Source organism: Arthrobotrys flagrans (genome assembly GCF_004000055.1).
Source record: "Arthrobotrys flagrans strain CBS H-5679 chromosome Unknown unitig_15, whole genome shotgun sequence".
NCBI classification, from domain to species: Eukaryota; Fungi; Ascomycota; class Orbiliomycetes; order Orbiliales; family Orbiliaceae; genus Arthrobotrys; species Arthrobotrys flagrans.
In genome coordinates this window covers 2,674,295-2,777,221 of record NW_027137545.1, presented here as the reverse complement: position 1 = coordinate 2,777,221, position 102,927 = coordinate 2,674,295, and the positions used below count along the sequence as shown (strand labels likewise).

At 46.1% G+C, this 102,927-nt stretch overlaps 29 protein-coding genes across 31 annotated transcripts; 14 read left to right on the top strand and 15 right to left on the bottom strand.

Annotated features, from left to right (window-relative positions):
* Positions 1 to 8,941: 8,941 nt before the first annotated feature.
* On the bottom strand, positions 8,942 to 9,849 carry DFL_000712 (uncharacterized protein; the record flags this gene model as incomplete). Its single annotated transcript, XM_067636653.1, has 2 exons — positions 8,942 to 9,736; positions 9,805 to 9,849. The coding sequence occupies 2 exons, from the start codon at positions 9,847 to 9,849 to the stop codon at positions 8,942 to 8,944; spliced, it is 840 nt and encodes a 279-aa protein (XP_067495261.1).
* A 2,177-nt stretch (positions 9,850 to 12,026) lies between these two features.
* On the bottom strand, positions 12,027 to 13,825 carry DFL_000711 (uncharacterized protein; the record flags this gene model as incomplete). Its single annotated transcript, XM_067636642.1, has 2 exons — positions 12,027 to 13,542; positions 13,650 to 13,825. The coding sequence occupies 2 exons, from the start codon at positions 13,823 to 13,825 to the stop codon at positions 12,027 to 12,029; spliced, it is 1,692 nt and encodes a 563-aa protein (XP_067495260.1).
* Positions 13,826 to 14,579: 754 nt separating this feature from the next.
* DFL_000710 (uncharacterized protein) lies at positions 14,580 to 15,086 on the bottom strand (the record flags this gene model as incomplete). The annotated part of the gene is made up of 2 exons (XM_067636629.1): positions 14,580 to 14,993; positions 15,057 to 15,086. The coding sequence occupies 2 exons, from the start codon at positions 15,084 to 15,086 to the stop codon at positions 14,580 to 14,582; spliced, it is 444 nt and encodes a 147-aa protein (XP_067495259.1).
* Positions 15,087 to 15,927: 841 nt separating this feature from the next.
* On the bottom strand, positions 15,928 to 17,412 carry DFL_000709 (uncharacterized protein; the record flags this gene model as incomplete). Its single annotated transcript, XM_067636617.1, has 2 exons — positions 15,928 to 17,297; positions 17,361 to 17,412. 2 exons carry the CDS (start codon positions 17,410 to 17,412, stop codon positions 15,928 to 15,930), a joined length of 1,422 nt encoding a protein of 473 aa, XP_067495258.1.
* A 1,162-nt stretch (positions 17,413 to 18,574) lies between these two features.
* Positions 18,575 to 20,443, bottom strand: DFL_000708 (uncharacterized protein; the record flags this gene model as incomplete). Its single annotated transcript, XM_067636606.1, has 2 exons — positions 18,575 to 19,947; positions 20,044 to 20,443. The coding sequence occupies 2 exons, from the start codon at positions 20,441 to 20,443 to the stop codon at positions 18,575 to 18,577; spliced, it is 1,773 nt and encodes a 590-aa protein (XP_067495257.1).
* Positions 20,444 to 21,658: 1,215 nt separating this feature from the next.
* On the top strand, positions 21,659 to 22,222 carry DFL_000707 (uncharacterized protein; the record flags this gene model as incomplete). Its single annotated transcript, XM_067636595.1, has 3 exons — positions 21,659 to 21,661; positions 21,722 to 21,862; positions 21,929 to 22,222. 3 exons carry the CDS (start codon positions 21,659 to 21,661, stop codon positions 22,220 to 22,222), a joined length of 438 nt encoding a protein of 145 aa, XP_067495256.1.
* Positions 22,223 to 22,544: 322 nt separating this feature from the next.
* On the bottom strand, positions 22,545 to 22,914 carry DFL_000706 (uncharacterized protein; the record flags this gene model as incomplete). The annotated part of the gene is made up of 2 exons (XM_067636584.1): positions 22,545 to 22,683; positions 22,817 to 22,914. The coding sequence occupies 2 exons, from the start codon at positions 22,912 to 22,914 to the stop codon at positions 22,545 to 22,547; spliced, it is 237 nt and encodes a 78-aa protein (XP_067495255.1).
* Positions 22,915 to 24,969: 2,055 nt separating this feature from the next.
* Positions 24,970 to 27,132, bottom strand: DFL_000705 (uncharacterized protein; the record flags this gene model as incomplete). Its single annotated transcript, XM_067636572.1, has 3 exons — positions 24,970 to 25,908; positions 25,971 to 26,977; positions 27,042 to 27,132. The coding sequence occupies 3 exons, from the start codon at positions 27,130 to 27,132 to the stop codon at positions 24,970 to 24,972; spliced, it is 2,037 nt and encodes a 678-aa protein (XP_067495254.1).
* A 397-nt stretch (positions 27,133 to 27,529) lies between these two features.
* On the top strand, positions 27,530 to 29,577 carry DFL_000704 (uncharacterized protein; the record flags this gene model as incomplete). The annotated part of the gene is made up of 3 exons (XM_067636560.1): positions 27,530 to 27,888; positions 27,987 to 28,741; positions 28,814 to 29,577. The coding sequence occupies 3 exons, from the start codon at positions 27,530 to 27,532 to the stop codon at positions 29,575 to 29,577; spliced, it is 1,878 nt and encodes a 625-aa protein (XP_067495253.1).
* A 990-nt stretch (positions 29,578 to 30,567) lies between these two features.
* Positions 30,568 to 32,681, bottom strand: DFL_000703 (uncharacterized protein; the record flags this gene model as incomplete). The annotated part of the gene is made up of 5 exons (XM_067636547.1): positions 30,568 to 30,907; positions 30,970 to 31,999; positions 32,055 to 32,157; positions 32,221 to 32,420; positions 32,495 to 32,681. The coding sequence occupies 5 exons, from the start codon at positions 32,679 to 32,681 to the stop codon at positions 30,568 to 30,570; spliced, it is 1,860 nt and encodes a 619-aa protein (XP_067495252.1).
* A 929-nt stretch (positions 32,682 to 33,610) lies between these two features.
* DFL_000702 (uncharacterized protein) lies at positions 33,611 to 36,242 on the top strand (the record flags this gene model as incomplete). The annotated part of the gene is made up of 4 exons (XM_067636536.1): positions 33,611 to 33,749; positions 33,966 to 35,063; positions 35,129 to 35,455; positions 35,518 to 36,242. The coding sequence occupies 4 exons, from the start codon at positions 33,611 to 33,613 to the stop codon at positions 36,240 to 36,242; spliced, it is 2,289 nt and encodes a 762-aa protein (XP_067495251.1).
* A 419-nt stretch (positions 36,243 to 36,661) lies between these two features.
* On the bottom strand, positions 36,662 to 36,958 carry DFL_000701 (uncharacterized protein; the record flags this gene model as incomplete). The annotated part of the gene is made up of 1 exon (XM_067636525.1): positions 36,662 to 36,958. The coding sequence occupies one exon, from the start codon at positions 36,956 to 36,958 to the stop codon at positions 36,662 to 36,664; it is 297 nt and encodes a 98-aa protein (XP_067495250.1).
* A 1,965-nt stretch (positions 36,959 to 38,923) lies between these two features.
* Positions 38,924 to 39,248, top strand: DFL_000700 (uncharacterized protein; the record flags this gene model as incomplete). The annotated part of the gene is made up of 2 exons (XM_067636514.1): positions 38,924 to 39,146; positions 39,208 to 39,248. 2 exons carry the CDS (start codon positions 38,924 to 38,926, stop codon positions 39,246 to 39,248), a joined length of 264 nt encoding a protein of 87 aa, XP_067495249.1.
* Positions 39,249 to 42,965: 3,717 nt separating this feature from the next.
* DFL_000699 (uncharacterized protein) lies at positions 42,966 to 43,832 on the top strand (the record flags this gene model as incomplete). The annotated part of the gene is made up of 1 exon (XM_067636501.1): positions 42,966 to 43,832. The coding sequence occupies one exon, from the start codon at positions 42,966 to 42,968 to the stop codon at positions 43,830 to 43,832; it is 867 nt and encodes a 288-aa protein (XP_067495248.1).
* Positions 43,833 to 45,547: 1,715 nt separating this feature from the next.
* Positions 45,548 to 45,833, bottom strand: DFL_000698 (uncharacterized protein; the record flags this gene model as incomplete). Its single annotated transcript, XM_067636490.1, has 2 exons — positions 45,548 to 45,739; positions 45,798 to 45,833. 2 exons carry the CDS (start codon positions 45,831 to 45,833, stop codon positions 45,548 to 45,550), a joined length of 228 nt encoding a protein of 75 aa, XP_067495247.1.
* Positions 45,834 to 48,987: 3,154 nt separating this feature from the next.
* Positions 48,988 to 50,181, top strand: DFL_000697 (uncharacterized protein; the record flags this gene model as incomplete). Its single annotated transcript, XM_067636479.1, has 1 exon — positions 48,988 to 50,181. The coding sequence occupies one exon, from the start codon at positions 48,988 to 48,990 to the stop codon at positions 50,179 to 50,181; it is 1,194 nt and encodes a 397-aa protein (XP_067495246.1).
* Positions 50,182 to 51,771: 1,590 nt separating this feature from the next.
* DFL_000696 (uncharacterized protein) lies at positions 51,772 to 52,287 on the top strand (the record flags this gene model as incomplete). The annotated part of the gene is made up of 1 exon (XM_067636467.1): positions 51,772 to 52,287. The coding sequence occupies one exon, from the start codon at positions 51,772 to 51,774 to the stop codon at positions 52,285 to 52,287; it is 516 nt and encodes a 171-aa protein (XP_067495245.1).
* Positions 52,288 to 52,714: 427 nt separating this feature from the next.
* On the bottom strand, positions 52,715 to 56,036 carry DFL_000695 (uncharacterized protein; the record flags this gene model as incomplete). The annotated part of the gene is made up of 4 exons (XM_067636456.1): positions 52,715 to 53,151; positions 53,353 to 55,458; positions 55,544 to 55,758; positions 55,876 to 56,036. The coding sequence occupies 4 exons, from the start codon at positions 56,034 to 56,036 to the stop codon at positions 52,715 to 52,717; spliced, it is 2,919 nt and encodes a 972-aa protein (XP_067495244.1).
* An 873-nt stretch (positions 56,037 to 56,909) lies between these two features.
* DFL_000694 (uncharacterized protein) lies at positions 56,910 to 58,355 on the top strand (the record flags this gene model as incomplete). 2 transcript variants are annotated; one of them, XM_067636444.1, is made up of 1 exon in its annotated part: positions 56,910 to 58,355. In XM_067636444.1, the coding sequence occupies one exon, from the start codon at positions 56,910 to 56,912 to the stop codon at positions 58,353 to 58,355; it is 1,446 nt and encodes a 481-aa protein (XP_067495243.1). The 2 variants fall into 2 exon arrangements, with proteins under 2 accessions (XP_067495243.1, XP_067495242.1); XM_067636443.1 differs by having other exon boundaries at positions 57,114 to 58,355.
* Positions 58,356 to 59,903: 1,548 nt separating this feature from the next.
* DFL_000693 (uncharacterized protein) lies at positions 59,904 to 62,506 on the bottom strand (the record flags this gene model as incomplete). Of its 2 annotated transcripts, none has more annotated exons than XM_067636431.1 (4): positions 59,904 to 60,313; positions 60,377 to 61,281; positions 61,346 to 61,829; positions 61,975 to 62,506. In XM_067636431.1, 4 exons carry the CDS (start codon positions 62,504 to 62,506, stop codon positions 59,904 to 59,906), a joined length of 2,331 nt encoding a protein of 776 aa, XP_067495241.1. The 2 variants fall into 2 exon arrangements, with proteins under 2 accessions (XP_067495241.1, XP_067495240.1); XM_067636430.1 differs by having other exon boundaries at positions 60,392 to 61,281.
* Positions 62,507 to 64,225: 1,719 nt separating this feature from the next.
* Positions 64,226 to 66,861, bottom strand: DFL_000692 (uncharacterized protein; the record flags this gene model as incomplete). The annotated part of the gene is made up of 4 exons (XM_067636419.1): positions 64,226 to 64,255; positions 64,316 to 66,208; positions 66,302 to 66,384; positions 66,813 to 66,861. The coding sequence occupies 4 exons, from the start codon at positions 66,859 to 66,861 to the stop codon at positions 64,226 to 64,228; spliced, it is 2,055 nt and encodes a 684-aa protein (XP_067495239.1).
* Positions 66,862 to 71,162: 4,301 nt separating this feature from the next.
* Positions 71,163 to 72,543, bottom strand: DFL_000691 (uncharacterized protein; the record flags this gene model as incomplete). The annotated part of the gene is made up of 2 exons (XM_067636407.1): positions 71,163 to 71,321; positions 71,380 to 72,543. 2 exons carry the CDS (start codon positions 72,541 to 72,543, stop codon positions 71,163 to 71,165), a joined length of 1,323 nt encoding a protein of 440 aa, XP_067495238.1.
* Positions 72,544 to 74,000: 1,457 nt separating this feature from the next.
* On the top strand, positions 74,001 to 75,323 carry DFL_000690 (uncharacterized protein; the record flags this gene model as incomplete). The annotated part of the gene is made up of 4 exons (XM_067636396.1): positions 74,001 to 74,253; positions 74,334 to 74,613; positions 74,684 to 74,792; positions 74,847 to 75,323. The coding sequence occupies 4 exons, from the start codon at positions 74,001 to 74,003 to the stop codon at positions 75,321 to 75,323; spliced, it is 1,119 nt and encodes a 372-aa protein (XP_067495237.1).
* A 1,547-nt stretch (positions 75,324 to 76,870) lies between these two features.
* DFL_000689 (uncharacterized protein) lies at positions 76,871 to 77,254 on the top strand (the record flags this gene model as incomplete). The annotated part of the gene is made up of 3 exons (XM_067636384.1): positions 76,871 to 76,882; positions 76,950 to 77,013; positions 77,076 to 77,254. 3 exons carry the CDS (start codon positions 76,871 to 76,873, stop codon positions 77,252 to 77,254), a joined length of 255 nt encoding a protein of 84 aa, XP_067495236.1.
* Positions 77,255 to 77,888: 634 nt separating this feature from the next.
* On the top strand, positions 77,889 to 78,692 carry DFL_000688 (uncharacterized protein; the record flags this gene model as incomplete). Its single annotated transcript, XM_067636373.1, has 1 exon — positions 77,889 to 78,692. The coding sequence occupies one exon, from the start codon at positions 77,889 to 77,891 to the stop codon at positions 78,690 to 78,692; it is 804 nt and encodes a 267-aa protein (XP_067495235.1).
* Positions 78,693 to 82,208: 3,516 nt separating this feature from the next.
* On the top strand, positions 82,209 to 83,439 carry DFL_000687 (uncharacterized protein; the record flags this gene model as incomplete). The annotated part of the gene is made up of 3 exons (XM_067636361.1): positions 82,209 to 82,393; positions 82,506 to 82,622; positions 82,683 to 83,439. The coding sequence occupies 3 exons, from the start codon at positions 82,209 to 82,211 to the stop codon at positions 83,437 to 83,439; spliced, it is 1,059 nt and encodes a 352-aa protein (XP_067495234.1).
* A 1,585-nt stretch (positions 83,440 to 85,024) lies between these two features.
* DFL_000686 (uncharacterized protein) lies at positions 85,025 to 85,477 on the bottom strand (the record flags this gene model as incomplete). The annotated part of the gene is made up of 1 exon (XM_067636350.1): positions 85,025 to 85,477. One exon carries the CDS (start codon positions 85,475 to 85,477, stop codon positions 85,025 to 85,027), a length of 453 nt encoding a protein of 150 aa, XP_067495233.1.
* A 1,843-nt stretch (positions 85,478 to 87,320) lies between these two features.
* DFL_000685 (uncharacterized protein) lies at positions 87,321 to 90,351 on the top strand (the record flags this gene model as incomplete). Its single annotated transcript, XM_067636339.1, has 5 exons — positions 87,321 to 87,376; positions 87,896 to 88,200; positions 88,509 to 88,860; positions 89,427 to 89,577; positions 90,148 to 90,351. The coding sequence occupies 5 exons, from the start codon at positions 87,321 to 87,323 to the stop codon at positions 90,349 to 90,351; spliced, it is 1,068 nt and encodes a 355-aa protein (XP_067495232.1).
* Positions 90,352 to 98,533: 8,182 nt separating this feature from the next.
* Positions 98,534 to 102,376, top strand: DFL_000684 (uncharacterized protein; the record flags this gene model as incomplete). The annotated part of the gene is made up of 3 exons (XM_067636328.1): positions 98,534 to 98,545; positions 100,255 to 101,817; positions 101,882 to 102,376. 3 exons carry the CDS (start codon positions 98,534 to 98,536, stop codon positions 102,374 to 102,376), a joined length of 2,070 nt encoding a protein of 689 aa, XP_067495231.1.
* Between the last annotated feature and the right edge of the window lie 551 nt (positions 102,377 to 102,927).

Genomic DNA, 102,927 nt, shown 5'->3' with positions numbered 1-102,927 from the left:
GTGAGGCGATAGTTCCTAATCGTAGCTAAGGGCTTTTGTGCAATGACAGTGGGTTTCAGTGGTAGCGGCTTTTTCTATGAGAATACTCTGGGACTGTTGTTTTGTGGATGAATTTCTTTCTCGTCTACGATGGACCGGCAATCAGGAAACGTGTAAATGGCTTCTCAGACTGGCCGGAACTATAACTCCTGGATCCATTAAAAGACGGGCGGACCCGGTACGCTCGTGGATTGGAATTGTTCTAGAGTCGAAACGGCTTGGAAAAGGTAGGTTTCTGTTGGCTTTGTGTGCAATAGATGGAGGAACAAGTAGAGTATAGAAGTATGCAAAGCAATACAGAGAAGGTGGCGCGGTGTATTGTTAGAAAATAAAGTTGAAAATTCAAAAACTATTTGAGAGGCCGAGGGGTCGATCTATCACTTTATAGTTATGAGAAACCTAGTCTTTAGATATGCTTTCGCATTCACATTCGTACAAAATATCGTGTCCCTCTCGCTCTTTAATGTTTTCAACCTCTTGCAACGACTGCTCTATGTAATATGGGTTTTTAAGGCGCCCGACAATTCTGTCATACCATGCATGCGCAAGGTGAAGAACCGAAGGTTAAGACATTGGCCCTAAAGAATATGTAACTTAACAATGATGTAGGTGAAATAAAAATATCCCCTTAAAGTATTGTTTGTGAGCCTCATACAGCTTGGTGGTGGTGGGGGTGTGAAATTTTCTTTTCTCTGAATTTCCCTGGCTCATATGGCGGCCGATGGTGCGAAATTTACATTTGATGGGTGTATGAGACAAAATTCCGCTGGCTAGTCCTCTCACAGCCTCGCATCCAAACGACCAGTCAAATCTTGCTAATGAAGTTGTAGTTCTGACGGCCTCTAGGTCTGAAACAACCCAGGGGATCGAATTTCCGATGCCATCCTAATAGCCCCCGGGGGCGTGGGGCTGGTCAAATAAGTCTACTGACGATAACCTCCCCTCCCCAAGTGGGGCACTTAAGGTTCCTTATCCCCAATAGTCTTAAAGAATTGCGTACTGTTCCACCCTAGAGTTGGTACCTACGCTTCAGGCGTAAGTAATGTATCAAACTTGTCGTTCGGTGTTAGGGGTACATGCTGCAAATCGCGTCCTAGTGCGCGCACCAGAGCTTTGGAGGCTTGTTGCATGACTAGGTTTCGATGGTCCGCATTGACGCAGAAACCTTGGCATGCCACCGGCAAACGTTGCAAACATCACCGTTTTGATCCCAATTCCACCATTGAATTAATCTTTTTTCCCCCGCGTTTTCCCCCTTCGATACTCCGTATTAAGCGTAATACCCCCGTGTTAGTTTTGGAAAAAAAAAAAAAGAAAAAGAAAAGATTGCTGATATGACGAACGTAGAACCAGCCCTCTCATTCAGCGAGAACGCAGGTTCTCGAGCTCAGCTATGATAAGAATCGCAACTTATTTCTCCGAGAACCGCCTCCCCGTAGACATCACAAATTGTCTCAGGCCTTGTGGTCATGTGCCGCCCGGATCAGCCCCCCAGAGTTCAGGTGCATGCTGTGGTAAACACCACCAGAGGCTCTATCGAATGCCGCCGAGGTCACAAATCGGGACTAATTATAGTCGGCGGAGCTGGGCTGAAGCATTCGAAGGAACTGTGAGGGATTTCAAGGCCACCCAGTGGTTCTTCTCCAGAGTGTAGCTCTGGAACGAGTGGAGTCCAACCTTCGAACCTACAAACTGGGAATCATTAAAGAATAGTGAGCCTGAGGCCTAGGCTACGTACCACGGCAATGTTCCCAGTGGTACCGTGATGCCCTTGGTAGCATACTCGCCAGGGTGTTGAGCTATTTGCCATCTATTCTGTAATACAACTGGCGAAGCTGCCTTTCGCTGTTTTGGTTGAACCAGACCAAGCACTCACGGCTACCCCATTAGGATCGAATATTACGATCCTCGCTGCTTAACCTTAGTCTGCACATTTTGTATACCTTGTCGACTTATTCTTAGGTGCAAGATTTCTGGCTTGTGATCCAGTTCAATATGGACACGGAGATGCGGTGTCCATATGCCAGAACTCGCAAAGGTGACGGATTTGATCTGAGAAGGGGCTGACTAGGGAGGTAGGTTAACATACTATGTTGCAGTTCTTAAGATCTTGTGTTGGTGCAAAATGAGGTATAGCTCCCAGGCTGGTCTAAATCTCGTTACAATCACTTAGATCTTCAAACTCGGCCGTAGACTCAAGAAGGGGAAGTTCTCACGAGGTTTCTTTGAGACCGCATTACTATGGTGTAATGGGAAAGCTCCCACGGCGGGGCTGGTCGTTTTCCCGCCGCATAAGTATTTGTTTTGAAAACTGACGGCTAAGGTCGTTTTTTTTCTTTTTCTTTGCTCGCTTCAACCATGCTCACTTCAACCATGCTCACTTCAACCATGCTCGCTTGAACCCATGCCATGGTGGCTGGAAATTGATTTGCTGGCGTATCAATCACTCGCTGTACGCACAGGGTAACTTTTTTTACACCTTTTCTCCCCGATCTTCTTTCAACAACTGGAAACTATTTGGGTGAATACTCTGCGCGGCACCATACCCAATTTAACTGGCTTTTCCTGGCCTACCAAGGAAGCGATCACTTTCATACCTGTGCAAGTCGCTCGCGTGGCTGTTTTGGCGACCAGCTATACACTGCGCCAAATTTTGATGACTAAGCGCTTCGGCTGTCGTGGCTGGAGGCGGATACTCCGCAACTTCGTCTTCGGTGCCCCTCTCTTAAGTAATCCACAGGGTATTCCACAAGTCAACATTTTCCATTCTTAGTTAGTCCTACAATCGGTTGATTTCCGGGCGGTTGGATCCACAATCGCCTTCTGTCATCTATAATCACTCAGCCGTTGTGGAGCAGATGCCAAGCACTTCCCGTCCAACACGGCTCGGGACTCGGTCATTCTTGCCAAAGCTTCGATCCGTGGCCCTACCAGCGGGTGCTTGCGCTTGGGCTCCAAAGATCGGAGAGCATCCAGAAAATTCTCCGAAGAGCGCTTCGTTATCAATTTTCTGATTTAGCTATTAAGGTATCGCTTAGCCTTCAGAAATACCGTGTCGTATAGAAAATACTGAAATATAGACATGATGGAAAAGACAAGTATGCACGCGAAACATGAACATTGAGATATTTGTGATTTTTTAAAACAATAGGGTTTGGATTTAACGTGTTGGTGAAATAGCATAAAATTGATAAATGTTGTTGTAAGCTAGTTCCATCACTTTTCCAATTAACCTAGATTGAACAGGTCTTATGTCTTATGCAGCTTAGAGGGGTTTCAATCACTTTGTAGCGTTGGATGGAACCGTCCCGACGTAATCTCGGCTAGGACGCCATTTGGGGACAGAGTTCCTGTGCTTTAGAGCTGTGGTTTTAAACCAAGCCCCATAGTACGTCCTCTGAAAAAGAATTTGGTACCGTATTTATGCACCCCATCCTTCCAATTCTTATAGCTGAAAAATGATTGAACTTTTGAAAAACTCTTGCTTGCATCCTTTGATATGCAGACAAGTTTTATGGTTTTTGAATTCTCATCAGAATCTTCTGACATTTCAATCTGGTCTTGCAAACCCTCTTGAATTGATGTTTGTGATGATGCGGGTTGAGTTGCGGCCGGCGGCTGTGGTGTTGTTGGCTAATAGCGCAGCGATGGAAGAGACGGAGGGAATAGCTGGTTGGAAGGAGACAGTCGATGGTTGTGGAATAGTGGATGTGACAACCGATGGTGATATGCAAAGGAGAGTCAACACAAACCCTCACCGTAGCTTGTTGCATTTTTAGTAGCTGCCCTTATTATCGTGCTTGGTGATTGTTTGTCGATTAAACCCAACTGAGGTCTCGAGACGATAACTAAGAGAGGTTGTATTCTCATAACGAGAACCCAGTCCTTCCGAACTCCTTAACAATTAAGATCATCAGAATCCCTCAAATCGAGACTATATTTTCCCAGAACGGAAGCTTTTTGTAGATATGGGCACTGAAAAAAACATTTCTGTTACTTAAACAAGATAAAATCCGGAAAGGTTTGTCTTGATATCTACAGAAAAATGAAATTCAGATGCTCCGCCAGCAACATGAGAACGAACTGGACTTCAAAGCCTCAATAGATGTTCTTTTCTTTCCCTCATCTTCATCATGCAATGTGCCCATGCCCCAGTAGCCAATGAAAAGCGAGGACGGTTTGGCACAACGCGCATTTTTGGGTTTTGATAAAGGCTTCATGATCTTCATCAAAACAGTACGGCAAGGATTAAGGTTCCCGCTTTGTGAACAAGGGTTTCCTTCCTCTCAACGTTATAATTGGTAGCATCCAAAGTTACCGGGTTTGGCAGGGTCCGGTGGCCAAGTTAACTGATATCCAGAGGTGAGCTAGGCTCCTCTGCCCAGAAGAAACGTTTGCCTATAACATCTGTAATAAGACTTGTTTGATGCATGATATCGGTTGATGACTACCGACATGACCACACCACGATTTCGAATATTTTGGCCGCGATACTGGCTAGTGTATGATATTCATGCATGGCATGTTATCTAGCATGTTATAATATATCGGGACTAAGATATAACATATCCCGAGCCTAGGATCAAGACGGATGCAGATATCCCGATGTTGGGCGAAACATAACAAAATTCTAACAACTTTACAACTTTACAACTTTACTACATACCTCGCTGTAGCAACAGGCATATGCTAGTCTAACCATTTTATAACCAAATGTTTTTTCTGTGAAAGAGTTCAACAGCATTATACATTATCTTACCTATACACTTGTTGGTTTGAGATTCACCGGAGAATTAGGAAGATAAAACCTACCCTGCCAATGTAATCTGACACCCTACCGAAGAATTCTACATTTCTCTGAGAACCTAGATGACACAGACATTAAAAATAATCACAAGTCATGTCATCACTGCCCCCAGGATGTTGTATCCTGCATGCCACCTTCGTAATAACAGGTTTCCTCGTGCTCGAGTTGGTGTCTGTTGCCGATGCATGAACCTGGTGGGTCAACGAGGCGAGATCCCAACTTCGTGCGAAGAGCTCGGGGCCTTTAACAGAACCTGGTCTTCTTCGGGTATATCCAAGTGTTATATGCCTCCGCAGGCTAGATCTGAGAATATCTTGTAGGTAGTAACATACGATGCCTTAGTCAATTGATGGCGCTTAAAGTCACCGATGCGAGCGGGATTTGATAGGAACTTGAATTGTTCTAAAAATATATTGTCCACCGTCGATTCGGTAGTGCTATACCAGAAATATTAATTCGCCCGAAGGGCAAAAAACCTTTGTTTTCATTCTGATATTTGCGTCCGAGGACTGTTTCTGAGAATCTTGAAGTTATATCTAAAACTCTACTAGATTAACTTGGGGTTGGTGGCACGTGAACCAACAGCGGAGAGAAACGTCCCAATTTCGTCAAAAACTTGCTTTAGCAATCTCCGAAAATGTTGCCGCAATCCTGTTCGCTAGTTATAGGCGACAGGTGTCCTCGAAATCCAGGTTTAACGGCGACGTAATTTGATATGATGGGATCTCGATCGGTATTGTATCAATGGACTTGCGTATAAAAGAGCTTATGGTAGCGGTTCGGAAAGCGGCTTTTCTCACCATCACAGTCGTTGCCGGTCAAGCTTAAGGCCTACCCAGTAGGTAACTGTCAGGTAGAAATGGAAAACATTCTAATGTTGTTCAGGTGGCCCTCCTTGCCCATCTCTACAAAACGTTGCCTAATCAAGAGTCATTTCAGTTGAATGATGGTGGCGCTGTGATCTTCAGCCACAGCAAAAAGATTAAATTCTTAAATGAGAATCTAGGGGATCTCGGGAACCTCGGGGGCGAAGAATTCGTTTCTTCATCTGAAGAGCCCGATGTTCAGCCCCGTGACAGCGGTGTCGGATCAAGTTTGAGTTCAAGCGTTACATTAAGTTTCAGCTGCGATGGTCACAAGGTCGGACTAGTCTGTGCCCTCTCGAAAGAGTTATTTGCATTGCGCGCACTCTTCGACAATAAACACGGGGACGAATGCCTAAAGGCTCTTCGCGGAGATAGCAACAACTATGCGCTGGGTCATATCTATCCGCATAACGTTGTTGCAACTTGTCTACCATCTGGTGAATATGGCACAGCTGCCACTGCTACAGTGTATACGCACATGAGAAGGAGCCTCCCACAACTAACAATCTGTCTATTAGTTGGGATCGGCGGCGGTGTTCCTTCTAAAACATGCGACTTGGCGACTTTGTCGTTAGCAATCCCTCGCATAGATACTCAGGAGTTATTCAGTACGATCTTGGTAAAAATATGGATGAAGGATCTGAAATAACAGAGTGCCTGCAGCGTCCTCCGCAGTTCGTAAGGACGGCAATAAGCAAACATACCACCGCAACCACTTAAGCCATATCTTAAGGCTATCGCAAAAAAGAATAAGCAGTATAAAACACCCTGGTAAAGAACAGGATCCTCTTTTCGCGACAGCTTGCCCACATAGTACAAAGAATATGGCGCGCCCAGAATGCTCTTGTTCAAATATCGAAAGTCAAAGCTATCAACATCCAACAGTACACTACGGCCTGATTGCTTCCGGAAACCAAGTTACGAAGAACGCACAAGTAAGAGACTATTTAAGTCAGGAACACAACGTCCTTTGCTTTGAAATGGAAGCAGCTGTTCTCATCAATGCTGGCAATTGCCTTGTTATTCGAGGGATTTGTGATTATTCTGATTCTGAGGAAAACGACGTATGACAGTAGTATGCAGCAGCCGTAGCCACAGCCTATGCGAAACTACTCATTTCGAAACGACAATCCCTAGTTAATGATTATGGAATGCTTCAGGTTGTTTCAATGGGAGCCTATCCGAGAAAGCTCAAGCCCTCTTCCGAAATTTCTAGTCTAGCTCCTTCGCAGAGGCTACAAACTAAAAAGAGCTCTTCGTAGATCTTCAAACTTAAAAGGCAGTCGTGACCACTTCGTGGAGGTTGGTGCGCGAGACCAGGACAAGTCAAGATTTATATCGAGATTATATCAAAACTGGTCTTGGACGGCGTGATAACTATTTGCAATCCTCCACTGTCCTCAGGCTGACTAGATCTCTCCTATAAATATTCCTTTTGCGCTTACCTAGTAGCATGTATCGATAGAGGACATATTAGCAGAACTGATGTTGCCCCGTATTTGTGCCATGTTGGCGAAATACATCAGAATACTCCGGCGTTGATTGCTAGATGTGGTATGAAGAAAATTATATCTTGGTATATCAATTGATGTATGTGGCAAAAGCAGCTGAATCGCCAGTTAATAATATGTTAAAAGACGCCATAGGTGAGGTCGACATATAATTAGATTGGTCAAGTAGTACACCTCGGCACTGAGACTATAACCTCTTTAATGCGGTTCCTTAAAAATATTTCCTCTGAAAGTCTGGTGGCCTCGAGGAGTTGCTCTTAGATTTTCATGACAGTTTCCATCTCTTATTATGAAGATTAAATCTTTGATGGCTAGAGAAGTAATTTCAGATAAGGACTTAAGTTCGATCAGGAAAATTCTTGAAGATCTTAAGAAACGCCGATTGCGTACAGCACAGTAGCCGGGGATGTCCTAGAATAAATCTTGACCCTAGGATCCTCAGATTTCCGCAACTTTCACATTTCTCTAAAAATGGACGCAGGGATTTAGCACCCTAAGTTAAAGTTCAAGCACATGGAATAACAATGTACGGGGCATATTGTGTAGTCTCAAGACTACATATTGTGCTACTTCCTAGAAATTCGGCACACAACCAGTACTAACATGCAACGCCCGAAAGCATCTAGCTGCATATCCTCGAATTCAGCTAGAAAGTGATGGATACCCCCGAAAATTATGTGAAAGGTATTAAAAAGAGCTTGTCGGTTTTTGTATTCCTGAAACTAAATCTTGGTTCAAGATTCTTCGCGCTCAAAGGAGGTATATTTAAGGACTTCGAAGTATCATTACATCTATGCATTCACTTCTCAAAGAAAACTTACATAAACTCTCCCGCATGAATAAGGAAGAAATCTTCAATTGGCTAACTTATAGGTCTACAGCATTAGCAGGACAAAATAGAGCCGTGGTGGGCCGGCTCATCGCGAAACTCTCATGGAAGGAAAGATATCAGAACAGCCCCGGCTGTCCTATTCTAACACCATAGCACATACATACTAATGACATTCAATTTCGGTGTAAAGACTTTAAAAATTAGGCCTCTTCTCATATAACGGTATCCTGACACCAATTGCATCCAAGGCATGTGTCCTAACAGTACTCTTGTCGCTTTTCCTTCAACCTTCCACCGATCTGAATATTCTGTCAGCAAACGATGCAGAGTATGCTTTACCTTACCGAAGTTATTAAAATTCTCCTAAATTGGATCACCAAATTACTCATAGACACAAAAAAAGGCCGCCCGCATGCGTGCTGTGGCATGATATCGATTCCCGGGCCTTCAACTCACCGAGCCCCATTTTTGTGGCTGGGTACCTCTAATCTGAAGGATAAAGACCTAGATACATTCGACTCATTCCAAAGATACCGCCAGGCCATATGTAAGAAAACGGGTATTTGGTCCAACAGTCTGGAACCGTGGGGTATTGGAACTTGTGTAGAGGCAACTCCGCTTTCGACGATGCCCATTGATCGAGGTGGTAAAATCCTTTCTCTTTGTTTGGCCTCGAAAGATGGAAATAAGTCGCTAAGGGCTTGCAAGACCTGCCAAGCCACGTTTTTAAACTATTTCACAATTCCCGGCGTAAGAGTTATAGATTTAGCAGACAATAATGATGACCTTAAGATGACATGAGGTGTATTAGATAGCTTGGGCCGGAATCGCAGCCTTTATCAGGTCGGAATATATACATCTATAGCCAAATAGTTAAAAGTTAATATCATACCTCAATTTCATTACTTCTCCCCTCCCTCCGCACTACAACGTTATCCTCCAAGCTTGGGGTCCGGAAGACAGAGGTAGAAGACGGCATGTTATGTTCCATAACAGCGTTGCCTCTCCGACTTTGATCTTGTTCCATATCCATCATCTGCGACCCTTCTTGCCTCTTCCTTTTAAGCCATCTTTCTACCCACGGCTTCAAGTTAAACCACCCACCACAAGCCATAACACCGATCCACAAGACTAACTCACTCCCATAAATCACCATGCCAAGCACGTCTGTGTGTTTTTCAAAGAATATCGACACCAGACTCGTCAAGTCTCCAAGGGCATCAATAAAGACGAACAAGAAACTTATCCCCCTAACAGTCTTGTGGGTATAAATATCCCAATAGTGTCTCAGAACTCCCAAAGAAAGAAAAACGGCCGAAAGGACTGCCATAAGCGTTAACGGCCACTGAAGCCCGTCGCGTTTAGGAATTCGAAGCGCGAATATCAATCCAGCTTCGAGACCACCAAGGACCATCCCAATAGCTGAAGTCACAAACACACACTTTTGTAAACTCCATTTTGAAGAATAATAATGGCATTGTGCCCATGTAAGCAGACTCAAGAACGTGAGTATCTGAGGCTGGATTTGAAGCGCAATGTTGAAACCGCTCACGATGTTGTAAATGCCAAGTGGAACCCCTGCAAAGGCCCAGAGAAGCATCATAGAAGGTTGGAGACCGACAGTGTGGTGACGACGATAGTTTATCACTATCTGAGGGATAAGCTGGATTGACCAGCAAACCTGTGATGAAAAGCTATATGTTTAGGGCATGGTTGGGATATGAATGTAGCGCAATGGCTTCAACTCACAGCTCCGGCGGTTCCGAGGACGTTGGCGGCAACGGGGTTATCCATAGTTAATGAGGGAGTTAGGTGATCGACGGGATGATCCCATTGCGATCGGTTCTTTAAGACGCAGCCGCTATTCAGTTTTTTAAATGTATCAAAGAGCGCGGGTAGAAAAGTCAAAGCTAGTGCCGGACCCAGCCGGGGCAGGACAAGCCCGCAAGCCGAGGTCCACCCACAACAGCTTGCAACGCACAAGCACCGAAACCCGCAGGTGCGAAAGAAATTGAAAATTGCAATCATAGCTACGGTCAAGGAAGCTATTTGTATACATGTTGAGGAGAATTGGAGGGCTCATAAATTAGAAAACATGACGAGTTAATTAGATTGTTTTAGTTTGCCGGCGAGAAGTACTTTAAATTTGCTACTAACGTTAACAACCATATATATAGATGAGCATTGGATTGCCAAAACCTTAGGTGCCTTCTTCCTCCTCTTGAGGATTAACCATTCCAGCATTCTGAGTGAGTCGATGTAATTCGTGAGAGATAGATCGCGGAGTCCCGTCGTGGTTTTCTCCGGCCCAATCCCAATGATCAAAGTCTACAATGTACAACTGTCCCGAATCTTTATCCCATAGTAAATTCTCTGCAAGAACCTCTGACAGTTCTATATCTTTGCCCGAAATTCTCTTAGCGACTTCTTTAAGGCCGCCCACCCCAGACCGGGTTCTTAGAGTTGAAGTCCGAAAATTCGGTCCTGAATCTGCCCCATGGAATTTTACACCTGGGCAAGCAGGTTTTATTATAACTGTTCTTCCAGGAACCGTTCCTTTACTGCTAAGCGTGCACCCGAATGCAAGGAACTTAGGTGTGCAGGCGGAATCTTTCATGAGCTCCAGTGCCTAGAGATCCGGTTTGTAACTGATCACGATCATTAATGACCAGCTCGTCTCGTCCAAGAATATGAAAAATTATCTGTACTAACTATTTGATGTGCCTGGGCGGGAATATTTTTCAAAACCGTGGCTTTCGGTTCTGACCCATCGGCGACGGGCTCTCCTTCGAAGACTGTTTCGGTAAGATAGTGATCCAAATTAACGACGAATTGACCAACCCTTTTCTCTTCGGTGCCGTTAAAAAAAAAATGGCGCAGACAGGTAACTTCTGGGCAGACCCCTCGTTTTCAGTAGACATCATGACAATGCCAGGATGATGTGAGATTAGTACAGTGACTAGGGTAGCAGCAACTATGTTATATGAAGCGTCTACGTATCGGCAGCTGTATAGTGCTTGTTTGTCATTGATCCCCAAAAGTTTATTTCTCACCTAAAATTACATAAGAGACGTGAAAATTTAAGTTGAAGGGTCAAGCCTATTACCATGCGAGTATCCTCTCTGGTGTAGAGTTGCCCGGTCTAGGTAACAGGTATTAAGTACTTACCTACCTACTAAGGCACCTGCAATAACGGCCGGAGTAACGTCGTGCAAAATACTCTGTATTGTCTACGTGATCTTGAGACATAGAGCAACTATCCTGTAACTAATGTGAGGTAGTGATATGGTCTCTAGGAGACTACCAGCTATCTAGCTGGCCCATCAGCTATACATAGGTAAATAGGTGGTATAGAGCGGTGGGCGGTAAGCCCGCCTATAAACCGGAGGGAACACAAGTGTCTATTGAAGAAAGGCCTAAATAACAAGAACTCGCGCTTGTGGATAAAACATAGAATACTGTAAACTGGTGAATGTTCGTCTGTGTGTGTATATTTATATGTCGTGTGTAAGTAAGATGTCCCCTGACAGGGCCCAGCATAGCAGACTACAATTTATAGACAAAACGAATGGGTGTGCCGTCGCCAAGCTGTGTTGAACAATAAAAAATACAACAAGTCAAGTCCACCACTCCTATACCACCTTCACCACACTAAGTACCTAGATTTAAAACACCCCGAGGTTATCAACTTAACTCACACCGATATCTTAACAGTCGAACCAATTTCAATGTGATTCTCATACTGGAATATAAAAGACACCCGGCTTGCTCTGTAGACCGAGTTGATATATTCAAGCAAATCAAGGACATGACAATAGCCCAAATCAACTGACACACAGTTGAGGAGCCTGGCGACGAGACAAACTGACATATGGTACATTAAAATAACATATAATTGCTAACCTAGGTCTAACAAATTTATATGCCGATCCACTCATCGCATGCAGCCCATCAATATCGCAACGAAGCTGCTAATCAAAGCTCGTTGATGTTACGATATCAGGGAAAAAATACCCTAAAGGTTCTGAAACCGTTTCAAACACAGCATCAGGGCTATGAAAATTGTCAACCTCGAGCTCATCCTCAAACCTCGCATACTCATCTACTAAAACTACTCCATTTCGTTGTGCTCGTTTCACAAAGTCTCTCAACTCCGATTCTACTAAAACAGTTAGAGAATCAGTGCTTCCCAAACCCAGTGAGGATTCTAGTACGGCAGCTTGCCAATGACCATAGGCTGCTTGCCAGTTACCCTTATTCCTCTCAACATATGACATAACTCTATGACATCGAACACTGATATCTGCTTGGTGGAAGGTTGATGTCAGCTGTTCGGACAACAACATCGCCTGTATAATCAAACTCTCAACTTGTACTAGATCTCCCCTGGAACGGTAGCATAATGCCAGCTCTATGCAAACATTACATTTTTTGTAAAGAAGCTCTTGGGTAAGCTCCTCTTCATCTTCGGTTACCCTGCCCTGGAGCTCGGTGATTGCTTTAGAAACTGGTAGTTTCCGAAACACGGATCGTGTAAGTGCTTTTTGGATTGATTTCGTCTCCACATGCTCAGGGCCTAACTTTCGACTAAACCGTTCCGACACTTTGTTCATAAGTCTTTCGACTACCTCAAGACGGCTCCAGTTATCTAGAGATAAAAGTGAGAGGAAGACATCATAAAGCTTCGGGTCGCTATGCTTATAGAGTGTAGCAAGCCGCTGTAGAAGGATCTGTAGAACATCCACTCGTGGCTCCAGACGTAGATTCAATAGCATCTCCAAGAGCTCGGGCAGGAACCGTCGGTTATGACTATGAACTAGCCTGTCCAGACTAGCAAACCCCTCCTGGAAATATGTAAATGCAATCATATTATCGTCGAAAAGATAGTCCCAGCCTTTCCACATCCCGTTGGTGAAATCATTAAGCGCATCTGAGGTCAAATCGGCGAGTCCAGGGTTGAGGTCCTCAAGAACAAATAACATATCGCAGTAATAGTCAGTGTTCCAGATCGCGGCCTCAAGCATCTGAGACTCATGAGGCCCTCGGATTACTTGGCTGATATGTTCTCTCGAGGCTGTGGATACAAAAACATCACAAGCCTCTTGGAACAATCGTCGCTCTGTTGCATTGGCGGAAAGCTCAGAAGTCCGATCAATTTCTTCGGTATCGTCTGAGCTTTCCGATTGCCGACTCGAAGCTTCGGGGCTAGGTGAAGATGGTCTTGATGGTCCTGGCGTGTGTATTTGAATAACGGATGTAGGTTGCTTGACAACAGTCGAAGCCCAGGCCCGCGGGTTTCGGATGCCTTTCCGTCGTAAGTAGCGCTGAATCTCTCCTTGGGTAACTTTCTTATCACCGATTGTAAAAACGGTTTTCTTATTGAGCTTTTCACGGTCGGCTGTAATACGAACTGCTTCTGCAATGTCAGGCTCTTTATGGTATGTTGTTATTTTCCAGTCCCGCATTCGCTTTTTAAGCATGGGAAGCCTAGGTTGTAGATCAAGTTAGCATGCTGCAGCTGCACGAGTTCCCCGTTACATAATCATGCAGTTTTCTTCGACTAGAAATTCGAAATCATATAACAAATAACATACGTAGGCCTAAAATCCGGAAACTGTTTTTCAAGTTCCTTTAAAATTTGTTCTTGTTCTTTCCCCTCATCTTTCAGTTTCGCAATAATATGCCTCTTCTCTTCCCATTCCTTAGGAGAATATAGTCTTCGGGGAGTAGTTTCCGGGGCACTATTGTCCCTTCGAACTCGCGAAGCCATCGACACTTGTGTTGTGAAACAATGCGGGGTGCGTTCAGCTAGCTAGATCAGCGGCAGCAATTATAACGTGGCTTATAAGCCGGGCTCAGATGGATAGGATAGGAAGGAGGATGATGTCGGAGAGTCTATTTTAGTCGATGCATGGTTGGCGTTTTCGGCCAGCGTCCATATTTCCAGTTTATAATCGATTCCCGAGACCTCTTCGTGGTTGTGGGAAGGGACGCTGATGGGTCGATGCCCTGTCAAAATCCAATTTGGCGAAGTCTTTCAGCCTCGCTGCACCGTTCGGCTCTCAGACTAGGATCAAGATCTTATCAGAAGGCTGAGGGAAAACATTCACAAAGCCTCGAGAATTGAACGGCGATTGCACTTGCTAGAATGCTGACGTACGACGTAGGTATATTTGGAGAGTTATATTCGCCGATTGTACAATTTGCAGCCTTTAATATAATATACATTCGAAGGAACTGACAAAAAGGTCGGTGTACCTCTGCTATTCGAATTCCATTTGCCCCTCTAATTCGAAGGATTTCCCATCATGCAAATACAAGCAATAGCGCTATATCAATCTCTTATCACAATTTATCAACCTAAGCCACAGATACTCCTAGAAAATCGCAAAAACAATTAAATATACTACCAGAGGATTCCCTAGATATCCCGAATGATCCGCCCTGAATCCCCAAACCCGAACGCCTCGAACCCATGCAAAAATTTAAGGAAATTCTGGAAGACTATTTACTCTATCAAAAAATCAGAGTCGGGCAAGTCCTCTAGAGATTTCTGATAAAAGACCGCAAGTCGCGCCTGCGTCGCTTTCAACTTCCCTTCCATATGTGTCAAATTTCTGACTAAGAATCTGAGAGTGATTTTTAAAATCTAGGTGGACGTTGGGCCTCTTTGAGAGTTTCCGAACTTCTCCGATGTTGTGGAAAAAGCCATCGGCCGTTGTTTCTGAGTACCATCTTGCTAGAGGGTCGGATCGAGGATTTTCGTAAGAAATCGAAGGGATTGGTTCGGAATTATAGTCGCTCAGTTTGGTTTCAAGTTGCTCTAATCTTTTTGACCATGTTCTTTCAATTGCGACTAGGTCAATATTCTCGTGGCTTTCGTCGTCAAGCTCAATTTCGCGTGTCAATCCTTGAGATATCTTGGCGCCACTGTGGCGCTAATATTTCATGTCAGAGTGTGGCAAACGGGCATTCCGTGCATGGATCAGGCAGAAACTCACCTTACTGTTTTGAATAGTTTCGTCAATCATTCTGGGGTTCTATGCGGGGTTCTTTCTTTGGAGAGCTACAAATTTTATCTGCATTCGTCTGGTCATCGGCTCCAGATAAATTTTGAAGTTTTATCCAACAGATTGGTTTTTGGTGCTGGCTTTAGAGTAATTCTATGAAACTACGATATACGATATAACTCTCCAATGTGCAGAAGATGGTATCTACCACGCTTTTTATACTTTAAAGTGTTCATAACATCCCTAAATTAAGTTAAAAATATATAATTACTATCTTGATCCTATAGTCAGGATATGATGCAGTAAATGACAATTAATCACATCGACCACGCAGCGCACGCAGGGCGTGTGAGAGATGGATCGCGAAACAGAGATAGCAAAACTATAGCCATCGGATCGATGTGGGGTGTTTCGGCGAGCCTCATCTTTTCTCGCTAGCATGTGCTGCAACTTTCCGCCCTTACTTCGGTGCGATAATGCTAAAAAGTTTCATTATTATAACATGGATACCAATGTATCTTGCATCGATGACACTCAGGTTACATTTGTATCCCTGTCAGCTCTCAGCCTTGGCTTATCAACAGACTTCAGGCCGACTTCCAGCTCGCGACTATGGTTTAGAAAGTCACTTGAGGAAGTCGCACTAAATTCTCAGACTTAGGCGATTTGATCCTTCGAAAAAGAATTAAATTGTTGAGTCAGCGAAAATAGAAAGTTCAAGAACTCTTTACTCCTTTTTGTCAAGATTCCGAAAAGGTTTTTAAAGATATTTTCATGAAAATACGCAATGCCATATCGAACTCCGATAAGCCTGTTGAACTCCAAACCCATAGTGCGACATTCACACCACCGACTCACAAACTCATTCACTAGAAGCTATTTGCCTCATCAAATCCCCTACCCCGCCCATAACCCCCCCTATTTCTTCCTGCGAAACAACTCCTTCCTGCCAATTAAAAACAATATTCATATCGCCGCCCTGTACTGTTACAATACAGATTTGAAAGGCCGCACCATTCGCATGACATGACTGTGAAAAAAACATGTCATCTAGTATAACACCTCCTGTGTTGCGTCCCGTTGATACCGCTCCAAAAACTCCTAGATTCGTAAGCCCAAAACTGTTATCGCGTGGCTGGCCAACCCGCGATTTGACCGCAGCACTATAGTCGTTTACACCCATGAGACTCATAATTTCAACATCCTTACCACTATTTGCTATGACACCATTTATCTGCGCTGTGTTTTGCTGAGAAACTCTCCATAAACCGTCAAGTTCGTCCGCCGCGTTCTGATAGCGAAATTCTGTTTGGTGAAACTCAGTGGTATACGTGCTTATCCACAATCCCATGACTGAATCATCAATCCCAAACGTTGGATCAAAAAACCTGCGGAGAGAAACCGCTACGGCCGTACGGATACGGTCGTAAGGGACTCGGTCGAGTAGAGTTTTTGCCACAATAGCTTGGAGAAGTGCTGTCATCGTTGTACCATGCCTTCGACACTGGGCAATAATTCTTTGTACGGAATTTGCCGATACCCTGATGTGTCCTAGCTCCGTAAGGATCGGACTTCGGTCGTTGTAAAATTTTCCTGCCCATTTTAAACCTTGGAGCGGACTTGTTGCTGCAGGAGTAAATGAATTTGGAAGCATGTGCTCCATGGATGTGAAGAGTGGTTTTGTTGACGACGGTACGTGAGTAAAGTCGAGTGAAGTGGTGGTCGGTCGGTTACTCTTGCAGTCTATATCATCTTCGAAAAGTTGAAATGCCTCGAGAAGACTTCGGTGAACGGCTAGACCACTTCTACCGTCCCCTATCACATGGTGCCACATGAAAGCGATCCTAAAGGAGTCGCTAGACTCGCGCAGTGCAATAGCCCTCCATGATGGTGTTGTCGAAGTATTTTCGAATCCCCTGTTGTTTTCGCTGGTACTTAACGCTATCAGCTTGGTATCCACCTCCTCTCCCTCGATATCTTTTAGATTCTTAAAAGTAACAAGCTGTTTGAGGTCGACTGTTGAGAGACGCTGGAAGTACGGAGTTCCATCTTCATCCCGAGCTACTATCGTCGACAATTCCGGATGTTTTTGGATGGCACAGCTAAAACCGCGAAAAATCGACTGAGGCCATGAATCTAATATCTTAGTCGAATTGGAGTAGCGAGCAATGATTGAAACATTGTTGTGATAACCAAGGTCGTGGAGGGATACCCGGAATCTTTCATAGAAACCTATCAAATTTTTTTTAACACACACAAAAAAAGGTAAGAGAAAGATTTAAATACGAGCCATACCCAGCTTTCGCTCTCGCTTCGGCATATCGGGCGACCCTTCTTTTAAATGCATTTTTGGTCCTTACTCCGATCTATAAGATTGATTTTCGTTTTTGATAGCGCTCTCTTAAGCTGGACTAGTGTTCCCACAAATGTGAAACTAGGGATTCTCTTGACGATATATAGCTACCTACGCCCACCGGCTTGCCGCCAGAAACAATGTACGGACAATTACAACCGGCATTTAGGTGTGGCACGGAATGCAACCTCCCAGGTGATAAAGCCCATAGATTGGAAATGAAGGCCATCTCAGTGTTAAGTTAATCAGCTGTTGTCAATAGTCTTTACGTAAACTCGTCATAAAAAAGCTAGTGCGGTAACCTTAGACCAAAGTGTTTGAAGGCCTCCAACATTGCAACCAGGTCAATGCACAAACCGTTTGAAAAGTAGTAAGATATGTCGTCATAACCATCTATATAGAATGCAAAGATGGATAGGTTTCATTTTTTCGGGTGACAAAAGTATCTTGCATAATCTTGGAGCAGCTTGCAATTAGTTTGTTTCTCGCCTGTGTGCTACCAGGATCATATGTGGACGGGGGAACGAGCAGCATCTAAACGAGCTACTAAAACCCTGGCTTGCGACATGTGGAGCAATTCTTTCCGATACGAAGCAGCTAAAAGCTCAGTGGATTGGTCTGGAATCCACGTTGCACTTTCGAAGCTTTCGAAGCTTTCGAATATCGTGGCCAAAATGGCATGCCAAGAACGCTACGAAAAACCACTTCATGAATTCACAACAGCATCGTAACCAGTTACTATTGAATGATGCGGGACCCTCTTCCCATAAACTCAGGTTAGATATCTCTAAATTTCTCCGATTTTTTGGTCTTGGTTATAACTACCTAGGTAGTTATGTTTTTCCCGTTCGAAGTTTCTATGGTCAGACGAATTCTAAACTTCGGGGAGTAAATGAGATTAATTAAGCTTCCTGCAAGTATAAGCAGAGCATGAGCAGCCATAAATATAGCTAATCGACCGTTGAGAATCATTGCCGCTTCTATTCATGCAAGTGAACATTCTATACGTTTTAAAAATTATTCTAGAGGTCTCGCGACTAAGCTACATTTACGCTGGCGGCGGAATCGTCAAAGGAAGCGTATGACGGCCATCGATATCGCTCCCCGATGCACCCCCAGTCCCTATCGAATAATCACGCAGAAGGCTTTCATCTCTTCATTTAGCTTCCTCTTCCTCCTCAATACGTTTCACTATCTTCTGCACCCATTCATCTGTAACACTTTCGACTTCCGCACCTCCGCCTTCAAAAAACCTCTCCGTATACTTTTCAACCAGTTCGCTTTTATCCTTGGTACGGCTTACATTAGCAATTAACCGACGCGCGTACCCCTCTACTACCGTTTCAGCCCGCGCTCTTGCACTCGTCAAGCTATGGACGCCCTCCCAATTTGGCCATTTCGAAAACATCTGGACACATGCTCTCGTGAAGCTATTCTGATCCAAATTTTCTCCGTTAGCAAGTCTGGAAGTATACTCCCTTTGAACCAAATCGATACATTTATAAAGTCCACTGTGAAGCTCAATTTGGCTGTACTGAGCAAAATCCATCGCCTGCTCTCCTCCGTCTTTCCAGGATTCCAAGTCTCCTGTCTCTGGGCCGTGGATTAATATTCGAAGGTAATCTTGGGTAAGTTGGCTAGAGGTGGGGTCTTCTTTTGTGCCATCCTCCATAAATTGCGAGGTGTAGTCGTTAACGATAATCGGCTTGTAGTTTTCTATTTTCTGTAGTATTCTCAACTGTGCTCTATTGATGAGCAGATGAGCCTGATCCTTAGCAATCGCGGTGGAAACACGCTGTCTCAGCCCTGTATTCTTCCGGAGGATGCACTCTCCCAAATCGACAGGCCGATAGCTGTTTGTTCCTTGACATATACCCAGCGTAAAATTTTTCAATCTAGTTATCGCAACATCTTCTAAGAAGAGATCATCTAGATTTGGGAATCTCGGTATTTGAACCAATTTTGAGCTTTCCATTGCACGGATATGCATGTCTTCGACACCGGGGAAGGGGTATTCGGCGAATCGTCTCCACCAAAGACGTGATAAATACCCTCCATATTCTAGTTTCTTGACTGTCGAGGGCGGGATAAGAAAGAATGATGGGTGGAAAAGGTAATCCAGTAATGCCAAAGACTCGAGACGTTGCATATTTGTAAAGGCAGCTTGGAGTTCCTCAAACTCCGTCAAAAAATCAGACTGTTTGAACTTATTCCTTCGGTGGATGCGGACCTTCATATCCCAAGAGAAATGCTTCAGGTTTATCATTCGAGTGAGTAAGCTTCCCAACTCGGATATATGGCCACCCGTACTGCCGTCCTCTGTGCTCCAGCACTTTTTTCTCGAGCCCTGGGGATAGTAGACGGCTACTTCATACTTTGTAATCTTTTCCAAGTCGAAGAGGTGTGGTAGCGAGCGAACGATTTCGGTCCGAAGAGAGACAGAGAAATCCTCTGGCGCCTTGGTTTCCGAGTACTTTTTTAATCCGTGAAGGACCTGAACCACTTCTGGCTTGACTTCTGAGAGAACATCTAAAAGTTTCCCGTTGTTAGCACGGCACTTAAGTACTTAATTTGCAATATTGACAAGTCTCCCGTACGCGTATAGCTGTAACAAAAGCCGCTTACCCCAACAATGAAAGCGCACATCCGCAACCCTCGGTGCCAACTTCCCACTCGCAAACAAATCGCTCAAACGCCTCCCCAGCTCCAACTTTCGAAATCTAAACTCAAACATCGCAGGACCAAGACCCAAAAACCAAGTATATTTGAACCCAAGGCCATCAGCGCCCATGGTGTCTATAGCATCTTGAAACTTTAGATACCCTTGGTCGAGTTTGATCCCCCGTCCAGGGTAGATACCAGATTCCAAACCGTCAAAGACGAGGGCAGACCATAGTTCGCGGTGACAAGCTGGGTAGAGCGATTTACAAGTTTGGAGGAGGGAAAAGATGTCATTATTCCGGAGATATTGGAGGATGAGGTAGAGGATTTCTGGCGCTTGGGAGAGTCCGACCAAGGAGGCCATTCTTGCGACGTTTCTGCGCGCTGGTTATGTAATATTAATCATGTAGCTTAGATCTAGTCTGGTTCAGAGATGTCGTACGAGTGCTGCGCTTAAATCTAAAAGGTAAGGAAATATATACGCCACGCAAATTCGATATTCTAGGTTAACGAAATCGAAATCGATAAATTTAATTGAGAGGGTGCGCGCAGCACAGTATTTAAACAGGCATTCCATTCGCTGGATCCTTCTACCCCACTCCGCCAATTGGCTAACCTGCAACGCCAGTCGAAAGGGTTGGGTATGAGACAACACTCGAGCCGCCTACCCTTATGCACCTTTCTCGCCTGTTTGAACCAATGGATCCCGGTCGATTAATTCTTGGACGTAGATACGAATGGTCTTCTGATATGAAGCCGTCCAAATCGGACATTTATGTCATTACAACATGTTTAAGCTCGGACTGAGCACGGATATAGTTGCAACAGTCCATCGCGATAATGGTTTCTACCACTCTATTTCGATGTCCTTCCATTTCAGCTGGAATGAACATCAAAGCCGCATTCGGTATTACGCACATATCCCTCCCCGCCTCTTCATTTTTTAAAAAAACAAAGTCAAGCCGTCTGTGAAGATTATTCCCTTTCGTAAAATATGGGGGGCTTTCTTTAAAAAAAAAATAATAAAAATAATAAAATAAAAAAAGGATATTACGCCTATACCAAGTTGAGTAGTATAGGAGACGTTGGACCCTTGCTGTGATCAATATATATAGGTACCGAACCAACATTTGAAATACACCCGTTTGCTATATAGTTATTCCAACCTGCAGAATATAATATCAAAGTAAATTGTTTCCTTACTACCCAAGGGAGATATCAAAGAAGGAATAGGACTTCCGAAATATAAAATAAATAATGAATAAAATAAATTTTGATTTTCACTGTGTATCGTAAACCTCCCCGTCGAGAACCAAATACTCTCCAAAGAATTCCCATCCAAAATGCAACACCAGAAAAACCGCGTTGTCATCAAATCAGGCAAAGTGTAAAACCTTCAAGCGTGCGTGATGTTCGCGAAACCATGCTAGCACAGCACAGCTCCCTCAACCCACATCATAACATCCCATCCTAACCCCTCCATCTTCGCCTTCGGCTCCAATCGCAACAAGAGATTCCAAAACCTTCACTTCTATCCCTCTAACACCGGGTGCCCCGCCACCCATCCACATCCCCCACAATGGTCAGTCATAGGCCAACATACCCACACTGGCAGGACCCAGAGCTAACCTCATACCTATAGCTCCCACTAACCCTCCTAACAACCGTACAAGGCCACCCTCTTCTCGTCGAACTCAAGAACGGCGAAACCCTGAACGGCCATTTAGTCTCCTGCGATACGTGGATGAACCTTACACTCAAGGAGGTGATTCAGACAAGTCCTGTTCGTCACCCCTCTCCCATAACGCTATCTCCATCCACCAAAGACACTCACTAACAATTATATCAGGACGGTGAAACCTTCCACCGCCTCCCAGAAGCCTACGTCCGAGGAAACAACATCAAATACCTCCGCGTCCCCGACGAAATAATCGATATAGTAAAAGAACAACAAGCACAACAAGCCGCTAGTGGTGATCATCATCGATCTGGTGGTGGTGATAGGGGTGGTGGAAATAGAAGAGGTGGTGGCGGTGGCGGTGGACGTGGTGATCATAGAGGTGATCGTGGGAGGGGTAGTGGGAGGGGGGAGTTCAGAGGGAGAGGTGGGGGTGGCAGAGGTGGTAGGGGAAGGGGGAATTAAGAAGTTTAATATTGCTGAATATTGTTGGATACTGGTCTATACGAGACAACTGGGGGGGTACCTGGTCATAATGGAGGAATTGAGCGTCAAATATCGAGATATCTTGGCGTCGAACTATTGTGGTAAATGGGAGTTATAGTCTGGTGTAGTTCTAGGCTATTACTACCTTTTTTTTTTTTTCCGAGTCTCTGGGACTGGTCACTAGAAGTTGACAATCGACAAGATAATATATATCACCGAAGACACACTTTCGGTACATTATCTCTGGAAACCAATCCATAACACCCCCTTGTTACTTCTGACGAGCGAACCTCTTTCTCGATTAACCGCTCGAACCGTCCTCCTCGTCCGTATCATAATTCTCATCAAGCCCCAAAGCACCGCTTACATCAACTTCATCAGCCGGATCCCCATCATAGTTCTGCCACATAATTTCAAGATCCAACAAGGTCAACTCCCCCCTGTATTCGAATCCCACAAAATATTAGACGGTTATCATCCCTGTGCATTGGATCCTTCCCTCTCAAAACTTTAATCGCCTCGATTAATGCCTTTCCAATCCTCTTCTTCTCTGCTCTGGGAGTTTCGTTTAACATTGTGTATCCGAGAGGAATACCTTCTTCTTGGGTTATGACAGGAAGGTAGCCTGGTTTTAAGAAGTGAGATAGGATAGTGTCGCTGTATGCTAGCATTTTGGCGAAATATTGGCTTGGAGGGAGATGGTAGTAGCTGTTTCTTTCGGTTTTGTAGATGGGTATTATCAAATATTAGCCAAAAGAATCTAATACACCAGGATATACATCCTAGAGGAACATAGAATCAGGGAGATATACCGCTTAGCCAAATCCTTCGGCCAATGTTTAGCAACAACCTCCCATCCCTCAAATATTCCGCGGAAACCTTTTTTCCCGTTCTGCGGGGTTTGTTTAATCGTTTCCATAACGTCAAAGGCGTATACACCTTATCGTTCCCGAATATGATTGACTTTCGAGTTACGCCTGAAAATGATATTGATTTTGAAGGCATCTCAGGAAAATGTTTTGTACTGTAAATTTGTTCTTGTCGCGGTGGAGATGGCGAATGAGTTTGAGATCTGGTACTCGGCCTTTTGGTAGGCCTGGACTCGTCGTTGTCCTTGGATGGATGCTCTGTACTATCTCTCGATGGTGGAATTTTGAGTTAGTTAATCCAATAATTAGCATACCTGAAAGAACAAGAGGAGGTAGTGTTAAAAAGATACATCATCAAGATCCGATCCCCAAATTTCATAGACCCTCCCCGTGTCCAATTCCCCAGTATTCTTAAAAAAGACAATCATCCAATAGCAACGTCCCAAAATGATAAAAACACTGTCTAACCGTCGGTTCCAAATTCTCAAATCTAATGGGATCAGTAATTTCAAATCTCCTCACTCCAGCTCTTTTCACAAAGATGGTGGTTCTGTAAGTTGATAGGAAGCTAATCTCGAGGCTAGATAGGAAGCCGTATTTCATTTTGCTGTCGAACGTGTACTTTGCTAATCAGCCTAGAAGATTTATATACGGGGTGTTAGTAGAAGGATATACCTCGGTAGACGTTAGATACATGTGCATGGGAGTAAAGAAATAGACCTACTAATCTCCCTCGTAAAATTCTTAAGTATCATCCCACCCCGACAATCCAAACCCCCCAGATAGCCGAATCTCCTCAAAGACCTTTATCTTCCAAAATAACTCAATCACACCAACAGCCCTCACCGACCTACTTACCCCTTTCCCTTCCCCACTTTCATTATCCTCCACAATAATCACATCCAGAACATCAACACTCCCTTGCCAATACGTAACCTGCGCATCCGCGAATTTAATTTTCCCCAAACTCTCCCTTTCAACACCCCTACCAGAACCCGAAGCATTACACGCTCTCCTGACCTCAATCCCCACATTCGCTATAAACCTTCCCGTGAGGCCTGCTCTATTCCCCACGGCGAATAAATTTTTAGTATCGAAATCTGTTAATTTATTCTTTTTTAATTCTTTACGGTCAGATATTGTTTTTTGAACATCTGCGAGGAAAGTTGGCCAGTGGGAAATGTCGATATCGTCGTCTGTTGATGTTGTTATTTCTGGTGGTGGGCTGTAGTTAGGATGGTGGTTGAGAGGGGGGGAGGGGATGGGAGAGGAGAGAGTGGATTGTTTCTGTGGTCATTTTATATCATCGTAAGCACGTACGTACCGGCTGGTCTCGTGCCCGGTAGGTACATATTGACTGAATTCAGATCAACAATTCGGCGCAGGAGCTAATCTCGAGGGCAGGGGCTTAAGAACAAGAGAGATTGGTATTGCATCGACTGATATCGAAGGACATCAAGGTGCATGTCCGGGGCATATCTTCCACATGGCCATGCGCATGGCAAATTAATAGCTCTCTATGATATTATCTTCGCGTGGTTCATACCGATCAATATTTCTAATAATAAACCCTCTGTAGGAGAATCAACTCTAATTATAACTCTACCCTCAGAACAAGAATGATGTTGTATACATAACCGTACGTAGAAAAGCCAGATTTGAACTACGGAGCTCACTGGATTAATCGGATGTAATTTCAGACGGAATTTTTTTTTAAATTCTAATATACCTCTCGCTAGAGAGCATGACTATCTCCCTAGTAAAAATATGAATATATACTCAATGATAATGCACAAAATTACATATATACAATTCCTCTCTTCCTCCCTACGCAACATCCATCCTCAAGGCCACCCTCTAACCCTTATAAACTAACTCCGGCGGTGCCACCTTCGCCACCGCCGACTCCCACACCCTCGCCTCCTCCTCATACCCCAAAGCCTTCATCTCCTCCACCACCATCCCCAACCTCTCATCCCCCTTCTCCTCCAACCTCTGCGCAATCCAGGTATAAACCATCGGCCTAACCTTACCCCCCGGAATAACCTCCTTCATTTCCTCCAAATACACAAAGGCATCTTCATAATCCTCCTCCTGATAAAGACTGACCTTCAACAGCTCCTCGTACGTTACAAAATCCGGTTGTAATCCCATCTCCTTCATTTCATTTGCCAAGAACATTGCAAGTTCTTTATTTGGCGCTGTAGGAGTAGCATCGGGGTTCTCGATTGGGGTGGAACATTCTACACATCCCTTAAATAATGTGTTAAATGTCTCCGTGTTTGGAGCGACGTTTAATGCTGCGCATTCAGCGTATACGCCTAAGGCTCTTTCCAAATCCTTAAGTTTCACACAAGCCGCCAGAACAGCGTTGAAGCCCGCAACTTCAACAACGTCCTTATCATTCGTAGAAGCCACAAAGTCCTTTAGCGTAGCATACGCCGAATCCACATTCTCAATCTTTCCAGAACTTGTGAGAGCCTCGACGATAGCATTAGCGGTGGTGGCGGTATGTGCAATCCCCTGGTTTCTCATTAATGTTAGGGCTCTGAAGGCTGGGATTAATTGGCCTGAGCGGGCGTATGCGGCGCTCAGGGCCGCGTAGTGGTGTTCTTGGAATGGAACGTTGCGAAGGGTTAGGATGCGGAAGACTTCGAGTGCTAGATCCGGGTTTCCGTGGCGGGCGGCGGTGTTTAGAACTTTGAGACAGAGGCCGTCATCGGGGTTTAGTGCTTGGCGGGAGTTGGGAGGCGGGGATTGGATGACCTTTTTCCAAATATAGGATACGCCGTCGATCTGTATTTCCATCAATTAGTATTTTTATATCTATCAAAAAAAAGGGTAAAGAGAAGACGTACGTGGTAGTTCGAAGCAGCAATATTAAGCAGCTCATACCAAGCAATAGGCTGAATTCCCGTCCCAGCAATCGACCCCCACTCCTTCTGAAACTCCAACATAACCCTCATAGCCTCATCAACCTCATAAACCCTCCCCAAGGCCTTAATAATCTCCATATAAGTATTGTAATGGATTTTCTCCCCGGTAGCCCTCCTTTCATAAAACATTTCCATCGCACGTTCCAACTGTCCCGTTGTCAAATAATGTCTTAGAATATGCTGTTGTCCCTCCACGTCTGGTAATATACCATATGTACCCGTCATCTCCTTTAAGATTCTCTCCATGGAGATGTAATCCGGTGAATGGGCGAATATTTTGAGGAGGTTGTGGTAGATTGTGCTGTTGGGGGTGTAGCCTTCTTCTTTTAGTTCTTCGAAGAGGGATAACGCTGTTTCTTGCATCGTACAGCCGATATTTGGATGCGCGCAGGCCTGGATCAGACAGCTATATGTTTCCAATGTTGGGGCGTATCCCTTCGATGCCATTATCTTCGCGTGGGTAAAGACCTCCCGAGGGGTCGAGTTGTTTGTCAAGTCCAAAAGTTTTCGGAGGAGTTTTGCATATGCTGGGTTTTTGGGGGTTGTTGGGGGGATGATTCCGTTGACTGCGTCTCCATGGTCGTCTTCGGGGCCTAGTATATAGGGATTTTGAGAGAGTTGGGAGGAGGAACCGTCTGAAGGCCGGAAACGGATGAAGGATTGGTTGTCGGCTGTGTCGAGATGGGAGGATTGTCGGTTTCTATTTACAATGTAGGAGTTATTGTTCCTGTTATTGTTGTTATTATAGCCATTGCCATTCCGACGGAGGGAGCGGCTCGCGGGGGGAGGACGGTTGGAGGTTAGGAAGGCGAGGGATTCGGAGAGGTCTGATAGATTGGTGTTATTATTATTGTTTGGGGGTCTGCTGCGATTTGAGGCAGGAGGGGCCCAGTTGCTTTGGTTTTGCTGTAGCTGGCGGGCTGTATGCACTGTTTTATATCAATTCGATTAGTATCAAATGGAGATAGAGATAGAATTGATGACAAGATATACCTGTCCTCCGCCTGGTAACAGCTCTGGCCGTCACCAGCAGAGACTGACAGTCGACCTGCACAGCGTTGACGGCGGGTCGCAGCATTGTCATTGGTTATCGCATGTCCTGTCGGTTGTTCTTGTTGAAGTTGTTGAATTGAAGTTGTTCCGAAGAAGAGTTTGACACCAGCCACATTTAGAGAAAGTGGCTGGTGAAGATGCGTATGTGTGGCTGCTGACTAATATTATGGCTGAAACACCACCCCGGTAACTGAGGAAGTACCAACCACCCTTTTGCGACAACAAAGAGACAGCTCTGCTTGCAGATGCATCTGCATTTGCCTGTTAAATGCGCTGGCTGGGACAACCTCTTTCCTCTATCAATCAACCTCCCCTCTTCTTCTTCTTCCACTCTCTCCTCCATTCCTTCTCCCATCCTATCTATCTATCTATCTATCAATCCTATTTCTATCTTATTTACGATCTAATTGGGAAAATTTAGAACCGAGATGTTCCAACTAACAACCGGCAACTTCGCCGTCGAAGCCCCCATCGAGGAACTTCAAATCGCTAGTCGCGCGACAAACGCCGACGAATGGAAACTCTACCTTCGCTGGGAACTAGCATATCTCTTCACCCGAGTTCGTTCCTTCGATGATGACCTTCTCTCCGAAATTCTAAAATACTCGACTCCTCATACTGGTTCCGGTCCTCCCGAAGCTGCTGCCGCTGCGGCTCGCAGTTATGCTAGAGATTGTATTAGACAATTGACCGCGCTGCTTGCTGAGTCGCATCGCGAGTTTGCGAATGTCATTATTGAGAGGACGGAGCTGGGGAGGAGCTATAAGGATAAGGCTGCTCAGGCTAGGTGTGTTCCTTTTTTCTCTTCTAATTATTATATTTTATAATATAGTATAATAAGCGAGTATGATATGATATAAGATGCTAATAATATGATGTATACAGAGGCAACCGCTCCGAACGCCCGCGACTGGACACCAGCGACCTCTCCCGCTCCCTCGTCTTCTCCCCGGAAGACGTCAAGGCCCTCTGGTACCCCCTTCACTTCGCCATCTCCGGCCGCTACTTCGACGAGGACCGAAATTCAGATCGCTACTCCGACGTCCGCACCGTTCTCTCCCAAACATCTGCCTGGATCGTCCGTGAATTCATAAACCTCATCCTCCTAGGCCCTACCGACCGTTCTGCCTCTGAACTCGCCGGATGCGACATCATCGCCCGTTCGGCTGAATCCGTTTCGGTGGAACTATCAAGATGGCCGGAAATCTCCTCTTCGCTTCAAAAGCGCCTTGACAGCTGGCAACGTACTTTAATCTCCGGAAATTCTTATCCGACAAAGGACTCCCCGCAATCAGCCCACATCTGGGAGAACCTGGTCAATAAAGCTTCAGTCATGGGTCAATCCCAACAATCGTTCGTCACGCCAGCGCCACTCCGTCCCCGTGGCAGCCAAAGTCCCACAAAACAAACATCATACGAGCCAATCGCTACTGGTACCGCTACTGCCATTCAAACCACACACCTCCCGGACAGAACATCGTCCTATAACGGCGCGCCCACGTCTAACTCCTCAAAATACCAATCGCAGTACGACAAACAAGTAGAACGTCTACAATCACAAACCGTCGGTTTACGAACCTCATCCGCTCCAAATCCTAATAACACATCAACAAATTCATACGCCTCAAATACTTCTCGCCGTATAGAACCCTCCTCCTCCTCCTCCCAAAACCAAAACCCATCGACGGTACCGAATAACAATAATGGTGCAGTACCAGCAGGCTTCTCCCCAGTTCTAAACCCCACGGGATCATCCCACACCATCACCGCCCAGAACACCACATCAGACCCTACAATGCCATCCTCCTCATCCGGCCTCCCGCCGCCGGGATCCTCATCCGGCAACTTCGACGACTACGTCCGTAGCCAATTCGACCTCCGAGACAAAACAATAGCCGACGCAGTCTCCTACTTCCAACGCGAACGCCAGCGAATGTCCGAAGTCAAAGAAAAACTTCGAGAACTTGAAAAGCAACAAGAGCTATTAACCGCGAATTACAAACGACAAATGGAAGACCTCGATAGGAAGAAAAGAGACGTGTTTGATAAATACCAGGCTGAGAAATCGGTCCCTCCGGTTAATATCCCTCAGGAGGTGGCGGGGGCTATGCCGCAGCAGAGTACGGTACACTTTGATCTAGGAGAGGCGGAGAGACATGTCACTACTACCTCTGTGCCTATTAATAACACTTCTTCTCATCAGGGGGCGGCGGCAGTAACAGGAGGAAACGCCGGAGCGGCGACGTTGGCGGGACCAGGTGAACATGAATACTATGATGATGAAGAATGGGAAAGGGAACCTCATCCACACCCGAGGAGTAATAGTGGGAAAGGAGGGAAATTATCAAAGATACATCCGGAGTTTGAAGGTGGCGTAGGACCGGGAGGGATACCCCCCGTTGAGGTTGGGTCGCAGGGGAAAGGGAAGGCGAGGGTTAGTTGGATACAGAGGGCTACGCATGCTATGAAGCGGTAGAGTCGCTCTGAAGATGGGAATGTTAGGAAGGGGAGTTGGGGATTTGGTTGGGGGTTTGGGTTGTTGAGGGAGTACAATAGGGCGGAGATTGCCGTTAGTGTGAAGGTGGTGCCTCGGAATGATAGGAAGGGGAGGACAAGACACCATACTGAGAGGAGCGAGGGGACAAGACACGATGTTGATCGGAGTGAGAGAACGACGAAAGATAGCAGAAGTAACAGCAAGAGGAAGAGAAGGGTACATGAGTACATGAGTGTAAGGATCTTTTTTGGCATTGTACCTTCTTTTTTAAGCAAAAGCTATTGTTTCTTGTGATTTTTTATTACTTTTTCCTTCTCTCTGTTTTTAGAAGCACACCCTCTTCTTTGCAATGCTCTGTTCATATATCTTACGTGCGGTTCTTTGTTTTTTTCATGCATGCCCTATTACCTTAATGCCTTCTCTCCATTCCGTTCTGTTGTACGATATTAGCTTTTTTTTTTTGTGTGTATTGATTGACTGCCCCGGGTTGATTTGGCATGTTTTTAACGATCATTGTTTATATCAGTTTTAGTTAGCCAGCTAGTCATAATAAAGATTCCTATGTTCCTCGTTCAATATGCAATGACCGAATTTCCAGTCGTTTCCACGAGGCATCTAAATACCAATACTTACGTGTCTCTACGATCGTCTCACGATATTACGGGTATCCTAGTCTGGTGCCCGGGTGTATATACCGTGTATCTCAGGGACTATGGGTTCAAAATGATCATAGGGCTTCCCCAATGCCCAAGGCTTTCGGATTTTATACATAACAGCCCCGCTGATAGAAAAGATAGTTAAACATCAATCCGCTTCAAAAAGTGGGTTCCAAAAAGCTTCGAAAAGAAGAAAAACAGAGGCGAGAAACTCCCAGTTAGAAACAAACAAACAAGCAGATAAAAGAAGAACCCTCTCTACCTGTCCCCCCAACTATCTGTCTGGGTAAGCAGAAGAGACAAAACCCCAAGATCACTGACAGCTAGCCAAAACACTCTGCAGCGCCGTAACATCATACTTGATATGTTTATCCTTCACCACCTCATGATATTTATCCCAAAACCTTCCATAAAGCGGACTAATAAACGTAATCTCCTTAAATAACATCCCTTTCACTTCTTTATCCGGGAATACATAACTCTTATGCTGTGAGATCAACGTATCGAATAATGTATTGAAGTTTTTGAATTTTTCTTTGATGGCTTCTTTGTCCTTTGAGGTGAGCGAGGGTTTGGAGCCGCTAGCGGCGACGGTGATCGCGGCTTTGGAAGTGTACGTCATATCGAGGAGGTAACCGGCGGCTTCTTTCCATCTATTTTTTTTTATGTTAGTATTGGGGTTTTGGTGAGTGGTTTTGGGGGAAGGGGGACATACGGAACCATGTACTCCTCAACCGCCTTCTTCCTCCACTTCTCAACCTTCGCGATCCCACCTCCCAAACTCAGTACTCCTACCAGCCCACCCCTCTTTATGGAAGTCTCAACATAGGCAACGTTATTCACCATAAAAACAGCGCACTGCTGCTGTTTCTTGATGTACATTTTCCCCTTCGCTTCAATAATCTCCAACATTCTATCGATACACTCCATGCAATAATTCGCCAAAAGTACGTTGCCGTCAGCGCCGACGTCGAATGATTGTTGATTTGCCGCTAACGTAGGGGAGTACGGTGAATTCCAGTTTTTGTCACCAAGGGAGATGAGAAGTCCTGCTACGGCAGTTTGGTAATCTGTTAAACGACGGAGACGGGCCATGTTTGCTTGGGTGTAATCCGAGACCGTGGCGTCCAATGGAACTGCTGCCATTGAATTTCCTTTTCTTTTCAGGTCTTCTAGGATTTCGTAGAAGCTTGCGGAGGCGGTTTGTCGGATCGGTTTTAATGCTTCGACGAATTCATTCTTTTCACCGGTTTTGGTACCCAATCTCGTTGCTGTTGCGGTGACGCATTCGATAACATCGAAGGCTAGGTAACAGTCCGTTATCATAAAGCTTACGATATGCTTATTCAGTTGACGAACAGTATTCGAAAACACGGTTAAAGCTTGTTGAGTGGTTTGGGTGTAAACTTTCAGCCAGAGGTTTGGTTTGAACAGACGTTGGATGTTATCGTATTCTGCAGAGAAGATGCCTTCTAATGCCTGTGCGTAGTGGGAGATACCGTTGTCGCCTTTTTCGTAAGGGACGGCGGTGTTTCTACGGGTGGCGGTGTTTACGCAACCTTGCGAGAGGGAGGAGAGGGAGGAGGAGATGTAGGTGCCTCGAACGTCGGCGTAGATGTTTATGGCGCTAGATTGGGCTTGTTGGTTTTGAGAGGTTGCGGTGGTGCCGATTGTGGAGGAGAGGAATTCGTTTATTACGGCTATGGTTTTCAGTTTTTCGGGGTTGAAGGTTGGGAAGGGGAGTTCTGTATGGTATTTTGTTAGTAGAGGGTTTGGGATTGAGGGGGTGGGAGGGTGTACTTTTGGTGATGAAGTGGAGGGGTTCGCAGGGTGTGGATTCTTGGGCGAGGTTCTTTTTGAATTGGTCTTCTAGCTGGACGGAGCCGGTTTTCAATAGCAGGGTCTGTTCACCACCGTTAGTCGGTTAAGCTTGGAGCTTCCATAGATACAAGATATACGGCCGTACCATCTCCTTCACAGCTTTCTCAGCTGATTTGAGTCCTGTAGATTGAAGAGCGGCGAGACCTTCGCTGAGACACTTGACGGAGTTCAGGTAGTCGGGTAGTCCTACGACCTGAGGTCCCTTTCGAATCGTATTCTCCTCGCGCTTGACCAAGTCCAGTAGTTTCATAGTCTTATCGATTTCACGGATCCCGGAGTTTATATCTACGCAAATAATATAGTTTTCACTATCTTAGTCATGATATTGAAGGGAGGGGGCGTGGGAATTCAAAACGTACTCCCAGCCAAAGCCGTCAATGATCCCGTCTGCTTTAGAATCGGTTGTACGGACATCTCGACCTGCTGAGCACTACCGGATAACTTTGCTAAACTTCGGGAGATCTTGTCGGTGATGCCGGTCATCTTCTTGAGCCTTTCATTGAGGACCTCGACCTCCGCGGCCTCTTCCTCTGGGAGGACCGCCATGGTCGGTGCTTTTTATTGTCCCCTCCTCCTCCTTCTACTCCACTTAGGTACTTATACCTTCGGTCGGAGAAGTGGTAAGGCGGCTCGGTGGTTCAGGAGGCTGAACGGCGGCTGTTGGTTTAGCAGGGAATAGCTAGAGAACGTGGTTGATGGAGTCGTTAGGTTAGATAAGTCAAGTTGGGTGAAGCGAAGGAGGTGATGTTCTTTTTCTGGCAACTCCAACCCCTTCGAATCTAGACCCGTCGGACCCACCAACAATCGATCGGTCGCGGTTCATTCGCGGCCTTGAAAACTCTCACAGGAACAGAAAAAGACAAAAAGAATATGGGCATCAACAGCTTATTCACCGGTTTGAGAAGAAAGTCCGCCGATATCACTGGCGAATTGCAGTTCCAATCGCACCGCGCCAGGTCCAGGGCCCGCTACCAATTGTGGGACTTCGAACGGATCAGAAGCAAATTGAAGGCGAAGCTTCAACGGTTTGGCAAGCGACTCCGGGGAAAGAAGCAATAGCCTTCTCCAGTTATCAAGCTTACCTTGGTGTCGACCGGACCAGGTGGTGGGATGGTCTAGCCGCGATAGGGAAGCCTGCAGGAGCAAGGGACCCAGCCAAGGCAGCAGTATCGGCGCAAACCCACCACGATTTCGGCGCAGGATCGATCATGGTTCCGACAGTGACGCCACTGCTGTTTCTTTTCTTTCTTTTCTTTCTATGCAGAAGAGCTTTTTTTTTATTTATTCCGAAGGGTCGGATAAGGATGAGGTATGTCTGTCTACCAGTTATGTATACGGAATACGTTGGGGAATCAATTATTCAGAAACAACGCTAATTCATATCCGATCCAACATATATAGACGACCAATGGTTCATATTTTATGACAGAAGGACACACTGTGGTTCTTTCGCGGGCAGGTAAAGAGAAACGGCAATGCTCTCCACCTGCTGCAGGGAATTGCCCAGACTGGTGGTGCACCTGAGGGTTCCACCAGTCTATAAATCATGTCGCATATCCACCCATCGAACTTTCACATTCACAACTTCACGACCAACAACGTCATCATCCAATGGTAAGAAATGGCTCTTCCCAGCACTAGCCTCCTTTACCGCCACACTCGGTGGCGCAACATATATACTTTCCAACATCAACACCTGCACCCTTCGTCTTGACGACGGGGAGTCTGAGTCTGAGCATGCGCATAAACCTGTGTTTTCCCTACGCGATAAATTCGCTGCAGGTGCCAAAAGACTTCAACCAAAGACCGCTGAGGAAACCCATGCTATAGAAGACCGAATCGAACAACGCGAAGAGGAACTTGCCCGCCATGCAAGAACCTTCCGGCGTTCGCTCGACGCCGAAGAAAAGCAAAGGCAGGAGCAGATAAAGTCCGAGCGGAAGACACTTTGGGGCCAGTTAGCAGAGTACATACCGATATCGTCCGGTAATATTTCAGTCGATTTCACCGCTTCTTTAAACTGGCTTCCCGACTGGGCATCTGACATCCCCGCTTGGTGGAATAAAGTCCAGCGCGAGATAAATATGGAACCGGGAACGCTTGCAGCTGAAGTTTGGGGAGAGACGAATAATCCGGAGGTAAATCCTGAGATACTCTGGGACGCCTGTGTTCGAGTTTCGGATCAGCTTTGCGATGAAGAACTCGCGTACCGTCAGAATCGTAAGAAACATGTCAAGAAGGCTCTAGCGAAGTACCTAGGCATACCAGAATGGACTATCCATGAGGACGATATTCCGACAATCGCTATTACCGGCTCAGGCGGTGGCTTAAGAGCCATGGTTGCTGGAGCAGGCTCGCTAGGCGCATGTAAAGACGCCGGTCTCTTCGATTGTACGACTTATCTGGTCGGTGTATCTGGCTCCTGCTGGCTACTAACACTATACTACAGCATCGGACATCGATCTTTTAAGAATGTGATCGAACACCTTAAACATCGTATCCACACCCATATCGCATACCCACCCGCGGTCATAGATCTAATATCTTCGGCGCCGACAAACAGATATCTCCTCCGCGGCTTGATCGAGAAGAAGGGCTTTGGATACGCCTCGTTCGGGTTGGTGGATGTCTACGGGTTATTACTCGCAGCTAGGCTGTTAGTCCCTAAAAACGAAATAGCAATCCACGACGAAGATATGAAACTCTCGTCTCAACGTAGGTATGTAGATAGCGGTGAGCAGCCGTTATCTATATACACTGCTGTCCGCCATGAGATTCCGGGACTTGGTGGCGAGGGCGAGAAACCCACGGAATTACCATCAGACCATAGTATATCAGCTGAGGAAGCGAAGCAGAAAGCAAAGGACGAGGCTTGGTTCGAATGGGCCGAGATGACATGCTACGAGTTCTTCATGGAAGAATTAGGCGGTAATGATATACCTCTCCCTTTTCGGAGCAATTGAGGAATTTTTATTAATACTTAATTCCCACAGCCGGCATTCCAACCTACGCCCTAGGCCGCAAATTCCACAACGGACACAACCTCACCCGAAATCCTGAGATGAAAATCCCAACGCTTCTGGGGATGTGGGGGTCGGCGTTTTGTGCTACCTTGTCACATTATTATACTGAAGTCCGACCTATGTTCGCAAGTTTTATCCTCTTTAGAGAACTGGATAAGCTTGTTCGGGATAGGAACGATGATTTGGTTAAGGTTCATCCTATTCAACCGGCTGCTGTACCAAATTATGTTCTTGGGATGAAAGATCGACTGCCGAATTCAGTGGCTGAGAGTATTCATAAGACGGAGGAGATTCAGCGTGAGTACCAAATCGTGCCTGGATACTCGTTCTTATAGAAGCTGATCATTGCGGTATTATAGTGATGGATGCCGGCATGTCCAATAACCTGGCCACATACCCTCTACTTCGCCCCGGGCGAGATGTGGATATTGTGATTGCATTCGACTCTTCAGCTGATATTAGAATTTCAAACTGGATTTCACTGACAGAAGGTTATGCCAAGCAACGTGGCATCCGCGGATGGCCGGTCGGTATCGGCTGGCCACAGGAAGGGGATAAAAACACCGAAGCCGAGCTATCAGGAGCGATGAAAAGCCAGTCCCACGAAGAATCCGAGCAAAAACTAAAGGAGGCACAGAGACAAGATCCCGCTCCAGCTACCGACGCCGAAGAACGACAGAGGCGGAAGGAGCATAAGGGATTAGGATATCTTACGGTCTGGGTGGGTACCAAAGAGGAAAGGGAAAGTGATAAAGAACCACCACCCAGTAAGGCGGTTGAAGAGGAATGGGAGCTGACGAAGCCGGAAGCCGGGATTACGATTGCGTATTTTCCGTTGATTCCTAATGAGAAAGTTCCGGGGGTTGATCCGGAGACTAGTCCGTGGATGAGCACATGGAATTTTGAATATACGGAGGAAGAAGTCGATAAGACGGTTGGATTGGCAAGGGCGAACTTTGAAGAAGGACAGGAGAGGATGAAGGGTGTTATCAGGGCTGTGTACGAGAGGAAGAAGAGGTTGAGAATGGAAAGGGAGAGGTTGGAGAGGGAAAAGTGGACTGCTGGAGCTGAACATATGTCATGATGTATATAAGATTGGAAGGATCGTGAGGTCTCGAGATGAAAGGTGTTTGAGGTATTCAGGCATTTTGTATAATAATCAACTCTTGGAATAGACCTTTAGATACATGGTACACCAGCGGATTGTCTCATGACCAGTGGACAGTATATTCGATATCGACGCTTCAAATTAATGCTACATGATTCAGAGTATCGTCATCAATTATCTAGGCTTCTCAACCGCTCTGTATTGTGTGCCCTTCCCTAGTTTCTTTCCAGTTATAGCCCCGCCCCGCTGTGGGGTACTAGCTCCAGTTGACAGACCTGACAAAGGTACTGTTTCTGGTTCTGCTGCCTTTTCCCTATCAATAAATATTTATCCTGCTTCGACTTATCCAATTCCTTGTCTCTCCATCCGTTCCTCTCAATCTCTGCTGCGTCATCTCAGTACTCTAACCCAACCTGGAAATCAGATGGGTATACTGGACCGTATATGAAATGCATATCCCCTCTCTCCACCGCGCCCAACATAAACTTCGGCGACAGTGTAAAGGTAACAACCTTAGAAGTACCTTTATACCCACCAGCATATCCAAAATCAGGATCCGGAAGCCCGGCGTACTGTCCCAAACTCCATGTTTTAGCTGCCGTATCAACGGAAAGCTCTATTGCAAACGCAAAAGCGCCACGGGCGAGTCCCGCGGTAGTAGCACGGGTGTAGTAAGCCAGAGTCTCCAGCATTTCAGGTATCCTTTCGATTTTTTTACCATCCCAGGACCGCCAGTATAAGAAATATGGAGGGATGTAACGATGTATTTTACCGTGTTTCTCGTGCTAACAGGCTTTATATCCCATGGTTTTACGGTCCCAGATACCGGCTGGCTGCATTTCGACGTTGGCGAGTAGGTCGCGCTTTCTGCAGCATTCGGCGTTGGTATCTCGGATTACCCGATTTCCCAAAGGTACCAGCAACTCTTCCACTAACAACCTGTAGTTTTGGATATTACTGCAAGCCCACCGGATATATTCGACCAGATCGGTATCCCCGTATCCGTGCTGTGTGACCTGGGTAAAGAACGTTTCCCACGTTTCAGGCCTTATGATAATACCGGTGTAAGCTTCCTTGGACCAGACATCTTCCGATGGCTCTTCTGGGATTACATCCGGACCAGGATATACTTTCGCTGTCGAGCTTCCTCAAGCTTTGGTGAGTAGGTATTATATATATCCTGGACTATTTCCATCAGTAGAGTGATTTTATTAGCGGAGTTGTTCCCGGTTGCAAATGTCCCGGAGGCTGGCGCACCATACAGACGTGTGCCCGGATAATTTCTACCGTCGTTGTAGGTAACTTGGGGCAGTTCCAGCCTGTGGTTGGGTTTGCTCTACCGGAGGTTGTTGTTGGATATTAGCAGCTGCATTATTGTCAATTGGCTCATTTCCTACTCCCAGGTCTTGATTCTGCCGGGCAGCGTCGGCGGCTATTTCTTCCCTAGTTGGATGTTCTTGATGCGAAGCGGATGACAGCTTGTTGGTTTGGATCGACTTGCTCGTTTGCATCTGAGATTACTGGTTCGGTGTCTGGGAGGTCGGTTAGGTTACTAGGGAGGTCGTCAAAGCCATTATCGGCTGCACCGGTGTTTGTATTGTTAACGGCTACTTCTGGGTCCTAGCCGGTTCTACTGTTCATTTAAGAAGTGACGAAGTTGAGGAAGAGGACACCGAGGAGAAGGTGGAGGGCAAAACATGCTTGGCGATGTTTTGTGGGCATTGTCATTGGATTGCTGTTGGTTTGGGTTTACCAAAGCTATAAATTTGAAGCTTGATATTCCATACCAAGAGAGAGAACTGATATATGAGTTCGAGGATGTAATTAGCATCGAAGGACTTCGAATTCCCACGTAGGATTAGCTGCAAGGCCACACATGTTCTCTCTTATATATCTTTTTTTCCATAAAAATTTAACAAGGATCCCAATATTCGCGCGTAGAGAACTATTGAGCATGGTCAAAAAACGTGAGCATATCGTGGTTGAAAAATGCAACAATAGGGTGTGTTGTTTGTACGATAAAACGCTTCTGGTAAGGTCACTCTCTCATAACGCCTCATTACGGCGGGTATTGGGCGAACGGATCAAAATGAAGCTGGAGATCAGGAATCCAACAGCAGTCTCCTTCGGGGTCACATGCCTAACTGGCGTCTACAAGGGGCACGGAGAAGGAGTAGAACCTTCGGAAGCCGAGCTCAGCTTCGACGACCGACATCCAGACATTCAGGCAACGCTACATAGACGGAAGCACCCCTGCCGTACCCGAAGAAAGCGAATGGGCGGCCCCGAGCGACGACATTATGGTACGAAAGCCGGTCTGGGGTAATTCGCAACCGACCTCACCAACATGCCTGAAAATCCCATGTGGTATCTTTTACGCGCATCGCATCTACTACGATATTTCTCAAGAGACGCAGAAGTAATGGCAGGAGGAATATACAAAAACACAAAAAATACACAGTGGTTGAACTTTCAAGATGAATACTTTGAAATTATTTCGCCGTTGATGGCGGAATTTACGTGGGAACAACCGGATCTGAAGAAACCTGGAAATTTTTCCCAATCGAAGCATCGTACTCCTGTGCGACCTTCTAGGTTAATGGATAGAAGGGGGTATTTTTGATTCATCTTTCCTATGGGACCGTTGGAATTCAACTATGCTAGATGGGTCGCCGAATCCGTATACTCGCGATACCTTTGCCTTAAAGGTTGCGGCTGCGAAATCGTTCCAACCCAGGCCCGAGGACTATAATGGGCAACAAATAGTTTTCATCAACGATAACCACTTTGATTTACTTTGGATGACCGTTAAACAGGTTTACGACCGTCTCGCCCCATTCACAAAGAAGGTTGCTAATGACTGGAACCCACTCGACAAAAGTAAGCCGCAGTGGAGGCAGGATTATCCTTTATAAGATCATTAATATTGGTTTACCGGTAGACCAGCTCTTGTTCGGAAGTTATTATTATTCAACCCTGTAGGATATATCAACCCAAAGGCTCGAGGTCTCCGATACAGAGGCGTTTTTGTTCTTACTCTAAGCTCACTAGCCTAGCTGCGGACTCCGAACTAATTTTACTATCACCTCACGAATGGCAATCAGGCGTGGTGCGTGCGCTGGTACATTCGTCGGCTGTAAGATTGCGACATTTGCCAAAGTAGTGCGCGCGATCGATCGCGTCTAGGGCTGAATTATGCACACAGCCCACACTCCATAGTCCAACTATATCAGAAGGTTATCACGATTTTTTTATCGTCGAGCTCATGAAGAATACATTTGATTATCAGCAGATGCCTCGTAGGGCTGAGCCCAAGTCGAGGCTTACATAGCTTACTCCTAGGCTGATCGATCGAGCATAGGATAATCGTAAACCCAGCTGGCCAGCTAAAGCTATCATCTAAAACATTTCGATGATTAGTACGTTTGAGACTTTCAGGGCTACACTGACACTTAATTTGAGTGTTTCTCAAAAAATGGGCTAAAAATCCTTTAGCCCGGCTAATTCCCTTTTTTCAACCATCAAAATGTAAACATCAGCCGCACAGCTTTTGTTGAAGCAGCTCATGATAGGGCCAAGGCTAAGATATCGAAGACCTAATCGCTGCACAAAATTGCACATTGACCTTTGCTGGACATTTTTGTCGAATTAGGTCTACATTATGGATATCGCCGACCTGCGTGACGATAGATGCTAGTCAAGCCGAGCACGAGCTAAACTGTCATCTAGCATCTTGTGATCCATCGAACGGCCCACAGGCTGCAAGCCAAGGGTCTGGTCGAAGATGGCATTTTTGTGTTGGTGCGTATTTATTTCGTAATGCCCATTTCACTATCACATGGGGCAAGAAAGGCAAAAAGCACACAAGCATTTCGATGGCTGCCGTATTTGCCGTTCTCGCTTGCTGAAAATAGCCTACGACAGGTCTCGGTCGTAAAGTGGTAACGGCCTTGAAAATTTCTTCAGACGAGCGTCAAATTGGCAGGAGCTTGAGAGGTTCTTAGGAAGCTCCGTTGGATTCTCGAACAGATCAACTGACGTGAAGGCCTTGGTCCGGAAGAAAAAAGAGACAAAAAAATCACCCTTCTGTTGTGTTTTTGTGGAGTGTTGGGCGGTACTCGGTTCAACATGCTTGCAATTGCTCCCGTTCCACGGCCGCTGTCGGCCTCGCCAGCTGGCCATGTAGCCGATGCCGAGTCCTCGAGTTTTAGAAGCTGTACAACAAGTTATCCGTAGAAGACAATCCGACGAGAGGTGTTCGGTGCAGTTGCCTCCTTGACATCAGAACTGTCCCCTTCGGATGAGACTTACCGCTATCAATAGCATATGCGGTGCGTCCGTCGTCACATTTAGCACGATTCTCTTGCGGCAGCCCCCAATCACGGTCCAAGCAAATAGCCAAGCTCCCATCCTGTGCCCCCCCAGCCCCAGTTGATCAAGGAGGACCCACTCGTCCTGAGATCTCTGCCGTTCCAACATGGATTTTGTTTCCATCTTGTGGACTTCAGATTTTCCTCACAGGAAGTCACTTGCAGGGTTGACGTGGTAATGGCCGCTGGCCCCGCTGCCTTTTTCGAAAAACTTTCAATTCATTTGCAAAACTATTGTTTGGGGCTTTTGGGTTAAGGGATTCATGGTACCGACCGAGAAATGTAGTGCCGTAGGCCCTTCTTGAAATTGCGTCTTTACCACATTTACGATATACGATCCGAGAAAAAGTTTCGAAAACGTCCAAAGGAACTCATCGCCACTTCCGCCCCTTGCAGATATGTACATGTTCGACGACCGTTTAACGGTGATCACGACATTTTTAGGGAAGGGATTGCACACGTCTGTTCACAGACTAAAGTACCCATCCCAATGAGGTTCCCCTGCTCATGCGGTACAACAATGCAGGATGCCTCTCTCCTGCATGCGAGATGCAAGAGAAATGACAGCGCAAAAGAAACCAGTCGTCTTTAGGGAATGGTTTGAAGCACAATATTAGCGCAAAGGTTTCTTTAGCCACGGTGAATCGGTGACAAGGAATTATTAGTATCCGAAAATAAGCTGTTATTATTTCCTGCCGGTGAATAAGTTATTGTTACTATTTTGTTATACTTTAAGAGAGATAAGGCTGGCCATAGCAGTACAGAAACATCTTACATGGTGGCAGCAACCAGGACAAGGGGTGAAATAATCTAACTTCTCCTTTCTTAGGGCACTCTCTCTTTTCGTATGCCCTCTCCTGAATGTGATTCTCATGATAATAATCACGCAGGTAGTAAACATAACAAGCCACTAAGCTCTCCGGCTTTCGCCTCCTAATTTATATTTAACACTCCCACGATCCTCCCACACAGATATTAACCAGGCCTTTTCTTCCTTCCTGAAGAATCTCGCTCAGCCCTGACCCTCGATCGATGTGAACGACAAGGCGGTTTTTCTCTAACAGCCCTGCCTCCGTCTCTTTTCATGGCTAACTAAATAGTTGTAATGCCCTTTTGGACCTACTCGATTTTTTAATAATATATACCGACACTTTTTTCTCTTCTGTTTTCCTTTCCATCCTTCGATTATCATCCCGGAGCATATTTTCCTAAATCTGTCACGCCACTGAAACTTGAACCGACAAATAAGAAGCCACAAAAACAACACCAACACAACGACAGCATCAGCCTCCATATCTGTGTGGTCTTAAACGAGAGAGAACCCCTTCCGGATTCCGAAAACGTCGAATTCTCTTTGAACCCAACCTCACAGATCCGCGGAAACGGATAACCATCGACAGTTTTTCAATCCTACCGGCTTATATAAGGATTCGTAGTCCGAGCTTTTACCACTTTGAGAGAATTTGTATATCGAATCATCAACTTTTTCCAGCGGCAAAAGCTTTTAGGGAAAGATTGGCGCGAGTTTAGGTCATAGATCATAAGATCGAGGGCTTAGCGAACGCCTTGAGCTTCTAGAACCTGATAACGTCCAGAGTCTTGGGATCAGACGCCGGTTAACCGATTGTTGGACCGTTTACACTATAAGACCGCACCCAGCCGCCCTCTTGACTCGCTCAATATTCTTTCAGGAGGTCGAAAACTACCGACAAGCCCTATACCCGAAGAGCCGTAGCATTGTTGGATCACGTTTTGGGACATCAATCAACTCGTGGCTAGAATCTCGTGGTTGACAACTGGGCTGAAAGCTAGTGCTGAAAAAAAAAGTTTTAAAAATTTTAAAAAAACCTTTTTTTGTCCTATTCTCAAAAACTCTTTAACAAAAGGAAGGCCCGGCGTAGCTAAACTCGGTTGAAGAAGCTCTACCTTCACTCATTTGGTAAAGATCCGTTAGAGGGAAGTTTTCGTTGTTCGCTTGAATCGCTTTTGCGTTCAAGTTCTAGAACTCTAAAGTTCATCTTATTACAAGATCAACGTAGTTTGTTGGATTGCTTTCTCAACCGAGTGGACTCGGTTATTCGATTGCTACTTGCTTTGAATATATAGTCCCGCGCTTCTTCATACATTTTAGCTCTTCATCATTTTCAGGTTCCACAACTACAGGCTTGAATTGTATATATGATCTCCGGTTCAAGGTTATATATATTTCCTAGTCACCGATCCATGAGAACGCCGGCATCTCCTCGACAGTCCCACCCGACTTGCTCCCGCCAGTATATCGTACGGTGATCGGTTTCAACTTCACCCTTTCCTTACTCAATATCACGCAATGTCTACGACGATGACAGTAACTTGTCTACCAGACTCTCCCGAGTCGCTCTCTCCTTCTCCATCCACCCATCCAGCAAATTGGTCTTCTCTTCTCAAGCCTCTTTCTGCATTCCCGACACCACCGGATTCAATTGAGGCCGACTCTTGGGACGTGGAAAGCAACAGGAAAGTCACCACAAAGAAGGCAGCACAAACAACGAGTTGGCAGACACCGAATATCACTGCATCTGCAAGCTTCCTGATTACTCTGCTGCCGCCTTCATGCAAAGCTCCAAGGTCTCCGACCATAATCCCTCAAATCCTCTACCGGGGCCAACACCTCTTTACCCCTTACACAATTTCCATGGCTGGTTGCATTCTTGACGCTCTTTCTTCGAAGTTCTGCCATACGCTTCTACAACACCCAACAATTCCCAGGATCCGCCGAGCTTCAACTCTCATCGCAGCAGTCCACGACGGTAGCTTTGGAGAGTTGATAATTGCTACTACCCTTTTAATAGCAACCAAGTTCTTGAACGACAGACCGCCACACAACATCCACTTTGCAACACAAGTTTTCGACGGTGCTTTCTCAGTCGACATGTTGACTGTGACAGAAAGGGTCATTCTTGAGGACGTCAACTACAGACTCGGCTATCTCTGCGCAGAGGGAATAGTAGGTGAAAAATTGGAGCGATTGGAAAAATGCATTGACGAAGAAAAGAAGAAGCTTCTCTCCGGCCCAACAGGACCAGAGGAACTCGAACTTGAATTGGATTTCGACGATTTGGAAGTCATCGATGACGACGATATTGTCGATGAAAGCAGGATGCTTGCGCCATTCGAGATGGATGAGGATTTCGACTTTAACGATGATGACGATTGAATCAAATTCAGCGGTTTTTTAATATAATATAGATAAACGCGCATCGATCTAGGGCCTTAGCTTGATGTTATTTGTTTCAAGCAAGCGGGCGCGGACAGCTAATAGAGTTGTATGATCGCTTTCCAAATGGGCGTCTCACTACGGGAGATTGTTCCGGATATCGATGTTTCTTTTATATATCTATCCTGTCGATGTTAATTAGCATACCTTCGGTGTTTTCTTTCCTTGAGGTCTTGCACTTGCCGCATTTTCTAGCGAGAGCGTTATGGCGTTTGTTTATCTTTTTTTTTTTTTTTTCATGTCTACACACAAACTTAGATTCCTATTAATCGAATATCGTTCTTCTATACTTGAGTCTCCAGATGAGGACATTATTGGTGCATTTGCAGTTGTAGTAGTATTATTGCGTAATAGATTCAACGGCTGATGTCGCTGCCAGGTATTGTGTCACCATGAGAACTGCACAGTTCCGTTCCAAGTCTAGAAATCACCCTCTTTGGCCTTGCCCAAGCTCTTACGCCGACTCTCGCGGTTGTTTTTTTTTTGTTCTCACCGAACCGCAGGTCTTCAAAGCTTCCTCATCAGTCAGGGAGCTCTAATTCCAGACGGCGGCGAGGAGCTCGAGACTATCTTGGAAGGAAACTAGGTCTACGTTGAACCGCCTTTTCGAACTCCAGTGGTTAGGAATGTATGGGAGAAGCCTGACTACGTCGCTTAACAATCCTAACAATGGCACACAACCATGGTGGCTTCCTGCCCGCTGGTGGCAGCTTACCCAGGCGTCAAACTGACAGGTTTTCCACAACACAATCCTCATGCCATGATAGTTAGGATTGAGTTCCACTTCTCTTGTGGACGACCCAGTTTGTATATGTGTATAGTCCGGTGATATGTGTACGAATCCCGTTTGCTTTGTCTGCTCGACACCAAGGATATCTGTGGCTCCTAAATGTTTGATTTTTCCTTGAATACTTCTCACACTTCAAAGCTCAAGTTGGTCTTCAAGCGCCCTGACTTCGTTCTATTGTCAGAGAGATATACTTACATCAATATGTTATCCATCTCTACACATCGGGATGATAATGGTGTTATACCGGATCTAAGAAGTATCCGTGACGCTTTATAAAGCAAAATTAAAATATAAAAAAAAGACTTTCAATTCAAGAAGCTGTCGATACTAAGGGTGCTATAGCTGGAAGAACAAAGAAGAAATCGAATCAAATAAGGAAAAACCTCAACATGATGCGGGGGAAAGATATTAATGAGAATCCAACAATTCATGCCGGCATGATAACAAATGAAAACCTCCATGGGCCAACTCCCCGCTGTTTTATGCCTGAAGACAGGATTTAATGGTTTTTGAAGGGGAAAAAGGAAAGGAAAGGGAAATAGGCGAGTGGTATCGCTGGGGTATCTGCTAACAAGCAATATTTTTGTACTCCCGCGCGATCCCGAATGATATGGTGTATTAAGACTCCGAAAAACAGAACTCAAGGGAAGAGCAAACAATTAACCCGACAAAACTAAACCGACATGCAAGGAGAACGACCAAAGGAGAGCCATACTGCCCCCGAGCTAGGTTGCATGTGCTCGCAACACAAGTCCTAACCAAGTTTTTCTCGAAGCTCGAGGGATGCATCGATGGAATTGGAGAACGAAAAAGAGTGCCCGCAAGATATATCAGTATATAAATGATTCGAATCAATTCATATGCTTTACATCTTGCTCTGGGCCTTCTTGGTGAGCCCAAGGGCTTCCAAATTGGCGAAGACATCGTCGTTATTTCGAGGTTGTCCCGGGCTGAGGCCGTTCCAGGGATCAGTACCGGTTGGGGAGGAGGCATATCTGCGCTTGCTGTAGTCAAGGTCTTCGGCGACATTGATCTTGGGTCGTTCGCCAGTTTGTCCCTGGTTAGAAACAGTTGGTACTGGGGCTTGCGACAAACGTGGGTTAGGCCTGACTTACCCGAGCCGAAGCACTGGAGCCGTTGGTTTGAGGCATAGTTAACAGCTATAATGCGTTGGAGGATATGTCGGTTATGCGAGACCGCCCTAATCTCGTAACTAAAATGTTTTTAGGACGACGAGGGGTTGTAGCAATAATAGGACCCTTGTTGAGCGGAGTATAAGAGAGCCGTATTGTTTAGGTGGAAGAAGAATAAGCAGTCGATGTCTGCTGAGGACTTCAATACATATGTCTGGAGAAGAATATCTTAATGTTGCACTGATGAAACCGAAAAAACAAGAGTGCAACTGGTATAGGGAATATATAATAAGAGATTGCAGTGAATTGATGTATGAGGGAGCTTGAGAATGAAAGCTTCTGGCAGACAGAATTGAGGGTTTACTTATAGCCAAATGTCCTGGTATCATGACACTGATGGTTCATGTAAATGTTCATTTTGTCCACATAATAATAAAGAAAAAGAAAAGCCGTCCTCGACGAACGAAAACTGGAATTGTCCAATCAGGAGAACGAAAAATGGAGCGGTCTAGTCAGTGGTAGTTGTAGTTGTCGTTAGATGCAAATTCGAAGACAAGCCTTCCACAACGAAGAGTGTATTTAGCCAATCAGGACCCGAGATGTGGGGCCTAACTACTAGAAACACCAATTTTTTTTCAAAACTTACTTCGCCGAAGTCGTGTACTTTCGATATGGATTTCGGAGAGAACTCTCGAGCCAGATCATTTAATCCTGTCTCGGATCTAATACAAGGCTTTTTCTGTTAGTTTGTATCTTTTCACAAGGGTTTTCTCTTGCAAGGGTTGAGGTCAACTTGATATCGTTAGGATAGTTCCCTCATTTGTATTATCTGATATCATCCATGATATCTAACTGTGATGCGAATTTCAACGTGCAGTCTGCGATTATAATCGAGAATAGTGTGGCGCGGAAATCGCTTTTTCAAGATTAACTAACACAAACCGAAGAACAGCCGACAGATTTTTCCGAGACCTCACGAGCCGTTGTCTCGTCTCGAGCCGCACTTTACCCTTTTACTCCGAGACATACCAAAAAGTAAGGAAATACTATTCCATAAAAAGATTTTATCGTAGACCAATTTATCCAATTCTAGCCCTGCTGACTATAGCTCGACTGACTCTAATCTTGACTAAGCGCATACTAGTGTTGCTGGCGAAGAGACAGGCTCCGAAGCCATGTGCAATCCTCTTGCGGGAGTATAGTGCTTGCACCTTGCTACGAAGAAGAAAATTAGCCAATAGGAGTTCGAACGTTCGAATGCTTGACAGGGATCTGGGAGTAGCCCTTGTAAAATTGTGTTGAATCGTTGCAATCCCAATTGCAAAATGCGTAGCAAGATGGACTGGAGTTTTGGCCCCACGAATCTGCATCAAGATCGATTGTTCCCCCGATGAATATCTGCATTCCAGTTAATCTCTACGTGGGACTCTTTTTCTTCTGCTCACACTTCGCTGTATCGTTTATGGCCACATACGGATACCTGGCGAGTCCACTTCGTAACCTCCGCAATGAATATTGCGCGACCAACCCGTCTTGGATCCTGAGCCTTAGGTACAGGTATGCCCTCCAAAAGGATTAGCTCTCCGCACGGGATCCTTTAACCCAGCATCGGCGTGCGGAATTTGGTCAGACGAATTCAGGAATATGTCTTGGTAGTATGTCGCATGTCAGGAAATCTGATTGCTGTTTTATGCCTGGTTGCGGTTTTGAATCTGCGCGAGCTTGCGTTGACTCGCGTTCTTGGCGACAGAGATACATGACAGGCATATGGGTATGCAAAATGATACGGTTGATTGTGCAATCCACTAGAGGCCGTGGTTTTTGAGAATTCCAAAACGACTGCCTCAGTGGGCTAGCCAAGCTAAAGTTTGGATGACCATGATGGATTAACATGTCTCGCCTGATCATGACGCTAACCAACCCAGATATGCACGAAGCTAAGTTATAAGTCTGTGTAACAACAGGCTGAAGTTTAAGCTCTAACCGAGGATCTCCCTTAATTTGAACCCACTAGCCACTGGCCGGCTGATAGCAGTAAATCCATTTGCTTTTCTGAGCCATGAACTAGCTCTCTCAATACCCCACTGAATTCTTCGGACTGGATTTCTCGTTAGTATTGCGAGTCGATGAGAACGGTAAAACGCCACCCCTAATGTCCAACGCATCGATCCAGGTCAGCTTTCGAAATTTAAAACCCTAAAATAGTTTCTATATTTATAGATTTTTGGTTATTTTGGCCGACGTGGACTTTAACAGAAGCCTTTCCTGGTCCTCAGAATTGGCGGATAAAATATTTTCCTATTCATGGTGAGATATATTGGAAGAAGGGAATCAGGCTTAAATTTCGTTTGTTATATGATCGTCTCTTAAGACTGAACTAACCCAGTCTTGAAAATAATCCACAATGTGGGCTCTTTACAGAAAAAGCAGACTTTAGGCACGCCGTTCCGGAAAATTGCTAAGAAGTTCAGACGAGGGCCTATAATTGACCTAAGCTCTTCCTTCGGTTGAAAATCTTACCATGGTATCAATTTGAACGATCTGTGATCGATTCTCAATTTAGCCGGTTTGGAACTCGTCAAGCTTTTGCGAAGAGGTCTTCAATTTAGCCGAAACGACTGGGATTCGACGGGGATAAAATGCGGGTGCCCCATATTCCCAACTTTCTCCAACACGGTATGGGGTTACTCCACGGATCAAGTTTTAACGTTTTCCAGTTCCAGATTTTGTTAGATCCGGTGAATATCTGGAGTTGAAAGTCCTCCAATCAAGATGTTTAAACAATTGACTTTTGTCATGACAGCTCATTGGGTTTTCGTTCCCAAAAACTTCTACAATGTTGGGGAAGATGTTCGCGCGGGATCCTCGAACCCCATATTTGACGGAACCCATATTACCCGTTTGGTACCCACCCTGGGAACCAAGGCCCACCTTGCCATGCCTTGACCACATCCGTTAGTCTTGACAGCTGAAACTCTGGTTCAACACCGGTGCGGGTTGTATATTAGAAATGGGCGGATATTGTGGTCGTTCCATGGATCATGGAGAAATATTTCGCCTTCGAGGCTAATAAAGGGTATATAACTCATAGGCGAAGCCCAGGGAGGTCCTGTGTCTTGCAGTTAGTTGACTACGATCATATATACTCTAGTTCTCTCTACAAGAGATCACAATGAAGCTATTCATCGGCCTTGCACTTTGTGCCTTAACGTCTGCTGCCCCTTCACCAATCGATATTGTGCCCGATAGGGTCGCCCGTCGAGCTGTTTGCACTCCGGCTTCAGGTGCCGGCTCTGGCGATGATTCCCCGGCGATTACATCTGCGTTTGCAAGCTGTGGTAATGGAGGAACGATTGTTATCCCCGAGGGCGTCACCTACTACCTAAAAAATTCCGTCAACTTTACTGGATGCGCGAACTGCGATTTTCAAATCGAGGGTACGCTAAAGGCTAATGGCGATACCAATATCTGGAATGGTAAGCGTGCTTTCTTACAAGTTAGTAAGATTACTGGAATCAAAATCCGATCTTTGACTGGGAAGGGAACTATCGACGGAAACGGTCAAAACTCTTACGACAGATTCGCCACGGATAAGAACTTCTCTCGACCAAATATGATGGAAATCACCAACAGCAAAAACGTCGAAGTTTATGGATTTTGGTACAAGAACCCGCCAAGTGTTTTCAATTCAGTCAAAGATACCACAAATATCAACTTCCACAACCTCAAGCTGAGCGCTGTCTCCAAGTCCACAAATCTTCCAAAGAACACCGACGGATTCGCTGTCGTCCGTACCAGCTACACTGTCGTAAAGGACGTCCAAGTCACCAATACCGACGACTGCGTTGTCCCCAAGGGTGGCGTCGAATACTTCCACGCTGAAAATGTGGTTTGCAATGGTTCTCACGGACTATCTATCGGCTCCCTCGGAAAGTCTAGTCTAGAGGAGGTTAAACACGTTCTATTCAAGAATTGTACCATGATCGGATCCACTAAGGCTGCAGGTATCAAAACCTACCCAGGCGGCTATGGTAGCTCTGCTGTCACAAATGTTACTTGGGATGGCATCACCGTTACTGGATGTGAATACGGATTCCAAGTTCAGAGCTGTTATAACGAGGATGCTACATACTGTGCATCTAATCCTGGAATCGTCACTCTTAGCCAAATCAAGGTTAAGAACTTTACGGGGAAGACGAACGGAAAATATGTACCAATTGCCAATATCAATTGCAGTCCCGCAGGGACATGCGATATTCAGATTGTGAACTGGGGCGTTACTACCCCAAGTGGAGCGAATACGGTGTATTGTGCTAATACGCCGTCGACATTGGGTGTTACTTGCACCACAGGTGCCTCCGGCTAACTCTGAGTTTGTTTGATTCCTTGTATTTTTTTTTTTTTTAATAAAAGACCTTGTAGATAAGATATGAAGGAACCCATACATGTGCCTGCCTAGAAGCTTCTCTGGCCATAAGAGAACTTTAAACGCCATAGATCTCTCCTATTCCTAAAACTCCCTATTCGTCTGACATCCTAACCGGAACGTGTAGCATTCCTACCCCATGACCAGAGACTTTTTCCAACTTTCGCAAGAGGCGCAACTGCCCCTACAGCTCCGCCAGCAGCAGATGCACCACCCGTCATCGCGGCGCCTTGGAGCGTCGCAAAAGTTGAGCCCGCTTGAACGATCCCAATCGATGACTACCAAGCAGCAGCACAGCTACCTGTGGTTGTATGCCAGCATTAGTACATATTCGTACTTCTACGAGCATGCGGACAGTTAATAAGGGTGTGAGAGTAGCAGGGTTTAATTACCAGCAACAGAGCCGACGGCATTGAACCCAACAGCGCCTAGAACGAGCGGTGTACCAAAATACCCCACTACTGGGATGGCAGCATATGTAACAACTTTTGCGATTCCGTTGGGGAAATACGATAGTGCCGGTGTCACCATTATAGTCGATACCCGTATCAATACTCTCGAGCCTTCCAGAATCAAAGAAATTCGGTTGAAACCCGTCGACTTAAATGCCTACCTAGCGGCGGCCTGGTATTGACGCGTCATGTACTCCATATTTTCTTTATGCGAGCAGTTTATCGAGGGTGATTGCCTTCGCGAAGTTTTAGAGAGGATTAAATAGTAAACGCTGATGATGGTTGTGTGTGGACAGGATGGTGTTGGAGTTGAGTGGTGTTACGAGGCTGCATGAATTTAAATTCTTGGTAGCAAACGATGTCTGAATTTCAGCGAAGATGTTATGGTCCTTTCCTTAAATGTACCAGCCTCCACCCTCCATATATTCGTTATTTAAGCGCCATCTGTTGGCTCGGGCTTTCTGTATTTCTCTCCAAGGATCATTTCAAGTATCATTATTCACACACCCTCAGCTTGCATTAATATTGAAAGATCTCAAGATGCCATCATTTATCTGAAATCCACAACAAAATCGTGAGCTATTTGGCTGCTTTTGATGTGACGCTTTTATCCCTGACCCTCCAAAAACGCTTCGGGGCCAAACAACCAGCATCTTTAGTTCAACAAACTCAAGGTTGCGGCGCCTGGGGCCACCGATAATGTAATAACCTCCTTCACATCAGGTCCATATCTAGAACGAGTAATCGAAAGCTTGGGAGCAAATTTGCGGATTTTCGATTCCAGTACGGATTACTGGGGCCTGTTACGGATGTGTTTAAGGGGAATACACCCAGTGGGTGCGGACGCTGTTTAAGTAGATGGAGTTACTATTGCAAGTACATCGGTTTTGAAAGACGATATTGTGAACCTTGTTTCGGGGAATTGTTCTATCGTAAGTTCATAAGTTTTCCACAAGATTTATGACTGTGGTTACTACAGTATCGACGGTATATCTATTTTTGCCATATAGAAACCAGTTCAGTCTTAGAAATATACCCTGAACTACATATTACTCCAGCAGCCCAAGTCAAAGCTAAGATGCTCCTCTCCGCTGGCCTTGGACTAACAACAGACGAAGATCCCAAAGAAATTTACTACATTCGAAAAACTGTTGCCAGAAAACTTATCGAAGATCAAATTGGACAACCCTCCGAAGCAAAAACTCAGTCCTTTAGATTCCTTGCCAATTGGATGACCGAAATGAGGGAAATGGGTGGATCCTTAGACCAGTCTATCGGTGTCATTGTGGATGAATATACCCGCTGTTTCAAAATATTCCACCCTATTATCGAACCCAGCAAGCTTCACCACTGTCTTTGGAAGTTCATGATTGAAGACTTTCAAAATCTGGGAAGCAAACGTTCCAATAGTATTCCCCTGCCCTCCGATACCGGCGATATTGTCGGGAGCATCGGCGATTATCTAGAAGCTGTGGCCAAGAACCCGAACGTCGATGATACATGCCGAGATCTGGCTTCAGTGAGAGCGAGCGAGTATCTCATCAGACTTTTCGGCGCACGAGATGGAGATTCCCTAGACTTTGTTACAATCTAGTATCGTCGTTCACTTGATTCAATGCCATTCCGAGAATTTGGGGAAGCGGCCAAAGGATCCCATCGATGAAGACTGGTCTGACAAATGCCGCGCGTGATCGAAGAATACTACCAAATATATTCAAGCCCGGTAAAGCAACGGACCTCGAGTTACGTTTGAACGTTATGATTCCTACTCTATGGATTCCAGTATTATACCCCATTTATCTAATGTCTCACCGGAGATGGATTTTCAACGGTACACGTACAATCACTTGCATTTTCACGGTGATATTTCTTCTTTTCTTTATCGTTCTCCCGAAGGCCGTTCGGAATTATTTCTAAAACTTAGTTAAATAAATATGAATATGATTTCATCCCGTATCGTAATGATACTGTCAAAAAGACAGCCATGCAAAAGAAAAAAAAAAAAATCGAAACGATTGCAATCAATTCACAAATAATAAATTCGCTTCCTGTTCTAGATCTTCCCCTGTAATATCAATGATTTTCCCTTCTCCGTCTGTACTGAGATCCGCCGGTTTCCAAGTACGAACATATTCAGCGATATATTCATCCTTGTATCTCCGATCCTCCACCGCCGCTACTGCTAGAGGATAAGAGTTTGGCACAGCTTCCAGAATCAATGCTAAAGAATCTATGCGTCTTTCGGATATTGCGAATTCAATTGCGGAAGACGCGAAACCACAAGGAGCATAGACGTTCGCTCCTTCTTTGATGACATATGCAACAGTTTCTATATTCCCGCCCGAAATTGCCCCACTTAGTGCTGTCATATAGAACATGGCATCGCTATTAGAAACCCCGATACTAATGCTCGTTTCATCGATAGAACTCCCCTGAGATATTAAAAGTTGTAAACAATCTAAACTGTAGTTAGCGGCCCAAGGAAGCAAAAAAATTCCGTGTTCTTGTAATTGATAATATTTCTGTAAAAATGTGTCTTTGGTGTCGGCGGGCCTTGCTTTGGTGGGGAAAAAGCCTACGAGGAGCTTGAGAAACTGCGCGTCATTTCTGTGAATAGTAAGGTATAAGAGGTTTGAATAACTTTTTATCCAACTATTACCTAACGTAGCAAGTTGTAAAGGATCTCCACGACCGTCCTGCGTGTGAGAGCTCGGGTCTATATTGGATCCAAGGCTAGCACTCATCTCTAGCATCAGGCCCAGCAAGTCATAACAATCGGCGTAGGAGAGGCGACCGGAGCAATAGAGCTCTCCTACTCCCAGAAAAAGTGAATTGAGCCGTAGTTCGTGATTGTATGCAAGGATGATATCCCTTGCAGCATCGACATTGCCTCTTTCCAGGGCTGAAATAACGGCTAGGTTGAGGATTCGTTGGTTCCAAAGGTCTTCAATGGTATTTAGGTTTCGTTCCTGTATGGCTTGGACGAACCCCGGGTGGACGCCACGATATTTCCCTGATGTGAACCGACGGTAGAGCCGATGGACAGAGGCTGATCTTTCTATTAAAAAACAAAATGCATAGCTGTCTTCGAATCCGAAGGCGATTTCGATAGGCGTGTCCATTTCTTGGAAGTCAAAGTATTCCATGAATTCTATGGTCTCGCGATCAAGGTAACTTGACGATGGATTCATGTAATCCTGTATTATATCCAAAATGTTGATCTCTAATTGCCCGTTAACGTCGGCCCCTGAATCTAGAAGAAGTCTGAAAACTTGGGTCGTTGCCTGTGCCGGCTGATACCGATCGGTTTCTATGACCTCTCCTGGTATCTGTGTGTCCACATGCACACTGTGGTGAACTTTGTGTTGCCCGGCCATACTGGGTTTACCAACCTCTTCCCAGAAAGAGGTTCGCCAGAAGCTGGTTTCGTTTGGGTCAACCCCGAAATGAAGTAAGGCTCCTAGAACTGACACTCTATTGAGATCGGTGTGTTTTAAGGAATCGGGGGGGAAAGGGGCTAAATCGAACGGCGCAACCAGCCCATAATCCTGCAAAATAGGCATTGCGTTAATCGCTATCCGAGCTGCCTGTTCCGCTGAAATAGAATATTTCCATTGTATGATTTCAACAACGTATTGCGTAAACTGCGGCTGTACACAGGCCGCATACACAAGTACATAAATTTCCGGGTCGATTCCAAATCCGTTAATCTTTCGAGGTCGACGCCGTTCAGTGGCGATCTCGGTGGTGCATTTCGAAACGATGTCATAAAAGGTAGCTTCATCCAGCAGCTCCCAAAGACCCTTTGGCCCTGTAGAAGGGTGAGTAATGCTGGCTTTATGTTTTATACCCAAGTTCTCGCACAAAATCCGCATTAAATTTTGATCATTAAGCACAATCACCTGGAAGAGCATGATGAATTTGCAACGGATAAATCCATACTCTAATAGGACTTTGAGCTGGGCTGGGCTTCTCGAAAACAGGGGCATGCCTATCAGGCCATGGCGGCCTAGAGGAGGCGTCAAATAGGAGTCCAATTCTTGTGCTGATACTTTATTTCGGTCCCATAATCGACAAAAAATCGCGAAATCTTCTGGGCTGTGTTTACAGGCGAACAAAAGAGTATGTGCTTCCTCGGCCGATTCCGGAGAAAGACGGACGTTCGAGATTTCACGTAGGATGTCCTTCAAAACCCTTCCCGTTGGAGTCTTAGGTATGTCACCCTCTGATTTGATATATTCTTTCAAATAACAGTATAATCGTCTATTGAGCTGAGGATAGTTGGCGATAATATAATTAAACATTTCATCATCCTTCCGAAAATACAAAGAAGGGAGAAGGGCCGAGCATGTTGCTAAGATCGACGGTGAGCTAATCGATAGTAGTTTTCGGAGGTGCATTCTGAAGTCGTGTCGATCAACTTGGTCTAGGAGCAGATAGTATCCAGAAGGAAGATAAACCATCTTATTCGATATTCGGTAGATGATGGTTCCGAGGAGTGGAAGGTTAGGAGTGGAAAAATGTGTGCTGAGCGCAGAGCTGCCATCCTCTGGATGCAAAACATTCTTAGGCAAAATTTGCCGAAGATAGCCCTGGAGTTGTCCGATTGGTGTGTGGGGGTAATAAATAGAGACGGATTTCTTGATGATTGGTAAGAGGTACGTCTCAGGATTTGGTGAAGGGGTCCGAACTAGCCCATAAGGTCCAGGTCGACTTAGCGTCCTTGATGAAGCTTGCATATCCAGGTTAGGTGTAGGGATTCCTGCTGTATTATAGTAAATATTATTAGCCCCAGAGCTGTAAGCAAACTTATGCCGCCGTTCACCAGAAAGACATTATATAGGGACTACCTTTTGAAAATAACTGGCTTGTAAATGTGGTATTCCTCGCTATCCATCGCTGAAGCCGCTTTTCGGGTATCTCTGTGGTATTATTCAAGAAAATTTTGGATTCCTTTTTCAAAGCTTGACGAGCGGAAACGGTCTGGTGGACTCTTTGATATTCTTTGTGGTTTAACCGTTGTCTACATCCCCATTTATTCAAACGTTCTCGGTACTGGATTTTTCTATTTTACCATAAAGCCAAAGTCAGCTAAACTTCATTTCTAGACTCTAGACTTATCTCCTACGCAACCCACTCTAAGAGCGGATCCTAGACCGGAGATAGATATTTTAAGACATACGTTGCATTTAGCCCGTAGGCTTTGTTAATTTCTTCGACCACGGCATCAAGTTTCCAGCCCTCGATGCCGTAGCGAAATTCTATTTCTTTTCTAATGAGCGGGTTGTCAAGTTCTTTGCATTGTGGGGCTCTCTTCTTGCGCTGTGGCTTTTTGCTTTCCATTGCGAGACTGCAGTCAAAGCGTGTTGACTATGGATGTATATGCACCCTATTGTAGTACTAAGATGGGTGCTGTCCCACCAGAACAAACGTGTTATACTCCCAAAGTATTTACGTATGCTCCCGTATGGTTTCGAATTAATTGGATTGGGCGACAACCCGTCGAAAGTTTCCCACTTCTAAAGTTCAATAATTTTGAGGCAAAGAAATTAAAGTAGACCGACTGGTAATAGTTCGATATGTTGAGAGAGCATCTGAGGATAGTGGCTTGATTTGCGGAGGAGAGTGTGCTCCGAAGGGCTTACACGATCCTTTTATAGACCACCACATGAATCAAACGTCTACCACGCAATCCCAAATTCAGCCGATTCATAATCTTCTTCTGATTGGCTGGGTTCATGTTGCACAGGTATAGAAAGTGCCAAGTCCCTCTTGCATCTGCACCGACGGCAGTCCTCGTGTTCGAGGCTGTCAAAGTAAGAAAAGGAATTGCGGGAATTCGAAAGTACTTGCAGGAGGAGAGAGCACACAAAACCCGGCATGCGCACCTGCAAAGTTGTCGAAGCCTTACCCCGCCCAGGGTAGCGAATAATTCTCATCACAACCTTAAATCGGGCGTGAATCTGGGATTGTTATCCATATAACCAGCGTCAAGGCCTCAGTAAACGTGCAAACGTCGCATTTGTGCTAGACTAAAAACTAAAAAATCCATATTATTTTGTTAGAAGATGCCCTGGTATTAGCCAGCTATAATACAAAGCTTAGTGAGCCCCATACTTCAAAATTAAAAAAGGGGACAGTAAGGTTTGATTAGTGCTGGATTGAGATCGTGAAGGGGCTGCCCAAAACACAACACAGAAATGTGTTGGTAACACGATGACATTCTCCGTTAAATCCGACATTCACTCAATACATCGGGCGGCTTCGGCTCCTCCTCCTCAACCCCCCACCCCACGTACACATCCTTATAACCTCACCAAATTCACACCTTCGCCATCACCCAGCATACATAGGCTGGTTCGCACCAACCTTGCGACTCCCTCCTACCCTCTACCGCTCCTTCCTGGACCCTCCCTCAAAATGCCGTCCTTCCTAAGCATCCCAGCCGAGCTTCGCAACCAAATCTACAGCTACCTCCTCTCCCCCTACACCAACCGCGAACTCCACGAAAACGGCTCCTATACCTACGATTATTCCCAATCTCTTGTTTTATTCCACATCAGCCGACAAATCTACCTCGAATCTCGCAAGATATTCCACCAACTAAACACCTTCGTCCGAATCTCCACTCCGTGGCAACAAGCAAAATACCATGTCGCCTTGGACGGTCAAGTCGATACCTTGGATGATACTTCGAGGGCGGATAAGTTTAGATTACATACTCTTTCTGTTGCAATAAATGCTGTTTATCCACCACCTGAGGCTTTGGAGGACCCGCAGGCGCTTTTTTCGTTTATTATTCTTTTGGAGACTGGGGATCTTGATCGCTTTTGTCGGTCTTGGTTTTACAGTTCGGTCACGATGCCGTATCTTAATTTGCACCTTATTCTCAATCTCAGCCTTCAGGATCCATACATCTCTTCCTCACCATTCCCGATCGCTGGAGAACCCCACGTCTCTAAACAGAAACAGTCCCTCCTCCTCCAACCGTTCGGCCAAATCAAGAACCTTCGCGAATTCCACATCAACGGCAACATCACTGTCTACCCATCAGTTCGAAAAGCACTCGAAGCCGAAATGGAAATCCCTCTAGACCCACCCGAAAAATGCCTGGAAAGAGGAACAGAGCTCAAAGACCTCGGAAACTCAGCTTTAATGTCCGGCAAATACAACGAAGCAATTGAACTCTACAACAAAGCATTCCATGCGATTCACATCATTATCGACGCCAGAACTAGAAGGGTCTATGGCGACCCATTCTTCGACACAGTAATCCGTACTCCTGGACCATTTAAGGATCAGCATGCAGGACAAGCACGGATTTTATTAAGAGTTCGATTGGTCGCCAATACAATTCTTGCATATTTGAAACTACAAGACTTCGATATGGCGATTTTGACGGGTATGAGAACGATCAGATTGATGAGAGCAAGTGTTGGACTCGACCAAGACAATGGCGCATTCGATGCGAATATGGAAGCAATGTCCGGCTTCATCGGCTCCGGCGAGATGGGAAAGATATACTTCAGAACCGCAATGGCGTATAAAGCCCTGAATAAGAGAGCAGAGGCAAAGAGACTGTTGGCCGTCGCATCGGTTTACTTGCCCAATGATAAGACGGTAAAGCAAGAACTGGAAGCTTCGGTGGCAAAACGGGTTTAGCGTACCTGCGGAATCAACAGGATTCGATATGTCATTGATCTTGCGAGGGTTACAAGGATGGACTTGCCGAGACAGTTGGATGAAGATCGGAATTTGCTTTTGATGAGGAAGCTTTATAGTTGGGCTTTGGATGATGATTTGAAGTATTTTGAGTATGTGAAGGGGTTGAAGGACTATGATCTTGCTGAGGATGATGATGTCTTGTAAGCTTGTTTAGCGTGATTTAATGTTACTTTTGTTTTCGAGTCTCTGAGATATATCAGCACCTCTGCTTTTTTTTTTCCCCTTTCCTACTTCCTCATCCGAGGCAGTGTGTATATTTTGCTTTTGATATTTGACTGATTTAATTACCTCCGACCTTTACTAAACGGTCGATCAGAAGTTCGCGTGTACGATAGCCAGAATATTGCAGTCGTTCTTACAAAGTATCGTATCTCAGCCCAAACCACGAGTTGGTACAGCGATCCTTCAACCTTTCGTCAGTGAACTAGATAATTGCCTGGGTAGATCTATAGATCGCACAGCACGGGACCAAGGTATGCACGGCGCTGTCACACACACACAAACCCTCAAAAACTCCCGATTCTCCAAGCCACTCGTTACGTTTACATTTTACCCGACCGCTTTCGTAAGAAGGTTTAACGCGAACAATCGATATCGTACGACACCGATTTTGGGGGAGGTTGCTGCTTTCGTGCCAAGACATCCTAATCGGGATTTCTTGTTTCCATTTTTGGACTTTTGGTATTACGTAAGCCAAGTCCAACAGCGGCCTGTGTAGCATTTGGTTATGAGGTAACGCTTGTCTGAAGCGAACTGAATTAAGTGTATAAATTTCACCGCCCTACTAACATTACAAACAATCACCATCATCACGAATCGATACGCACCCGTTCCACAATCCCCTTCACAACTATCATACCACAAAAAGACAGTCGAAAAAAAAAAAAAAAAACCGCCATATCAAACACCCCCATTAATCCTCCATAAACAAAACCCGTAAGGCTAAAGTCAGCGCAGCACTATACACATCCCATCCGTCTCAATAATTCACGCGAAAAGAAACACAAGAAACACCACCCCGGCAGGGTATATCATTTGTATCGACAAGTTGCGAGAAAGAAACAGAATCATCAGAGTAAAAGTACGGGGTAAAAGAGCCCATGTTCATAGAAGCAGAAGGGGGGCTTGACAAGAAAAGGCTCGAGGGGATAATTTGCGGTTGTATAGTGCGTAAGCCCTCAGCAAGAAGGCGCAAAACAAGCATAGGCCTCGTTGTCGGTCATGATCATATCATGTCCACCACGAAGCACTGGTATAAGTATGGAGAAAAAGATAACGAGAGCTTCATCACGCAAATCCCCATGTAATAAAAATCATCCCATAAATAAAGAACCATCCGCAAGAAAGAACCGGAACGGAAAGTCAAAAACGAAAGGGAGGCAAAAGAAGCATCAGATAAACACCGCCCCACATAACGCCCCCCTAGCGAACAAATAAACAAAATGAAGAAAAGAACGGGGGAAAGGGGGACTGCCTATATCAGAGCTACCACCCAACCGGCCCAAAGTCACAGCAGTAAACAGTATCGTCCTGATCAAAAACAATAAACCTCTCCCCATTTTTCAACTTAAACGGTGACATACGCCCTCCAATCCACCACTCACGGCGCTCGTGCATCTTATTCTCGTCAACCTTAGCCGCGGATTTCTTCAGAGTCTTCCTACCTCTTTTCTTCGGCGTAGCGGGGCCGGTATAGTAGACACCTCCCATTCGCCACTCAGCTTGGGAGCTTGATTCCTCGGCAGGCTCCTGGATGGCATTCGGTTGAAGCTTCGCAAGCGGTGGGAGCGTAATCGCAGCTTTGGTCGATAAAACGTAATCTTGTCGTGGGGTTTCACGGAACATCTTACCACGCGGGCTGATTCCCGTGCCGTCTTCGGTGTTGAGGGGGTTGCCTAAGATATTGGTGTTAAACCCAATTGCAACACTAATCTGAGCGGCTACTGAGGTACCATTACCTCCGGTTAACTGACTTATTTGGGCGAGGATCGCATTCGCGTTATTCATCTGCGGCAGCGGGAGTTGAGGGGTGAGCGACGACGAGCCGGGTCCAGCCCAATTCCATTTCTCGGAAGGGTTGGAAAGTCGTGATCTCCATTCGGCGGCCCAGAGGTCCTTGGGAATATCCTCCATCAATTCATCCATGCTGATGAACTTGACGATCTCAGGCCTCCATTCGCCTGACATCGGTTGGGACGGATTGCGTGTGGTCAAAACCTGCGTCTGCAACTTATGGTTGAAACTGGTGCGACTGACAAAGTTGTTCTTCGTAGGGACATGATAACTCTTGATGAAAACAGGCTTGAACTTGTCGTTGGCATCGAATTCGATAACGTTGAAATCCGCGCCATTGCATTCTTCTGTCAAATAGAGGCGGCTGCCATCCTCGTTAAACTCGAGGTCAAACCGGGACCCGACGATGCTATACTGTAACCAAGGCAATTCGACCTTTTCGACGAAAGTGCGAGTTTGCGCATTGCAGATCCAAAGGTTGCGGTGGAGATTGAGGACGATTAACCTCCCGTCCGGGCTAATGATAGTATGCTCCGGTTGTGGGTACTGATGGTTGAGCAACTCGTCACCAATTTCTTTCATCTCCTTATGTTCAACAGTAGCTCCAGTTTTGCAGTCACGGACTGTAAGGAAGATCCTATGTTCGCCACTGTTGTGTGGGGCAAAGAGGTGGCGGCGGTCCGGGCTCGTAAAGGAGTAAGCCTTATCTTCATGGATCAGATAAGATGGCGAGCCGTATTGGTAGCGTGGACGAAGATAGAGACCATGGGAGGGCGGGAAAGCGAGACGAAAGTCCTCCAAGTTGATGTTCCAATCAGCGTATCCAGTGATGATATTGATACAGGCAAGCCTATAACATCCAAGTTAGCACCAGAGCGGACCGCACCAGAGTGGATATGAGACAATGGGCATACTTGTTGCGACTAGTAGTCTGTGGAAGAAACCTGTGATTCCATCGATCATGCGCAGCTCCGGTTTCATCGCATTGGAAGTAATCGAGAATAATATGCGTCGATCCATACGGAACCAAGAAGTTGACCTTGATCTTGGTACGACGGTTTTTGAGAGTATCGCGTAGGGACCAGCGAATGATGATTGCCTCCGGGGTCTTTTCTTTCTTAGAAGAGCGTTTTGGTCGCTCAGCGGACGCCTTTCGTTGTTCGTCCGCAATGACGCCGTGAAGGAACTTGTTCTTCGCGAAGGCTCTAGGGTTTCCGGCAAGTGCGACAAGGGAATCCTTACGTTCGTTGACATCCCAAGCGCTGAGATGCTGAACGTTGAGATTAGTGCTGTCATCGATCCAGACGAGCCTGTCGCCGACAAGCTCCCAGAGTTGAGCATTGGTGAATTTCTTAACAGAGGTAGGGGCACCGGCAGTACGGGCGTTTTCGAGGAAGGCTAGGTACATAAACTGTCAGCACCATTCAATATAACCATCCAACAGATATATTAAAACGTGCAGCCATCAGTTGACTAACAAAAAGATCCCTTCAGATCAAAAGAGCGCAATGGCCGAGACTTTAAAAAAGGAAACCGCACTCACCATTCTTTCTAAACGCAAACTCCGGCCATCCCAACTTTGCCTCCTTTTTCAACCTCTCGGTCACCTCTCTTCCTCCATACGCCTTCTCAACAACAGCCTGAGTGACCACATACTCCACATTCCCCTTCCAAAACTTACTAACCCTTCTAAGCCCGACAATGTTCCTATTAGGTAACAGGAAGATAATCATCCGAACCACATTATCCGGCAAAACCTCGAACGGATCTTTACGAGAGGGATCAATAGCCGCAGCAGCATGACGAGTAATTCGACGGGTATCATCCGAATTATTCCCCAAAGAGAGTCGTTTTGCAGAGGAAAATGGCGAGACGAGGAAGTCCGGCAATCCAAGATCCAGCGGTGAAGATGCCGAAGAGATCTGTTTGGGAGTAGAGGTGTTGGTTGTGGTTGTGGTTGTGGTGTTGCGGATGGTGTTGTTGGAGGTGCTATCTCGTGCTTGCCCATCGTCTCCCTCCTCCGATGGAGAACGGGCACGCTTGAGGTTCTTAACCGGAGTTGTGACGACGTCCATCTTGGAATTCATAATAATGATTCGGCAAACGGATAGAACAGTGGTAAGGACTGCGAAGTGGCGATTTTATATCGACACCGGAAGTTCGGCGGTGAAGTGGTGTGGAGCCGCTGTGTGATTGTAAAATGGAAGGTGAGACGCTCTAGCGCTCTTAATCGGCAAAGGAAGAGGAACAAAGGCTAGAAACCACGGCGAAACGAAGGACGTTGTATTGGCGACAAGAGTCGCAGATGGAATCACTTGACGATAAAATAGGACTATACTGGATTCTACCTGATGAGGATTGTGCGAAAAGGGTGGTTGGTTGGATGGTTAGATGATGGTGGATGGTTGGTTGACTTCCAACCTCGACCCTAGATGAGGCTTCAAGAGGCTATCACCACACACCCAGCAGAGAAAACCAGCGCTTTTCCTATGTTTCCAAAAGGTTGGCCGCCCTGGAACAAGTAATCTCAGGATAGATCTCCGGATTACCTTTTATACCTTCAGATGAAGTGAAGTTGGAGGCTATATATAGCGCCACCGGTGCCGGAAGATTTGGTAGTAAAATGCCGTTATAGGCTAGATCCATGCCCAAACTACCCGAACAAGCACCAGATGCGACAATAAAGGAAACCTCAGAAATGCCAGTATAGTCCTAACATCAGGCACGGAAACATGGAACCCGCAGGATATGATCCTCCTCCTCCTCGACTATAACATCACATCTAGAAAATAACTTAGATTGTATTTTACAACATAAGGATCTAATAAAATTAGGCATTGAAATAAAAAAATAAAAAAGAAATATCCCGATTTCCAAATCCCGTAAGCCTGCTTTTGCGCCAAGCGATGCATGACAGTTTGCGCGCGTGGGCCCACATTTGCCCTTGCGTCACATGTTTAAAGCCAAGGATAAGGGGCCTATGAAACAACGACCCACTAACCCATCTCCGGTAATACCCTTGTAGCTGCCGAGGGCTTGGGAATTAACTCTGCGTCTCATGTGACTCCGTGAAAAGCTTGTCGTGGAGGGTATAAAAAGTCACGTCTTCCCAGCCCTTTGTTTGGAGGGGTAATGTTTTTTTTCGTGTTACGGGGTAACCGACAAAACTTGGCGGGCTTCGACGGAACTCGAAATATCGACCAACCACCATAAAACTCCACAATACTGATGAGAAAAAAGCATGAATAATAGTTATTCTCGATATTTACACCATTTTCAGTTTAAAGGAAAAAAGTAAAATTACAAGCAACATACGGGCGTGACGAGCGTCAGTGGAGAGAACATGAAGAATAAAAAAGAGGGGAATCATAGGGTTCAAGATGCAGAGGCGTTCAAGAATAAAGGATTCAAATAGGTTCGAGAGGAACCAAATCATGGGGTATAAAGGTAGGGCATAATGAATCAGGGCATAAGTCGAGTAGAGACCAAAGGGGGATACCAAAGTGGAGAGAGTAGAAAGAGACCAAATGGGGACACCAAAGTGGAGAGAGTAGAAAGAGACCAAATGGGGACACCAAAGTGGAGAGAGTGGAAACAGACCAAAGGGTGACACCAAAGCGGAGAGAGTAGACGGAATCGAAAAAGGGTTAGTCGAAAGGGGTTGAGGGAAAGGGCAAGGGCAAAGGCAAAAACAGTTCATCCATCAATCCATCCAATCAATCAATCAATCGAGGACACCATCGACCATCCATCAAGTCGTATCTTATCGTCAGAGAATCAATCCGGTCATCCGATTAAACCTTTGGCTTTTTCCAAAAGTATTGCTACAAATGGTCAGGTCAGTGGGTCGATACGGATACAAACATTAACGGAGGAAGTATTACCTTGTGAGTTTTCCTGCAAGACCTCAAACTCGGCTTGTTCAGGGAATAGACGATCGACTTGCGATCCAAATCAAAGTCCATATCTGCGATGTAGTAATATTCGGGCTCCAAAAGCTTTCCGCTGGCATCCTTCCCCTCACGCTTGATCTCTCCGATACATGGGACGCTGGTCAAGAGGGCCTGGACGAATTCAACAGAAACTTTTTCTCGAACACCAGGAGGGAGAGACTTGATAAGGTTGGAGAGGGGGGTGGAAGCAAGTCGGGAGAAGGCGATCTGGTTGGAAAGATGCTTCATGAGGGAGATTTTGGACTTCGGGGTGAGTGGGTCCTGAGCGACGGACTCGTCGAGCTTGTGCTTTAGCTTATAAGCAGCCTTCTGCGACTTGGCCGTATTCTTGGTCGGTGTGATGTGGGCGGCGGACTCGTTGATGTTTTCAGAATCGTCATAATCGACGTCTTCTTCGTCGTTATCATCCATCCTTTCTTCATCTTCTTCGTCCTCATCTTCTTCATCATCGTTGAGTTCGACCTCTGTGTTGAGGGCTTCCGGTTTCTCGGATTCACGAAGAATGAGACCACAGTCTTCTTCTTCATCCTCAACAGGCGAGATCGGGGCGAGAGCGATATCTTCATCGTCATCGTCCTCATACAACGTGAAGTTCGATTGGGCCGTCGGCAAGGCCGCAAAGGGTAGAGGAGAGACTGACATCAAGCGTTGTCTCTTCGGTTGCGGGCAGGGAGAGTCTGGATTGTTATTCCAGGGTTCGCGGGACAATCGAAGAGGAGCCGGCTCGGTGAGAGCATTGAGATCAATAGACCCATTTCTGGGTTTAGGGATGTTCAACTTTGGAACAGGTTCGTGGGTGAACTTCCCGAAAAATTCGACTCCCTCGGTCGGAAACGGTCGGCCATTTCTAGCCTTGGTTTCTACGGAGAGGTCATACTCGGCAGGGTAAGGGAAGGTACTCGAGGGAATAACAATGGGTTTGATGACAGGAGAAAGAGGGGAGGTAGCCTGGAGGTCGTCAATGGGCCAACGGATGACGGCACGAGTGTTGTCGGTCTCGATCATAATATCATCGCCAGATTCCGACCAGAAAATATCTCCATAACGGAGTTCCCAAGTGTCACCACGGCAGTGGACCTTACCTCCATTGTAGCCAACACAATGGACTTCGACCGACTTCCGAAGAGCGAATCCGAGGTAGGTGACTTTGAAGTGAACACGGGAGACAGTGTGCGACTTGGACATAAGGTAAGTGCACTTGTTGGCAGAACGGCCAAAGGTAACTGGTTGGCAGTTCTTCGGAAGTGTTACGGTCGGGACGGAGACCAGAGGAGCACGGAGTTCAGAGAAAGCAGAATTGGTCCTATTCAGGCCTTGTCGGGAGGAAACAGGAGCGGCAGCCTTAGAAACAGGGGATGTCGGGATACCGATTTCAGAAGTCGGAACGGGAGTAGGATAATAGTTAGCTTTTTCTTCGACCTGTTCGGCCTTCGCTGGTCGGACTTGACGAGGAGGCGAAGCCTGGAAATCAATGGCCGGAAGAAGGGAAGGCGTCCTCTTGAGGATGCGAGGCGGGGTGGCAGGGAAAGGTGTCGGTCGAGCATTTTCGTTGCTGGCAAGTTCGGATCCAGAGACACTATTTGTTCTTCTCAGAGATCGGAGTGCTCGTCTTTTCGACGGTCTTTCCGAAGGAGAATCAGGGTCTATCGACGAAGAGGCCGATGCCGTTCTCTTGAGGGACCTTTTCCTGGAGAGGAAGGGGATTGGTGGCGAAGAGGGTGGGACTGCAGAGTGTTGTCGGAGTTGTCCACGCGTGGCCAGGGCCGGCGAGGAGGTGAACGGTGGAGTAGCCATATTTTTTCTTAACAGAAACAAGCGGCTATGCTAGAGAGAAGAACAGTATTATTATGACGATGATACCTCTTCAACGTGTTAGACATGATGGACACCAGTCAATCACGAGGTACTTGTACTCACCAGAAAGGGAGAGAGGGAGAAAGAGAGCAACAACGACTTCACAGAAGCCAAAGGTTGGAACGAGACCAGTGCAAGACAAGATGCTAAATTAATGGGTTAGAAGGGCAGGTCAATGAGGTTATTCTTCACGAAGTCAGTGATGGTGATGGTGATGGTGATGGTGATGGAGATGGATGAGATGGTGATGATGGAGATGGGGAGATGAGTGGTGGTTGGTGGTATTAGTGGTGGTGCTGCAAGAAGAAAGAAGTGGGCGTGGATGTGGTTTTGTTCAGCGTTCCTGTTGGTATTTTCTTTTTCCCAGGCTGGCTGGTGTTGGTGTTGGTTTGGTCGGGTCGTGATCGTGTCTGTCCAGAGCACCTCAAAGGCATCATGCTCCTGGCCAGGTAAATGTACCCGACCAGCCATTTTTACCGTGCCTGATACCTCAGACTCAAATTGCCGATACGAAATTTTACTCTGAACAGAGTGCACAAGTCTTGTCCCGGCCTGCATCTGGCACATCCCGTACCCATGTTCTCCGCGAAATTATGAGACCTGCTTTTGGTGTTTTCGAGCATAGCGAAGGTTTCCCAATTAGCCAGCTGCGGTTTCCACGCGTTGTTGTTGGTGTCCCGTCACGTGAGTTCCATATTGGGACATCCTGATGGGTCCTGGAGGACCCCGCCAAGACTCTGCGGACGACGACTTGTCACGGACTAGACTGCCTCCTGAGCTTCATTACGGCAATACTCTTCCTTGGTTACTGTTGCTACCATTCTGCAATCCTAACTCGGGTTCGCGAAACAGAATTTTCAGCGAGAAATGCAAGCACTGTCTGTCGACATGCTAATATAATGGCGACACCTGGAACGCCCGAACTTCGGTCTGTTTGTTTAAACCGAGCCCCAAATCCTAAAAATGGCACATCTCGCAGGTACTTGGGAGGTATCGATAGACACTGGCCAAGATGTTCCTGTACATAAAACCATTCTGTCGGTAACTCCTTTTATATGCGTCCGCGTGTGGAAGCATAACGCGACTGTAAGCAGAGCCAATGTCAATGTACATTGTGTATGCAGGCGCAGGTGCAAAAGCCTAAAGAACCACCCAACCATCCCGTTCGGGGCTAGCCGGGATAGGTAATCTATTATCTGCAGGATGACCTAACCGCAGAAGCGCTTTCAGTTGGCAATTGGACGAACCAATCGATTCGACAGGACCAAAGTTGTTTCACGAACAAGGAGTGAAATGCCAACCCGTATTCGTGGAATCTACACGCACACAGGTAGACGCACAAGGGTTATCTGTCTACTGCCCCTCATCTACCGATATGAAAGAGATTTAGAAAAGGGGAGAAATAGCTCTGGCGACAACCGAAATCGAGCTTCATTCATTCCTAATTTTACAAAGCCACGAACGAACGGGCGAATGGGAGCGTTCTTCCTACCTGTCAGATCTAGCTGACCCCCCCGATCAGTCCCGATTTGTATTCCTTATTGGTTCCGGCCCCACCAACCTTTTTGCTGCAAAAAGCTTCAAGATGATCATTGCATCGCGTGCCAGTCGCGTCTTAGTGTTGAATTTTTAAATATGTTGTGGCGGGGCTGGTCTACCAACGTGCTTCTCGTAGGAGTTCTTTCCATGCTACGCTACAGGTTCTAGCATGGATAATTTGCTCCGTGGAGCCTTGCAGTAGCCTGTAGAGTTCTTTTTTTCCTTTCCCTCCCTTTTGACAGGGCATTCGAAGCTCGCTAGTGCGTCATATCCCGGATCCCGAACAAATTGATTGAAAGCATTTTAAATTTTTCTTCCAGAATATCATGCTACGATCATAATGATGGAATATATATTTAGCAGATATCATGATCCGTTTCAACGTTTCTACAGATCTCGGTCCTCAGTCCTTAGAGTCACGATCGATTCAGATTTCCATTCCACGCTATCACGAGAGTCCAATCCAACCCAACTTCCCAAACCCAACATTAAAAGATTTGCAAACCCTCACTTCCAACCCATATCCCGCTCTAGCTCGAGAGAGAAAACCCTCTCCTGTCCCGTTTATGAGCCAGCTGTTGGAGCTCACACTTTTTTGTCCCCGCCTCTCACATTTTCGTGAGTAGCCCCAAGGGTTTTTGGGCCCCTGACCTGTTGGTTTCGTTCCTGCTTGTTTTGTTCGGACGCGAAGGTCACGCGTTTAGTTACTGTCATCCTCGTTGCGTTGCGCCAGAGCTAGCTTGGAAATATGGTTTTAGGCATCCCGCCACAAGAACAAAAAAAACGAACGTCGATTCAGCAAGAGGTTCCACCGAATACGACGTCAGGTCGTATTTCTGATCTTTGAGGCCGATAGCTATTCCTATCCATCTTGAGATAATTAAGATAAAAGCTCCCATCAATATCGCCATCATGGCTCCCCAGATCAGTATATTAAGCTCCCAATTCAATCTCCAAATTTTTAATCAAATCCACCTGAGAAAGATCTTCTATGTTCCCAAAATTCCTCGGATTCTTCAGTAAACCATTTTTCATATCCCGTCGCTCAGATGATATCAAATTTTCTTAACCCTTGGAAAGATCTAAACCAAAAGGACCAAAGGAAAAACATCAAATCCTTCTAGGATTCTTCCAAGCAGAAAAGGAAGAAGAAGAAAAGAAAGCACTGGAGCCCGCCTAGATATCGATACGCGGGATTCTCACAAAAAGGTTTGCAGACACCTACATGCATATAATTGCGCAAGCCAAAGGCCAGATCTTCCATCCCTCGCCGGAAACACATGGGGGCGTTGCTACTTGCATAACAAACCGAGCTCTTCGTGACTATACTATCCTTACCACGATAGGTCCAACCCAATTCATATGATATATACCATGCCCTCCCTTCTGTCTTCGGCATCAAAAAGGGTTTGTCGGCCTTTTTTATGCTCTTTACCCTACAGAGTAGGATCGTGAGAGAGGGTTTGGTAAGAGGATGAAGTTAGGATAGAAGTCACAAGATTATACCCCACAGCTGCTGGGGGAGCCCACTGTAAAAATAAAAATGAAGAAAAAATCAATATCACTTCCAAAAACAGCGATGTAATTATCCGTCTGCATCCAAGCTAGCAAAAAAAAAGCACCGACGTCTTCAGCAGTCGACTCGAAGAAACCCACTGCGAATTCAAGCTTTACGTAGTAAACTAAGTGCTAACCCATATCCGTCTACGTATCCCACATGATCAACATCGTTTCGACGGGAAAGTTTCGTTGCAATTGCGCACGATCCCGCCCGTGTTCTTTTCGTGTAGCCGGGAAAACACGCATGTGAGGCTGCATGCGACGGTTGGAGCGCGTCGAGGTATCACGTCGGTTTTGTTGTTGCGTGTCGCGGGGTAGTTCACCGGCTTGGTCCAAGTGGAATGTCATTGCAACGTCGCTGCACATGTAGATTCTGACATTGCAATGTCATTACAGTATCGTCGTAGGCTCCAATGTCATTTCAACGTCGCTGTTCAAACAACGGCATTACACTTTTTGCCCCGATGGTCTTTAAAGCTTCAAATTCCGCATGGTTGAGAACCGAGGCGTTAGCTAAGTAATTTCAATTACTCTCTACGATAACACATAATATGTTAAAAGCCGGACAAACAGGTCTCCCGCGCCAGTCTCGAGCGTCCACATGCAAGGTGGGCATGTAACTTTTGATATCATGACTATAGAACTCTGCAATCCGCCAGTATGTGTAGCTGCTAGAGGAAGGCCTGCATGATAGCTGCAAAACTACATAGGTTGGCATAAATATAAATTGTGCATGACTTGATACCTCTGCAGTTCTCTTCTTCAGAGTCAAATGCAGTGGTATCAATCGGTAGACACACGGTTTATAGTATCAACCAGTGGAAAGTGCATTTCAAGTGTACGAAAATATTTTGATTAATAAGCGTTATGGTTAAAGATAACTTTGGAATATATACCTAGGTGTGGGGAGAGTAGAGTTTGGAGCTTGCGTGGATATTTTGTAGAGACCGAGACCATGGTACCAATGTATGTATGCACGAGGTTAATATATATCCTCGGGTAGTATCACTTTAATATAGCTTACTATAAGTCTTGGTTTTCCACGTTTACGAGTTTATAGGCAATATTAGGGTGTGCAGATCCGTGGCATTGATGCATTGTATATAAATATGCTTGAAACTTTTAAACATGTGATGCTTTCTTTCCTCGTACATCAGATATTGGTGAGCACGAGACAAGATATTGGTGGGATATGTCATGTCTTTGCTATTGTTTGACAGAGGTTAAGTATCTGTGCGGGGTTGGTGTTTCCAGTTTATAACACCGGTGCCGTCGGACACTCCGGTTGGACTCGAGACTAAGTATTTAGATATCGATTAGGTGTATTAGAAAAAGACAGCCGGCTCTACCTTCGTGATTGATATCCCGCATGAAACTAGTGTGGTTGGTGGGGTCATGGGGATGTTCACGAGCGAGATGACGAATCCTGTATACATAACTATTTACCGCAAATTCAACCATGGAAGATCGTTTAAGCTTTCTGGATGAATTTTGTGTATTTTCTTCATGATATATACATTCTATTTCGCCAAAGATTTGAATCTCTAGCATATGACATGACAAGAATATATAATCAAACATGATTGTGAGAGTGAGAAAAGTATGTAAACCGCCATTCTCAAAAAAGGAAAGAGGAAAGGAAAGGGCCCGTTTAATTCCTAAAAGATTTAAAGGGAAAAAAAGTAGGAAATGGAAGAAGGAAAGGGTTGGGGTAGCATGCGTCGTCGTCATTGCCAGGGTCATAAAATTCGTAACAGTCGTATCAGTCATAACGTACATCATATCGTAGAACTTTCGTTTCAAGCGGAAAACAATAGAGTGGTGCTTATAGCTCGACGTTCTCCTTGAAGTACTGTGTGCCCCTGATGTTACCAGCTGGGGTATACTCGCAGACGAGGTAATAACCTCTGGGGCACTTGTGGTTGTAACAACCGAAGTCTGTGGTCTTCTTCCAGATCATTTGGGTGAAGTGGGCGGTTGCGAGCTGGGATAATTGTTAGACATATGTTATATCATGGATGGGAGGATAAAAGCCAACTTACTTCGAAGTCCTTCTTGCCCTTCTTGTAGAGATCGATCTCATCATACCAGGCCTCCAAGGCGTCGGTGACATCAGCGTAACCCTCGGCGATGTTCTCACCCCATGGCTTGTCGGAGTGCTCGAAGTTGCAAAGCTTGGAGTGCTCCTTAGCGAAGTCGGCGAGTTCGTTGTTCCACTTTAATGGTGGGGCATTGTGCTTCTCACGGTAATTGTTATGGACTTCAATGCACTTGGTCTTATCATCACGGGTGTCGGTCTTCTTATCAGGGGTGGCAGGAGTGGTGGCTTTAACAGTGGGGGTTGTCTTGCTTGGGCTGGTGGAGGCATCCTTGCTTGTTGATCTAACAACTGGCGGTTCTTCTTCTTCTTCTTCAACTGGCGGTTCTTCTTTTTCATCAGCTGCTGGCTTGGTGGTGGTGGCAGCTTTGCTAGTAGAGCTATCGCTCTTGTCGGTGGCAGTGGTGGTAGCCTTGGCGGTGGTGGTGGCCTCGGCGGTGGTGGTGGTGGTGACATTGACGGTCTCCGCTGGCTCCTCCTCGTCGTCACCGTTGCCGTAGCCGTAGGAGTACGGATCTTCCTCCTCTTCTTCTGTAGGCTCAGGAGACTTAGAGGGCTCGGGAGTCTTAGAGGGCTCAGCCGGCTTTCCAATGGGCTCGCCGGGTTCGGTGACGGTCAGGGTCTTGGTCTCAGTCTTGGTCTCAGTCTTGGTCTCGGTCTTGGTCTCGGTCACGGTCTTAGTGACTGACTTTCCAGGAACCTCCTTGGTATGAGTCTTGGTGACTGGTCTTCCGGGGACAGTCTTGGTTTTGGTCAGGATGACAGTCTTGTCTCGGCCTGGTAGGGTCTTTGTGGTAACCTTAGTGGCAGTCTTGGTGACAGTCTCAGGGTCTCCATTTTTAGTCTCAGTGACTGTGACGGTAGAAGGTTTGCAGTCTGTGGCGGGTTTTGGATCTTCGGAGCTAGGTTCGGCTCCCTTTCCACCTGGCCTTGGGGTGGTAGTAGTGGTGGTGGTGTAAGTGGGCCTGGTTGGCTTCCCATATGGTCTACTGGGTTTGCTCGAGGTCGACTTGACTTCTGGCTCATCATCATCATCAATCGCGTATCCGTATGGCTTGGCCATAGCCGAGGCGGCAAGGAGGGCCACAGTGAGGAGAACTGGACGCATGGTTGATATATAAAAGAGCGTGTGATATAAAAGAATGTATACCAGTTAATAAAAATGAATGTGAAAGTGCCGAAGCTTAACGAAGGATTGCTCCAAGTCAGTTGACTACCCAAGGAAGATGAGAAAGAGTGATGATCTCGAATGATGGAGAGCAAAATAGACGGCAAGGCAAGTTTGTGAAGTATTAATACTCCTCGGACTTAGAGTGAGAAGCGGCAGAAGCAATCATCTCCCCAAAAACAATTGCACTTCCCACCATGCTCGAGGCTCAAAAAACTCTAACGGCTTCGCTTTTTTTCGGAATCAAACACTCTAGGTAGGCTATACGCTCACATCCGGGATTGGACATCCCCATTAGTTCATCGTTTCACAAACAAGTCAGACCTATCGGAATAAGGCCTTACAACTTTATCAAGGGAAACTGTTTCCCCACCGGTAGGCACTACATAAATCAAGATTGGGCCCGCTCGCCGCAATAGTCAGATGCACAACCTTATTGCTGTAGTAACGCGTCTATAAGCGTCGACATTCTGTGAGCGATAGCTCCGACGTATCGACGTTCCCCGTTTAAACGATAACCTGCGCATTGTAAAAGCAAACATTCAAATAGAATGCTTAGGCCGCCCTAAATCAAGGTATAGCGCACACTAGGCTTTTGATTTTGTTTCATAAACAGAAAAAAGCAATCATGATTTTTTGTTTATTTTATCATCCGTCGAAGCAGCCCTTGAAAGGATGGTTGTCGCCAGATGTCATGTGCGCCAGATGTGGTAGAAACAGCGTTGTTGTTCTGCAAGCGCTCGCTTGGATACGTTCGGATCGGGTTAGACTAGGCGAAGGCATTCCAAAACGGCTCGAACATCATCGAGTTGTAAAATACATCCAGCCAGTTGAATCTCGGCGTTCCTGGGCGTGAAAGAGTTCGATTTCCACATAGTCTTCGACCTTCTCAGCGGCTTGGCCAGGACTTGCCCACTAGAAAGTCCGTGCAGTCGCCACTTGATGCATTAAAGGCCGAGGTGAGTCTAGTCGGCGAAAAAGGAACCTCGCCTATTTTCGCTATAATGTCCTTACTAAGGATCCGATTATACAAATTGATCCGTGATATTTCATGACCTTCATCCGCACTAGCCCTGCGCTATGTTACACCTTCAATATGTGATCACACTGCATGTATGATGTTCTTTTGGCGGAACGAAATCCCTTACTCGAAGTTCACGGGATTTTTGCGTTGATATGTCCGAAATGCAACATCTCACGTGACAGCTTCGTTTCGCCAGGCTGCAATTGGGCGCGAGCTTTGTCGGATTTCAAAGCAAAAATTCCATGCGGTAAAGTTTTCGACCAACCTTTTCCACTCCCAGAATCCCGATCCTACCGCGCACTTGGAATATCCGCAAGTGGGGGGGTATCGAAATAAGGTATTCGCTACCGGACCGTTTGCTTTCGTCTCCAGCATGATTCAATCGACCATTTCTCGTTCGCTACAGCGGTCGTCCCGCCCACTGGTACGATCCGCGACGTCATCGTTAAGGCCCACGATACAACGAAACATAATATGCCCTCATACATTATCATCGAGATCACTGTTTACGGGAACAAGGCCAAGTGCTGGGAGGAAATTCCAGGGTTTTTTGGCTAGATTTGGGCTTGCAGCTGCGATTGTCTACTGGTATAACACTTCTACAATATTCGCTGAGGAACCGGCTGGTATGCATATGCATGATAACCTTGTTCGAGAAAGGGGATCTCGATCGGGGATAGGCTTCGTGGCTAACGGGAACATTTAGAGAAACAACCATTCATTTCCCGGGCGCCTCCCGTCGAACCTATACCGGAAGAACGCTTTCCTACGCTAGATGAGGTTGTCGCAGAGAAGAAGGCCAAGGCTAAGGCTGCGGTTTCGGATGCCACTAACCAAAGCATGGTAGTTGCAGGAGAGCTAGAGACTGGTTCTAAGAGCCCAGAAAGTCTGGAAGAGGAGGCCGGACAGCAAGGCGCTTTCAATGAAGAGACGGGAGAAATCAATTGGGATTGTCCCTGCCTTGGGGGCATGGCATATGGGCCTTGGTATATTCATCCTCATGTTTGATGTTGAGGGAACGGCCTTATACTGACCGGCGATTTGATGGTAATGTAGTGGCGAGGAGTTCAGAGAGGCATTTAGCTGCTTTGTATTCTCGAAGGAAGAGCCAAAGGGTGTCGATTGTATTGAAAAGTTTAAGGGCATGCAAACATGCTTCCAGAAGGTAAAGCACCGAAGCTACAGCTGTCTGTTTCTTTTGCTGACATTATATCACCAGTACCCTGAAATATATGGCGCACCTCCATCGGATGATGAGGAAGAAGAGGAAATTGACAGAAAGCTAGCTGAGATGGACCGAGAGAAATCTGAAGCACCATCAGAGCCATCCTCCAAAAAGCCACCAAAGCCGTCTTCCGAGGCACCGCCCTCCCAAGCCACACCCGAACCTTCTCAACCATCAGAGCCTACGCCAACATCATCGATACCGCACTCCCCACCTCAGAACCGTGGTATCGATGAATACTCTCACCCAGCTCCAAAGGATAACGCTGAACCCAAGACTGGAACACTAGGACACCCCGGCCCTGGAGAGAAAGGATTAGGCGGAGGAAGCCATGAAGGACCAGTTGACACAGATGCGAATAGCACTGGGGTAGTACGTCCAGCTCCGAGCAGCTCCGGCCTTGAGAACATTGGAGGACATGCAGCACCCGGTTCGAAGGGCGTGAGCGACCCCAATAGCCCACAACTATAGAAGCGTAACTATGGTAGTGGATACGTTTGATTAAAACTGTTGGATCGCGAACGTTGTTTCCCGTATTCGTCGATCAAGCAGCAACAAATCTGGAGTTGATTCATTACAACCAACTAAAGTATTCTAATACATGACACAAAGTTTGACGGCTACGGCCGTGTAAATATTTTCAACACCCAGCCCCTTGCACAATCGATTCTCCTCCAATTGGAGTGTACAGTACGCTACATCTACATTGTATATAGGTTATACCAAAAAGATTCTGCATGATATCCAGCCACGTTTATCCACATCCTGACACGTAAATCTTAGCTATCCCGACCCCGACAAGTGCATTATCTTTCGCATCGGTATCCCTATTGCGGGAAATGGCTGCGGGCTTCTAAAGTCGAAGTAGCCCACGTAACCTTAATGTTACCACTATAGACAGGAGACTCTTGCTTTCGGGACGCATTCAAGCCTTTCGCACCACCGCCAGGTATTTGACGGAACAAATGGTGGTACGGGAAATAACTTTCGAAAGGCGGGCCAATGTGTACCCAACCAACATACCGGAAATTAGAAGGCTGAGAGTTGATCTCACTTTGGCAATGAGTGAATCCAGCCTGCCGACCAAAAGAACGATGGCTCTGGGCCTTCCAATCCCCCTTCCCAAGGCTTCGTTCGCAGCCGTACTACGGTATCACAATAATTGCATCCCATGTCCATGGAGATGCCGAGGTGATGCATTGTATACCCGTTATACAAAAGTACGTACATACTTACGCCAATGCATTGGCCTTCGACGTCCCGAACTTGATTGTTGTCTGTGGTACAGTATCACGAGTCTCCTGATCGTAGTATACCCGGCTGGTAGTTCCGCAGGGCCCATAGCGATGTTAAATACTTTGGGTTAAGGCTTGTGCAGTATCGATTTCTTCTCCAAGGTCTCAGCAAGCCAGCATACTTTAAATTCTCTATCCTGGGACTGATGCGAATTGGATTCTTGGGGATATCCGAATCGACACTATGGCTTTTCTACCATTCCTCTCGTTCTTTCTACTTGCCCTTCCGACGCTTGCTGTCACCCTTGAAAAGCGAGAATGTTCAGCCAACAACTATCTCCGTGCCCCTCGCGCATCTAGAAGGATAGATCAAGCATCTATTGATTGCTCTACCTTCTTAGATTCTTCTGTCGTTATAGTACCTACGTAAGTTCTATATATCCTTGAATAGTAGAGGGCGTCGGCATTATTTATAACCCTAGAATGTCCCCCTAACATTGCTGCTGCTCGTGCCACAACTTTCGTTTCTGTAATCCCCATAGAGGTCACTACCACAACCGTATACTCCATAATCAACCGCCCAGCGACAGAAAATAAGCACAGACGTGATCCAGAACCAATACTTCCAGCAGCCCGGCATGTTCCTACGCCAGCAGCCCTAATTCCACGTCAAGAACCCAGTAGCACTGATGCTGAGTTACCGCGATACGCAACGGCCTGTCGGGTGCGAGCGCGTACTCAAGCGCCTGATCATGCATTGGGGTTGAGCAGCTAACTGGGACAATGACAGCCACTGTAAGTTTAACTGGTACTCAAAAGCCTTTGGTAACTCCGTTAGGTTCTCTGATCATAAGTCTGCAAGGATACGGCTACTTCAACCGTCGCTGGTCCGACTCGCACGATAACAACAACGGTAACAGTTCCTGGTAAATACACCCCTTACACCCACTTTTATCAAAACGCCCTTGCTAATAGCCTACGACCCAAGTCAAAACCATGGCATCGTATACAGCGGCGGTGGCGCAAACCCCGGCCCCGGTGTCTCCGGATCAGATTGCAACTTTTCACAACTTTTCAATGTTACCGACAGTGTTTCATGCCACAGAAGGTGTTTTGAAACCATCGGCTGCTTTGCGTATGATCTGGTATATTTTTATTGCAGGATAAATTTCCTTGTGGCGGGAAGGAGTGAGACTACGACGGATACGGAATTGTGTCCGTATGGTCGGTTGATCCCGCAAGCAGACCGCCTTCCCCTCCATAAGCTTATCACAATCCCTCGTAATCATTGTTTGGGGGATCGAGGGCGTGGTTTTCCGGACACCGGCTAACATACTATGTCTCTTAGCTTAGGGGAATGCACTCCTATGGGGCCGATTGAATTGTAGCATTCGGGTGCAAGGGACATGTCTTTCGAGCTGTGCTTAGAAGGGTCATTTGAAATTAATTTTAATAACCGCATTGGATCGCTTGTCTTACACCTTGCATAAGACGAAGACTTCAACTCAACCAGTCAAGATGACTCCATCTTCCGAATCGACACAGCAGGCAAGTGTGTTGCAGGACAGAATCTAACAAATGTGACGATGCACTGCATATGACTCGTTCGGTGCTGAAAGATGAATCATTCTTAAATCATCCGAGCATGTGCATATATATATAAGCTGAGAGATGAAACGGAATGGCTGTCATCTTCCCACCGCTCCGCAAGCTCGCTCAGGTTGCTGTTAATTGGCGCAGCCGTCTCCGATTTTACCAAACACCCTTCCTGCTAGAGAAAACCTCGTTCGAAACATACAAAATGGATCCGACACCGAATTCTGAACAAACGGGAAACCCCTCACCTCTCCCAAACGCACTCCGAGAATACATCAAAGAGTCCATGAAATTCAAAGAACGATCACACAAAACGCTCGAAGAAATTCACAGACCAGACTTAGAACTCATCCCCCCAATCCCACAAAATCCCAACGGAACCTGTTTCGACGTCATATTCATCGGCGATTCTATGATCGAACGTCTCAAAACCACAGGTCAAAACACAAGACTTCATAATTTCCCACGAAGCTTTAACCTTGGCGTTGGAGGCGACAAGATCGAAAACGTCCTATACAGGCTTCATACCGGTTATATATCTCTTCTTGAAAACAGACCGACAAAGTTATGGGTTGTTCATATTGGAACGAATAATCTTAGACCCAGAAAGGGGTTGAGGGATTCAAATCCTAACGATTCTGAGAATTTCCGGGTTCTGGTACAAACGCTGCGGCTTTTATGTCCTGGTAGCAAGGTCCTGGTAACTGGATTGTTTCCGCGAAAGGATGTGGATGATGAGTTGGTTCGGGTGTCGAATGGGAAGTTGAAGGAGTCTCTTGATGGGCTGGACAAGAGCCCAAGCCTGAGCAGGGATTCGCTTCCAGAACCGGTCCTAGAGGTTGAACCGTTGTTTTGGGAGGAACCGGCGGAAACTATCAATACTGATGTTCTTGTAGATCATGTACATCTAAATGAGGAGGGGTATAGGCTATGGGATGAGAGTTTGTATCCGCGAATTTTAGAGATTTTGGCGCTTGGGGAGCCCGAGCCGCTCCAGGGGACAGACTAGATAAAAATACATTGGGCTGTAGCGTTTGAAATCGTAATGATAAAGGTTGGCGTTAAATTTGAGTAGTTTTGAACAAGTACCCTGCGCTTCATTTGAATGAACAGAAAACATAATATTGCCTGATCAAGAAGCTCGACGAGTCCCAGTATGTATTTATTTTATAGCTAACCAAGGGAGAAGTAGCTGAAATCCCGACTAAAGTAAACAAGATGATCTTAACTGAAGTTAAACGTAAAAAGGAATGCGAAGGGAGCCAATAGCATAGAAGGTATGATCACACAGTTTGGCATCCAAATTATCGTTGAAACAACTGTTCCCTCTTAAGATCTTTGATCAAAATGCAATCCGAGGAACTGCAATACTAAAATTACATCGGTCGGCAATGCCACGGGTTCATTAAGAGATGGACACAACCGCCTCGACCTCTCGCAGTGCAATCTCTAATTTCACGTTCGTGCTCTCGTAAAAGGGACCCGTAATTTGGGCCTCGGGATTCACACTCGGATTCGAGAGCACATCCCGAGTGCTCCACACGCTTCAAATGTTTCCGTATACGCCGCCAGAGTTGGTATGAGCGAGACAACCTTTCACCGGCCGGGTTCCACCAGATGAGCGTTTAGTCTGTTGTTTGAATGACAATCTTCGACACAAGTCTCCATCCTTAAACCCGCGGATCATTTCAACTGAGTCCATGCGAGGGAGTTCCAGGAATATCCCGAACAATGCCTCGGGTTCTTGTTTTATGTGCGGAGGGCCCCGTCCGCTCGTCGAACGATGGCGCAAATACACTTTCGGTTCTTGTAGTTTCTTCGGTAGGATGCCTGCCATGTCACTCTAAAGTCAAGTAAAAGGACTAATGTTAGAAACCTTATTAAATCAATGGCATTAACACAGGGAATCTGTTTCATACCTTGTTCTGACATCCAAATACGGCCCAAATAGGGTGGGTTGTGTCGTGATGAGCAAGCCTTGGTGGACGAAGAAGGATGAAAGGAAAAAAAGCAGAGACAGTAAGAGATAGCTTACAAGCTCGTCACCGAGTCGGTGAGGGAAAAATCTCGAGACGTATGTCGTTATTCCTGGAGTGGCAATATATGTCAATATTGGGAAGTCACGGGTTAACTGCACGACCCTCGATATTCCATCCGCACCAACCAAAGGCGAAAAGTCCACTGAGCCAATCGCGATTGGGCACTAGTACTAAGGCCTCGACGTTGAGGTTTAGACTAGGGGGCTATGGAAATTATTCGACACGATATCTGTACTGACGGGCGTTCAAACTAATGGGCTTAAAGTATGATGGCATTAATTGTTTTTCAAAGCAGGCGTGATTGATCAAAAACGGTTACTTTGCGGAAGATACCATACCCCCCATATCTGTATTGTAGACATGTGATACTCTACGGCTGTTGATTGAGAAGCCGTGACAATGACTATATAGCACTGCACTCCTCGGTGAGCTATTACATCTCACAAGTTCGAGATTCCCTGTGAACTTTAAAACACCAATCGTACGAGTTGACCGAGACAATTTCATTTGAGAGCTTTTAGATTATCGAGATTAAAGATCTTCCACTGATGCTTTGGTGGGGTTCATATGATTAGGACGCATGTCGAATGCATATGGACATTCGCGGAATTGTGCGTTGATATGTGGTATTTCGACAAGGCTTGCCCAGCCTGGCTGCGGAGGCAGCTAGCTTGCTTGGTACTTGATCAATATTTTTAGACCTATCGATTTTCCTGCAGGTAACTTCAATGGGAAATCTGCGGTGCAAGTAATCCTTTGCTATCCAAACCCTTCTATCAAGTTCTCCGTCCTATGCGGGTGGGTACATTGGTATATATTTAAACCTCCTCCTGATCCCACGCAACCCAAGCGCGCGATATATCACACAGCCTGCGGCTTCGAATTCTCAAGATCTTGGTTGGTAATCAACCCACCAGGGGTCAAGAACGGAAACGGATGTGGTTTCTAACAACAATTAACAGGCATGGGGTTTCCCTGCGTGCTGACATCGTCTCTAACTATCGAGCATCTCCGGATAATTAAACGATGTTGATCTTTCTTTTGCCATGCTACTTCGGCCGAAAGGTTATATTAACAGCGACCAACGATCTGGTTGGTTCCAACACCCCCCCCACATGATGCATATTTGAAATTCCCAGCTTCTCCCATCGATAGCTCGATCCTGGGTACCCTTCAGTTTGTTTATCGAAACACCCGCTAAACCGCTTCATCGTGGGAATCTAGCGGGTGCTTCCAAATAGCCCTTAGAGTAACCGAAAATCGCGTAGGCGAGAGGGGACCAAAGCCACGATGCAGGTGTCACCTTCTGGAGAACGAGGTTCCACAGTTCTAAAACTAGAGGATGCTGCTGACGGCGCTAGGCGAATTTCTTGTTCGTGATCATGGATTTTAGCTAGCTTTTAACTTTTGTAGACATTTGCATTTCCGGTTTTGCCTTTCAGCCTTCCCTTTGCATTGCCAATTGATAAGAACTGTGGTGCTAATTGTGGCATTTCCCTGGTCTGTAACTCTTTTACGGTAAGGAATAAATGCAGGCTCCCCAAAAGAATACGAACTCCCAGGTTCCTGTTTCCCGTCCCATATATCTCACAGACCCTGCACAATATCCCAAAACACAACAGTAACATTGCAGTTGCGAAAATTAAAAACAGCTGCGCTTTTGTGCAGTGCCGACCTGACGAATTTGCCCACACCCAGGCCAACAAAACTCATGTATGACGGGTCAAGGAAGCCCAGACTCACTTGCGGCTGATAACGTTATAAACTAAGAGCCGCCTTTTCTATCCCGTTGTTTTTCTCCCACCTTTGATCCCTTTTCCCGCCCCTTTTGAAAAAAGTCTCCTGTTAGGAGTCTTCAAACATTATACTTTCTTTCGATCGTTCAGAAGTGGTTTTGGAGTCGAGGACGTGTTTGCTCTCGAAGTAATTCGCGGTGGAAAGAAGAGGAGACGACGTTAACTTGAGCTTACTTTTCCGACAATACCCAGTTTTTCGCAGAAAAAGAGGGAAAGAAGAACCCCATTCGCTCTCGCCCTTGTGAAGCCAGCCAGCCTTGTAGGACCCAAAACTCGACCGTCCTTCTCCTCGTTTCTGCAAGCCATTGCCCATTTCCCCCCTCGTTTGCTCGTTTTGTTCCCGTTGTCAGCATAACTTGGCGGGCGGTCCGCTCCTTTTTTGCGCTCCCTCCTCGCAGCTTGCAGTTACCGACGCTAGTTTTCTCACATCGATTCGGCTTGCATCGTTCAGCTCCACCGATCGTATAAAGCGTTTGCAGACGGCGATTTTGAGGTCCAATTTCTTCGCACTTCGGAGTTTTGAAAATCAAAAAAAAGAAGGATTTGTGGGGAATCGCATTCGTGGTTCGCGATCTTTGGTATCGATATCGGTTATCGATACAAGCCGACACTGCCGACCTGACTATTCCGGAAAAAACAAGGAGAAATCCATACACAACTTTTGAACCGGGAACAGCGATAATATCAAAGATGGCGCTGGCAGTTCACATCACAACGGCCCCGCCGTATCAACCACCGCAGATTATTGGCCGAGGCGGACCCTTGGATATTCTAAACAAGCGACAGCAACTTACATTTAGCACCTGCGGTCTTCAGTGCGCCGAGGCGGATTTTTGCCAACAATACCGATCGAATTTTGGATTCTGCTGCCCGACGTAAGTTGCGTCCTCGAAGGCTGTGGTTTTTTGTTATCGTTATCGATATCGATGGTGTATTGTCCGTTAGACAATAATATTGATGCGGTCAAACTAATAAAAATTTCCACAGATCCGTTCTTACGAGAACAGCGTTCAATTACTGCGGTCCCGCGACAACATGTGTACCATATGGTGTCAGTTCGGTCTCCGATTTCTTCTTCGATAGCACAAGCTCGATACAATACTGGTAAATGATCTTACGATTGGACAAATTATCAAGCCAGTTATAGCTAACCCAGACGACCAGTGGCGCCAACCGTCCAAGCTGCGTAACATACATCTACCGTAACGACGACTTCACCCAAGTCTTCTGCGCCTCCGGCGAATCCGGCACTTCCTTCCTCGAAACAACCTCTACCCCTCAGCAATCCGCAACCTTCGTCGGTCGCACCACGACCAGTGAGGAGGAAACCACAGCTCCAGGCGCGACATCCGCACCAACTGCCACCGTAGTTGAGAACACCAATACAATTCCCACCGACGAACCTACAAATACATCTGGCTCCACCGATTCTCCCACATCTTCTCCCACAGGCGATAGCAGTGGCGGCATCAGCACAGGTGCAGCAGCAGGTATCGGTGTCGGCGCCGCACTCGCCGGTATCGGTGCAGCAATCGGTGGATTCTTCTTATGGCGTCGTTCGAACAACAAGAAGAAGCTTGCTGCCGGTGGACCCGGAAACCAGAACTTCCCGCCACAGCCGCCCATGGCAAATCAACAAGGATATGATAACAATACCGGTTACTACCAGCAACAACAGCCGTATGCACAAGTACCACAGGGACACCAGGCAGAACTTGCAGGTGCAGGTACCCTCGGCGGGCAGGACTACTATAAAGGAGCTTATCCCCCACCGGTTTCTCCGGGTGGAGTTCCACCACCGCAGCAACAGTCGAACGTATACGAACTTGGTGGAGGTGGTCAGTTGCCCGCCGGGGGAGGTCAAGCACCAGTGTATCACGAAAATACGGCGCCGCATTATAGGCCAGAGTTGCAGGGTTGATCAGACGGCGTGGAGTGTGAACAAATAAATGTGGCGAATTGAACTTTTTTTTGCATAACGGTTTGTGATTTCTATCGTTCCTGATACCTTTTTTTTGTTTTTCTTATTTCTTCGGCCTTTTCTTTTTCACTTAATGCTGGATATTGAGAATTCATCCGAGGAGGTGTAGGATATACACCCCTTAAAGATAACCTTTCTCCATTTTTTGCTTCCGAACGATATTCTCTTTGTTTTACTATACTGTGCAGCTTGCGAAAAGAAATATTGTTCCCTAATCCTTGCATCCCACTATCTGATCCGGCAGGAGCGTGTAATGTATTACACAAATCGTCCTTGAAGTTGCTTCAACGGGTCAGATCAGCCCAGCCTAGCCAGCTAGTACTGTAATTTCCTTTGTCTATATATAGCTGCACGATCAGTCACCTCGTTAGAAGCCTCTCAAACCTTAAAACGTTAACCCCAACCCTCACGACGGCTCTATATATTATATAAAGGATTCTCGATACGATCGTGTTCACCCGATACTATATCAAACTTACGGAGAAGCCTCACACCAGCCTGCAACGTTGGTGGATACACCATATTGCATAACTTTGTTAAACGAACACGGTTATGCAGACCACAGACCGTGTCGTCATAATTGTGCGGATTGACGTCCAGTCGCCTTGTGCAACATACCAGAACCGTATATATCGTGGTCGACGACGAAGAAGGTCGTGATCGCCGTGGCCGTGGCCGTGCGACACAACCCACCGCCTTGACCCCCATGAATTGGTGTGCCATGACGTGACCCAGAAGAATATCACGAGGAGATCATTTATAAACACACGCGGTAGCTACGGCCCAGTCAAGTTCCGAACCGCGAATGCGACATGCCGGTTTGCACAAGGTGCTCCGACCTGCCTGTTCAAGAAACCTTGAAGGGGTACCTGGGAATTCATGGATACCTCGGGTACATAATCCAGGCGAAACCTACAAAGCTTGCTTATGAAATCGCAAGGGTTGGCAATCAGGCTCCGGAAGAGACATGCAGCGCATAACGAAATCTACCTGAAAGTATGGCTTATGGCCATGGCTCGTAAGCGATACGGGAATCTGGAACAGAGCACGGTGGATATCTTTCAAGTGGTGTTAGCAGCATAGCATCGTGACTTTTCGTTCGCTAGGTCTTGATTTTAACCTTACTACTTTACCATTCTGGTTTTTCGCAAACTTCGTATTAATGCATTAATTCTTAGCTCATTAATCAGAATTCAATAAGGAAGGGAAAGCGCTCGCGATCGAGTGCGAAAGAGCTCCGGACAATCCCATACGTGTACCTTAACCCAAAATAAGCAGAAACGAAGAAAGAGGCCCTCCTACAGCCTTGAAACCAAAAAATACGGCATCAACGATCCAAAGACATCTCATCGACAGCTGATTACCCCCCTCATGACGTGATTATCAGTCTCCGTAGTCCCCTTCTCTTTCCCATCCCATTAGGCATTATTTATCAAATCACAAAAGCAAAACCCGTCCTCGTGGCCCCCCTCTCCTTATGAAGCTTCATATACCCCCTTCCAACCCGTTAATACCTTCCCCGTATTCAAGTCTCTGAGAAACCCTGCGAATGTTGATCACCTTCCTGCAGCTGGCTCATCTGCATTTCGCCCCTCTTATCACGATAATCCCAGCTCTTGGTCCTCTTGGAACCAGGCTTGAACGGTTTCCCCGTGATACTCCCACGCCGGCCGGCTACGAATTCCTCGCCACCTTGGCCTTGCTCGGGCTCACCTTCGAGTTGCTTCTTGTACTCCTCGGAGGAGTGTTTGTAATTGAACGTTGAGCGTTTCGGAAGCCCCGGTTTGGTGTCTAGTTGGTCTTCTTCTGCGGCATCGGTGGGTTGGTGCGGCAAGTGGAAGTAGGAGGTCGCGTCCGGGGTCTTTGCCTCTCCTCCGGGGCCATGCTCGCCGCTGATGAGCGATTCCGAAGCTTGGCTTGAAGGGGGTTGCCAGGAATAGTGGGACTTGTCATAGGTTGGTGTTCGTTGGATTGACATTTTTGTTTAAGAACGGTGATGTCAAGTTTTGGGATAGTCGAGTCGAAGGGCAGTTAGTATGTGAGTCAAGGTTGATCCCGTATGGGATGCCTTGTGATCGATATATCCCTTATGGACGAATGTCGGTAGGGTACCTCCGGGGGAGCACCTTTTAGCAAATTGAAATGCTGTGCCACTCTCTTCCGGATGGAAGATTAGGTACTTGAAATGTATGTACCGGTTTAGCAGCACGGTACTGGGGGGTTCCTGGGACCTTGAGACAGGTTCGGAAATTGTTGAGAAGATTCGGGTGTCTTTGCAAAGCAATGATAGCTGTAAGGGCAGTCTCTCCTTGGTTTCGAAACAAAAGAATGGTAAAAGATGAACGATGTAAAAGGGAAAGCCCTTTTCAATGCTCTGGCAGCTAGTCCTGACGGGGCTTCTCGAGTCGAGAGAGTTAGGTCGAAATCCGCGCACTTTGCGGAGAGGGGTCAAGCTAGGTACTAGCTAGTAGCATGATAATAACAGGGCGATTTCTGGCAGCCAATCGAATGCAATATCAGCCTCGAATTCGAATCAAAACTGTCATGTCAACCGGGATGTTTTCAATGCATGAAAATACGGAACCGGAAACAGCTCGACTAGAAGAATTGGGAGAGGGGATTTCCTGAGCAGAATGAGATGGCAGCAGTTTCGTTGTGTTTTAAACGGACATGTTGGAATTTCGGTACGTCATTCTGCCATTGGTCGGATGCATTTAGACACTAGACATGCCCGTCAGGTTGTAACAAGCCTAAACTTAACCCGCAGCCTCGCTGAAACGCGGGAGAAGTAAAGGGTCCCCAACGTGCTGCTTAATTAAGGCCGATACATGTGTGCGTACTTGCTTCCTCTTGGGATCGCCGTTAGGATCGAGCGGAAAGGAGTGCTTCTAGATCCTAGAGTTGGTTCGAGCCCCTTAAAATGGCCAATGCATGCCAGATAGATGCCTAGCCAGTCTACAGCCCTGATGCCGTTATCCGTAGCCCCATTGTTATATTAACATACGGAGTATAAATGTTAGTATTGTTAGGATCCGTCAGTTAGTGCTGTTACTGGTAGGCCGTAACGTCTGTATATCGATTGTCAATTAATAGAACTTACGTATAAGGTAACATTCAACGTTCCGAAAATGCGATATTACTCAGGATCAGGGCCACAATTGCAATTACAAGATTAATATTGACGTCGCAGAACGGGAATTCGAACCTGACACGATTCTCCTCGTGTTTTCCTTCCTCCTCCCTTCCCTTCCTTGCTTCCACTACCGTATATACTACTACTAAATGCGCACACCATCGTGTGCTAGCTTCACGGGAGTCTATGTATCACCACGGGTCCCGTCCGGGTCTACCGACCGATTATTAATACATCGGCGGTCGGACGGCTTCACAGGTTGTGTTGATTCAAATTGAGCCGAGGCCGAAATGACCTCATCCATGGCCATTTAATGATAAAGCGGAAGCATGAAGCCAACCCGCTTCATCATCTCGCGATCCTTTATCTAAGTCTAAGAGGCGCATATCTACCCGAAATACAAGCCTGTCTCTTAATCCTGCTGTCTCTGGTCGAGTATCAAAACCAAATTTCAGCCTCCCGAACTTGACCTTCCAGCTTGGCATCACACCACCCAACGTACATCTCCGCCAATTTCGCGGGGAAATAGTCCACGCGGCTGCCTTTATATGAATCCTTAACCGTCTCACAAATTGCCCGATTCCCGCGAAAGCCACAAATAGCAATCCCCAATTGCAACTTGTGTTTTTTTTCTTTTCGAATCGATTCTCGAAAGAGCTCTCACTCGAAAATACTCCTAACCGGCATGATGAAGGCGCTCGTTATTGAGAAAACTAACGGCAAGCCAGGTCAGGTGTACTATCCGTAAGTCTGCGGCATGACAGTGGCTGTTCTACTCCCTTACAATCCTCATGCGTGGCAAGAAGAAAACCGATATGGCATGTGTCGTCTCCCTTCTCCAGATATCGTCGTCATGAGGCAATCGGAGTTCGAGTGTTCTTTCTGACCCTGTTTATGACGTTCATGACGTGACTCGAGCTTGATCGGAGTCGCTCAGATGTCAAGCTAAGATCTCAAGCACGATCGGGTCTCGGGTCATGCATGTTTCTTGACGGGTGCTCAGGAAAATTTTTCGCGATATGCAGGTGCCGCATAACCAGCGCACTACTTCTAAACATAGCCACCACAGGAGACATTAAAAAGCTTAGCCGTATGGCCGTGCATGATGTTCTTCGGCTCGAAGTATCCAAAACCTCGCTAATGCTCTTTTGCGCCTCTCACCCTTGCCACATCTCAACTTGAAACCCGATAGCGAAGAAATTTTCATAAACTGACAGCCACTTTTCCCGCATCTTTTTGGGTGCCTTTTTTTGGTTGACAAAGCCTCAAACAAGTCGACCTTCCCAAACCATACGTACGCCCCGGCGAGGTTCTCGTCAAAATCCTTGCTGCCGCATTGAACCACCGGGAAGTCTTCATACGGCAGCACCTGTACCCTGGTATCAACTTTGAAACACCGCTTGGCGCTGATGGTGTTGGAATTGTCGTCGAGACTAGCTCACCAGACCTCGAACAACAATGGAAAGGAAAAAGAGTTATCCTGACCCCCGGGCGAGGCTGGGAGGGTAACGAAGATGGCCCAGAGGGCAAGTATGCAATTGTAGGGGGCACGGTTGGGGTCTCGCATGGTAAGTTTAATTCCTTATCAGCTCTGTCCAATCAGACTTCAAAGATGGTACTTCTGCCACGCGACTGGTCCGGATAGACGATCTCATTGAGACTACCGTACTTTCCGGAGATTGATAAGACGGCAAATTGAGGCCTCAATGCCACACTGTGCTTTTGTCTATGGGACCCTCAAGGCCTCTTTCGGGAGGAGATCCCAATTTGGATTCCGACCGTCGTTTTAGACTCCATATGCCAGCATCGCCCAGTTATATGAATCCTTTTTTTCTCGCTCTATAGGTGCTAAAATAGTAAATGCGAACAATCCTAGGCACTCTCCAAGAGTACGTCGCTCTTCCAGCCTCTGAGCTTGAAGAAGCCCCAGAGCACCTCTCAATCCCAGAGGCTGCAGCTATCCCCCTTGCTGGTCTAACAGCATGGCGCGCAACTTTTACGAAGGGCAAACTCCGGGCGGGACATAATGTCCTTATCACGGGGATTGGCGGTGGAGTTGCACTATTTGCGCTACAATTCGCCGTGGCGGCCGGCGCTACTGCCTTCGTTACTTCTGGATCAGAGGAGAAGATAGCTAGGGCCAAGGAATTAGGTGCTGCAGCTGGAGTTAACTACAGGAAGGAAGATTGGTCAAAGCAGTTGAAGGGATTGCTTCCGAAGAATAGGTCGTAAGTTATCTGCCCCCTTTAGGTTTTTTTTTTTTTTTCGTCTATTATATCCATTGAAGGCCTTTTGCAGCTATTGCATTGAACGCCTTCTGCTGCCTCTTGTCATTCAATTCCCTTATTCGAGGATTTTTTTTGGTCCTTGTTCTGTCCTTGTGATATCCCGACCCCCCCACAATGCAAAAGGTTATTCGACAGAGGAGCAGGCCTGGTCTATAGATGCAGAGAGGCAACTGCATTCTAGAACTCTAGCGCTCCAAGTTCCCCGCACACCTATAGAGCCATTGGTCCCTTAGCTTTGTTTAAGCGCAGGGCTTGCATAGCTTGCCTAGCTCCATTGCACATACCCCCTTCTACCCTTGCAAGCTTCCTGCATGTGGCCGATGCGATGATCATCTCATCGCTCTCCACCTGGCAAAGTTGGTTTATTGGTCAATTAAGTTTTTCTGGCCTTTTCTTACACTATGGTCCCATGCATCATTACTCGGCCGCTATCCCGCTTGATAATTATTGGTTGTGTATTTTGCCACTAAAGATATTCCCACATATTATTGGGAGTGGCTAAATAGGTACCTCGATACAGTTATTGACGGCGCAGGTGGCGATATTGTGCTGCAGACGTATGGATTGCTCAAGCCAGGGGGTGTGATTGTTAGCTATGGGATGACGACGAATCCCAAGGTAGTGTTTCCGATGCAGGCTGTTTTGAAGAATATTGAGGTGAGTTTCTTTCTCATATGGGCTTGCTGTGCCGTGCTTTCCATGACTGCATCCTTTCGTCGAGACGTAGGAAAGCGGGTCCACCCTTAACGACATCGCAACCAATCTCTTGGGTCCGTTCGTGCAAGGGTCTACAAATCACCACATTGAAAGGAATACGACGTTTCAAAGGCATAGTGTTTCGATGCAGGAATTCCAGGGTTTCCTTGGAACCGGGTTTTTTTTCTTGAAGTCTGCTTTTTTAGTTTCACCTTTTTTCGTATCGAGGTCTAGTCTTGCGAGATCATATGGTACAAAAGGCCCAGAGAGTTAGGCGCTTAAAGCCCCACTTTTTTTGGTCATGGTGACCCGGATGACATCTGACCTTACTTTTTACGCCACTCACTACTTGCCGCTTACCGCTTCCCTTACTCACACCTCTTTATCCTTTATGCTTACCTCGGCATATAATCCTCCATTCAATGACCCTATCATATCCTATCACCACTTTTTCACCTAATTTTTTTTCTACTCCAAACCGTCTTTTTACTGACAAACTATTCCAACCTTTCTCTCCACATGACTTTTTAGATCCGTGGTTCAACAATGGGTTCCCGAAAGGAATTTAAAGAAATGGTTAGCTTTGTTAATAAGCACGGGATCAAACCTGTGGTTAGCACCACGGTGAATGGGCTGGGCAGAGCAGACGAAGTATTTGAGATAATGAAGAAGGGCACACAATTTGGTAAATTGGTAGTGGAGGTTGGTGATACAGGGGAAGCGGCGAAGCTCTAAGCTTCCCGGGATGCAAAACATCGGTATTGTCTACCGGGGTACTCTGGGTAGACGAGTGGTATCGGTAGGTACTTGTTGATACATATGGAACTCGGTGAAGAGAGGCCTCGGAAGGGGGGTGTATTATCATATTATCATCAGGGTATGTTATATCCTAGCGCAGCGGTGTATTAAAAAACGTGTATTTTTTAAAAGATATAAAAATGTGATATATTTGTGGCTATAGCTTCAAAAACATTGAATTCTAGTTTAGGGGAAATATTAGCGATATCATATGATATTCCATTTCCGAGAAGATGGGTTACATGTCCCAATCGATAATCATGCAATCGATCGACAATGCAATCTATCTATAATTTTTTCTGAGAGGGAAGGGGAGGGGGGAATTCGCCGAAAGACGCACAAATGACGGGAGGATTCCGATATTTATGTATAACATGTGAGGATATATAGATCATTGTCCAGGTTCTAGGGAATCCTTACTTCTGGTAGGATTCATTTCTATACGGAGGAGGTATGTCTCGTATTTTTGATCCATGGATCCATGGATTTTAGAAAAGAACGAGAGTAAACAAGGAATAACTACTGCGGAAAATACTGGGTTGTGAACCTTGACCCGGAAACAGCAAAAAAGTAATTTAAAAAAAGAACTCGTAAGCTGCGAAGGTAAGTCGAGTGAGCTAAAAGAGAGGAACTAATTGGTAACTTGTTTCGTAAAAAAAGCCTGTCAACCGATAGGAAGTATGTATCTATCTAAGACACGGGCCGACACGGCACAAGTTTCTCTGAGAAAGAAAGAGAGAAAATGACATTTAGTGTCCTTGAATAGAGTTTTGGGGAAACCCCACCAAAACCAAATGCACTAGTTGAAAAAGCATGGGCCTTCTGCGGGTTGGTTGGTTCGAAAAAAAAAAAAAAAAAAAAAAAAAAAAAAAAGGGTTGTATTTTTGTACTTTGGTCGTTGTGGTCGGGAAAACCCGGGTACGCCTTTACCAATTCGAGTGCACGTACTCTGTGAAAAGCTGGCGTAAAGTGGTCGTGGCGTCAATTAAGTGAGGAAAGGTCTAGAGCTATCACTGCAGAGATCGGTAGTATTGCGATGTAGGATTCAATATCATAAGAACCAAAACGACCAGGTATATCAGCAAATGATTCGACAATATTAATATCACAAATTTCTATGCTTGTTCATTTTTGTTTCGTTTACTAACCGAAGCCGGGCTTTCACCATCTATTAAATGTATTTACCGTGTGATATTTTAAAAAGCGTTGCATTCAACGAGAAACCATGCAAGGGTTCGGTATCGAATCGAAGCTACAGGTAATAGCTTTGCAGGCTTATAGGAAGAAAAGACCTAGAGCATTCTATAGCTAGCTGCAGAGGGTATTGTGGAGCCCATCTCGATAGCCTGCTTTGAACCCATGGTCGGCGTTTTCCGCCAAGAACCCAATGGACAAGGTTTAAGGCGTTGAGAGTTCACAGTTGTGTCCAAGCTTTCAAAGGCATTTAGATGTTAATGGATACTTAGTGTCTTGGTGAAGAGGGAGGCGTCAAAAATACATCCGTGGGATAAAAGAGGCGGCCGCAACTGCGATGCAATATGGCGTTCGCATTGCATGTAGACCTTTCCTGTGGTTGAATTAAATGTGATAGCGCAATTTGAGGGACATGCAGCTAAAGGTCTTTCGATTCGAGGCTAGTTTAGCACAAAAAAAGAGTGGACAAGGGATATATTGATCATCAAATGTGACTTCGCAATTCTTTACCAGATTGAAGGAGTTTAATCTATCACAATCCTGGGGGCCTGTTGCAGTATTGGCAGTTTTGTGATTTTCCATCGGACTTTAGAGAAAAAAAAGAGGCCATATTTTGTTGAGCTGCACCATACACAATAGAGCACTCAGATGCTCGATCGATGGCGTGCGATCATGATCAATGGCAGGTGCCGATCGATTTGGCCGGCCGTTGGGAAATCGGGAATTACAAACCGCTATGTTGTGGCTGGATAGTCGTAGGCTGAGGAGATAGAAGTGCAAATTACACTAGTTCTTTCCAGTCGTTCAGCTCTTTCATCGCTGTGCCGCCTTGAGAACTGATGCCAGGGATATGGTCGAGTAGAAGGGTACCAGCGGGCGTTCATTCTAAGCGATATCAAGGTCTTTGCGGAATATGCCCCATCAGGTGGGCGGAGGTTGTGGTGGTCTACAACAGAACGACCTAGATTTGATATCAACCGGACTTGGTTTAAAAAAAAAAAAAGACTAAGAAAATAATAGTAATAAAAAACACTAGCTCCATCGTTTTGTAGGTAAATTGGGTGTCAATCGATATGGTTGTCATCTAGGAAAACCAGTATAGCCATGGGTCATTAGGTAATATTTCTTTGGCGAGAAACAAAATCCCGAGGCTTTGGATTTCGCCCGTTGAAAGTTCCATCCAGGAATTAACGAGTTCGCGGGGTAAACAGTGCGATAATAGGCATCTGATGGCTTGCCATGGTGGGTCTACGGGAACGTACTAGCGTAACCCCTGCCGCATTGATCGCATTTTCGAATTAATAAAAAGCATCACTGTGACGATATTCTAGTCTCCCATTCACATCCGACTAGCCGTATTTCCGACTCTTTGCTGAATACGGACAAAGAAGGAATGATGTATGGCTTCAATCTACAATATTGCCCGGTAGCCTCCATGGAGGCCTCCACGGTAGTACCCTCCACGAAAGCGCCACGACGGAAAGGTGTTCAGTTCAGCCAGATCGCCGGGAATTGTTGCTATAGTATGAATTCAGTATAGCTTGCTGACTGTTGTTATGTTTTGTTTTGAATGACGGTAGGTGGAATCTTGGAATCTTGGTCAAAAATCAACATTCTTTTCATTGACGTTAGCTGCGTTATGTTAGTTTCTTCACCGTCCGTCCGTTTTCTTGAGGAGGGGCTGCATGATGTGGCTTGCGTGTGGAAAGAGGCTAGTGATTCAGATTTTTAGGACTGGTGACCCAACCCTGCATGAGGGTGTGCATGCGTTTCGGGGGACTTGCCTCAATGCGGCGGTGGCTGAGTCCTGTGCGGGCCAAGAGATTGTTGGGTTGGACATTGCATTGGCGGTTCGTGGCCCGTTTGGCCGCATAATCGATAATCATCAGGATATCATACCGTCATAGCTTAGCAGCCCAGCTACTAGAGCTAGAGAAACCCTGCATACAGCTGTACAGCCGGCGTGGAGATGCAAGATACTTTTGAACTTCGCAAATATACTGGTGCTTGCCTAACATCGTTTTTCTTTGACCCTCTCAATGCTATTCGACAAGGCCTTAAGAAAATAGCTTGAACGCCGACGTATCAAGCTTGCAGACCAGGTCACGTTGAACAAATCTTTTACGGCATTAACCGAGATTTTATCCATGATTGCACGCATTCTGCACTGAGAGGAAAGAGAAAAAAGTTGGTGGAAGCGACGGTAACCAGGTTCGCGATAGCTGTTCAAATTACAATTCACGAATGGAGACTTGGCTCTCATTGATATTCTTGGTTGTTGTTTTACGTCTCGGTGGGATCATGTTGGACCCACTTCTCTGGCTTGCCGTGCACCACTAGACGGGATACTAAACCGAGGTAGCTATCACATGCCCCTCCCACCTCCATACCAATACCAATGCTATAACGCTACTATCAAAATGAGGACGAGTCCAGGCCTCTATTATGGCCAGGGTAGCAATACTCGGTGGAGCGGCAGTCTCCGAAACGATTATACTCTGGCTTAAACACAGTATCAAAACTCCTATTTGCAAGAGGATCCGGGAGATCTACCAGAGTTTTAGTGCAACTTGAGGATTATTGTTCAAAAGCTGTATGGATATGTAATACATGAATATATGATGATTCATTGGTCGGAAAGGTTACGCGTAGGAGATGAGGACAGGAACCTCTGCTATAGTTGGTGTGAGCTGGAGGCAAAAGTAACATGAATATACGCTAAAAGTCATTTGAATATTGGTCCGCAAGTGAGTCGAAATTGAACATCGCGAGCTGATATGGAGCACATGTCGGCATCAAGGGGAACCAGTCGGCTTCCGTAGCTTCTCTATCTACGGACCGCGCCAAGCGACGTCGGAAGACTAAAATCCATACTTGTCGACATGTCTTGTGCTCGTGTATAAAAATTTTGTTTGCATACGTCAAAATGTGATCAATGCGGAACTGAATCAAGAAGCTTGAAGTCCAAGACAGAGCTCTGGAGCCTACGCCAAGACAGTGAGAGACAAGTATCGATGCGAACATACTGTAGACCAAGTGGCCTAGAGCTCGTAGGAATTGCATCGGATACCCCTTCGACAACTTCGTGGTCCGGAATTAATTTTTTTATTCCTGTTTTCTTTCGTAAAATTGATGCCAACAGCCCAAATTCAGTTCCCATTCAGCCAGGCAAGGCGCGGCTGTGGAAATAATACGTTCGTGCGACAGGAGCTAGAACAGTAAAGAAGCGCATATACGAGCAGTTTGTGGCGCAGGGATCGGGCTTCGTTGGTTGTTAGCAATTGTTAGTCCAACTTACGAATTCCGATATAATGGTGTGTAAAGAAATCCACTGGTGCACCATATAAACTATCTCTGGAATTTACCGCAAGAAGATGAAGTGCCACTGACGACGTAATCGAGCCACATGGATTTAAGACTTTGTAGGTGCAGAGCCGCGAGACAAGCAGGTTTTTTCTCCATCTAACCGAGAACAACCGTGGAGTCGGGATGTCTCAATGAACGTCAAAATATGTAAGCCGAAATCGGGATAGATTGAAAAGGAAAGAGGAGGAGTTTCCTGTGATCATTCGCTGTGTGGTTCTCCGATATACTCGTGGAGGTATATTCAATATCTGGATGCATATGCCTAAAATTTTCTTGGTGGGAGATTCTGCAGAATATACCTGCTATGTTTTTTATTTTCTTTTATTTTCGGTTTGCCCGTTATCCACCCTCCAAAACTTCTTTTTTATTTATTTATTCGCACGTGGGAGTTTTCAAGCCAATAAACCCTTTCCGGTAGATAGAGAGCTCTTTACGTTTATACCGTCTATATAGCTATCATCCGGGCCTCGCGGACCAAGGAATTGATCAATCAGGGTCACTGCCATCGTACGAGCCACAAAATACTTCGTCGACGGTTTTTACGAGTATTTTTTTCAGAACGATTAGGCAGCAGCACTCCCAGCTTAGATTGACTCGGGTCTTCAACGAACCAGTTTTCGAAGATGGAATATATCGAAAATTTGTAGACGTTTTGGAGCTCTCATACGTGCATTTCAACATTGGCCCAAGCTGCAAGCGCCATATCTGCACAACAGCGAAACAGTTCGCAGTTTAACTTAAGTATCGGATGGTTTAAGAAGCATAAGGTTTCACATAGGCCCTGAATAACCCTATCGCATGTCGCCAGTTGTGGCTTTAACGGGAGAAACTTTAAAGAGAGTTCATGAGCTCTTATGTGAGGCAATAAGCAAGTTTTGTAAGGGGCACGGAACTCTTGCATTCTTGAAGTCTCAAAGTGGGTCCGGGGTTTCTGGTAAGTCAGTCAGCCAGGGCCGCTTAACTCAACTGCCATTGCTGTGTTTCTGCGGCAGTGAGGATAAGGCTGCCAATAAACCTGCCAACGGCCAGCCAACTCAGCAGTCAATGGGAAAAAGACATGACTGTGGCAACACTTTTTTTTTGTTCTTGTCGTCCAAAATATGTGGTTCAGCTGGCAGCGGACACGCCAAAACCCACGAATGATGACGTAAATATGGGCTAGCTCTCTATAGCGGAATCTGGAACGGTATTGCTATCATGATGAAAGTAGACCTGTCGGGGAATTTTGAGAATTAGTGTCCTTTCAAACTTTGCCGGTTGGAGTTGGAACTTTGGTTTTTCCTCGTCGCCGCATCTGGTATATCAACGTCAAGACCCCTTCGAGGCCTTCCAGAAACGGGATCTATGAACCGGGCATGACGCCCAGCGGGAGATGTAATGGGATAACTTTGCAATTGTCAGTCAACCATCCACCCGGTAAAAATCCAGCTTTCCGAGGCTTTCTCGCACCAGCCCGGAAAGTACGCAAAAAGTCAAAAAATCTCTAGGCTCTCCTTGTGGTATGGTTTCTTCGAAATTAAACCCTTGTGGAATCTTAACTTCGAAATTCCTGTGGAGCCGACTCGACTCACTGCCAATCGACACTGGGTCCTAAGGAACATTCTCTTTAATGTTCGAGCAAATCCGTCCTACCATCCAATCTAACCTCAGATCAACCCAGAGGTGTGGTTTCGCTACGGTGAAGTCTGGATCGATTGGTCTACGGCGTCTGAGGAGGGCGGCCGATGTCTTTCAATTGACTTGCTTTTTCTTTCCCTTCTATCGCCCATTACGGGTGGATACGGTAATTCCCTATTAGGTATCGAAAAGTAAAGCCGTGTTACTGTTACTGGTACTGCGCTGTTTAGACTTCGTGTCCTGACTAGCTTTGCGAGGCTTCTCTTTTGTCTTGAAATCTGATCCTTCGACCCTAACTTATAAACCCCCCAGGCGCACCCACTCCCGCCCGTCCCCCTTTCGATTCCCCATCATCGTCAATTCGAAAGTCAGTGCTTGACTTCCCTAAGTCAGTCATCGACGGTTGATTCATAGCTTAAAGTAAGTCAGCGATCTAGCAGTCCAGAGTTCAAAACACACACACACACACACACATACATCCTAGTGCTTTTCTTGAGCACAGACTTCGAACTACGAACACGATCTTTATAAACACCCTAGCCTTCTCGACTTTCTTTTCTCTTTTCTCTGTCTTACTAAATTTCGGCTCCAATTCAGCTTTTCCTGATATTAGGTGATCAGTGTCGACTTTTGCAAAATCCAACGTAGCCATCTCGTTACGCTCATCTGCATACATATTATCCATACATAACTAAGTTGCACTCGTTCACAATCCACTTCAGCCTCAACGTTACCAATATTGCAACCTGCATCTGGCATAAAGAGTTATAAGAGAAAAAAAATCAAAAAGGGAAAAAGTAGCAACAAGCATCCATAGCATCTATTTGTCAAGTACTTGCATCCGACTCTGTCAATTTCTGTATCCTTTTCGGTTCTATATCGCGCACTCGCCGGCATCCAGAAAACGCAGCTTAGCTTATCAGCTTCAGGGAAACTTCGCTCGATTGGGTGAAATCTCCACGCAACATTAACAACACGCACAGCACAGCAACATCTTCAAAACTGCACCGCCATCCTTCTGAGCCCAAACGGTCGGAAAGTTATCTTTTGGCTTTCCTGCAGACATAACTGTGGCTTCGTTCCAGCGACTTGGCCAACCTCCGCGTCTAAAAGGTAAGGAACACTATTTTTTAATAATACCCGTACTAAGTTTCATGATCGTTTTGTGTCTTGTTATTCCATTTTGGGCTTCATCTCGTCTTTGATTTCTTTCTCTGGCATCTTGGGAAAAAGCCACCAGCACACAGTGCCGCCCTGGAAATTTGCTTTTTCCAGTTGAAGCAAGCTAGCGCAGAAGATGAGGCGAGGCTGTGTACGCTAGTGATGCACCGCGTCGTCATACTCTGTTGGCGCCAGTGTCATCGCGGGCTGGCCGCACTAGTCTTGCACTTCGGGAGAGGTTTTTTCGCACGAGCATGCTGCTCCCCGGAAACTATCAAGGCCCGGGGTCTAGATACTTGCAGTTACACCATAGCAAAAGCAATTCTCTTCCTGGGGTCCGCTGGCTACCAAACTTTAGGGCGGCCCAGGATGCTTCCGCTGCAAAGTTTGTGAAGCAAGCACTCTTCGGGACTAGCTTAGCTTGATTACACAGAATTATATATACAATAGCAGTGGACCCGTCATCGAGTCTACTTTTGTCGCATCAATCAATCTACTTAAGCATCTTTCAATCCTCGCCTTCGATCATATTTTTTTTTCCGAACCTACATTACTTATAAAGCATCGATACCCACTTAACAACCTATACCTGTCTCTTATCTTTTAACACCTGCCTTTGAGAAAGCCTTTTATCAACCACACTTCCCTTCCGCAACAGTCTCAGTTCAGGTCGTTCACAACCCAATAACGATCAAAGCTTACTGCTCTGGTTCATTGAACCAAGTTTCTTTAACGATTCAGCTTTAGGGCCAGGATAGATTCCCGTCTGAAAGCTTCATCAATGGCCTATACGGTTGGTTCCCGTCTTCCCTTTCATGATTAATATTGCGCAATTCCCTTAAAATTTCATTAAGCACTGTCGGTTTTTTTTTTCTGTTATGCTTTGGCCTTAAAAGTGGATTATAGTGCTTCTGCGATAGTCTAACTTGCGGCTCCACACGTCAAATGTTACCTTTGCAAAATCGAACTATGGCGTGTTGGCTTGTTCCTCCCCCTTCACTGCTTTTCCTCTCCCAACTTGAGCTTGAAGCCCAGAGCTTGTGGGAAAAAATACTAGCTAGGGGGCTGAAGCTGCGTTTGCACTTTTCCTTTTGGCCCTAATTTCCCATTCATGGGCCGGCAAGTCATGGCGAGTTTTTTCCCACCTGATTTCGGTGGATTTCAGTCCCTGGTCAGCCCTTGTTCAATACACCGGGGACTAGCCATGACACACCCATGCGCACACCCCTTATAGCATGGTCAAGCAGAAAAATAAAATAAAAAATAAAAATAAAATCGAACAGGCTGCCATCCACTGTTGAGGGTGCAGGTGTGTCGCTCGAGGGAAAATTCCTCTTTCCCACTCCCCTCCCTTCGTCATTTGGGGTTGCAGATTTTTATTTTTTTTCTTCCTAAATACGATACCTCTCCAAAAGCAACTAGGCTTTACTTTTTTTATTTTTTATTTTTTCTGGACTTGGTTGGGTTCCTTCACTTCCGATATCTTCCCTTCTCAAGTCTCCTTTGATCACCTTCTTCCTGAGTAAACCATATCTAAGACTCGGGACGGATCATTTGGAGATGCAAGAAGGGAAAGATATATTATTACCATCTACGGAAGCATAGGATTGATTACCATCGGAAAACTTTTGAGGTATAGCAATTTTCCATGCAGCTTCCCCTCCTCCCCTTCCCTTAGCCGTCCAACACCCGCCTGGCCTTGCATCTGCTCCTTGCACAGCTTGTTATAGATGAGTTCAATCATCAAATGAGTTTGCAACGGGCTGGGTCGGAAGGGATCGATATTTCACTTTCGGGACAGCCTAATACAGGACAAGACTTCACACAATAAAAAGGTCTTGATGCAGATGCATAGACTCCCGCAGGAATTTTTATATCTGCGGATCAGATCCTCTCATCGTTCGGACTTCGAACCAGGGGGGTAGCAAGTGCAGGAAGAACGGAATTGGGGCTGCGGTTTTTCCCATCTGCTAGTTGTTTCTGCACTGCAGGTTCGCCCAACTGGACCACGTCCCATTGCATATGACACTTTTTTTTCTTCTTCTTCTATTCTGGTTCGAATCTGTACCTTTTCTTTTTCAACAAGTTGATATTAATATATCAAAGCTGCATCGTCTCATACTTGTCACTCAACTTCAAGTTCTTTTCTGCCTGTGGTTTTCCAACATCAACATCAACCGGTGTTGACTGTTGACCTTGCCTCAACACAGTCTTGGGCCTGGCCCTGCAGCTGGTGGCGTACAATTACGGTGGCCAACATCGCCTATAATTATACTCACCACCACGCCTCCCTGTTCCATAATCTTTTCCCTCCTGCAACCTTCCGTCATCGCTATAATTTATTCCTTCTAGACTTCTTTCTTCTTTAATTTTTTATTTTTATTTTCTTATATAGCATAGCATTGTCTGTTAGCGACGTTCTTTTTTATTTCTTCACTTCGATTCATCATTCACGACCTGGCAGTCCTTTCGGATTACTCTTGCTGACATTCCCTCTGGCAGTTCTCACGGGCTGGGATTCCCACTCCTCCACCATTTGATTATCAGCACGCTGAAGCCGGTCTTACTTTCGACTTCCAGTTCGACAAGGGCAGCCCATACACCCAGGCTCTCAGCAACATGGCAGCCTCCTACAACAACCGAAGGTCTCCTCTGCAGTGTAAGCGCTCCTCCATCCTTCAGCCCTGTGACAAATCCGGCTTGCCACAAAGTGACATCGGATCCTTCCCTGGCACATGTACCACCAGCAGTTTACTAAAATCTGCCTTAGACAACACTCAACTCCCGCAGATAACCGGGCCTAATACTTCGTATCCAACCTATCCAGCGGATACCCCTTCGACATACCAGACTCCCCAGCAGAACACCCCATCGACCTTCGAACCAGGTCAATTCCAACAAACTTCTCAAGTTTCTGCTTTCCCTCGTGTGACAGGATGTTCTCCAGCTCAGGGCCCATCTGGCACCGACTTCACTATTGTCGTTTCTTCTACGACCGACTTGACTATGGACAAGAACAGGACTTATAGGGTGATGTTTGGATCCAAGAGATGTCCGGTTACCGTCCAAAAGGCCGCTGCCGTCGACGGCTTCATGTCTTTCAACCTTTTAACTAAAGTTCCACCAAGTTCGACAACTGGATGGTATGGCGAGAAGGTTCCAGTTTACTTCAACGTTGAGGACGAGCACGGCATGGAGTTGAACACCGAAGAAATCACCGAATTCATCTATACCGATGTTTCGCCACCACAATCATATGAATCATCTCCTACACCAGATGGCTCGGGCAGAAAGCGAAGACTCTCCAGCGGTGCTAAGGACATTGCCAGCGATATCTACAAGATGACTGTTAAGCGACCAGCCCTTCAGCCAAGAATCCCAGGAAAGGAGGAGGATTACGCCATCTACTCTTATCCCTCAGTTAGCGGATCTTCTTTCCCATCTTACACACAAACCGCCATCTATGGAGATGCCGGCCGACCAGCTTCATGGAACGTTGGCTCGACATCAGACCATGTCGGAAACCCAACATTGGTCAGAACCTCGACTCTTCAACAATCACATGGATCTTTCAACCCATACCAGCTCCCACAGAAGGCCAACCTAGCTCTACAGGGAGATTTAAACTCGATGGCTGAGAACTGGACTGCTGAAGAGTGGCAAAACAAGCGTAGACTGGTCCAGTTCCGTCGCACTCAACGAGGCAACACAGTCGAGGCGAGCTTCGCACCAGTCAGCCCAAGCGAACGCCAAGCAAACAGCATTTGCATCAGCTGTATCTGGTGGGCGGAGCGACAGGAGACATTCGTCACCAGTGTCGACTGCATCTACCTCCTCGAGGCTCTCGTCGGTGTTAGGTTCACCGTCGAAGAGAAGAACAGGATCAGGCGAAATCTCGAGGGGTTCCATCCTTTGACCGTCTCTAAGGCTAAGGCCGATAGCGAACCATTCTTCAAGCTCATCATGTCTTTCCCAAATCCAAAGCCGAGAAACATTGAGAAAGACGTCAAGGTTTTCCCATGGAAAATTCTCACTTTGGCTCTCAAGAAAATTATTGGCAAATACGTAAGCTTTCCGCAGTTACATTTGATTCACTATAAATAGTTTAGCTAACCTGAACTCGGTATAGTCCGCCAGCTATTCGTCGACAGCTTCCGTGATGAGCCCACCAATGGGTTCTTCCGGCCCAATGATTCAGAATGCATCTCCTCGATCCAACTCAACTTCTCCTTCCGTTCCTCAGCGTGCTACTGCCAGCGTCTCACCTCCAGCCACTGCACATGCTTATCCTCAACAGATCGATCGCCCGGCAGTCACCCGTGCCGATGTTCTCTCTGGCCATTTGCAACCTGGAATGACACTCCCAGCCGCCACATGGGCAACACCGCTTCCTCATCTCCAAGCCCCAGCGATCTCGACACAGCAGCATATCCCAAGGACGTCATGGGATGGGATGGGCCGACAGAACCTTGAGATCCCTCCAGTCTACGCCGACAATGTTCCAACTGTGCCTCAACAAACGATGCATAACCTTGCCTACCAGCAAAGGTTGCCAAACCCTTACCAAGGAAACGTCGATGGAAGCCAACAACTCTCGCGACACAACCCCTACTCGATGTCCTAAATACATATATATCTCTGGGGGAAGTAACCTTGCATTGTAATCAAAAAATTTCATTTTTCCTTTCAAATTGGGTTACGAATTGTTACGATACCTATGATGTATTTCTCATTATTGTTTTTAATTACCTTTTTGGTTTCTGCGGCTTGTTTCCCTTTGCCCATTCGTGCTTTTCGCTAGCTCTTTCTTTTTGTCTTTCGAGGAAATATTCACAGGAGGAAAGCTTTGTTCTACATCATACACTTGCATCGGGGAGTTCGTTTTCGCTTGTTTCTTTTTTCGGCCCTGAAATACCTAAGCATAGGGTCTCGTGTTTCCTAATTTCCTTTCATATGGGTCTTTTCTTTACTGGTGATCGCGGTGTACTGTTTTCTATTAGTCACATTTTCTTATTCATGGGTTTTCCTTGTTCTCTGCCGTATTGTATATTTTCATCTCTTGCATATCTACATTGCCACCTTGTCGAACTGTTAGTTTAAACAACAGTAGGCAACTATTTACCAATACTGGCAACCAGAATAATCTACGTTGAGGACATTTTTACTCTCCTCTGA